This window comes from Mustelus asterias, chromosome 27 (assembly GCF_964213995.1).
Source record: "Mustelus asterias chromosome 27, sMusAst1.hap1.1, whole genome shotgun sequence".
In the NCBI taxonomy this organism is placed as follows: domain Eukaryota; kingdom Metazoa; phylum Chordata; class Chondrichthyes; order Carcharhiniformes; family Triakidae; genus Mustelus; species Mustelus asterias.
The window spans coordinates 42,432,567-42,576,745 of record NC_135827.1 but is presented as its reverse complement, the minus strand read 5'-3'; the positions used below and the strand labels follow the sequence as shown (position 1 = coordinate 42,576,745).

Genomic DNA, 144,179 nt, shown 5'->3' with positions numbered 1-144,179 from the left:
CGTGTCTCCCTATCGAATCTGTCTATCTCTATCAAATCTCCTCTCAGTCTCCTCCAAGGAGAATAATCCCAACTTCTCCAATCCATCTGCGTAACTGAAATTCCTCATCCCAGGGACCATTTGTGATTTTTTTCCTGCACTCTCTCCAATGCCTTCACGTCCTTTTAGTGTGACGCCCAGAGCCAGAAATGGTGCTCCAGCTGAGACTGAGCTAGTGTCTGATACAAGTTCAACATAACCTCCTTGCTCTTGTACTCTATGTCCGTAGTTATAAAGTCCAGGATACAAAGTGCTTTATTAACTGCTCTGCCTACCTGTTCTGTCACTTTCAATGACTTATGCCCATGTACACCCAGCTCCCTCTGCTGCTGCACCCCTCTTTAGAGTAACATCCTTTATTTTATATTGTGTCTCCATGTTCCTCCCATCAAAATAAACCACTTCATACTTTTCCACATTGAACTTCATTGAAGGAGGCCATTCGGCCCTTCCAGCCTGTTGCAATTCAGTAAGATCACGGCTGATCTGGTTGCGGGTTTGACTCCAATCTGCACCCTGCCCCCAGTAACCCCTAACCCCTCACTCCCTTGTCCATCAACAAGACATTGATGTCCTTCTGAAGTTCTGTCCTATCCTCCTCCCATATCACCTACAGATTTGGAGATTGTGTCCTGTGCTCCAATGCCCAGATCATTAGTATATATCAGGAAGGGCAAGTGTTCCAACACTGACTCCGAGGGAAGACTATCACAAATATTCCTTCTGGCTGAAAAAATTCCATGACCTCTACTCTCTGTTTCCTTTAGTTGGTTAATTTCATATCCATGTTCGTTTATTCCATGAGCTCCAGTTTTGTTCAGAAGTCTGTTGTGTGGCACTGTATCAAACACCTTTCGGAAATCCATGTATTACATCAGGAGCATTGCCCTCATCAACCCTCTGTGTTACCGCTTCAAGAACTCCAAGCTAGCTAAACACTATTTTCCTTAAGAAATCAATTCTTGCTTTCCTTTATGAACCCACATTTGTCCATATGTCCCAAATCATTGTTTCTAGAAGTTTCCCCACCATTGGGGTTGGATTGACTGGCCTGTACCAGGGTTACACAGAGGATGAACATTTCTAATTCTCTGGCACCATCCCGAGTCAAGGGAAGTTTAGAAAATTACAGCCAGGACCTCTGCAATTTTGACCCTCTCAGCATTCTGGGATGCAACTCATTGGACCCTGATGCCTTCTCAACTTCAGTCAGGTCACTAATTACTGCTTCTTGATCAGAGATTGAAAACTGGCCCGGGAGTTTGTGACAATAAAGTCAGTTTAAAACTGGCATGAGAAACAAAGCTCGAAAATCTCTGGAGAGTCATTAATTGAAGTGCAGGTTAATATTGCAGTGCTGTATTGCTCCACCAGAGGGCAGCAGGAGACTGTCTCTAGCGTCCAGACTTGGGGGGAGCTACAGAGAAAATCTCCAAAATTAATCCTTAAAAAGAGGTTTAAGGATGCATTGCCAAATGCACCCTGGAAATTTACTCTCATTGCAGTTTTTCCCTACGCTTTCTCCCATTGCTGCCCTGTCTCTTCAAGATCTGACAAATAATAGAATACGAGAGAAATATTTACATTTCTAAAGCTCCTGTAACACTCCCAGAAATCTCAAAAGTGTTTAATTATTTTGAGCTGTTGTAAAGTAGAAATCCCAACAGACAATGAGGCAGAGAATGATTCCATCAGGAGGAATGGGATAAATGAACGGTTAACCAGATTTTGTAATATTGACCAATAGGCAGGTGGGATTTTCCCAGCTCCTAAATAGTTTCAGAGAATCTTTCACACCCAGATAACAGGCACAAAGACCCCTGCTTAACATCTCACCAGAAAGACAGTACTTCAGATAGTGCAGCACTCCCTCAGCACTGACCCTCTGACAGTGCAGCACTCCCTCAGTACTGACCCTCTGACAGTGCAGCACTCCCTCAGTACTGACCCTCTGACACTGCAGCACTCCCTCAGTACTGACCCTCTGACAGTGCGGCACTCCCTCAGTACTGACCCTCTGACACTGCAGCACTCCCTCAGTACTGACCCTCTGACAGTGCGGCACTCCCTCAGTACTGACCCTCTGACACTGCAGCACTCCCTCAGTACTGACCCTCTGACAGTGCGGCACTCCCTCAGTACTGACCCTCTGACACTGCAGCACTCCCTCAGTACTGACCCTCTGACAGTGCGGCACTCCCTCAGTACTGACCCTCTGACAGTGCGGCACTCCCTCAGTACTGACCCTCTGACAGTGCGGCACTCCCTCAGCACTGACCCTCTGACAGTGCAGCACTCCCTCACTACTGACCCTCTGACAGTGCAGCACTCCCTCAGTACTGACCCTCTGACAGTGCAGCACTCCCTCAGTACTGACCCTCTGACAGTGCGGCACTCCCTCAGTACTGACCCTCTGACAGTGCGGCACTCCCTCAGTACTGACCCTCTAACAGTGCGGCACTCCCTCAGCACTGACCCTCTGACAGTGCGGCACTCCCTCACTACTGACCCTCTGACAGTGCAGCACTCCCTCACTACTGACCCTCTGACAGTGCAGCACTCCCTCAGCACTGACCCTCTGACAGTGCGGCACTCCCTCAGTACTGACCCTCTGACAGTGCAGCACTCCCTCAGCACTGACCCTCTGACAGTGCGGCACTCCCTCAGTACTGACCCTCTGACAGTGCGGCACTCCCTCAGTACTGACCCTCTGACAGTGTAGCACTCCCTCACTACTGACCCTCTGATAGTGCGGCACTCCCTCAGTACTGACCCTCTGACAGTGCAGCACTCCCTCAGTACTGACCCTCTGAGAGTGAGGCACTCCCTCAGTACTGACCCTCTGACAGTGCAGCACTCCCTCAGTACTGACCCTCTGACAGTGCGGCACTCCCTCAGTACTGACTCTCTGACAATGCAGCACTCCCTCAGCACTGACCCTCTGACAGTGCGACACTCCCTCAGCACTGACCCTCTGACAGTGTGGCACTCCCTCAGTACTGACCCTCTGACAGTGCGGCACTCCCTCAGCACTGACCCTCTGACAGTGCAGCACTCCCTCAGCACTGACCCTCTGACAGTGCGGCACTCCCTCAGTACTGACCCTCTGACAGTGTAGCACTCCCTCAGCACTGACCCTCTGACAGGGCAGCACTCCCTCAGTACTGACCCTCTGACAGTGCGGCACTCCCTCAGTACTGACCCTCTGACAGTGCGGCACTCCCTCAGCACTGACCCTCTGACAGTGCGGCACTACCTCAGCACTGACCCTCTGACAGTGCGGCACTCCCTCAGCACTGACCCTCTGACAGTGCGGCACTCCCTCAGCACTGACCCTCTGACAGTGCGGCACTCCCTCAGCACTGACCCTCTGACAGTGCGGCACTCCCTCAGCACTGACCCTCTGACAGTGCGGCACTCCCTCAGTACTGACCCTCTGACAGTGCAGCACTCCCTCAGTACTGACCCTCTGACAGTGCGGCACTCCCTCAGCACTGACCCTCTGACAGTGCGGCACTCCCTCAGTACTGACCCTCTGACAGTGCAGCACTCCCTCAGTACTGACCCTCTGACAGTGCGGCACTCCCTCAGCACTGACCCTCTGATAGTGTTGCACTGGGCATGTCAACCTAGATTAGAAATTCCGGTATTTGGAGCGAATCGCGGCGTTATCCCTGGGAAAGCCCGGTCAATCCTGTCTCTGTGTTTGATTGGACAGAGAATTGGAACTGACTGATTTCTATCGCCCTCGCGAGAGGTCCGGGCGCTAATATCCTGGCGCCCCTGAATGGGAAACTGGAAGCAAATATGCAAACTCCAAGTCTCCACTCAGTGAGTTCAGAGATAATCAAATAGCACAGAGTAATGTCCAGGAAATGAGTTACAAATCTGGACTATTTGATTAGGAGAACTGAAATGGTTAGCAGAGGCGTGTTTGTGAAAGGATGGAGTTTTGGTTTGGTTTGACTTTGTACTCTGTGAGTTACAGAGACATGCAGCAAGTCTGAACAAGTTCATTGGAAGAGAGGGAGGGGCCCAAAAGAACAATTCAACTCAAACCTGTTCCTGCATCAAGTGAAAATGATTGTCCCAATGGGCTTTCGCCACTGCACTGGGGTGTCATGTAGACCCAACCTACCCCCACTCTACCCAGCCAGCACTGCAGTGCCATGATCCTCAATCCATTTGACCATGTTATAAACACACCTTCCTCAACTCTGGGCACATGCCGTGCCAGGTGTTTATGCTGATCTCAATTCACAGAACTGTCACAGAACCGTCACACAACAAAACGAGACCACTGTACCCATTGTAACGGGACCGGCTCTCCTGAGGGCCATTCTGCCTTCTCCCTGTAGCCCTGATTACTGAATCTTTTCCGATAACAGGTTCATTCACTTCTGAATGGTTTAATTGAAGCTGCCTCCACCAAAAGAGAAAATGCTGGAAGATCTCAGCAGGTCTGGCAGCAACTGTGAGGAGAGAAAAGAGCTGACGTTTCGAGTCCAGATGACCCTTTGTCAAAACTCACCACACTTTGGCAGTGCATTCCAGCACTTTATACTCGCTTTGTGAAACTTATTTTTCTCGTGTCGAGTTTGCTTCTTTTGCCTATTACTTTAAATCTGTGCCCTCTCAGTCTTGGCCTGTTCATGTGTGGGAACAACTTCTTCTTATCTACTGTGTCCAGGCTCCTCGTGATCTTGAATGTCCTCCTCTCCTCTCGAAGGAAAACAGTCCCATCTTCTTCAATCTATCTTTGTAATTGAAGTTCCTCATCCCAGGAACCATTCTGGTGAATCTTTGCTACATTCTCTCCAGTGCCTTCACATCCTTCCTTAAGTGTGGAGCCCATAAATGGACGCAGTATTCCAGCCAAGCTAGTGTCTTTACAAGTTCAATATAACCTCCTTGATCTTGTACTCTGTGTCCCTATTAATAAGGCTTAGGATATTGTAGATATTGTATTAACCAAGCTCTCAACCAGTCCTGTAATTTTCATGGTTTAAGTACAGATACACCCAGATTCCTCTGCTCCTGCATCCCCCTCAGAATTTACTTTTATTTATAAGAACAAAGAACTAGGAGCAGGAGTAGGCCCTCTGGCCCCTCGAGCCTGCTCCGCCATTCAATAAGATCATGGCTGATCTTTTTGTGGACTTAGCTCCACTTACCCGCCCGCTCACCATAACCCTTAATTCCTTTACTGTTCAAAAATTTATCTATCCTTGCCTTACAAACATTCAATGAGGTAGCCTCAACTGCTGCACTGGGCAGGGAATTCCACAGATTCACAACCCTTTGTGTGAAGAAGTTCCTCCTCAACTCAGTCCTAAATCTGCTTCCCCTTATTTTGAGGCTATGCCCTCTAGTTCTAGTTTCACCCGCCAGTGGAAACAACTTCCCTGCTTCTATCTTATCTATTCTCTTCATAATCTTATATGTTTCTATAAGATCTCCCCTCATTCTTCTGAATTCCAATGAGTATAGCCCTAGTCTACCAAGTCTCTCCTCATAAGCCAAACCTCTCAACTCCAGAATCAACCTAGTGAATCTCCTCTGCTCTCCCTCCAGTGCCAGTATATCCTTTCTCAAGTAAGGAGACCAAAACTGTACACAGTCCTCCAGGTGTGGCCTCACCAGCACCTTATACAGCTGCAACATAATCTCGCTGTTTTTAAACTCCATCCCTCCAGCAATGAAGAACAAAATTCCATTTGCCTTCTTAATTACCACCTGCAAACCAACTCCTTGAGATTCCTGCACAAGGACACCCTTGCATGCTGCAATTTTTTACCATTTAAATAATAGTCCATTTTGCTGTTATTCCTACCAAAATGGATGACCTCACATTTACCAACATTGTACTCCATCTGCCAGACCCTCGCCCACTCACTTGGATTATCTATATCCCTTTGCAGACTTTCAGCGTCCTCTGCACACTTTGCTCTTCCACCCATCTTAGTGTCATCTGCGAATTTTGACACACTACACTTGGTCCCCAACTCCAAATCATCTATGTAAATCGTAAACAATTGCAGTCCCAACACTGATCCCTGAGGCACACCACTAGTCACTGATCGCCAACCAGAAAAACACCCATTTATCCCCACTCTTTGCTTTCTGTTCATTAACCAATCCTCTATCCATGCTAATACATTACCTGTAACACCATGCACCTTTATCTTATGTAGCAGTCTTTGGTGCGGCACCTTGTCAAATGCCTTCTGGAAATCCAGATACACCACATCCACAGGTTCCCCATTGTCCACTGCACATGCAATGTTCTCAAAGAATTCCACCAAATTGGTCAAACATGACCTGCCCTTCATGAACCCATGCTGCGTCTTACCAATGGGACAATTTATATCCAGATGTCTCGCTATTCCTTCCTTGATGATAGATTCAAGCATTTTCCCTACTACAGAAGTTAAGCTAACCGGCCTATAGTTACCTGCCTTTTATCTACCTCCTTTTTTAAACAGTGGCGTCACATTTGCTGTTTTCCAATCTGCGGGAACCACCCCAGAGTCCAGCGAATTTTGGTAAATTACCACTAGTGCATTTGCTATTTCTCCCGCCATCTCTTTTAGTTCCCTGGGATGCATTCCATCAGGACCAGGAGACTTGTCTACCTTTAGCCCCATTAACTTGCCCAACACTACCTCTTCCGTGATTATGATAGTTTCTAGGTCCTCACCTGCCATAGCCTTCCTATCATCAATTTTTGGCATGTTATTTGTGTCTTCCACTGTGAAGACCGACACAAAATACCTGTTCAATGCCTCAGCCATTTTCTCATTTCCAGTTATTACATCCCCCTTCTCGTCCTCTAAAGGACCAATGTTTACTTTAGCCACTCTTTTTCGTTTTATATATTTGTAGAAACTTTTGCTATCTGTTTTTATATTCTGAGCTAGTTTGCTCTCATAATCCATCTTACCTTTCTTTATAGCTTTTTTCGTGGCTTTCTGCTGACCTTTAAAGATTTCCCAATCCTCGAGGTTCCCACTAATCTTTGCCACTTTGTATGCATTTTCTTTCAATTTGATACCCTCCTTCATTTCCTTAGATATGCATGGCTGATTATCTCTTTTTCTACAGTACTTCCTTATCACTGGTATATACCTTTGCTGAGCACTGTGAAAGATCGCTTTGAAAGTCCTCCACTGTTCCTCAATTGTCCCACCATAAAGTTTTTGCTCCCAGTCTACCTTAGCCAACTCCTCCCTCATCCCTTTATAGTCTCCTTTGTTTAAGCACAAGACACTGGTATTGGATTTTACCTTCTCACGCTCCATCTGTATTTTAAATTCAATCATACTGTGATCGCTTCTTCCAAGAGGATCCCTAACTGCAAGATCATTAATTATTCCCGTCTCATTACACAGCACCAGATCTAGGATAGCTTGCAGCCTTGTCAGTTCCATTACACACTGTTTAAGGAAGCTATCGCGGATACATTCTATGAACTCCTCCTCAAGGCTGCCTTGACCGACCTGGTTTGACCAATTGACATGTAGATTAAAATCCCCCATGATAATTGCTGTACTATTTTTACATGCATCAGTTATTTCTTTGTTTATTTCTCGCCCCACCATGATGTCATTATTTGGTGGCCTATAGACTACACCTATATATGATCTTGTTTCCATGTTCTTCCAATCAAAATGAATCACTTCATATTTCTCTGCATTGAGCTTTGCTTTCCACATGTGTGTCCATTCTACCAACTTGTCTACATTCTTTTGAAGTTTTACAGTCCCTTCCTCACAGTTTACAATGCTTCCGAGCTTTGTATCATCCGCAGATTTTGAAACTGTCCCCTGCACACCATTAATGATCATTAATATATATCAGGAAAAGCAAGGCTCCCAATAGCGACCCCTGGGGAAGTCCACTGCAAACCCTCCGCCAGCCCGAAAAACATCCATTACTCCATGTTTCCTGTCACTCTGCTAAAGTTTATTTCTGAGTGTCACAAGTAGGCTTACATTAACACTGCAATGAAAATCCCCTAGTCGCCACACTCCGGCGCCTGTTCAGGTACATTGAGGGAGAATTTAACACGGTCAATGCACCTAATCAGCACGTCTTTCAGACCATGAGAGGAAACCAGAGCACCCGGAGGAAACCCACGCAGACACGGGGAGAACATGCAGTGACTCAAGCCAGGAATCGAACCCGGGTCCCTGGCGCTGTGAGGCAGCAGTGCTAACCACTGTGCCACTGTGCCGTCCATGGTGCATGGATGCTAATTCTGCATCCAGTAGTAAAAACTATGGGTCCCTTTTATTCCAAACTATAACTTTGCTCACAATATGACATGTGGCAGTGTATCAAGTGGCTTTTGGAAGGCCATGTGCAGTCAGTCTACTGTATATAAGGATGTCCAGCATGGCGAGGGTTAATGTGGGACTGGGGAACTGTGTCACCCACAGTGTGATATGAAGGATCAAATGACAAGGGATCTGGGATAAATCCCACAGAAAAAGGAGGGAAAAAACTGACTTTGAATTTGAGGCTGGGAGGCGGAACCTCCAGTTCCCAGCAGGCCTCAGGGTTTCTGGACTTGCACAGAGTGAGACCAGCCACACGTACACAGTTTGTCCAATTTCCCGTCTCTGGGCCAGGGGCTGATCCTGCCCACATGGGCAGCTCATTTCTGTTACATCTTCAGATCAGAAACCAGTCTCACTGGGACATTGGTGAAGAATCCATAGAATCTGTTTTGATCACACCTGTCACTTACTTTGGAGTGAGGTGTATCTGACCACAGTTCACCTGTTTGTGTTTTATTTATTCATTTATGGGATGGGGGTGTCACTGGCTGGCCAGTATTTATTGCCCATTCCTTGTTGCCCCTTGAGAAGGTGATGGTGAGCTGCCTTCTTGAACCACTGCTGTCTATGTGGTGTAGGTACACCCACAGTACTGATAGGAAGGCAGTTCCAGGATTTTGACTCAGTGACAGTGAAGGAACAGTGATATATTTCCAAGTCAGGATGGTGAGTGACTTGGAGGGGAACTTCCAGGTGGGGGTGTTCCCATGTATCTGCTGCTCTTGTCCTTTTAGGTGGTAGTGATTGTGGGTTTGGAAGGTGCTGCCTCAGGAACCTTGGTGAGTCGCTGCAGTGCATCTTGTCAATGGTACACGTGGCTGTCACTGTATGTCGGTGGTGGAGGGAGTGAATCTGTTAATTTACAAGCACCATGTCCTTACCCTGAATAGTAGAGTGTAAGATAGATATTGTAAATTGTGTTGTCTTTACAGCTTTGTTTGTATCTGTGAAGCTACAGTTGGGGCGAAGGAATGATTGATTTAACTCATTTATTGCTGTCGATATTGAAATCTTTTGAACCTTTTTCTCTTGTGTAATATTTTTGTTTAATAAATGTTTTATTCTTTTGTTGAAAGACTCTTGTGAATCTGTTCAGTAACTGCGCCCACAGTTTCTATAGAGAAAAATGAGGATCTATCAGGCCAGGTTTCACTCTGGGATTTGATTTGTCTGGTAGCAACATCAGCTGGGATCATGACAGTCAGTCTAAGATTACGTAGAGACCTGTGTAGAAGTAAGCATGGAGTTAACTCCCAGTCCAGGCTATACTTTGTACATATGTATATAGTTATGTGTTAGCAGTAAATATTATTCAACTTTATAAGCCTTTGACCCCCTTTGTGAAAGTTACTGAAAAAACTCTTACAATATACACCACATCAACAGCATTACCCTCATCAATCCTCTCAGTCACAAAGAACTATGAATAAAGAAAATTACAGCACAGGAACAGGCCCTTCGGCCCTCCAAGCCTGCACCGACCATGCTGCCCAACTGAACTAAAACCCCCTACCCTTCCGGGGACCATATCCCTCTATTCCCATCCTATTCATGTACTTGTCAAGATGCCTCTTAAAACTCAGTACCGTATCCGCTTCCACTCCCTCCCCCGGCAGCGAGTTCCAGGCACCCACCACCCTCTGTGTAAAAAATCTGCCTCGTACATCTCCTTTAAACCTTGCCCCTCGCACCTTAAACCTATGCCCCCTAGTAATTGACTCTTCCACCCTGGGAAAAAGCTTCTGACTATCCACTCTGTCCATGCCTCTCATAATCTTGTAGACTTCTCTCAGGTCACCCCTCAACCTCCATCGTTCCAGTGAGAACAAACCAAGTTTCTCCAACCTCTCCTCATAGCTAATGCCCTCCATACCAGGCAACATCCTGGTAAATCTTTTATGTATTCTCTCCAAAGCCTCCACATTCTTCTGGTAGCCTCTTCAAAAATCAGCATCAGGTTGGTTAAACATGATTTTTCTTTTACAAACTCATTCTGATTTTTCTTAAATAATCCACATTTGTACATGTGACAATTAATTTGACTGAAAGGTTATAGCCAGTGCCTCTCCCATCCCTCAGTGGCTTTGGATGCATCTCATCCAGTGCTGGTGCCTTATCAACTTTAATTCCAGATAACCTATCCAATACTTCCTCATCAATTTTAAACCCTTCTGAATGACCTCCTCTTTCACCCGTGGCCTGGGCAGCATCTTCTTCCTTGGTAAAGACAGATGTAAAATATTCATTTAACATCTCCGCTATGCCCTGCCTCCAGGCATCAATTCCTTTCCCATCCCTAATCGCCCGACTCCTCCTTTTACCTCCCCGTATTATCTATATGCCTGTAGAAGACTTTGAGATTCCCCTTTCTGTGAGCTGCCAGTCTCTTATCACACTCCCTCTTTGCTTCTCTTTTTCACCTCCCCTCTGAGTTTTCTATGTTTTCAGCATGGTGATCCATTGTACTTTCTGTCATAAACACACTTTTTCTTCTTTACCTCAATTGTTATCTTTTTGCCACCCAGGGAGCTCTGGGTTTGTTTGCCCTGCCTTTCTCTTTGAGGGAATTTTCCTCGACTGTGCCCGTGCTCTCTCTCCTTTGAAGGAAGCCCGGTGATCAGCTACCGTTTTTCCTGACAATCTTGGACACCAATTTATTCGGCCCAGATCCATTCTTACCCCATTGAAGCGGCCTTTCCCCCAGTTAATTATTCTTACTGTGGATCATTCCTCGTCCTTTTCCAGACTCAGCCTAAACTTTACGATACAACAGTCACTGTCCCCGGAATGATTGCCGCCGGATCCACTTGGTCCACCTCATTCCCAGCAGTGTCCCGCAGCACCCCCTTCTCATGGGACTGAGAATGTACAGCTGTAGAGAATTCCCCTAAACGCACTCTGGAAACTCTTTCTCCTCTCCATCCTTCACACTCCGACTATCTAAGTTTATACTCAGATAACTAAAGCCCCCGACCACTCTAGAATTTTAAAAGAAAACATCCCAGCTGGAATGGTGCAGTGACACAGTGGTTAGCACTGCTGCCTCACAGCGCCAAGGACCCAGGTTCGATTCCCAGTTTGGGTCACTGTCTGTCTGGAGTCTCCCCGTGTCTGCGTGGGTTTCCTCCGGGTGCTCCAGTTTCATCCCACAATCTGAAAGACATGCTGGTTAGGTGCATTGACCCGAACAGGCACCAGAGTGTGGCCACTAGGGGATTTTCACAGTAACTTCATTGCTGTGTGAATGTAAGCCTTACTTGAGACTAATAAATAAACCTTCCTTTAAAACAAACGGGAATGAAATAAGATTGGAGACAGGGTCACTGAGAGTGTGAGTGAGTTTTATTTCCTCATACTGTGATTGGAACAGTAAAGGATTACTGATCACTCAGATGAACAGATTGTCCCCATGCACATCTTCATTGGGACAAAGGATATCTTTGCAACCCCAGATTCACCAAATGAATCGACTGGTTTTAGCCATTTTGAATTAATTATATAGAAACATAGAAACTAGGAACAGGAATAGGCCATTCAGCCCTTCGAACCTGCTCCACCATTCAATATGACCATGGCTGATCCTCTATCTCAATGCTACATTCCCGCTTTCTCCCCATCCCCCTCGATGCCATTAAAGTCTAAAATCTTATCTATCTCTTTCTTGAATACTTTCAGTGACTTGGCCTCACAGTGCCGGGGCGGCAGGGTGGAGAATTCCACAGGTTCACCACCCTCTGAGTGAAGAAATCTTTGTTCATCTCAGTCTGGAATGGTCTATCCCATATCCTGAGACTGTGTCCCCTGATTCTGATCGTAGGACAGTCCCACCAACCCCGCTATCAGCCTAGTGACCCCCAGCTGCACTCCCTCTATGGCTGGTATATCCTTAGATAGGGAGACCAAAACTGCACATGGTACTCCAGGTGTGGTCTCACCAAGGCCCTGTGTAACTGCAGTCAGATATCCCTGCTTCTGAACTCGAGTCCTCTTACAATGAAGGCCAATATAGCATTGGCCTTTCTAATTGCTTGCTGCACCTGCCTCTCCACTTTCATTGACTGGTGTACAAGGGCAGCCAGACCCCTTTGTACATCCACACTTCCCAATGAATCACCAATTAAATAATACTCTCTGTTTCTCACACCAAAGTGGATAACTTCACATTTAGCCATGTTGTAGTCAATCTGCCACGTGTTTGCTCACTCACTCAACTTGTCTAACTCACCTTGAAGCCCCCTTGCATCTTTCTCAAAACTCACAATTCCATCCAGTTTTGCAAACTTGGAAATGTTGCGTTTGGTTCCCTCATCCAGGTAATTTATATATATTTTAAACAGCTGGAGTCCCAGCACTGATCTCTGCAATACCCCACTAGTCACTGCCTGCCACTCAGAAAAAGACCCACACTCTGTCTCCTGTCTATCAACCAATTCTCCATCCAATGCCAATCCAGTACATTACCCCCATCCCATGTGCTTTAAGTTGCTCACTAACCTCCTATAAAGGATTTTTCAAGAGCTTTCTGAAAGACCAAATTCACCACATCCACTGGTTCACCCTTATCTACTTACTCTATTAGTTACACCCTCAAAAAACTCCAGTAAATTTGTTAAGCATGATTTCCTTTCATAAACCATGCTGGCTTTGTCCAATCCCGTTAATGCTTTCCAAATGTTCTGTTACTACATATTTTATAATGAACTCTAGTATCTTTCCCACTATTGATGTCAGATTAACTGCTCTGTAACTCTCCCTTTTCTCTCTCCCTCCCTTTGTAAATAGCGGGGTTACATTTGCCACCCTCTAATCTGCAGGAATCACTCCAGAGTCTATAGAATTTTGGAAGATGACCACCAAAGCATCCAATATTTCCAGGGCCTCTTCCTTTCATACTCTGGGAGGTAGATTATCAGATCCTGGGGATTCGTCAGTCTTTAACCCCATTAATTTCCCCAGCACCATTTTCTTACTAAAACTGATTTCCTTCACTTCCTCCCTCTCACTAGACCCTGGGTTCCCTAACATTTCTGGGCGGTTATTTACCTTCTTTTTCGAAGACAGAACCAAAGCACGTGTTCAATTCTTCTGCCATTTCTTTGTTCCCCATTATAAATTCCCCGGCTTCTGAAATTAATCAAAGAAAAGTTTTAGGAAGTCAGCATGAGTCCGCGATGTCAGATTGTGTGTCCGTCTTCCAGGAACAGCTCACAGGAGCCTGAAAAGTGACTCAAGAACATCTTAGAGTTTCTCAAACAAAGGTGAAGGATTGGGCAGATAGGCAAGTGGTGACCTGAATGGTACAACGAGGGAATGAAACATTAGTGTCATTGCCATTACAGGAGGAACTTCAGTTCAGTACAAGGTAATTAGCAGGTTTGATGAGGTACAGTATTTGATAGACACCCCAGATCACAGGGAGAGGAATGGGCTGTGTCCTATCGATATGTTACAATAGCATCGTAGGGAGGAGGATAAGAACGAGCAGTTATGTCCAGTTGTAAGCAAAGTGGAGAATGGAGGAGGCAGTGAGAGTGAGGCAGAAGGAGACTTAGACAGTTTCCTAATTGAACCTTCTATTATCCAGTTAGTTAACACTGAAATATGAGGACAGTTAAACACCATATTTTCATACCTGGAGGCAGGACAATGAAAGGATCGAGTGAGGTTACTAACATAATGTAAAGGAATCAGTTGGGATAAAGCAGGATGTACAACTTTAGCCATGCAGGATGTGGATTTGGGGGAATCTCCTATAAAACAACATTCTTATCGTTTAAATTCAGAGAAACAAGTGACCACAGAAATTCAATAAATGATAGCGAATCACCTCGTTGAGCCTAGTCAAAGCAGTTGGAGTTCTCCAGTAGTGTTGGTGCCTAAACCTGACGGGCTAATCAGATTCTGCATAGATTATAGAAAGGTTAATGCAGTAACAAAAACAGATTCCGACTCAATCCTTCATTTGAGAAAGTTGTATTGGAGCCAGAGGGTGGGATTTTCTGGTTATGCACATCCCAAAGCTGGAGAATCCTGCCCATGGTCAACAAACCTTTCCAATGTCCGCCCCTCGCCCGCTACAATTCCCCTGGTGGGCGGAACAGGAAAATTGGCTCCATAGAGTTTTACAGCATGGAAAAAGGTCGTTCGGCCCATCGTGTCTGTGCGGGCCATCAAGCACCGATCTATTCTAATCCCATTGTCAGCACTTGGTCCGTGCCATGGCTGTTCAAGCGCTCATCTAAATGCTTTTTAAATGTTGTGAGGGTTCCCGCCTCTACCACCCTTTCAGGCGGCGAGTTCCAGATTCCCACCACCCTCGGAGTGAGAAGGTTTTTCCTCAGATCCCCTTTAAATATCCTGCACCTTAATTTTAATCTCTGCCCCCTGGTTATTGACCCCTCTGCTAAGGGGAAATGTTCCTTCCTATCCACCCTATCTGTGCCCCTCATAATTTTATACACTTCAGTCAGGTCCCCCCTCAGCCTTTTCTGCTCCAAGGGAAACAACCCCAGCCTATCCAGTCTCTCTTGATAGGTGCAACACTCCAGCCCAGGAAACATCCTGGAGAATCTCCTCTGCACCTTCTGTAGTGCAATCACTGCCTTCCTACAGCGTGGCGACCGGTATTGACAGAGTTGGCAGTGCCACATTCCTCACTAAGATAGATTTATTGAAAGGATATTGGCAAGTACCTTTAAGGTCATGAGCTAAGGAGATATTGGCTTTTGTCCCACCCAGTGGGCATTACCAGTGCTGAGTGTTGCCCCTTGGGCTGAAAGGGCGAATGAATCAAGTTGTAATTGGCGTTTCTAACTGTGCAGCTCACTTGGATGTTGTACTGATTTACAACAACACCTGGAAAGATGATCTCAAACAATTGGAAACTCTTCAAACATCAAACAATTACAGTTGGCAGGCCTGGTCGTAAACCTTATCCAGAGAGAGACTGCGGCAGTGTGGATAATTTATCAATGGCATATCATCGGGCAAGGGCAGGTTTTGCCAAGAACAGCGAAGATACAGACGAAGAGCATTATTGCAAAAGGCAATGAGGGTGGTGTGGCCCAGAGAGGGTGTCGGGGAGCTCTCGGGAAGCTGAAGGAAATCCTAATTATTGAATTGGAATCAACCGCCCCGAATTTCACTCAAACCCTTCACCATGGCAATCGATGCGAGTGACTTGGGGGTGGGTGTGGCCTTGTTACAAGAAGATGAATCAGGTGTAGAGAAGCCAGTGGGTACTTTTCTAAAAAATTAAGACCATAAGACACAGGAGCAGAATTAGGCACTTGGCCCATCATTCAATCATGGCTGATTTTTTTCTCATCCCCATTCTCCTGCCTTTTCCCCATAACCCCTGATCCCCTTATTAATCAAGAACCTATCTATCTCTGTCTTAAAGACACTCAATGACCTGGACTCCACAGCCTTCTGCGGCAAAGAGTTCCAAAGATTCACCACTCTCTGGCTGAAGAAATTTCCCCTCATCTCTGTTTTAAAGGATTGTCCCTTTAGCCTGAGGTTGTGCCTCTGGTTCTAGTTTTTCCTACGAGTGGAAGCATCCTCTCCACGTCCACTCTATCCAGGCCTCGCAGTATCCTGTAAGTTTCAATAAGATCCCCCCTCATCCTTCTAAACTCCAACGAGTACAGACCCACAGCCCTCAACCCTTCCTCATACCACAAGCTCTTCATTCCAGGTATCATTCTTGTGAACCTCCTCTGCACCCTTTCCAAGGCCAGCACATCCTTCCTTAGATACGGGGCCCAAAACTGCTCACAATACTCCAAATGGAGTCTGACCAGAGTCTTATACAGCCTCAGAAGTACATCCCTGCTCTTGTATTCTCTCCCTCGCGACATGAATGCTAACATTGTATTTGTCTTCCCAACTGCCAACTGAATCTGCATGTTAACCTTAAGACAATCTTGAACAATGACTCCCAAGTCCCTTTGTGCTTCTGATTTCCTAAGCATTTTCCCATTTAGAAAATAGTCTATGCCTCCATTCCTCCTTCCAAAGTGCATAACCTCACACTTTTCCACATTGTATTCCATCTGCCACTTCTTTGCCCACTCTCCGAACCTGTCCAAGTCCTTCTGCAGCCCCTCTGCTTCCTCAATACTACCTGTCCCTCTACATATCTTCGTATTAAATCAACATCAAAAGAGATACTGTGCAATAGAAATGGAAACTCTGGGATTCTTACAGCTGGTTAACATTTTGAGATATATATCTGTCATGGCCATAGAGAAACATTGGCCAAGATTTTAGTGTCCCATCACAGTGTGTCTCCCCTCAACAGACGCAGTGGGCTATTTAAATTGCTGTTTACTTTGGCAGGACTGTAATATCCCACTGGGTAGGAGGGGTCTAAACATCCTGGCCATGAGTATGACCTCCGTGGGAAATATAAAACTCAGAATGCCACACTGTTCTGATGGATCTTGCTAATACAGCTTTATAAATTACAAATTGTTCATATTGCTGGAAAGGATAATATAATTGCTGATGCATTATCATAAATGTAATTTTTATAAAAGTATCTGGAAATCAGGAAAATCAGAGAAAACTGTACAGATTCTATAGGAGGAGTGAATGTCTGAGTGAGCACATGTTTGCATTGTGTTAAGATATACTGTGTACACCCTGTAATAAAACACATTTGTAAATAGTAGTTTCAGTTCTCAAGCGTGGAGACAGGTTGGGAGAAACATACCTCCATGAACTGTATTTTCTTTTAAAATTTGGAAGGACGTTGAATTAATTGGACACTTTGATTTTTAATAAATCATAAGTTCATCTTTGGACTGGGAGCAGCAGGTATTTTCCATGAAATCATTTGTCCAACATCGTACCTGAGGGAGAGAGTTGTGCACATATTTTAATTGCTGGTTTAAAGACAAAGGCTATTGATTTACTGGCAATTGCCTGACGAAAATGAAATTTTGAACTTGTTTTTTTGGACTCAGTTGGGACTGAATTGATAAAGTGAAAAGCTGCATAGCTCTCATTCTCCTTGTCTTGTCTTGCCTGTAACATAGTGGTTATCAGTGTCCAGCTGAGATTCCTCACCTCAGTGGACCTTTCCTGTCTCCGGAAACTCGAGAGGCTAAGACGAGAAGGATTGAATCGGTCATATTCTCCTCCCTGCTGAAGCTCCATTGGTGGCAACTTCCAGACTTACATGGGACTTTACATGAGGAAACGCCAGATCATCAGCATCAAAACCCTGTGAACATTATCTTTGTTTCTTTCTTTAACTGCCTGTCCATGCGGAGATCCGATCTGTTTGTTGTGTGTGTCTGTGTGTTTAGGGAGAGTGATTATTGTACTTTCCGATTTGTTAATAAGCTTCACCTTTCTACTTGACAAGTCTGGTTTTATATAAAATAACAGTTTTGTTATTTATTGAAGAAACCAGGGCGTAGAGAGGTAATTCAGAGATTAACAGATAAAGCACAAATTTGGCTGGAATGCTAGCTGGAAAAATCATTGAAACATACATAGTGATCGGTGGAATAGTGGGATCAGAGACAGAGAGTGCACTCCTCCCATGTCAGTCATCGCAGTGTCCACCCTTTGACTTGTAGAAGCCAATGTGAACGGAAATACAGAGCATGTGTTTAAGAAGCAGTTTAACATAATTCTCAGGACTTCAGAATCAATTAGTTACTTGATCAGCCATGATCTCTACATCCTAGCTATAACACTACATTCTGCACTCTCTCCTTGCCTTCTCTATGAACGGTATGCTTTGTCTGTATAGTGCGCAAGAAACAATACTTTTCACTGTATGTTAATACATGTGACAATAATAAATCAAATCAAACATAATGAATGGCGGAGCAGGCTCGATGGGCTGAATGGCCTACTCCTGCGCCATTTGCCACGTTTCAGGAGCTTACTGAGTGAGAAATGTGCAGTCAGTGTGCAGATAAGGTGCCACCTAAATGAACAAGGTGAACGACTGCTTACACCTAAAGAGAAAATGCTGGAAAATCTCAGCAGGTCAAAGCTTTGACAAAGGGTCGTCTGGACTCGAAATGTCAGCTCTTTTCTCCCCTTACAGATGCTGCCAGACCTGCTGAGATTTTCCAGCATTTTCTCTTTTTGTTTCAGATTCCAGCACCCGCAGTAATTAGCATTTATCGAGTGAACAACTGCTTTTGATTGTGTTGGTTGAGGAAAGAATGATTTTTGAATGTGTGTGCTTGCAAACCAATGATAAATATTCATTCCAATAATGTATACCCCTAACATTCCATATTCCAACTGTACAGCTCAACCTCTGGCAGGGAATGTGTTAAATTGATTCCCATCAGTTTACTATAGATTAAATTACAGGGTTTTCATGGATTCCTGTGCAGACAAGTCTAGGCATGAGCAGAAGGGAACGGTTCCATTACTAAGGAGTTTCTCTGGTAACTGATGGTCACACACAAACCACAGCTGAATAACTTGGGCTTCAACGGAATGTTTATTTCAAATGCAGGCTGCAAGAGTTTTATTAAATTTCCTTTTGTCCTCACTCTGTTGTGTATTTCTGTTACAGAACCAGAACCTGATTGCACAGCAGCCATTAGGCTAGGGTTGTGTTTCTTAGGGCAGTAGATGAAATGCTGACATTTTAATGGAATTTCTTAAATAGAATAAGCATTCTGCATTGGTGCCAAACGTACTGAACATCCTCTGTATTCACCAGTGCCAAACACAGTCCAAAATCTCACAATCCACTTCATTAATAATCCCTCTGCCCTGAGAGAAAAACAGGAGACTCACAAATATCCTGAATGACATTAAACCTCAAAGAATGCGGAGAAATCCTTCAATTCAGATCGCACCTTTCACAACAACAGCACCTCTGAAAGCAATTTAAAGCCACTACTTTCCAAAGTGTAATCAGTGTTGTAATTTAGGTAAATAAGGCGGTCAATTCATGCACAGCAAGATCCCATAAACTGAGATGTGATCATCCATTTTAGTGATATTGCTTGAGGGATAAATATTGGTCAGGACACTGGAAAGAACTATCCACGGTGCAGCGCTCCCTCAATACTGACCCTCTGATAGTGCGGCACTCCCTCAATACTGATCCTCTGACAGTGCGGCACTCCCTCAGTACTGATCCTCTGACAGTGCCGCACTCCCTCAGTACTGACCCTCTGACAGTGCAGCACTCCCTCAGCACTGACCCTCTGACAGTGCGGCACTCCCTCAGTACTGACCCTCTGACAGTGCGGCACTCCCTCAGTACTGACCCTCTGACAGTGCGGCACTCCCTCAGCACTGACCCTCTGACAGTGCGGCGCTCCCTCAATACTGACCCTCTGACAGTGCGGCGCTCCCTCAATACTGACCCTCTGACCGTGCGGCACTCCCTCAGTACTGACCTTCTGGCAGTACGGCACTCCCTCAGCACTGACCCTCTGACAGTGCGGTGCTCCCTCAATACTGACCCTCTGACAGTGCGGCACTCCCTCAGTACTGACACTCTGACAGTGCGGCACCCCCTCAGTACTGACCTTCTGACAGGTGCAGCACCCCCTCAGTACTGACCGTCTGACCGTGCGGCACTCCCTCAGTACTGACCCTCTGACAGTGCAGCACTCCCTCAGTACTGACCTCTGACAGTGCGGCACTCCCTCAGTACTGACTCTCTGACAGTGCAGCACTCCCTCAGTACTGACTCTCTGATGATGCGGCACTCCCTCAGTACTGACTCTCTGACAGTGCGGCACTCCCTCAGCACTGACCCTCTGACAGTGCGGCACTCCCTCTGTACTGACCCTCTGACAGTGCGGCACTCCCTCAGTACTGACTCTCTGACAGTGCGGCACTCCCTCAGTACCGACCCTCTGACAGTGCAGCACTCCCTCAGTACTAACCCTCTGACAGTGCGGCACTCCCTCAGTACTGACTCTCTGATGATGCGGCACTCCCTCAGCACTGACCCTCTGACAGTGCGGCACTCCCTCAGCACTGACCCTCTGACAGTGCGGCACTCCCTCAGTACTGACTCTCTGACAGTGCGGCACTCCCTCAGTACTCTGCTGGTTGTCAGTCTGGATTTAAAGCTTATTTCTCTGAATTGGAATTTGAATTGGGAAGTTAGTGACTCTGAGGCTGGAGGGCTCTGCATGGACACAGCCCACAATGGAGATTGGGATTGTGTTCAATACACAGCAACAACCTGTTAATGTAGAAGGGAAATCCGAAACTGCATGTGTCTGTAGGCAGATTGCACCTTGAGTCTGCTCTCTGGATCTGTCACTATCACAGGGTGTCAATGGAGAACATGAAGAGAGGACTGAGGGGATCGACAGTAACAATGATAGTGATTGATGGGGATACGAGCAGGAAAAGGGACAAAGCTTCAGAATTGTAATGGAGGCCGCACCTGGAGTATTGTGCACAGTTTTGGTCCCCGTATGTGAGGAAAGGTGTAGTGGCATTGGAGGCAGTTCAGAGGAGGTTCACTGGATTGATTCCAGAGATGAGGGGTTTGTCGTATGAAGAGAGATTGAACAGTTTAGGCCGATACCCTCTGGAATTTAGAAGAATGAGGGGAGATCAAATTGAGGTATATAAGATGATAAAAAGGATGGACAAAGTAGACGGGGAGCGGATGCTTCCTCTTGTGGGGCATTCTCTGATGAGAGGTCATAGTCTTAGGATAAGGGGCAGCAAATTTAAAACAGAGTTGAGGAGAAATTACTTCTCCCAAAGCGTTGTGAATCTGTGGAATTCGCTGCCCCAAAGTGCGGTGGATGCTGGGACAGTGAGTAAATTTGAGGAGTTAGACAGATTTTTAATTGGTAATGGGTTGAAAGGTTATGGGGAGAAGGCAGGAAAATGGGGATGAGGAGCATATCAGCCATGATCGAATGACAGAGCAGACTCAATGGGCCGAATGGCCTAATTCTGCTCCTATATCTTATGAACTTATGAACATTTCAAATTGGCATTGTGGAGACCTTCACTTCACCAAAGATCATCCTATGGGAAGAAACTTTCAGAGGATGATGAGAAAGCCAGTGAGATGTTGCAATTGTGCAATGACTCAAGGCACTGAATTAAGACGAGTTTAATAATCTGAAATACAGAATTATTTTGTGACTTTACAATTATAAAAACTGGGACATCCTTCCAGTAACTGAATCAGCATTCCTGTTCACCAGATCGGATGGTGGGACTGTCTTATAAAGAGAGAGATTGGGCAAACTGGGCCTGTTTTCTCCAGAGTTTTGAAGAATGGGAGGTGACCTCATTGAAACCTACAGAATATTTAAAGGAATAGACGGGGCAAGTGTGGGGAAGGTGTTTACTCAGGTTGGAGAGTCTAGAACCAGGGGGCACAATTTCAAAATAAGGGAAGCCACTTAGAACCGAAATAGTGAGAAATTTCTTTACACAGCAGGTTGTGAATCTTTGGAATTCTCTACCACAGAGAGCTGTGGAAGCTCAGTCATTGAGTATGTTTAAAGCAGAAATTAACAGATTTCTAAATGTCAATGACATCATGGGATATGGGGATGGTGTGGGGAAAAGCCATTGAAGTGGATGATCAGCTATGATCTTATTGAATGACGGAACAGATTCAATGGGCTGAATGGCCGACTGCTGTTCCTTTGTTCTTTCCCCATCTCCTCTCTGTCTCAGACTGAAGCAGAATCGTCACAACCACAGAATCCTTTTCCACCCACACCTGAACTCTCCACTCTGGAATCCCACCCCTCTCGACTTCGGAATCCCACCCTCTCCACTCCAGAATCCCACCCTCTCCACTCTGGAATCCCACCCCTCTCGACTCCGGAATCCCACCCTCTCCACTCTGGAATCCCACCCCTCTCGACTCCGGAATCCCACCCTCTCCACTCTGGAATCCCACCCCTCTCGACTCCGGAATCCCACCCTCTCCACTCTGGAATCCCACCCTCTCGACTCTGGAGTCACACCCTCTCCACTCCAGAATCCCACCCTCTCCACTCTGGAATCCCACCCCTCTCGACTTCGGAATCCCACCCACTCCACTCCAGAATCCCACCCTCTCCACTCTGGAATCCCACCCCTCTCGACTCTGGAATCCCACCCTCTCCACTCTGGAATCCCACCCTCTTGACTCCGGAGTCACACCCTCTCCACTCTGGAATCCCACCCCTCTCCACTCTGGAATCCCACCCTCTCCACTCTGGAATCCCACCCTCTCCACTCCAGAATCCCACCCTCTCCACTCTGGAATCCCACCCTCTCCACTTCAGAATCCCACCCTCTCCACTCCAGAATCCCACCCTCTCCACTCTGGAATCCCACCCTCTCCACTCTGGAATCCCACCCTCTCCACTCCAGAATCCCACCCTCTCCACTCTGGAATCCCACCCTCTCGACTCCGGAGTCACACCCTCTCCACTCCAGAATCCCACCCTCTCCACTCTGGAATCCCACCCTCTCCACTCTGGAATCCCACCCCTCTCCACTCTGGAATCCCACTCCAGAATCCCAGCCTCTCCATTCTAATTCAGACCCTCCTGTGTTTTTTTTAAGCTAATCAGGAACACTGCTCCATCCTGGCCCACATCCAGTTCCCCTCAGTTCCCTTTTCCTGGGATGTTTGGTGACATGAATTCCCGGCCTGGTGTTTAAATTGCTCTGGGACCTTGCCCTCTCCTCCCGCACACTATGAAGCCCACAGCCCCATGCAGACTCTGCTGACTCCGGGTTAGGTTTCCCTTCCTCCAGCCGCTATTTGAATCTCCCGCCCTCCTTTCCCTCCAGTGGAAAGGCGGCCAAGCGGGCGCTAAAGCCAAAGCGGTCAGTTAGATTGAGACGCCGAGGTTGCGACTTTATAAAGCGGCTCCGATCACAGGGAGGGAAAGCCGGAGCCGGACAGAGGGACAAGGGGGGAGTTACAGGTGAGCTTTCTGGCTGCTAGAAGTTTATAAAATCTGGAGGCTTTGGGAACGAAAATTGTCATTTCCGAGAGAGAGAACCCCGGGGACAGAAACATTTCAATAAGAAATGTCTGGTTAAAGCGAAGCCCGAAGTTTAACGGGATCTATTATTGTTACACACCGGAGATACAACACTGGAGATATCTCTGTTAAACCCTGGAGATATAGAAACACAGAAGATAGGAGCAGGAGGAGGCCATTCGGCCCTTCGAGTCTGCTCTGCCATTCATCACCATCATGGCTGATTGTCCAATTCAATCGCCTGATCCTGCTTTCTCCCCATAACCTTTGATCCCATTCGCCCCAAATATATGTTAAACCCCGGCGATGGGTTCATTAATCTGAAACTTTGGGTGGGATTTTACAGCCTGGTTTGCCTCAAAACCAGAAAATCCCACCCAAGGCCCACAGACCTTTTCATGCCCTCCCCCCCTCCCCCCCCCACTACCATTCCCATGGCGGGCGCGACAGTAAAATTCACCCTATTAACTGTTTTTCTCTCTCAACAGATGTGCCGGACCTGTGAGTATTCCCGCATTCTCTGCTTTTATTTCAGATTTCCAGCATCCGCAGTATTTTATTTTTTTAATGGAGAAAATAAAGTTTCAGCTCCTTCCAGTCAGCATCCACTGTATTTCATCCATTCAGTGAGTGTAATGTCTCTAATCCAAGCCATGATGTGGAGTTGCCGGCGTTGGACTGGGGTAGGCACAGTAAGTAGTCTCACAACACCAGGTTAAAGTCCAATGTAACCTGCTGTTGTGAGACTACTGTGTCTAATCCAAGCAGTTGCTTCTGGTTCTGCTGTGTTGTGTGTTGATAGGCCTCTGCTGAGTCTGTGGATTGGACACTCTTCTATGATGTGGTGCAGAGTTTGCTCCCTCCCACAGGGGGCTGGCACTAATGCCCCAGGTGTGGGAGTTGGCCGAGCAGGGGCTGTGGCTGGTTCTGAACCCATTGTGGGTGGATCACTCTGTCCTTGGAAGGTGGAAACCAGGCAGCTGTTGGATTGGTGTTGAGACCAGCTACTCGTCTTGTCCAATGATACCCATTCATTTGTCCAGGTGGAATTTGTGTTGCAGTCCCGTGTGGGAGGGTTTTCCAGATTGACCTTCCCGATGGGAGTCGTACCTTGGGTGGGCTGAATAGATCCGCGTTGGGGGGGGGGGGGGGGGGGAGCATTGTGAAGCTTTGCCCTGTCAGACTAGCTTTATCGTGAATAGTTTCAGCAGGGACCAATATTTCACAGACAACCACCTATCTCATCAACCTATCCATCTGTCTGTCTGGCTTAAGGACGGGGGAGGCCATTCGGCCCCAACATGTTCCAGCATTCATTGAGACCATGGCTGTTGTGTTCCTTATATACCCGCCTGGGGCTCCATGTCCCTTTAGATCTTTAGACACAAAATCTGACCGATTTCAGGTTTTAAATGATTACCTGAACTAACAGGATGGTTTTGTATGGGAGAGAGTTCTACGTTTCCATTAGTCTTTGCGTGGAGATGTGTTTTCTCTTTGACAATATCTCTGCCCCCTGTCACCCACTCCCTTCCGGACACTGCCTGGAGGGGTGGGATTTCTTTTTATCTCTGACATTGAGAATGTATTAAATCTGACTCTGATTGGATGAATATTATAGATGGTTGTGTAAACATAATTTAAAAATCTAATGCTGGAACAATTTGAGAGGTATTGATAGAGTGGATTCTCAGAGCCTTTTACTCAGGGCTGAAATGGTTGCCAGAGATGTCACAGGTTTAGGGTGCTGGGGAGTAGGTACAGAGGAGATGTTAGGGGTAAGTTTTTCACTCAGAGAGTGGTGGGTGCGTGGAATCGGCTGCCGGTAGTGGTGGTGGAGGTGGATTCGATAGGGTCTTTTAAGAGACTTTTGGATAAGTTCATGGAAGTTAGTAAGATAGACGGTTATAGGTAAGCCTAGTAGGTAGGGACATGTTCGGCGCAACTTGTGGGCCGAAGGGCCTGTTTGTGCTGTAGCTTTTCTATGTTCTAATTTGATTCTTTGGTCTAAAAATGGAATTTTATTTTGTTTTAATGTAGGTCACATTGTAATTCAGCCTTTAGGCTGAGAATTTTGTTTTTTTTGTGAATAAAATACCATTATTCTTACTAAGAATTAAAGTACCGAATCTCACAGACAATCCCCCATAAACTCGAGCCCAGTCTCCGGTACGAGGAGAATGATATCAGTGATTGCAGTTAGTGAGGAGTTTGTATGGGGATGAGAGTGTATTCCACATCTTAACACGAGGTGTGAGGATCAGAACCCTGTTTGCTTTGGATCAGCCCCATGCTATGTGTAGCCGGCATAGTACCAGCGCCGTTCCCATAGTGACTGGTGCCCAGGGCGGGTCACACACCTTGACCAGGTATAAAACCAGCTTGAGTGACATTGCCAGGTAGCGGCGCAGCCACGTGAAGCGACTGGCGTCACTGTCCCCCTGACTACACACGGTACACACTCTGAGTGCCAACTGTCTGCCGGGATCCACCGAGTTCACTACAGCAACACTTGGAGCAAACTCCCAAACTCTACCTTCCGTCCCAGGTACCGTCCGTCCAACTATTAAATAATCACTCCGAGTTCCAGCAGGTTAGTCAGATTCCAGGCTGGGGAGCGAAAATTGGATTCCTTCAACTGAGTCCAATTTGGGGGTAATTTTAAAACGCATTTCGTTTCAAGATGTGGTTTTAACTTATACATCAACATTAAACAGGAAAACTCTGCATCGGTTCGAAAAATTCGTTTAATCTGTGACTGCAGAAGATTGCAGTTTAATATTTTCAGTAAATTGGGGGTTAATATTTTTGGCAGATTCTGCGCAGCTAAAAATTAAACCGGATTAAAAATGTCATATTTATTGAAAATGTCGCTAATTCGTTTAATCTTTTAGATAATTTCTCTCCAGAGATTTCGATCACAAACAATTCCGTAATTAATAATAACTCGTTTTACTAAATGAGAGCGAATTCATTTGAATTGTTTTAGTGAATGTATCAGTGCTTATAGACACGTTCTGTAAAGCGGCTGTAGTTTTACAATGAAAGAATTTTGAATGTTGTTTGAAATTTGGTTGTTAATAAAGGGAGATGTGGGAAAAGCAGCTTCTAAAGGACTGGAACATTTTGGATTGCTTTGGGATCCGAGCTAATCTTTCTCTTTTTCTCACCCAGGTTGGTATTTTTTGGCAATTCCCTGCTAGCCCCTGTGGAGGGAGCGGCCCCGTTTGCAGGCAGTGTAGTTAGCTGATTGCGGGCACTCACGGTCAATCGCTACTTACACTACCAACAAAATAGGCCTGAGGTCATCACCATACAACACCTCCTCCTGGGCAGTGTTTGTACCGACCACAGTCCCCTTCGGCCCGGAGTGTCTGTCCCTCTCCAACAGTCAGCAGGAACCGGCTGGGTGACAGTCCTGGAAATAACCGCTTACACTCGTTCCCAAATCCGTCTGTAACATTTTATCAATTTTCTGACAAAGATCCCAATTATTTTCTTTAACTCTGCCTCCAGAAGTCGAGTTTGAAATGAGTAAGATTCCGAGATTAACGAAGTGATGGTCTGTACAACTTTAATAAAATCGGTCACAATTTAACGCGAAGTTATTGAAGAGCTCTGTCTCTCTGACTAATAGTTACTGATTTCACCAACTTTACAATTTCATAAACTGTTATTTTCTCTGAAATGATATTATAAATTGAATGTATTCTACATTTCAAATACCTTATCCCAAATCATTTGTTGTATCGTCTTTGGGAAAAAGTCACTCATATTTAACTAAAGTTATTCAGATGAATTTGTAACAGTGTTAAAGATATCATTTAGTTTGTTCCTGTGAGATGCTTGATCCCAGGAGCGAGTTTATGTTCAATACATTTGTGGGTTTTAGTGACACAGTTTAAGATTTATTTCCGCCCAGTTTATATTCTCAGTTTCTCAGCTGGAATCCAATAAAGCCTTTTGTATTTGGTAAACGCCTGGTTGCCAGGCAGTGTAGTTAGCTGATTGGTAACCGCTAACTAAGCAATCACTAACCACACAGCCAGGCAAAAAGGTCGGGATCACATCCTGAACTGGGAACAAGCTATCGGCAAATCAACAACCACAGAAGATGAGAGGGAACGTGAACACAGAAAGATTTTAGGAACTGTTTCCAGGCCAGAGACTGAAATTGAGTTAACACCGCCAACAGTGTTTGCATTTTTCAATGTCCTTTCACTCTAAATTAGAACAAGTTATTGTTCCTTCCCCTTTGGAAAGGAGACATTTAATTTCCTGACATTTCAAAACGCATTTTCGTTCCTGTTCATTTTGTGTATTTTACAGTAAATAAAAATCTCTGCTCGAATTTGATGTAATGTTTCTGTGCCGAGAGTACCGTTAAACTCAACTTTGACATTATTCTGTCCTTAGAAAGGTTAACCACGTTAAATGGACCTGGTTAGATAGGGCGGATTAAATAGAGAGGGTTAGATGGGGTGGGCTGTAGGTAGAGCGGGTTAGATGGGGTGGGCTGTAGGTGGAGAGGGTTAGATGGGGTGGGATGTAGATGGAGAGGGTTAGATGGGGTGGGGTTTAGATGGAGAGGGTTAGATGGGGTGGGGTTTAGATGGAGAGGGTTAGATGGGGTGGGGTTTAGATGGAGCGGATTGTATAGAGCGGGTTAGATGGGGTTGGATGGGGTGTAGATGGGGCATCCCGCAGTTGAGTCGGTACAGGCTCCTTTGCCGGGTAGACTGGAAGGATGAGACACAACCCAGAACCCACACGTTTCCAGGTTCTGGCCGCTTTGCCACACCCCTGAAATCCCGAATTTCCTCCCCCATTGCCCCTTGGTGTCCGGGGGAGGGAGAGCTCCAGTTGGCCGCTGGTTTTGATTCGCCAGCAAACTGCCAAACGAGTCACTGCCACAGGCTTGAATCATTGCGAAAGCAATCTGAAGGCAATGATTTAACCTTGGACTTGTCCACCAGAAATGCGATAGAAACCTTAACAATGGGGTTGATTTGGTGACGAATAGGCGTTTTGGGAATATGCAGAAATAAGGAAAGAGTTACATTTTAATAGCATCTTTCAGCCCGGGACTTCCCGGACCTGTTATTAGTATTTTTTGGGGGCGTTGTAACGTCGGAAACGCGCCTGCCAATTTGGGCACAGCAAGATTCCATACAGAGTACGATGATAATGGATAGATGACCTGTTTCAGGGATTGAGTAAAAATATTGACTAATACTCCAGGGCGATCCCATGCCCCGTTTCATACAGTGGTAGGAGGTCTAAAATGTTCTTCTGAGAAAGCAGATGGGTTTAGATTTATATTACCACAGGTAATATAGAAATCTCTGATGTCTAACTGTTAATCAATCCACTGGGACTGGATTCATGCATTGAAATGTGAAGTGTGTAGATAGTCGAGAGTTTTACAGTTTTCATAAACCCAGTGTTAAACTCAAACAGCCTCTGGTTCACAGAAACTTCATTGCATCATCCATTTAAACACTGAACAGGTAATAACAGCCAACCACTCACTTCCTGACTGTCCAACCCTCCCCCTCCCCCCGCCCCCCCCCCCCCCACCCACTCTTCTACAAGGTATAGAGCAGCAGATACCTTGGAATACCACTATCTGCAAGTTCCTCTCCAAGTCACCCACCATCCTGACTTGGAAATATATCGGTCGTTCCTTCACTGTCGCTGGGTCACAATCCTGGAACTCCCTCCCTAACAGCACTGTGGGGGTACCTACACTACAGGGACTGCAGCGATTCAATAAGACAGCTCACCTTCTCAAGGGTAACTCAGGATGGGCAATAAATCGTACAATCACGATTTGATTTATTATTGTCACATGTATTAGTATACAGTGAAAAGTATTGTGAAGGAAGCCATTTGTCCCATTGAGCGTGTACCAACAACAATCCCACCCAGCCCCTATGCCCATAACGCCACACATTTACCCTGCTAATCCCCCCTGAATTTAGCATGGCCAATGCATCTAACCTCCTGTCTTTTGGATTGTGGGAGGAAACCAGAGCACCCGGAGGAAACCCACGTGGACACGGGGAGAATGTGCAGACTCCACACAGACAGTGACCCAAGCCAGGAATCGAACCCGGTCCCTGGCGGTGTGAGGCAGCAGTACTAACCACTGTGCCACCGGTCTAGCCAGCAATGCCCACATCTTGTGAATAAATAAAAGTTAAACAGTGGTATGGTGTTAAATGCAAAGGAAGACTCTGTTGTCTTGCAGGAACTCCTACACTGTCTTATTGAATCACTGCATTTGATCGCTGTGTCAGTGAGATCTCTCTGGCAGTCTGCCTATTGGGGTGAGGGTGAGTGGATTGGGAGCAGCTTCACTCCAGGGACACACACCCAGGGAGGTTCTGAAAGGACATTGTATTCACTGCAGTGAAGCATCAATATCAGCGCACTGAGTGGCAGCGGGAATATCTGAGTCTGCATTCACTGACCCAGCTCCAGCTGTCAGACTGACAGCGGATTGCTGCCGCGACAGGGAGCCTTTAGCTGGGCTGTGGGGAGGCTGGGCCTGGAGCTGGGCTGTGGGGAGGGTGGGCCTGGGGCTGGGCTGTGGGGAGGCTGGGCCTGGGGCTGGGCTGTGGGGAGGCTGAGCCTGGAGCTGGGCTGTGGGGAGGCTGGGCCTGGAGCTGGGCTGTGGGAGGCTGGGCATGGAGCTGTGGGGAGCCCGGGCCTGGGCTGTGGGGAGGCTGGGCCTGGAGGTGGGCTGTGGGGAGGCCGGGCGTGGGCTGTGGGGAGGCCGGAGCTGGGCTGTGGGGAGGCCGGTGATGGGTTGTGGGGAGGCCGGGCCTGGAGCTGGGTTGTGGGGAGGCCGGGCCTGGGCTTTGGGGAGCCCGGGGCCGGGGCTGGGCTGTGGGAAGGCCGGGGCTGGGCTGTGGGGAGCCCGGGCCTGGGGCTGGGCTGTGGGGAGGCCGGGCCTGGGCTGTGGGGAGGCCGGGCCTGGGCTGTGGGGAGGCCAGAGCTGGGCTGTGGGGAGGCCGGGCCTGGGCTGTGGAGAGGCCAGAGCTGGGATGTGGGGAGCCCGGGGCCGGGGCTGGGCTGTGGGAGCCCGGGCCTGGAGCTGGGCTGTAGGGAGCCCGGGGCCGGGTCTGGGTTGTGGGGAGCCCAGGGCCGGGGCTGGGCTGTGTGGAGGCCGGGCCTGGGGCTGGGTTGTGGGGAGCTCGGGGCCGGGTCTGGGTTGTGGGGAGCCCGGGGCCGGGTCTGGGTTGTGGGGAGCCTGGGGTTGGGGCTGGGCTGTGGGGAGCCCGGGGTTGGGGCTGGGCTGTGGGGAGCCCGGGGTTGGGGCTGGGATGTGGGGAGCCTGGGGCCGGGGCTGGGCTGTGGGGAGCCCGGGGTTGGGGCTGGGCTGTGGGGAGCCTGGGGCCGGGGCTGGGCTGTGGGGACCCTGGGGCCGGGGCTGGGCTGTGGGGAGCCTGGGGTTGGGGCTGGGCTGTGGGGAGCCCGGCGTTGGGGCTGGGCTGTGGGGAGCCCGGGGTTGGGGCTGGGCTGTGGGGAGCCTGGGGTTGGGGCTGGGCTGTGGGGAGCCCGGGGTTGGGGCTGGGCTGTGGGGAGCCTGGGGTTGGGGCTGGGCTGTGGGGAGCCCGGGGTTGGGGCTGGGCTGTGGGGAGCCCTGGGTTGGGGCTGGGCTGTGGGGAGTCCGGGGTTGGGGCTGGGCTGTGGGGAGCCTGGGGTTGGGGCTGGGCTGTGGGGAGCCTGGGGTTGGGGCTGGGCTGTGGGGAGCCCGGCGTTGGGGCTGGGCTGTGGGGAGCCCGGGGTTGGGGCTGGGCTGTGGGGAGCCCGGGGCCGGGTCTGGGTTGTGGGGAGCCCGGGGTTGGGGCTGGGCAGTGGGGAGCCCGGGGTTGGGGCTGGGCTGTGGGGAGCCCGGGGTTGGGGCTGGGCTGTGGGGAGCCCGGGGCCGGGGCTGGGCAGTGGGGAGCCCGGGGTTGGGGCTGGGCTGTGGGGAGCCCGGGGTTGGGGCTGGGCAGTGGGGAGCCCGGGGTTGGGGCTGGGCTGTGGGGAGCCCGGGGCCGGGGCTGGGCTGTGGGGAGCCCGGGGTTGGGGCTGGGCTGTGGGGAGCCCGGGGTTGGGGCTGGGCTGTGGGGAGCCCGGGGTTGGGGCTGGGCTGTGGGGAGCCTGGGGTTGGGGCTGGGCTGTGGGGAGCCCGGGGCCGGGTCTGGGTTGTGGGGAGCCCGGGGTTGGGGCTGGGCTGTGGGGAGCCCGGGGTTGGGGCTGGGCTGTGGGGAGCCCGGGGTTGGGGCTGGGCTGTGGGGAGCCCGGGGTTGGGGCTGGGCTGTGGGGAGCCCGGGGTTGGGGCTGGGCTGTGGGGAGCCCGGGGCCGGGGCTGGGCAGTGGGGAGCCCGGGGTTGGGGCTGGGCTGTGGGGAGCCCGGGGCCGGGGCTGGGCAGTGGGGAGCCCGGGGTTGGGGCTGGGCAGTGGGGAGCCCGGGGTTGGGGCTGGGCCCCCGGTCTCCCCTTCCTCAGCTGCTCCACTTTGGGGACAATCCCCGCTCCTCCCACCCCCATTCCGGGGAATCAGCACAGTCACTGGGATCTTCCCGTGTCGCGGCGCATCCTTCAGACCGAGCGGGAGGATGCGGTTGCCATGGGGACGGGGCCGCGGCGCGGTTGCCATGGGGACGGGGCCGCGGCGCGATTGCCATGGACACGGGGCCGCGGCGCGGTTGCCATGGACACGGGGCCTCGGGCTCTCCTCCGGTCCGCCGCCATGGCTCAAGAGCCGCCGGAGGCCGAAGCCGATCCCCGATCCGCCTACACGGTGTTCACCGGCTCGGCGGCCGATGATGTGGCCTACGCCAAAGTGTTCTGGAGCTCGCTGTCCCTGCAGCCGCCGCTCGAGTCCCGCCTGGTGTCCGGGGACATCAAACAGCGGCTGCGGGTGGCCCATGCCCCGGGGCCCGGGCGCTGCCGCGGTGAGACCCCGGGGGGCGGCGTCTCTGGGTCAGGGGGGCCTCGGGGGTGGGGGGGTCTCTGGGTCAGGGTGGGGGGTCTCTGGGGTGGGTGGTCTCTGGGGTGGGGGTGGGTGGGGGGGTCTCTGGGTCGGGATGAGTGAGGGGGGTCTCTGGGTCAGAGGGTCTCTGGGTCAGGGGGTCTCTGGGGTGGGGGGTGGGGGTCTCTGGACTGGGGATATCTCTGGGGTGGGGATGGCGTGGTCTCTGGATTGGGATGGGTGAGGGGGGTCTCTGGGTCAGGGGGTCTCTGGGTCAGGGGGTCTCTGGGGTGGGGGGTGGGGGTCTCGGGTGGGGGTGGGGGGGGGGGTCTCTGGGGTGGGGGTCTCTGGGTTGGGATGGGTGAGGGAGGGGGATCTGTGGGACTCTCAGTTGGGAATGGGATCTGTCTCTAACCCGCTGTTTTATATTCTCTATTTTCCAGTTGAATGTTGTCACTGTCAGCCGAGCCAGGAAGATGTGAGTAAGTATCTGCTCCATTCCTGACCACACCCCCCAGCAAAAATATAAAACCTCTTCTAGTGTCTCCGTGGCCCCGCAAATATTTAATAAAATAATTTTACCACAGTTAGACAGAATCGTGCAGCTTTAGTGCTAGTGTGGAGGAGTTTCACCCACACTTACCCCTCAAACTTCTTGGAATCAGCAGACACCTTGTGCCTCACATTGGCTTTGAACCAATACTGACTGAGTCAGCAATATAAAGAGAGAATTTACAGTGGTTAAAGACAACCAGAGAAAAGATAGGACCGCGGGTTCCCTGTTAAAATTACACAAATTAAGGAATAACACCTCCTGGAGAGCTACTGGTAGATGTACAGCATAACCCATTCCGATTTATAGAAATACAGCAATTAGTTAGCGTCCACGAAATGAAGAGTGGCAGAGGGTTGGCAAACAGGACACCAATTTCAAGTAAATGACAAAATAATCAGTGAAAATAAGTTGTGATTCCATAGAATCATAGATCCCCTACACTGTAGAAGGAGGCGATTCAGCCCATCGAGTCTGCACTTTCCATCAGAGTATCTTACCTAGGACCACCTCACCCCACCCCCCATCCCTGTAACCCCACTCATTTACCCCGCTAATTATGAGACAATTTAGCAAGGCCAATCCACCTAATTGCATATCTTTGGACTGTGGGAGGAAACTGGAGCACCCGGCTGAAACCCACGCAGACACGGGGAGAATGTGCAAACTCCACACAGACAGTGATCCAAGGCCAGAATTGAACCCGGGTCCATGGCGCTGTGAGGCAGCAGTGCTAACGTTTTAAATGGTAAGATTTAAAGAGTTCAGAATTTTGTGCTGAGAAACATTTTTAAAGCTTCAGACAGAGCGGGTCAAATTGAGAGAGGAAATGTTTGTAATTATTCATGAAGTCAAACCATCCCCCAGAGTCTTGTAATCTCACTAACCTCACACAGTATTTTATTTGGCACAAGCATATATTTAGAGTTATTAGTAATTTTAAAACATTATCTGGCTAATTTTACAAAAAGGATGAACACCTTGTCTTCATGTAGCACCTTTAACATAAAACATTCCACACAGTCAAACGAGGAGATTTTAGGGTGGGTGACTACATGCTTGGTTAATGTGGTAGGTTTTAAGGGCCACCTGAGGGGAGGAGAGGTAAACAGGGAAAACAGTTTCAGGAGGGAGTTCCAAAATGGAGGGTCAAGTGCTAAAGGCATACCCTCCAACGTTGGGACAACAGAAATTAGGCAAGCATAGAAACGGGACAAAGCGTGCAAGAGGCAGAGTTGGAGAAAGGCAAAGCGCTGGATTAATGGCATTGTCTGATGGAGGGCTTATGACAAAAAGGAATCCGAAATGATTCTGCTTTCTGCATCTCAGTCAGTGTGTTCACAGAAACCATGACCAATCTTGCAGTCCTAAAGGATTCAGCATTGTGATTGCTGGTCCTACCCATTGGAGAGTAAATCTTGACTTGTTTAACTCTCGTTAGCTGTAATAGGAAGGAAATTTCTCCTCTGTGGCAGAGTGCAGCCTTTTCACTTGGGGAAAGTTGCAGTGACAGTAACTGACATTTTGCCTGTGCCTGGAACTCAAGAAATCCTAAGTAGAAATTCTTGCATTTTCCATCAGCACAAACTGCCCAACGCCCTCCACTCCACCTCACCCACACCCCACCAAAACAAAACAAATAACTAACATGTCTACCAGTTTACCAGGGGGCGACACGGTGGCATAGTGATTAGCATTGCTACCTCACAGTGCCAGGGACCCGAGTTCAATTCCCAGCTTGGTCACTGTCTGTGTGGAGTTTGCATGTTCTCCCCGTGTCTGCGTGGGTTTCCTCCGGGTGCTCCAGTTTCCTCCCACAGTCCAAAGATGTGCAGGTTAGGTGAATTGGCCAAGATAAATTCTCCCTCAGTGTACCCGAATAGGCGCCGAGGGGATGATCACAGTAACTTCATTGCAGTGTGAATGTGAGCCAACTTGTGACTAATAAATAAACTTTACTTTAGTATACAGGCCTCTCCTTTTTTGGTCTAACCTCATAATTCTATCTCCAAAAACTAAAACCAAATAAATGGCCTCACTCAATTGATGCAAACATAACCCCACTAAGAGACAGTGGCATGGTGATAATCACAGACTAGTAACGCAGAGGCCCTGGCTAGTGCTCTAAGATAGGGGTTTAAACTCCACCATGGCAACTGGTAGAATTTAAATTCAATAAATACATTTGGAATATATAGCTCCTCTCAGTAAGAGTGACCATGTCAAGTGAAGCAGTTCACAGTACAAAGTTAGTCATTGATTTCCTTCTAGTTCTGCCAGGAAGTCAGATTTTATCATTGCTTCTTTGAATTGGTGACAAGATAAGCAACAACCATCCTCAGAATTTCTTCAACATCCCTAAAATACACCCAGCCTCTGCTGCAAAAACCCTCATCTGTGCTTTTGTTACCAATAAACCCAACTGCTCCAGTATTCTCCTGGCTACTTCCCATCTTCCTCCCTCCATCCAACTGACCTCACCCAAAGACTGTATCCTAATTTATAAAATCCTGTTTACTCATTGCTGCTGCACTCATTGTCCAACATTGGTTCCCAGTCCAGTGTTACCTCAATGTTCATCCTCATTTTCAAATTCCTTCTTGGATTGCCCCTGCCAATCCCTGTAACCGCCTCAAAGAGCTTTGTGTTCCTCTTGGTGTCTTGGTTATTCCTGCATTTCCTTTGTCCCACCGTTGGCGGCTGCACCCACTGCTGTCCATTGCCTAAGATCTGGAATTCCCTCCCTAAACCTAAGACTCTCCTCAAAATCTACTTTTACCAAGTATTTGATCATTTAATAGCTCCTCCTTTGGACTCTGTGATCTTTTTGTCTGATTGCGCTCCTGTGGTGCTCCTTGGGACATTTGGATGTGTGGTATAAGTGTAAGTTGTTACTGCACAAATCCCTATCAATGTGATTCAGGAACTCAGTGTGTGGCAGATTGTAAATACAAACTCCTGTGTCAACATTAGTATGTGTTAGTGTTCCAACACACTGGTCAAACTCATTGCATTGTCAGTTTGGATCAGTTGGTGGCACTGCTGCCTCTGAATGTGGTGGTTGTGGATTCAATCCTCAATGTAGAATATTAGATTCTGTAGTTTGATGGTTCAGCACAGCTGCAAGAAAGACTTGTATCTATATAGCACCTGATTTTGGAAATTCCCAAAGCCCTTTGCAATGAAGTACTTTTGAAATGATGTGGAGATGCCAGCGTTGGACTGGGGTAAACACAGTAAGGAGTCTAACAACACCAGGTTAAAGTCCAAAAGATTTATTTGGTAGGTAGTGGCGTTTGCTACCAAATAAACCTGTTGGACTTTAACCTGGTGTTGTTAGACTCCTTACTGTACTTTCGAAATGCGTCACTGTTGGAATTTCGGAAACATGGCAGCCAGTTTCACTCAGCAAGATGCCACACACAGCAATGTGATCATGACCAGTTAATCTGTTTTTAGTGATGTTGATTGGCCGGGACAGTGGGGTTATGCCCCTGCTCTTCTTCAAAATTGTGCCATGGAATCTTTTACATCATCAGAGTAGACAGAGGGACCTTGGTTTAATATCTCATCTGAAAGGTAGCATCGATTGGTGCAGCATTTCCTCAGGACTGCACTGGAATGTTAGACCAGAAGTTATGCTCAAGCCCTGAAGTGAGAATTGAACCCATAACCTTCTGACTCAGAGCAAGAGTGCAACCTACAGAGATACAGCTGGCATATTGTATTGTTGATGGAGCTGTTCTTGTAAGTTGTTAAACCAGAGCCCTGTCTACCTGTTCTGATGTTTCAGTTGGCAATATTTGATGACATGAAGCAAGTTTTCTGGTATCTCAGCTCTGAGGTCCAGAGCAACATTCTTTCCTCAGTTAACACCACCATGGGCAATTAGGGATGGCCAATAAATGCCTGTGACACTCACATCAGTGAAATAATAAATATATAAAAGCATTAGCTAACCTCTATATGGTGGATCTTGTTGCGTGCAAAATAAAAGCCAACTCTTTGTGGTGCCGGTGCAGACTTGATGGGCTGAAAGGCCTCTTCTGCGCTGTGTGGTTCTATGATTCTTTATAACTGCAACTATTGCATTTCAAAGTAGTCAGTTATATTTTGGGTGGCACAGTGGTTAGCACTGCTGCCTCACAGCGCCACAGACCCAGGTTCAATTGCACATTCTCCCCGTGTCTGCGTGGGTTTCCTCCGGGTGCTCCGGTTTCCTCCCACACGCCAAAGGTGTGTGGGTTAGGTTGATTGGCCATGCTAAATTGATCCTAGTGTCAGGGGGATTAGCAGGGTAGATATGTGGGCTTACGTTAGTAGGGCCTGGGTGGTATTGTGGTTGGTGCAGACTCGATGGGCCGAACGGGCTCTTTCTGCACTGTAGGGATTCTATGATTCTATATAAAGTGCTTTGAAATGTAATGGAGATCTTTAAACCTTTTTTTTTCTCAATTCAGAAACTAAACAACTCCTAATTGAAGCTCATATGCAGCTAAAAGCAGATGAAAAGGCGAGGTTATTGGAGAAGGTGAGTGTGTGGGATGTAATGGAATGCTGACATTTTGTGATGAACATTCTGACTGTATCCCTCACAGATGTTATGGTGATAATTGGTAAATTGCCGCATTGACGCAGTGTCACAGGAAGCTAGGCAAATGGATTGGGCCCACAATTCTTTATGTTGTGTGATTGCAATGCTCTTCTAGCTGGCCTCTGATTATCCATCGCCCAAAGACCTGAGCTCATCCAGAACTCTGCTGCGTTTATTCCAGCTTGCACCAAGTGCCGTTCACGCAGCACCCCATGTTTGTTGATTAAAATTAAGATGAGATTGAGAATCTGGTGACCTGGTGCGGTGACAATAATCTCTCCCTCAACATCAACAAAACAAAGGAGATTATCATCAACTTCAGGAAGCGTAGTGGAGAACATGCCCCTGTCTACATCAGCGGGGATGAAGTAGAAATGGTCGAGAGCTTCAAGTTTTTAGGTGTCCAGATCACCAACAACCTGTCCTGGTCCCTCCACGCTGATACTACAGTTTCGAAAGCCCACCAACGCCTCTACTTTCTCAGAAGACTAAGGAAATTTGGCGTGTCAGCTACAACTCTCACCAACTTTTACAGATGCACTATAGAAAGCATTCTTTCTGGTTGTATCACAGCTTGGTCTGGGCTCCTGCTCTGCCCAAGACCGCAAGAAACTACAATCGTGAACATAGTTGTGAATGTAGCTCAATCCATCACGCACACCAGCCTCCCATCCATTGACTCTATCTACACTTCCCGCTGCCTCGGCAAAGCAGCCAGCATAATCAAGGACCCCACGCACCCCGGACATTCTCTCTTCCACCTTCCGTCAGGAAAAAGATACAAAAGTCTGAGATCACGTACCAACCGACTCAAGAACAGCTTCTTCCCTGCTGCTGTCAGACTTTTGAATGGACCTACCTCGCATTAAGTTGATCTTTCTCTACACCCTAGCTATGACTGTAACACTACATCCTGCACTCTCTCCTTTCCTTCTCTATGAATGGCTTGCTTTGTCTGTATAGCGCGCAAGAAACAATACTTTTCACTGGATGTTAATACATGTGATAATAATAAATCAAATCAAAAATTGGCTCCCGTTTGACAACAACTTTAATTTCTCATTCTCATCTTCAAATCCCTCGTGGCCTAACTACTCTGTATTTCTGTTAAGTTCTCCAGCCCGACTCTGCTTCAAGATATTGGAGATCTTTAACCTTGCTTTTAATTATACATCTCCAGATCTCCTTTATTGATTTTGTCAATTTTTATCTGATTATGCTCAAGTGAAGCCCACCAGGATATTTTATTACATGAAAATACTGGATAAAAGCAAGTTGGAGTGGGTCCTATCCTTGCGTGCACAGGCAGGTGGCAGTACAAAGCAGAGGCCAATCTTCTTTTCATGTTGGTGCAATAAGAAATGCTCCTTTCACTTTGGATTCAGGCATATGGAGAATTTTACTGTATATTTGGACTGTAAGCTGTTCTGAAAATAAATTTAATGGGTGGTGTTTGAAATCTGAAAATGTTCCTCAGCATTGACATGGTTCATGTTGATCAGAAAATCCACTTGGGTGAGAGGGAAGAAGCAAAGATGGAAGAGAATTCCAGAACATATATCCATTATCGAGCTTCCCTGTTTCATGTGGCTGTTTTACCAGTAGAGGTGACGTTTGTGTTAACTACTAGGTCTAGACAGTAATTCCCACACAGACATTAAACCCAAGTGGCCTTGTCTTGTAAGTAAGTGAAGGCTCATCAGTCACCCCTTGTATTGACACTGGACTGAAACGCTGACCAGTCAAGTCGTAAATTATGGAGCTGTTTCTCTGAAACCACCTCCTTTTCCAATTCATCACTGTGAAAATAAAATGGAGTAATGGAGGTTTTATACTGATTTATGTGCTCAATTTTCCATTGATATTGTCCACGTCTGTCCATTAGTTATTATCTCTTAACCTAACCATTTAACTCTTAAGTTCCCCAGTATGTTCCAAACATATGAACTTACGAACAAGGAGCAGGAGCAGGCCATTCAGCCCCTCAAGCCTCCTCCATCATTTAATAAAATCATGGCTGATCTGATCTACATCCCGCCCACCTCCAATAACCAATCACACCCTTGTTTACCAATAATCTATCTATCTTTGCCTTAAAAATATTCAGAGTCTGCTTCTACCACCTTTTCAGGAAGAAAGTTCCAGAGACTCTCGATCTTCTGAGAGAAAAGAATTCTCCTCATCGCCATTTTAAATGGGCAGCCCCTCAATTTTAAACAGTGACCCCTAGTTCTGGCTTCTCCCTCAAGAGGAAACAGCATCCCCCCCACCCACCCTGTCAATACCCCTCAGGATCTTGTATGTTTCAATCAAGTTGCCTCTTACTGTTCTAAACTCCAGTGGATACAAGCCTAGCCTGTCTAACCTTTCCTCATAAGGCAACCCGCTCATTCCATTTATTAGTCTGGTAAACTTTCTCTGAACTGTTTCCAATGTATTTACATCTTTGCTTAAACAGGTAACCAATACACAATACTCCAGTTGTGATCTCACTAGTGCTCTCTATAACTGAAGCATAATCTTCCTACTTTTGTAATCGATTCCCCTTGCAATAAACAATAGCATTCTATTAACTTTCCTAACTACTTGCTGTATCTGCACATTAGCCTTTTGTGATTCATGCACCAAGACATCCAGGTCCCTCTGCATCTCATAGCTCTGCAATCTCACCATTTAGATAACATACTTCTTTTTTATTCTTCCTGCCAACTCCATTTGCCAGATCTTTGCCCACCCACTTAACCTATCTATATCTCTTTGTAGCCTCCTTATTTCTTCTTCACATCTTACTTTTCTACCTATCTAAGTTCCCCTCCAGCTCTGAGATGGCCTGAACCTTGGCACTAGGAAGACAACACAACCATCTGGACACTGGCTCTTTGCCGAACAATGTCAATCCCTACTACCACTACATTATTTTGTGCTTCCCCTACTTGAATGGCGTCCTGTACCATGGTGCCATGGTCAGTCACCCTGCAGCCCCAGTCTCATCCAAACAAGCTGAGAGAACCTCAAACCTGTTGGACAATTGCAGAGGCTGACACTCCAGCACTCATGCCCTCTGGGTCCCTCCCTGTCCCTGACCACTGACCAAATCAGAAGACCCTATCGTAAGGATGGTAACTGCCTCCTGGAATAAAGTGTCCACATACCTTTCCCCCTCCCTGATGTTCCACAGTGTCTGCAGCTCAGGCCTCCAGCTCAATAACTTAGAGCCAAAGTTCCTGCAGCCACAACACTTACTGCAAATACGTTTGTCGTGGATTACACCACTATCCTGAAGCTCCGACAACCTGCAATCGCCGCATAAGACCAGCCATCTCCAACATAAGAACAAAGAAAAGCACAGCACAAGAACAGGCCCTTCGGCCCTCCAAGCCCGTGCCGCTGCCTGGTCCAAACTAGACCATTCTTTTGTATCCCTCCATTCCCACTCCGTTCATATGGCTATCTAGATAAGTCTTAAACGTTCAAGGTGTGTCCGCCTCCACCACCTTGCCTGGCAGCGCATTCCAGGCCCCCACCACCCTCTGTGTAAAATATGTCCTTCTGATATCTGTGTTAAACTTCCCCCCCCTTCACCTTGAACCTATGACCCCTTGTGAACGTCACCACCGACCTGGGGAAAAGCTTCCCACCGTTCACCCTATCTATGCCTTTCATAATTTTATACACCTCTATTAAGTCTCCCCTCATCCTCCGTCTTTCCAGGGAGAACAACATATACCTTCCCTATTCATGTACCAATCCAGATGCCTCTTAAATGTTGCTAATGTGCCTGCTTCCACCACTTCCTCTGACAGCACATTCATGGAATCATAGAAATCATAGAAACCCTACAGTGCAGAAGGAGGCCATTCAGCCCATCGAGTCTGCACCGACCACAATCCCACCCAGGCCCTACCCCCACATATTTACCCGCTAATCTACGCATCTCAGGACTCTAAGGGGCAATTTTTAACCTGGCCATTCAACCTAACCCGCACATCTTTGGACTGTGGGAGGAAACCGGAGCACCCTGAGGAAACCCACGCAGACACGAGGAGAATGTGCAAACTCCACACAGACAGTGACCCGAGCCGGGAATCGAACCCGGGACCCTGGAGCTGTGAAGCAGCAGTGCTAACCACTGTGCTACCGTGCCGCCCTTTTCAGGCACCCGCCACTCTTTGTGTGAAAAACTCCCCCTGCACATCTCCCTTAAACTTTCCCCTCTCACCTTGAACCTGTGTCCCCTTGTAATTGACACTTCCACCCTGGGAAAAAGCCTCTGACTATCTACCCCTGTCTATGCCTTTCCTAATTTTGTAGACCTCTATCAGGTCTCCCCTCAGCTTCAGTCTTTCCAGTGAAAACAATCCTAGTTTATTCAACCTCTCCTCATAGTCAACACCCTCGAGACCAGGCAACATCCTGGTGAACCTTCGTTGCACTCTCTCCAAAGCTTCCATGTCCTTCTGGTAGTGTGGCGACCAGAACTGCACACAATACTCTAAATGCAGCCTAACCAAGGCTTTATACAGCTGCTACATGATTTGCCAACTCTTGTACTCAGTGTGCCAGCTGATGAAGGCAGGCATACCATACGCCTTCTTAATCACCTTGGCCACTTGTTATGCCACTTTTCGGGAACTGTGGACTTGCACACCCAGATCCCTCTGTATGTTAATGTTCCTAAGGGTTCTGCCATTTACAGTATAATTCACACCTAAATTTGATCCTCCAAAGTGCATCGCCTCTCATTTGTCCGATTAAACTCCATCTGCCATTTCTGTGCCCAAGTCTCCAATCTATCTATATCCTGTTGTATCCTCTGGCAATCCCTGGCACTATCAGCAACTCCACCAATCTTCTAATTTACTAATCAGAGCATCCACGTTTTCCTACAGATCATTTATATATACCACAAACAACAGAGGTCTCAGCACTGATCCCAGCAGAACACTATTAGCTACAGATCTCCGTTCTGAAAAACACCCTTCCACCGCTACTCTCTGTCTTCTATAACCAAGCCAGTTCTGTATCCATCTAGCCAGCCCACCCCGAATCCCATGTGATTTTAGTTTTTGTATCAGTTTGCCATGTGGGACCTTATCAAACACCTTACTAAAGTCCATATAAACTACATCCACAGCCCTTCCCTCATCAATTATCTTTGTCACCTCTTCAAAAAACTTAGTCACGTTGGTGAGACAGGTCCAAGAGAGAAAATGCTGGAAAATCTCAGCAGGTCTGGCAGCATCTGTAAGGAGAAAAGAGCTGATGTTTCGAGTCCAGATGACCCTTTACCAAAGCTCATGATCTTCCACTAAGACATGACCGTCCCTGTATAAAACCATGCTGCCAGTCACTAACAAGTCAATTTTCTTCCAAATGTGCATATATCTTGTCCCTCAGTGTCTTCTCCAAAGGCTCACAGGCCTATAATTTCCTGGATTATCCCTGCTTACTTTCTTAAACAAGGCTATTCTCCAGTCCTCTGGAACCTCGTCTGTGAAGATATCTGTTAAGGCCCCAGCTATTTCTTCCCTTGCCTCCCACAGTAACCTGGGATGGATCCCATCTGGCCCCGGGGACTTGTCGACAATAATGCAATTTAGGATACTCAACACTTCCTCTTTCAATATATTAACATTCACTAGAGCATTCACACATCTATCCCTGATCTCAACATTTGTTATGTCCTTCTCCCTGGTGAATACCGATATAGAATACTCATTAAGGATCTCACCTACATCCTATGGCTCCATGCATAACTTCCCTCCATTGTCCTTGAGTGAGCATAAAAAGCCTTGGGATGTGTTAGCTAATTAATTCGTTAATAATGCATAAAGTCTACACCTCCCAGAATGTTTGGCACTGCCAGTAAACTTTACAATACTGATCAAACTTATTTCTATTAATACCTGCTCCTTCTGCTGGAAAAAGCTGGAAATCAAATACTGAAAAGAGTAAGAAAAAGAAAATTCCTCCCAGTCCTCCTCCAAATTCCCCAGGCAGCACAGGTTACTTCTGACAGTAAAAGTAATCTAAAACACCTCTTTTCCCACGCACCAAACTCCCTTTTGAACCAAATTCCCAAATATGGTCACTCGTTCTCTGTTTCGCTGAGGCCGATGTCTCCCCTCAATGACCGCACGCCGCTTACTCCAAAGAGTGACATGAAAAATATCCTCTGGTCCGCCCAGCCTGACCCACACAATCTGATAACCGGTGTATCACAATATACACACAGTCTGTCCCACAGTGTACACGCTGTCCGCCCCACGAACTCTCCCATCTCTTCGGAGAGGTAAAAACAATTCTGAATTTTTAATAAACCGGCCAATTGGAAGAAGACGAATCGGGGAAATTCCTTAGCGGCCCCCGTACCCCACACCCCCATGATCAAAGCTGGTTCAGGAGATCTCCCTGATCAAAGCTGGTTCAGGAGATCTCCCTGGCCCTGGATTCTCTGCACTACAATACTGAACTTTAATAAATATTGATGTCTGCCCTAATCAATTCCAGTTCCAACTCTTGCCTGAAAATGTTGACAAACCCGCGCCCGTCACACATCTGGCCCCCCTATCCTCTGGGGAAGGAACCATCACTGACATTGAACTAAGAACTGGCCTTAGTCATCTACAGTTGTGATCCCTGACCTATTTAATTGAAATAAACTGTCAACTGAATCAAATTCTATTCCCTTTATCACCTGGTAAAGCTGTCAGAGTACAATGCATTGATTCTAATCTTCAGATTGCTGTACCTGTGCTGTTACACATGCATGCTCTGCAACAGGAAACAGGTGCTGGTGGTGGCTGTTGCTGATATTAAGCTTTGTTCAGCAGCTCAGCAAAGCAATTAACATCCTGGATTGCAGCAATGCAGAAATAAAGTTAGCTGGCCAGCATGTGTGTGAGTTTGGATCCATAGGAATAACCTGGTGTTCCCTTCCCATCACACTGGGGAAGATCTTGATGAGATTTTCCATTTGATCTCGGAGCTTTTTAAAATTAATTAAAATGTATTGGATTTCACTGCTGATCATTAAATGGAAAACTGGGGAGAATTGATTTAGCATTTAATTACAGTCGCAAAGAATGAGCTGTCCCTTTGTTTACTTTGTTTGAATACATTAAAGATCTAATTCTTGACCTTTGAACTCTTCATCAATTCCAAGTCGGACAGCATATTTGTTCAATTGTGTTCAAGTGATGATTTGGGCGCTTGTTATAAAGATGCCATCACATTCAAACTGTGATTATTGTATAAATAAAATTATATCTAGGTTCTGCAGTTCTTAAAATTTGACAACACTTTAGTAACTTCACTCTAAAACATCTAATTATTTTGGAAGAGTAAAACCCCAGTGAGCTAGTCTTTTTCGTGGATAAAACCGGTTTTCAAATGTTAGTTGTACCCTGTGTCAGCATTTTCACTTCTGAGTCAGAGGCTGAGAGACCAAGCACTGGTCCAGCATTTAAGCTCATAACCGAAGATGGTCGTTGGTGCAAAGGGAGTGCAGCATTGTCAGTGGCACTGACTTTCGGAGGAGATGTTAAACTGCAGTTTGCTCTATCTGTTTGCTTGGGCGGATATGAAAGATTGATCAATACTTGTCCCTTAATCTACACCAGCAAAACATATCACACCCTCTGTTTATTTTATTGTTATTTATGGGATCTTCTGTTCACATAATAACAGTGACTGCATCGCAAAGTATTTCACTGGCTGCAAAGTGCTTTAAAATATCCTGAGTTTGTGAAAGTTGCTATATTAATGAGTTCTTTCCTGTTTAATTGTTTTTTCTCCAGGAATTTATCTCGTCGTCTCTTGAATATATATTAATATTTTCTGCTTCAGGTTTCTTCCTTGATAACTTATTTCACAATTCTATTCCCATTTATGTGAGAAACTGGTTGCCTCACTTTCTTGCATCTTTCTGTGACTGTTTCCACGTTACACACTGAGTTCATGGATAGTGGAGCTGTTTCATTACAATGTGGAGGAAGGAGTTTGATCCTCTGTCTGAACAATGATGGTAATTGTGACCCTCTCAGTCTTCATATTTGAGGCTTTGCATTGGCTGGAAAAGGTTTAAACCCAGTGAGAACCCTTTGTTTTAATAGTTACGCCCGTTCTCTTAATGGATAATGGTGCGAATAGTGACAAGTAATCTGGAGTTATTATTCCTGATCTTTGAATAATTTTATTATAATTTAGCTGCTTATTTCAGTGTCCTAATGTTTGAGCTGAAAATGAAAGTTGTTAAACCAGTAGGGCAGAGGCCTCTGTCAGTCTCCAGATGGTGAATGAGTTAAATCTCAGTGCTCCCTCATGTTCTCTTGGTAGATCCCAGATCCACCCTTGTTGACGTCACAAAACAAAATAATGTAAATGGCAGCATCTGTAACTTCTCTTGTGGGATTTATCTGATTGATACGTCATTTATTTTGAACAATTCCTCATGAAAATGGGAGCATGATTGAAATTTCAGGGACATTTCAGCACATTGTCACTACAAGAAAGCCATGGAAAACTGAAAGAAAGACTTGATTTCTCTATTGTCTTTCGCTATCTCCGGATGTCTGAGTGCTTTGCAACCAGTGAAGTGTTTTTGAAGCTTGGTTACTGTTTTGATGGATTGCCAGAAATGCTAAAGAATCAAGGGACTAGTGAGAAGGAGGAATTGAAGGTGGCAAATGGAGTTTAATGCGGAAAAGTGTGAGGTGATTCACTTTGGAAGGAGTAAGAGGAATACAGAGTACTGGGCTAATGGTAAGATACTTGGTAGTGTGGATAAACAGAGGGATCTGGGTGTCCATGTGCATAGATCCCTGAAAGTTGGCACCCAGGTTGATAGGGTTGTTAAGAAGGCGTACGGTGTGTTAGCTTTTATTGGTAGAGGGATTGAGTTTCGGAGCCAGGAGGTCATGCTGCAACTGTACAAAACTCTGGTGCGGCCACATTTGGAGTATTGCGTACAGTTCTGGTCGCCGTATTATAGGAAAGATGTGGAAGTGTTAGAAAGGGTGCAGAGGAGATTTACCAGGATGTTGCCTGGTATGGTGGGAAAATCGTATGAGGAAAGGGGCTTGAGGTTGTTTTCGTTAGAGAGAAGAAGGTTAAGAGGTGACTTAATAGAGGCATACAAGATGATCAGAGGATTAGATAGGATGGATAGTGAGAGCCTTTTTCCTCAGATGGTGATGGCTAGCACGAGGGGACATAGCTTTAAATTGAGGGGTGAGAGATATAGGACAGATGTTAGAGGTAGATTCTTTACTCAGAGAGTAGTAAGAGCCTGCAGCAGTAGTGGACTCATCAACATTAAGAGCATTCAAATGGTTATTGGATAAACATATGGATGATATTGGAACAGTGTAGATTAGAGGGGCTTTAGATTGGTTTCACTGGTCGGTGCAACATCGAGGGCTGAAGGGCCTGTACTGTGCTGTAATGTTCTATGTTCTATGTTAGTATTACCTGAAAAATAGTGTTGGAGAAATGAATGGGACTGAAAGCCGGTAAATCCCCAGGGCTGAGAATCTACATCCCAGGGGGAAGTGACCATGGAAATAGTAGATTCTACCTCCCAAAGTTCTGAGGATTCTGGAACAGTCCCAGCAGATTGGAGGGTGGAAAATGTAACCCCACTATTTAAAAAGGGAAGGAGAGAGAAATCCGGGAATTAGAGACCAGTCAGCCTAACATCAGTAGTAGGGAAAAGCTCGAGTCTATTGTTGAGGATACTTAGAAAAGATTAAACGGTATTAAAGAGTCAACATAAGAACATAAGAACATAAGAAATAGGAGCAGGAGTAGGCCATCTAGCCCCTCGAGCCTGCCCCGCCATTCAATAAGATCATGGCTGATCTGACGTGGATCAGTACCACTTACCCGCCTGATCCCCATAACCCTTAATTCCCTTACCGATCAGGAATCCATCCATCCGCGCTTTAAACATATTCAGCGAGGTCGCCTCCACCACCTCAGTGGGCAGAGAATTCCAGAGATTCACCACCCTCTGGGAGAAGAAGTTCCTCCTCAACTCTGTCTTAAACCGACCCCCCTTTATTTTGAGGCTGTGTCCTCTAGTTTTAACTTCCTTACTAAGTGGAAAGAATCTCTCCGCCTCCACCCTATCCAGCCCCCGCATTATCTTATAAGTCTCCATAAGATCCCCCCTCATCCTTCTAAACTCCAACGAGGTACAAACCCAATCTCCTCAGCCTCTCCTCATAATCCAAACCCCTCATCTCCGGTATCAACCTGGTGAACCTTCTCTGCACTCCCTCCAATGCCAATATATCCTTCCTCATATAAGGGGACCAATACTGCACACAGTATTCCAGCTGCGGCCTCACCAATGCCCTGTACAGGTGCATCAAGACATCCCTGCTTTTATATTCTATCCCCCTCGCAATATAGGCCAACATCCCATTTGCCTTCTTGATCACCTGTTGTACCTGCAGACTGGGCTTTTGCGTCTCATGCACAAGGACCCCCAGGTCCCTTTGCACGGTAGCATGTTTTAATTTGTTTCCATTGAGATAGTAATCCCATTTGTTATTATTTCCTCCAAAGTGTATAACCTCGCATTTATCAACGTTATACTCCATTTGCCATATCCTCGCCCACTCACTCAGCCTGTCCAAATCTCTCTGCAGATCTTCTCCGTCCTCCACACGATTCACTTTTCCACTTATCTTTGTGTCGTCTGCAAACTTCGTTACCCTACACTCCGTCCCCTCCTCCAGATCATCTATATAAATGGTAAATAGTTGCGGCCCGAGTACCGATCCCTGCGGCACGCCACTAGTTACCTTCCTCCAACCGGAAAAACACCCATTTATTCCGACTCTTTGCTTCCTGTCGGATAGCCAGTCCCCAATCCACTTTAACACACTACCCCCAACTCCGTGTGCCCTAATCTTCTTCAGCAGCCTTTTATGGGGCACCTTATCAAACGCCTTTTGGAAATCCAAAAACACCGCATCCACCGGTTCTCCTCCATCAACTGCCCTAGTCACATCTTCATAAAAATCCAACATGTTCGTCAAGCATGACTTTCCCCTCATGAATCCATGCTGCGTCTGATTGATCGAACCATTTCTATCCAGATGCCCTGCTATCTCCTCTTTAATAATGGATTCCAGCATTTTCCCTACTACAGACGTTAAGCTGACCGGCCTATAGTTACCCGCCTTTTGTCTCCTTCCTTTTTTAAACAGCGGCGTAACATTAGCCGTTTTCCAATCAACCGGCACTACCCCAGAATGCAACGAGTTTTGATAAATAATCACTAACGCATCCACTATTACCTCTGACATTTCTTTCAATACCCTGGGATGCATTCCATCCGGACCCGGGGACTTGTCCACCTTCAGTCCCATTAGTCTACCCAGCACTGCCTCTCTGGTAACATTAATTGTATTAAGTATTTCTCCTGCTGCCAACCCTCTATCGTTAATATTTGGCAAACTATTTGTGTCCTCCACCGTGAAGACCGACACAAAAAACTTATTTAAAGACTCAGCCATATCCTCATTTCCCACTATTAACTCCCCCCTCTCGTCCTCCAAGGGTCCAACATTCACTCTAGCCACTCTATTCCTTTTTATATATTTATAAAAACTTTTACTATCATTTTTTATATTAATTGCTAGCCTAGCTTCATAGTCTATCCTTCCTTTCTTTATCGCTTTCTTAGTCTCTCTTTGTTGTTTCTTAAATTTTTCCCAATCACTTGTTTCTCCACTATTTTTGGCCACTCTGTACGCAGCTGTTTTTATTTTAATACTCTCCTTTATTTCCTTCGTTATCCACGGCTGGTTCTCCCTTTTCTTACAATCCTTGTTTTTTGCTGGAATATATTTTTGCTGAGAACTGAAAAGGATCTCCTTAAAAATCCTCCACTGTTCCTCAGCTATCCTACCTGCCAGCCTGCTCTCCCAGTCTACCTTAGCCAATTCATCCCTCATCCTATCATATTTCCCTCTGTTCAAACAGAGGACACTGGTTTGAGACCAAACTTTCTCCTCTTCCATCTGAATCAGAAATTCGACCATATTGTGGTCACTAGACCCAAGAGGGTCCTTCACAATAAGATCCTTAATTCTACCTACCTCGTTACACAATACCAGATCCAAAATAGCTCGTTCCCTCGTCGGTTCCGTAACATGCTGTTCAAGGAAACTATCCCGACAGCATTCTAAGAACTCTTCCTCCATTCCACCCTTACCGACTTGAGTCTGCCAGTCAATGTGCATGTTGAAGTCCCCCATGATTATTGCCGTTCCGTTTTTACACGCATCCCTTATCTGCTTGTTTATAGCCCTCATGGATTTATGAAAGTGAAATAATGCATGACAAACCTACTGGAGTTTTTTTGAGGGCTGTAACTAGTAGAATAGATAAGGGTGAACCAGTGGATGTGGTGTATTTTGATTTTCAGAAAGCTCTTGATAAAGTCCCACTTAAGAGATTAGTGTGCAAAATTAAAGTGCATTGGACTGGAGGTAATATAATGGCACAGTTTGAGAATTGGTTAGCAGGCAGGAAACAGAGAGTAGGATTTTTTTGAAGTGGCAAGCAGTGACAAATGGAGTCCCACGGGTCAGTGCATGGGACCCAGTTATTCACAATATACATCAATGATTTGGATGAGAGAAACAAAAGTAATATTTGCAAGCAGGTGGCTCAGTGGCACAGCGGTTAGAGCTGCTGCCTCACAGTGCCAGGGACCTGGGTTCAATTCCCAGCTTGGGTCATTGTCTGTGTAGAGTTTGCATGTTCTCCCTGTGTCTGTGTGGGTTTCCTCCGGGTGCTCCAATTTCCTCCCACAGTCTAAAAGCCGTGCTGGTTAGGTGGATTGGCCATGCTAAATTCTCCCTCAGTGTACCCGAACAGGCGCCAGAGTGTGGCGACGTGGGGATTTTCACAGTAACTTCATTGCAGTGTTAATGTAAGCCTACTTGTGACACTAATAAATAAACTTATATAAGAAAAACAAGTTTGCTTATGACACAAAACTTGGTGGGAATGTGAGTGGTGAGGAGGATGTGAAGAGAAAGTGGGCAAATACATAGCAGACGCAATACAATGTGGATAAATGTGAAGTTATGGAGAAACCGAATGGCAGAGTATTATTTCAATGGTGATAGGTTGGAAAATGTTGATGTACATGGGGACCTGGGTGACCTAGTACACAGTCGCTGAAAGCAAGCATGCAGGTACAGCAAGCAGTTAGGAAGGCACATGGTATGTTGGCCTTCATTACATGAAGACTTGAGTACAGGAGCGTAGATGTATTACTGTAGCTGTACAGGGCCTTGGTGAGACCACACCTGGAGTACTGTGTGTAGTTCTGGGCTCCTTACCTAAAAAAGTATATACTTGCCATAGCGGGATTGCAGCAGAAGTTCACCAGACTGATTCCTGGTATGGCAGGATTGACTTATGAGGAGACATTGGGTCAACTGGGCCTGTATTCACTGGAATTTAGAAGAATGAGTGGAGATCTAATTGAAACTTGTAAAATTCTGACAAGGCTAGACAGACTGGATGCAGGGTTGTTGCTTCCTCTGGCTGGGGAGGGGGGCGGTCTAGAACAAGGGGTCACAGTCTCAGGATACGGGATAGGCCATTTAACACTGAGATAAGGAGAAGCTTCGTTACTCAGAGGTGATGAATCTGTGGAATTCTCTATCACAGGAGGCTGTGGAGGCCAAGTCACTGAATACATTCAAGAAGGAAATAGATAGATTTCTAGCCTCTAAAGGTATCAAGGCATATGAGAAGAACATAGAGGATCAGCCATGATCATATTGAATGGGCAGAGCAAGCTTGAGGGGCCGAATGGCCTACTCCTGCCCCTATTTTCTATGTTTGTCCTGTAACTTCAATGGATGAGTGTTTAAAAAGTACAAGACCAGTTAACACTCTAAGGTTGATATCTTGTGTGACATCGGGCCATGTCTCTATTTGCATAACCAATCGCAAATACTGCCGATGAAGTCAGTGTTGGAGGGATGGATGGTCGTTGTAAGCACTGGAATCACTGGTCCTGAAGGCACTTGATTCGCATCTTCAAATATCAAATTCGTTTGATGATGGATTTCTCCATTTGGTCTGGCCAAGATTTTTCCCCTCATGTATTGATTGGGATCCAGCTTGCAATCACTGAGGTTGGCTTTCAGATTGTCTTCATATCTAAGTTTGGGACATCCTGTGGTGCAGGTTCCCATGCTCGGCTGGCGTGGAATGCTGCCTTTATGCCGGAATCCTGCATGAGAACCACAGGACTGGCCCAGGGAAGCTGAATATGCTCTCGATGTCAGGCTAGCAGCATTTTCCATGAACCTCAGTGTCGGGGATTTGCCCTGCCATCTGATGTTGCAAAGATCGTGACGGTGAAATGCTTCTAGTTGCTAAATGTGATTCTGGGAGGTTGTTCAAGTCTCACACCCATAAATTAGTGATGTTCCAAACACTGCCTGGTGGACTTTGATCTTTGTTCTGAGACAAACTCTATGCTCTTTCCAAAGTCTGTCAGTGAGCCTGACAAACACTGAGCTTGTTTTTGTCAGGCAATGTGGAGAGGATAGCAAATTTATAGCAAAATAGCAAAACCTCTGTACTGAACAGAAGGCTCTGTTGCTGATAATTGCTGAGGAATCTTGGAGTGACCAGAGGCGGGTTTGTGTTCGAAAATGCACTCAGCATCTTGATGCAGAAATATAAATTCAGGACAGATGGCAACCTCTTCAACTAGCAAAGACTCAACATTTGTACAAAGTTTCCTGAATAGCTGTTGTGTGAACTCTTGTTCCTGGATGATTGCACTCTCTCAGAGCACACACTCTGGAGGACAGTCAGCTGCTTTTGAATCATTTTGCCCTAGCCCCAGAACACTTTGGCTTGACAATAAGTCTGAAGAAGACCGAGATCTTCTATCAACCCCACCCACCCCGGCCACATACTCCAAGCAGGAGTAATGTAATGTCGGAAATATGGTGCTACTTTATACAGCAATGTGATATTAAATAGGCAATCATTTTTAGTTGTTGATTCAGGAATATAATCAATCTACATAAGAACATACATACCTACAAATCAGGAGCAGGAGTAGGCCATTGGGCCTTCGCGCCTGCTCCATTTGATAAGATCATGGCTAATTTGATTGTAGCCTCAATTCCACCTTTCTGTCAACCACTCTTTGACTTCTTTGTCAATCACGAACCTAATTCAGCCTTAACATTATTTAATGATGCTGCGTGTGTTCTTACAGGAAGAGAATTCCAGACGACCAACCCTCAGAAAAAAATCATTTCTCTGGTTTCAATGTTAAAATGAATTTGCCAGAACTCCAGGGAGAGCATTCTTGCTTTTTGATGAAAACTGCCACAAATCTTTTCTGTCCCCTTAGAGGGCAGAGGAGAGGCTTTGGTTTATTGTTTAATCCAAAGGGCAGCACCTCTGATAGCGCAGCACTACCTCAGTACTACTGCCGGGATGATGTCCTTGAATTGCTGGAATGATACTTAAACTCACAGCCTCCTGATGTAGATGATTTGGAGTTGGGGACCAAGTGTAGTGTGTCAAAATTCACAGATGACACTAAGATGAGTGGCAGAGCAAAGTGTGCAGAACAAAGAACAAAGAACAATACAGCACAGGAACAGGCCCTTCGGCCCTCCAAGCCCGCGCCGCTCCCCGGTCCAGGATTGAATCCTGAATCCAGGATCCCCACCCAATTTTCCAGCCTATCTACATACCAATATCCTATCCACCGAGCTGTCCCTCACAGCTACGATGCTTTGTTCATTACAACCTATTAACTTACCCCCACCCCCCCATTCCAGACCATGTGATCTCCAGGGAGAGGCGAAAACCCAGAGTGAAAAACCCCAGGGCCAATATGGGGAAAAAAAAATCTGGGAAATTCCTCTCCGACCCCCTGAGGCGATCGAAACGAGTCCAGGAGATCACAATGGCCCCGATCGGAAAATGCTTCCCAACCCTAGTCATTTCCACTTCCACGAACACCATATGAATCCCCTGCCCCCGAGACAGGTTCCCAACTATCCGCAGTCTCACTCTGTACTGGCACCAGCAAGATGATCGTAGAATGAAGCCTTGAAACGAGAAACCAGGAACAATTAGCCCGCGCCGCTCCCTGGTCCAAACTAGATCACTCTTTTGTATCCCTCCATTCCCACTCCGTTCATATAGCTGTCTAGATAAGTCTTAAACGTTCCCAGTGTGTCCGCCTCCACCACCTTGCCCGGCAACACATTCCAGGCCCCCACGACCCTCTGTGTGAAATATGTCCTTCTGATATCTGTGTTAAACCTCCCCCCCTTCACCTTGAACCTATGACCCCTCGTGAACGTCACCACCGACCCGGGGAAAAGCTTCCCACCGTTCACCCTATCTATGCCTTTCATAATTTTATACACCTCTATTAAGTCTCCCCTCATCCTCCGTCTTTCCAAGGAGAACAACCCCAGTTTCCCCAATCTCTCCTCATAACCAAGCCCCTCCATACCAGGCAACATCCTGGTAAACCTCCTCTGTACTCTCTCCAAAGCCTCCACGTCCTTCTGGTAGTGTGGCGACCAGAACTGGACGCAGTATTCCAAATGCGGCCGAACCAACGTTCTATACATCTGCAACATCAGACCCCAACTTTTATACTCTATGCCCCGTCCTATAAAGGCAAGCATGCCATATGCCTTCTTCACCACCTTCTCCACCTGTGACGTCACCTTCAAAGATCTGTGGACTTGCACACCCAGGTCCCTCTGCGTCTCTACACCCTTTATGGTTCTTCCATTTATCGTGTAGCTCCTCCCTACATTATTCCCACCAAAATGCATCACTTCGCATTTATCAGGATTGAACTCCATCTGCCATTTCCTTGCCCAAATTTCCAGCCTATCTATATCCTTCTGTAGCCTCTGACAATGTTCCTCACTATCTGCAAGTCCTGCCAGTTTTGTGTCGTCCGCAAACTTACTGATCACCCCAGTTACTCCTTCTTCCAGATCATTTATATAAATCACAAACAGCAGAGGTCCCAATACAGAGCCCTGCGGTACACCACTAGTCACAGGCCTCCAGCCGGAAAAAGACCCTTCCACTACCACCCTCTGTCTTCTGTGACCAAGCCAGTTCTCCACCCATCTAGCCACCTCCCCCTTTATCCCATGGGATCCAACCTTTTTCACTAGCCTACCATGAGGGACTTTGTCAAACGCTTTACTAAAGTCCATATAGACAACATCCACGGCCCTTCCTTCGTCAACCATTTTGGTCACTTCTTCAAAAAACACCACCAGGTTCGTGAGGCATGACCTCCCTCTCACAAAACCATGTTGACTATCGTTAATGAGTTTATTCCTTTCTAAATGCGCATACATCCTATCTTTAAGAATCTTCTCCAACAACTTCCCCACCACGGACGTCAAGCTCACCGGCCTATAATTACCCGGGTTATCCTTCCTACCCTTCTTAAATAACGGGACCACATTGGCTATCCTCCAATCCTCTGGGACCTCACCTGTGTCCAGTGACGAGACAAAGATTTGCGTCAGAGGCCCAACTATTTCACCTCTCGTCTCCCTGAGCAGCCTTGGATAGATTCCATCAGGCCCTGGGGATTTGTCAGTCTTTATATTCTCTAACAAACCTAACACTTCCTCCTTTGTAATGGAGATTTTCTCCAACGGTTCAACACTCCCCTCCGAGACACTCCCAGTCAACACATCCCTCTCCTTAGTGAATACCGACGCAAAGTATTCATTTAGGATCTCCCCTACCTCTTTGGGCTCCAAGCATAAGTCCCCACTTTTGTCCCTGAGAGGTCCGATTTTTTCCCTTACAACCCTTTTGTTCCTAACGTATGAATAAAATGCCTTGGGATTCTCCTTAATCCTGTCTGCCAAGAACATTTCGTGACCCCTTTTTGCTCTTCTAATTCCCCGTTTGAGTATTTTCCTACTTTCATTATACTCTTCCAGAGCTCCCTCCGTTTTTAGCTGCTTGGACCTAACATACGCCTCTCTTTTCCTTTTGACCAGTCCCTCAATTTCCCTGGTTATCCACGGTTCTCTAATCCTACCCTTCCTATCCTTCTTTTTTACAGGCACATGCTTGTCCTGTAGCCCTAACAACCATTCCTTAAAAGACTGCCACATACCAGATGTGGATTTACCCTCAAACAGCCTCTCCCAATCAAGAGCTGCCAATTTCTGCCTGATCCCAATAAAGTTAGCCTTCCCCCAATCCAACACCTTACCCTTGGGACACCACTCATCCTTTTCCATCACTATCCTAAAGCTAACAGAATTGTGGTCACTATTTGCCACATGTTCCCCGACCAAAACTTTGAAGACCTGACCGGGTTCATTCCCCAGCACCAGGTCCAGTATAGCCCCCTCTCTAGTTGGGCTGTCCACATATTGTTCCAACGAACCCTCCTGTACACATTTTACAAATGCCTCACCATCCAGAGTCCCTGCCCTCAGCGATTTCCAGTCTATACCAGGGAAATTGAAGTCTCCCACTACAACAACCCTATATTTCCTGCACCTATCCAGTATCTCCTGACATATCCATTCTTCCACTTCCCTTGGGCTGTTGGGGGGCCTGTAGTACACCCCCAACATAGTGACTGCGCCTTTCCTGTTTCTAAGCTCCACCCAGAGTGACTCGCTACACGACTCCTCCGAATTGTCCTCCCTCTGCACCGCTGTAATATGCTCTCCAACCAATACCGCTACTCCCCCACCTCTTTTGGCCCCTCCTCTGTCTCGCCTAAAACACTTGTACCCTGGAATATTCAGCTGCCAGTCCTGTCCCTCTTTCAACCAAGTCTCCGTCACCGCAACCACATCCAAATTCCTCGTGCGCATTAAGGCCCCAAGTTCGTCTGTTTTACCTGCTACGCTCCTTGCATTGAAGTATAAGCACTCCAGACCCCCAGGCTCAGTGAGGTCGTCCTCCCCCAGAGTGCTCTTCTTCTTTGCCAGCCTTGTCCCAGCCCCAAGCTCGTCCCCAGCCACCACACTTATAGACCTAATAGTTTGATCCTCACCCCCCTGCCACACTAGTTTAAACCCCCCCGAACTGCATTAGCAAAGCTCCCAGCCAGGATATTTGTGCCCTTCCAACTTAGTTGTGACCCCTCCCTCTTGTACAGGTGCCATCCTCTCCTGAAAACCTCCCAGAACTCGCTGAAAGTCTGCAAAGGGACATAGATAATCTAAGTGAGTGGGCGAAGGTCTGGCAGATGGAGTACAATGTTGGTAAATGTGAGGTCATCCATTTTGGGAGGAATAACAGCAAAATGGACGATTATTTAAATGGTAAAAAATTGCAGCATGCTGCTGTGCAGAGGGACCTGGGTGTCCTTGTGCATGAATCACAAAAAGTTGGTTTGCAGATGCAGCAGGTAATTAAGAAGGCAAATGAAACTTTGTCCTTCATTGCTAGAGGGATGGAGTTTAAAAACAGGGAGGTTATGTTGCAGCTGTATAAGGTGCTGGTGAGGCCACACCTGGAGTACTGTGTACAGTTTTGGTCTTCTTACTTGAGAAAGGATATACTGGCACTGGAGGGGGTGCAGAGCAGATTCACTAGGTTGATTCCGGAGTTGAGAGGGTTGGCTTATGAGGAGGGACTGAGTAGACTGGGGCTATACTCATTGGAATTCAGAAGATTGAAGGGGGATCTTATAGAAACATATAAAATTATGAAGGGAATAGATAAGATAGAAGCAGGGAAGTTGTTTCCACTGGCGGGTGAAACTAGAACTAGGAGGCATGGCCTCAAAATAAGGGGGAGCAGATTTAGGACTGAGTTGAGGAGGAACTTCTTCACATAAAGGGTTGTGAATCTGTGGAATTCCCTGCCCAGTGAAGCAGTTGAGGCTACCTTGTTGAATGTTTTTCAGGCAAAGATAGATTTTTGAACATTAAAGGAATTAAGGGTTATGGTGAGTGGGTGGGTAAGTGGAGCTGAGTCCACAAAAAGATCAGCCATGATCTTATTGAATGGCGGAGCAGGCCCGAGGGGCCAAATGGCCGACTCCTGCTCCTAGTTCTTATGTTCTTATTATGTTCTGACTCTTAGGTGGGTTTCATCATCAGGCCAAGACTGACACTGACCTTGTATTAAAATAGAATAAACATTGGTCTGAATTCAGTCTGAAATATGTATGAAGATCTCCTCTGCTAAAGAGTCAGGGGATTCCATTTGAAAACTTACATTAAATAAAGATATTGTTTTAAGAGTCAGTATTTTCTGGAATATTTTAAGAGCAGCTCTCCTGGTGATTCTTCGTCTCTCCCATATTACACACAGAATATAAAAGAGTCAATATTCTAAGCTGCAAATGATCCAAGGACAAGAGGAAACTAACAGTCTGCAGGAAATGGTTGACAGGAACTGATTCCTCCGTCATCGCTGCCTGTTTCAAGCCTCTGTAGCACGGTCTCCTCGACACAGAGCCTTGTCCTCTTCCTCTGAGAACTGGCCCATGGGTTTCAAGCTGTTTCCTGCTGAAGCAGGGAAGTGATTGGGAAATGCGATGCTCATGGCTGGAATCAAGTAGATAAGAGAACTTGTGTTGACCTCCACATGTGGCTGGGATGCAAGCAGCTGGTGCACCCTTTATGACTCGAAGAAGATTAACATGCTTTGAGCCATGCCAGCTGGCAGAGTGTGGGTCTTTGTATTTTGCTCCAAATCAATTAACTTCAGTTAGAAAATCTGATGCTATTTGTTTTCCTGGTTCACACCTGGAATCCCCCCTCCTTTCCAGTTTCCACCAGCTTGTTTAGCTGCACAGTTCCAGAATTGCTGTTAGCCCCATCATGGCTGCTTTTCATATCTCATATTTCATATCTAAAGGTGAGTGCCAGATTATTTGACTGAGTGGGAATCGCACCCCAACAGACCTTCCTCTCCGAAATCTATTTGTTTAGTTTCCAGCAGAGATTTCTGGATAACCATCAGGATAAGAATACTAGATGCTTTTGCAGTTTAAGGCCAGTGGCATTGCCATTGTTGATATCAACTCACTCAGAAAAGACTGCAGCTCGAACCTGCAACCTATTGGTTTTGCTATGAATGTGCCAGCAGGTTAAAAACCACCGGCATTTCAAAATGTATTTCACAGGATGTGAATCCCAATAACGATGTTAGAAGTGTAGATAGACCAGAATACATCGTTCTGCTAATAGAAACCACTTTGGGTAGACCACCATCCAGGGAAGGTGTGAATATGTTAATCTTTTAAAACTACAAAAGCTGAGGGGACAGACTGCCAATACACAGAGAGAACCATCAAAGGGGAACGGTAGTATAATTGGCAACCTTTTCATGCAAGCAGGAAAGCAGTGTTCATCTACCAGCCTGAGGGGCAGATTCCACCTGGTAGCCAGCATGCCGGTTCTAATTAGCAGACCAGAAGCAAGAGTGCAGAAACCTTTGTGGAGGCAGTTACAGCCATATCTTCACTGAACCAAGAGATGTTCCCCAGAATAACTACTCAATCATATACAGGGTGGTAATTGTAAGCTGACCTTTACTTATAGACCTATTGGATGTTGTTTGGGAAGAGGGAAGCTCTGAAAGAGTTCAAATCTTTAAATGTATTTGGAATCAAAAATTTCTACATAAACTGTGTGGCTGTGTTTGGTAGTTCTTGCGTAACTGTATCAGATTGTTCTAGTCCTGTTTGTGTATGTGTCTTTATTGTAATAAATAGTCTTTATTAAATGTTACACTACAACTCGGCTGGTTACTGTTCTCACTGGATCTCGTACATGGCTCCACACAACTTTCCTCTAAACAAAGCTATACACCACTACAAACCGGTGTCCCTCGCAGGTAACATCAGCTGGGTTTGTGACAGTTTACATATGATACATTTATATGAAGTTACCATGTTTATTTCATACAGAGAATCTGATTTCTTTTTATTCTTTCATGAATATTGCTGGCAAGGCCAACATTTATTGCCCTCGAGAAAGTGGTGGTGAGCTGCCTTCTTGAACCGTTGCAGTCCATGTGGTGTAGGTACACCTGCAGTGCTGTTAGAGAGGGGGATCCAGGTTCTTGACTCAGCGACAGTGAGGAATGGTGATATAGTTCGAAGTCAGGATGGTGTGTGGCTTTGAGGTGAATTGCAGGTGGTGGTATTGTCTGCTACCCTTATCCTTCTAGGTGGTAGAGGTCGTGTGTTTGATTGAAGGACGATTAGCAAGTTACTGCAGTGCATCTTGTAGATGGTAGGGTAGACTAGTGACATATTAGTGTGTGTTTTAGTGAGATAGAGGCTGCATGTTCCCCATCTTAAATAAAAACAGAAAATACTGGATAAACTCAGCCGGTCTATCAGCGTCTATGAAGAGAGAAACAGAGCTAATGTTTTGAGTCCATTTGAACCTTCATAGTTCCCGGTCTTGCCTGGATTGTGGAAGAGACACAGTAAGAAGTCTCACGACACCAGGTTAAAGTCCAACAGGTTTATTTGGTAGCACAAGCCATTAGCTTTCGGAGCGCTGCTCCTTCATCAGGTGAGTGGGAGTTCTGTTCACAAACAGGGCATATAAAGACACAAACTCAATCTACAAAATAATGGTTGGAATGCGAGTCTTTACAGGTAATCAATGTGGGTAAAGACTTGATTACCTGTAAAGACTCGCATTCCAACCATTATTTTCACTTCTCAGTCACTCCGACACCACCTCCTTTCCCTATAGCACCTTTCCACGCTAATGCGGGAGATGCTCTGTCCTTTCACTTCTCACCATCCAAGGCCCCAAACATTCCTTCCAAATGAAACAGCCACTTAAAACCATAGAAAAGCTACAGCATAGAAGGAGGCCATTCAGCCCATCTTGTCCATGCCAGCCCAAGGACATCCAGCAGCCCTTTCTAATCCCACCTTCTTGTACCTAGCCCATAGCTTTGTAGCTTACACTACCTAAGGTGCAGATCCAGGCATGTTTTAAACAAGTTCAGGATCTCTCCACCACCAAATCAGGCAGCAAATTTCAGACACCCACCAACCTCTGTGTAAAAAAGTTCTTCCTCATGTTCCCTCTACACCTTATGGCACTTACCTTGAATCTATGTCCCCTGGTTGGTGAATTCTCTACCAAGGGAAACAGTTTTATTCTGTCCACTCTATCTCTTTGCCTCATAATTTTCAAGTCACTCCTTGGTCTTCTTTGTTCCAAGAAAAATAATCCCAACCTATCCAATCCCTCCTCAAAGCTACACTTTTCTAGCCCTGGAAACACTCCACATTCTCTCCAGGGCAATTATTTCCAACCTGTAATATGGTGACCAGAGCTGCACACAATACTCCAGTTGCGGCTTCACCAGTGTTTTATACAATTCCATCATTATATCCTTACTTTTATATTCTATATCTCTGCCAGTGAAGGAGAATATTCCATCTGCCTTCTTTACAACCTTGTCTACTTGAGCTGTTGCCATTAGGGATCTGTCTACTTGTACACCAAGATCTCTTACTTCATCTACCCCTCTTAGTATATTCCCATTTATTGTGTACTCCCTATAATGATTGACTTCCCTAAAGGCATGACCTCACACTTCTCTGTGTTAAATTCCATCTGTCACTTTACCGCCCATTCCACCAACCCATCTATATTGTTTTATTGATTGTAGCTATCCTCTACACTATCCATTACCCAGCCAATCTTTGTGTCATCTGCACATTTCCCAATCATGTTCCCCATATTCATGTCTAAATGTTAATATATAACACAAACAGCAAGGGTCTCAACACTGAGCCCTGTGGAACACCACTTGAAACAAGTTGTCATTCGCAAGGGCATCCATCGATCATTACCCTTTGTTTCCTGTTACTAAGCCAACTTTGGATCCACATTACCCTGTATCCAATGGGCTTTTACTTTTTTGACCAAGCTGGGACCTTATCAAATGCCTTGTTGAAATCCATGTACACAACATCCACTGCACTATCTTCATCAACCTTCTTGTCACTTCCTCTAAGAATTCAGTCAGATTTGTGTGGCAAGAGCTTCCTTTAATAAATCCCTGCTGGCCATCCCTGATTTGTCCATGTCTTTCTACGTGACAGTGAATCCTCTCAGGATTGATTCCACTAATTTGCCCACCACTGATGTAAAACTAACTGGCCGAGAATTGTTTGGTATTTCCTTCGATTCCTTTTTAAACAATGAACCTAAGTTTGTATTTCTCCAGTCCTCCGGTACCTCCTCTATCTAGTGAGGATTGGAAAATCATCCTCAGATCATCTGCTATCTCCTCCGTGACCTCCTTCAGCAGCCTTGGAAACAATCCATCTGACCCTGGCGACTTATCAACTTTCAAAGATTCCAACCCTTTGAGTCCATCCTCTCTCTTTATTATTCTCCTGTCCAATATCTCACAGTGTTCCTGCTGGAATACTAAATGTGCATCATCCCTTTCCTTTGTAAACACAGAGACAAAATATTCATTTAAAGCCCTTCCCACATCCTCTGCATCGACACACAAGTTTCCTCCTTCATCTCTGATAGGTCACACCTTTTCCTTAACTAACCTTTTACCATTAATATATTGGGAAAACATCTTTGGTTTTCTTTAACTGATCTTTAGCTGATCTTTTTTCAAGCCCTCACTTTGATTTCCTCATTTCCTTTTTTACTTTGTCCCTGCACTTCTTATATTTGCCTAGGTTATCTGCACTGCTTAGTTCTTTGTGCCTTTTGTACACTTTCTTTTTCTGTTTAATCTTCCCCTGTATTTCTCTTTACTTGGACATCTTTCGATTGAGTACCCTGTATTCACAGTTTACAATGTGGTCTCTACAATTGGCAGACCAAACGAAGATTGTGTCCGCTTTGCAGGGCACCTCTGTTCCGTTCGTAAGACTTACCCTGAGCTCCTGGTTGCTGGTCATTTTAATTCTCCACCTTGTTCCCACTCTGGCCTTTCTGTCCTTGGCCTGCTATGAAGTTCCAATGAAGCATAATGCAAGCTGGCATTTCATCTTTCATCTCAGCACTCTACCTGCCCTCCCATCTTTCACTGCTTTGAAAACCCTTCTATTTCTACCTTTCTTCAGTTCTGATGAAAGATCATCAACCCGAAACATTAATTCTATTTTCTCTCCACAGATGCTGCCTGGTCTGCTGAGTTTTTCCAGCACTTTTAGTTTTTATTTTGATGCTCAATGTTAGTCTTGCATATTCCTCGAACCAGAAGATATAGGTCCAGATTCTCTGACCTCCCAGCTGCGTGTTTCACGCCGGCGGGAGGTGGCGTGTTGTTTGCTCGCGGCGGGATTCTCTGGTCCTGCCACTGTCAATGGGAATTCCCACTGATGTCACCCCACGCCAGCGGGAAACCTGCAGGCGGGTGTGCGCTGCCGGCAGGACCGGAGACTCCGGCTGTAAAATCTGGAACATCATAGCGGAGAAATTAGTTTTCGTTTATTATATTTAAGTGGCGTTGGTTTAATTTCTTGATTTTGATTTTCTTTTGTGTACAACAATTCTAGCCATTATCTTTTTGCTGTCAGGCAGTGGATTGTCTCTATTTTACCTTAGTTTTCAGGAACATTTAGAGGAGTAAACACTGCAACACGGCACAAGCAGCTTATTACTGGATAGGAGTGAATTGGCAGTTTAAATTCATTGTGTATTGTACCTGAACTCTGGGCTCTCTAATGCAGTTCCTTTACAGATCACATTTTCAGACCCAGGATAACAGATGTGTTGTTGAACCAAGATGGACTGCATGAACATCAGAACTAGGAGCAGGAGTAGGCAATTCAGCCCCTCAAGCCTGCTCCGCCATCTGATCTGATCATGGCTCCACTTTCCTACCCATTCACTTAGCCTTCAAACCCGTTACTAAGACAAGGGATAAGCAAAATGAACATTATATGAGAAACCTTTTAATTGCAACTCTGTCTGGTGCAGTAAAGAAATAACTGTTAATCCAATGTTTTTATTACTCAAGATGTCAGATAATCAGTAAATTAATCAATATTTGAGTGTATGTTCCCTTTAAAAGAAAATTCTGGTACTCAAATATTCTGTAAATAAATTTACATTCGGGTGAAGTAAATGCTTTTTAATAGTGTATTCTCAGAGTGCATCGTCCGCACAAAGCTACTGCAGCTGGGAATGCTGCCAAGTGCAAGCAATCTGGCTGGATGGTTTAGAAAGCTGCTGAGAGCTGCAGCCTGCCCACACCAGAAACACTTCCGTCAGCATTCCTGTGCCTCTGATTAATATGGCAATCCACTGCATTTTGTCCATTAGCATCCATTACATCTTCCTTAGCAATCTGATTAGGAGTCGGGGCATCATTTTTGGTGAAATAATCATTTCATTTCTCAACTGCTATGACAACATGGGCAATCAATTTACAGCTCCCACTCTGCCTGAACTCTTGGTACAATCGACGTGGAAGAAATTGTTGTATTAAGATGAATTACGGTGAAATATTCAAATATAACACCCAGATCGATTTGATTAATTCCATCAACTTTGAGAGAATTGTTATAAATATGAGAGGTTTTATTTTATGCTTTCAGTAACTCTATTCAGTGTATTTCTTTGAGCCTCTGACTCCAGAGGATCTCAGTCACTTGCACAATGCTGTCTCACTTTGGAGTCTTGTGCCTGGGGCACAATGTGAAATACAAATCCAGTTCACAGAAATTAGAGAAAGCAATCCGATGCCAGCTCGGGGGATTCTGTTTGACCTGTTTGGAGAGAAGAAATGGACATTGTGTGCCTTCATCTGCTGACTCTTGTTTGCTAACGTTATAATCAAATTCCTGGAGATGCAAGCAAGTAATTCTAAGAATTCTAAATCCTCATCTCAATCTATTTTAAATATCGTTAACGGGCCTGGGACTGAAGTCTCCGCGCCCACTACCCTCTTCCCCCACCGCCAGGAGTATTTCACTCCAGCGGAGTTTAGTGTAGCTCGCTGCTGGAGTGAAGGGGGGGGGTTCAATCGGGACACCCCAGAGGGTTGGGTGCTGGGAGGGCACTCCCGGGCATTGCCACCTCCAGGCACTTCCCAAGGGGCAAAGTGCCAATGCCCAGAGGGCATCTTGGCACTGCCCACTGAGCATTAGGCAGTGCCAAGAGGATGGGGCCTAATGGGGGGTGGGGCCTGATGGGGTAGGGCCTCTGGGACAATTGGTTGGGGTTCCCTCTGCCACTCTGCATTTGGACTGAGTGACAGAGGGAGGGAGGCCAATGATCAGAGCTGGCCATCGGGGCGGTGGGGGGTGGGGTCAGCCTGCTGGGGGGGGGGTTGGGGCTGCCGGGGGGTGTCAGGCCTGCAGGGGGGAGGGGTCAAGGCTGGCCTGGGCATGTCCTGAGGGGGGCCAGTGATTGGGCTGTGGAGGGGTTGCACAGCCGGCAATGCCGGGTTGTGGGGCTGGCCAGCGATCGGGAGGCTGGCAGTGCGGGGCTACCGTGCATGAGCCAATCCCAGCGCTGACAGATCAGTGCAATACGCAGTGGCTCACTCACTCACTCGCTATGTTGCTGGCCTCTCCAGCGGGAATAGGCCTCACTCAGTGATTTTGAGCATGATTCATGCTGCGGCTCTCTGCAGTGCACAGAGTGTGGGAGATTCATTTTGAAACTCCCGCTGAATAAACCAGTGGGATTTACTCCAGTTTTTTCACAAATTTGACACCGTTTTTTGGGGGGGGGAATCGCCCCCAACTATTCAACCATTGAAGTCAGCGTTACTGGAATTACAAATATAAAGATTTCACCATCTCCTCCTCATGGACAAGTCAAAGACTAATTTGTACAGTTTTTAATAAACTTATTTCTGGATTCCTCATTGCTAATCTGTGTATGTATATACATGCATTTTATTATTTACTCATGTTTTAGTAGCTAATAAACACACTCTTTCTTTAACTCAAGAAAGTTTGGTTAAATTTCAAAACGTAAATACAAAAAGGTATCGCAAAGGGATCCTTTTTAAGTTAATCTTGTTGTGACCAACCAAGGGGGTTGGATAAGGAAAGGGAGCCAGTTCAGCCCTTCTCATCCGGGGACATAACAATTTGGGGGCATCGCATTTGGAATTTAACAAATTAGGGCTCATGCTGAATAGTTCCCACGGAGGGTAACAAATTGAGGGATCTCATCTGGGATAACAGATTTGGGGACCTCACCTGGGGACCAGTTATAGTGGAGGATGTAACTCGTAGGGTAGATAAAGGGGAACTAGTAGATATAATATAACTGGATTTCCAAAAGGCATTTGATAAGATGCCACGTAAAAGGTTAATTGGCAAGATAAGAGCTCACGGAACCGTAGGTAGTATTTCAGCAAGGGTAGGGGATTGGTTAATGGATAGGGAGCAGAGAGTGGGCATAAGCAGGGTTTTTCCAAGTTGGCAGGCAGTTGACTGCAAGGGTCTGTGTTGGGGCCTCAGCTATTTACAATCTATATTAATTTGCTGATGATACCAAGCTAGGCGGGAAAGTAAGCTGTGGGGAGTAGATAGAGGCTGCAAAGATATATAGACAGGTTAAGTGAGTGGGCAACAAGATGGCAGATAGGGTATATGTAGGTAAGTTTGAAGTTATTCACTTTGGTCATAAGAATAGAAAGCATTTTCTTTTAAGTTGTGAAACTTGTAAGTGTTGATGTTCAGAGAGACCTGGGCATGCTAAAGGTTGCTGTTCAGAGAGAATCTTTCGTTTATATAAATGATGAATAATAGGGGGCCAACACAGATCCCTGTGGTACGCCACTGGACACTGGCTTCCAGTCACTAAAGCAGCCTTCTGTCATCACCCTCTGTCTCCTACAACTGAGCCAATTTTTGAATCCACCTTATCAAATTACCCTGTATCCCATGCATTTGACTTCTTTATATGGAACCTTGTCAAAGGCTTTGCTGAAATCCATATAAACTACATCGTCTGCACTACCCTCATCTACACACCTGTCACCTCCTCAAAATATTCAATCAAATTTGTTAGGCATGACCGCCCTCTGACGAAGCCATGCTGACTATCCCTGATCAAGCCTTGCCTCTCTGAGTGGAGATAGATTTTCTCCTTCAGAATTTTCTCCAATAGTTTCCACTGACACAAATGGGGAATCAATTTAGAAACATTTATTCCACATTCACTGGGGAGTTGATTTATTGATGCAGAATTCCATCAGCTAACCCTGTGCCTCACTAGTTTTTGGGCTACTAAGTAGCTCAGTAATTCACTGCTGAACCATTAAGTTTCTTTGGCCAATGGCCCACTAGCACAATAAGATGTCTACTCTTGCTTGTGGAATGAGTGAGTGCGTTCAGACAGCGTATGTGAGGCTGCAGGGTGTGCTGTGAGGCTGCAGAGTGTGCTGTGAGGCTGCAGAGTGTGCTGTGAGGCTGCAGAGTGTGCTGTGAGGCTGCAGAGTGTGCTGTGCTGTATCTGGTATCACTGTAGGCTGAACTGTGAGTCTCTGTGACCTGGCAATGGCCCCTCCAACAAGGTTATTAATCTGTTACTCAGCTTACTGGTGATTGAGAAGAGAACATAAAGCTCTTCTTAGAAATTGCAACAGTCTTTGTAAATGCTCTGCAACATTGACAAATGCCTGAACTATGAGGTTTGCAGATAGCTGCAGTTTTAGGGATTTATGATGTCAGGATGCAGTTCCCAGAGGGGCCAGTGCCTAGAACATGCTCAGCGATTATTAGCAGTAAGAGAGTCAAGGGTTAGTCTCACTCAGAGACTCTTTAACTAATTAACCTTTGCAACCTTTCTGAGCCTGAGATCAGTGATTGAATGGCAGAATTAACCCTTTTGTGGCCAGGTGAGAGCTCCTCATGAGTACAATGCAGATCACCATACTTCCTGGCCTCTTGAGGATATGCAAAGACAAAATCTGCTTTCATAAGTGTGATTGTTGAGAAGTGATAAAACATTTGGCTATTGAACCAGTAGAAAAGGGATGAAACTAATATCCTCTTCCTCTTTGGCAGTCCCTCAGAGTCGAGGATGACTCCTGGGAGGTGGGTTGTGTGATGACTGAATAGTCCAACCCTGGAGCCGCAGACTCTGCCACAGGTTTGGCAGATGGTGTTTGATGAGATGGTTGGGTGGATGCTCTGGATTCTGTGCTCTCTTTCCGCTGTTTACGCTGAGTCTCCGTGTGCTCCGCCGGTGACACTCGAGAGGATTGGTGCCTCTTCTCCAGTTTGTGTGTGCTAAGGCAAGCGATTCCCACATGTCGATGGGGATGTTGCATTGATTTAGGGAGCTTTCAGAGTGTTCTTGTAGCGTTCCCTCTGCCCTCCTAGCGATCACTTGGCATTGCAGAGGCTCGGAGTAGAGCACTTGTTTCGGGAGTCCTGTGTCAGGCATACGGACAATGTGGCCCGCCCATCGTAGCTGGCGAACATGACCAGTGCATTGATACTGGGGTATTGGCCTGGGAGAGAACTCATTTCCTGCCAAAACTGAAATAGAAAATGCTGAAAATATAATGGATTTAAGGTTAAATTAAGGATCCATCTGAAATATTCTGCTGAATGTAAAGGGTCTCATGTACTATTTAGAGGAGGGCAGAGGAGTTCCTCCAGTGTTCCATCTTTAAGCAGCATCATCAAGTATGATGGAGTGCTCTGCACGCGCCTGGATGAGTGCAGTTCTACCAGGAAGAATCCAGGACAAAGCAACCAGCTTGATTGGTACCCTACCCTCCATCTTCAGCATTCGCTCCCTCCACCATTGTACATAATGTTGCAGTGTGTACCTTTACAAGATGCACTGCAGTAACTCCCCAAGGCTCATTCGACATCAACTTCCAAATCCCTTGCCTCTACCACCATGAGGACAGCAGATGCATGGGGACACTGCCACCTGCAATTTCCCCTCCAAGCCGCACATCATCTTGACTTGGAACTATATTGTTCAGCCTTCACTGTCACTGGGTTAAAATCCTGGAACTCCCTTCCTAACAGCACTGTGGGTGTACCGACAGCACATGGACCACAGCAATTCAAGAAGGCAGCTCACCACCATCTTCTCGAGGGCAAATGGGGATGGACAATAAATGCTGGCCACCCAGCAATGCCCATACCTCACGAGCAAATGTGAAAAAATTCACCTGCGGATCTTGCCTCGCTCAGACCAGCTGGCACATGTGTCCAAATAACAACAAGGACTGCATTTCAAAAGTAGTTCATAGCCTGGAAAACCCTTTGGGGGTTCACATTCTTGAGGATGTAAAAGTAAGTCATGTTGTTCTATCTCAAAGATGCACTTTGACATTCCAAGTGGCCTTTTCTCATTTCATTTTGTATAAGATTTGAGCCTGAACCCAAAAGAAACATAAGTGAATATTATCTGCTGGACTGTGTAATCCTGCAGTTTCCGAATAAAATGTGTGATTCCCCTCAGAGGTCTGACTGCACTGTCTGATGTGGCAGTGACCTATTCAGAAGGCTCTATATTTGGTCCCTAGTCTGTGCTGAGTTTGCTAATCTTTGCAGGAGTAACTGTTCACATTAATTAATTAGCTCTGACTCGAGAGGAGGGAGGGGGAAAAACTAATGGAGTTCTTGTTCCTGATTGGTTTTCAGTTACTCCTGCTGCAAAGTGCACACTTGTGGATATCAGGGAAAGGGTAGAATCTTGTTTAGCTGCGATGATCCCTCTCCAACAATCTGGTAGCCACACCATGAACTGTAAAGGTTCAGACCTGGAGAGTAGCCACTTGGATAAGTTGACAAAGGATTGTGTGAAATTTTGGTGCTGAACCCTGGCAGGAGTACATACATTCAAACGTTGAGTTGGGAACATAATGCAACATTTAGTGTTTCCAATCAATAGAATGAAAGATTACTAAAGTAAAAACTTTGAGTGCAGTGACTGGGAGAAGGGCAATAGTCTGTGGCCTCTTCACATAGGAATATTTTACAGTTCTGAAATGGAATTCTGCAGTCATTACATCAAATAATCATTCATCCATGTTATATTATGTTGCAGGGTTAGGCAATTGGCCCAAAATAAGGAATTTATAAATGACTCAAAGATTTCAATTTAAGGCAGTGTTACTTTGTGTGTTAGCTGCTCTCGGTACAGGAATAACAATCTGTACAGAATTCAGAATTGGTTAGAATTAGGTGAATGTAGGCTGTATCTAGGAGAAAAGTGGGAATGGTGCACCGTTCAATCCGTAAAATTAAATTATAGCCTTTCATTCATTTTCAAATGAATGTTGTTTTCAATAGTACTTTTCGTTGTATTAATAAAGGGCAAAGGATCGCAAATTGGCTGAAAAGATCTGTTTGGAGCACTTTGACAAGCTATTGCAGTTTCATCACTGCAAACTTCATCGTCACAGGATTTGCAGAAGGAGATTGTACTACGTTTAGGATGGGAAATTCTAGGACACTGGAACCAGTGCCAACTGATCATAGAAAACCCTCACGTTCTACATATAGCTGAAACAAAGGGAGATAGTTCGACAATGCTTCTGTGGGTAAACCCCTACAGACCAGAAAGCCCAAAGGACTGATGCCCAGTCTGTGGCCACAGTGGTGGGGCTGATACACTTGCCATCCATGGTTCTTGGCTAGCTGATGACAGGATTAGGTGGTTCATTCCATGATTATGTTGCTTAATGTCACCTTTGTCCAGATTTACACATGAAGAATGGATATGGAGAAGCACTGTGCTCCCACCCCATAGAAAGTCAACACACTCGAGAAAGGCAGGGAGGGGAAATAGAAGAAACAAGCTAAAGGATGTTTTGATGGTTTGGCTGGTCGAGGTCATATCTGGGACCCAGTAATTACTTAGAAACTGAGAAACTTAAATAAAAAATTTAACATTTCAAATCGATTTTGTGTTTTCACTCCTGTCTTACATCAGGAGATTGTAGGTTCAAGCCTTACATTGGCAATACTAAGGAAGCACTGGTTTGTTAAAAGGTGCTAGCCATTGGATGAGCCCCTAAACAAAGGTGTTGGCTGGCTGGTCCATTAGTTTAAGTGGATGTTATGCATCCTATGCTATTGCTCTGAGAAGAACATAGGACATTCCTGGTGCCTAATCAAACCTTCCATTCCCAATTGGTTCTTCATCCCATTGCATGTCTTGGGATGTTGCAGTTCACAGAATGGGCAGCGGTATCTGCCTTCACAACAAAGCTCAGTCAGATTGAAAAGTTACTGATTGTGAGGAGCTTTTGCAATGTGTTACAGTGCTATACAAATAGAAGGATTTATTAATTACAAAAGAATTCCCAAAATAAAAGGTGCTTTTATTTATTGAGTAAGGAAGATGCAGAGATTGTTTAAACTGTGATTCCCTGGAATCGGGGATAAAGAATCGAACAAATAAAAACAATGGCTACAATTTGGGTGGCACGGTGACACAGTGGTTAGCACTGTGGCCTTGGGTCACTGTCTGTGTGGCGTTTGCACGTTATCCCCGTGTCTGCGTGGGTTTCCTCCGGATGCTCCGGTTTCGTCCCACAGTCCAAAGATGTGCAGGTTAGGTTGATTGGCCATGATAAATTGCCCCTAGTGTCAGGGGGATTAGCAGGGTAAATGTGCGGAGTTACAAGGATAGGGCGGGGGCTGGGCCTGGGTAAGATGCTCTATCAGAGAGTCAGTGCAGACTCGATGGGCCAAATGACCTCTTTCTTCATTGTAGGGATTCTATGAAATCATTCCCTCTTTTTGCAGGCAAAGAAGCGAGAAGAGATCTTGGAGTTAATCCATAAACAGAGGGAGGAAAGAATACGGGTAAGATGAATGATTAATTCTACAGATGATTCAGGGACTGTTGGGGATACATGGAGCAGTCAATATACAGAACCAGAAACCAGCCTGCAGATTGTACTGGACAAAGCTTCAGATGTAGACACACAATATATTGACCAAGTATCCCACTTTCACCAAGATTGTCATTATCCAATTGACCATTTTCAATAACAGTTAGTGACCAGGTTCCAGCACATCCACGCCGTATGAACCAGTAAATATCACACCAGTTAGGGAACTATCCATTCTATCTGTGACAGGCTCACCCTGTCATTTTGATTTTCCTTCAGTTCCCCATTAACCAAAACTGGTTCCTGAAGTCCACCAAAAGGTATCAGTATTGTGATAAATTAATCCTACATGCTGCAATTCATTTTCATGAGGTTCAGAATTTTCTGTGGAATTGGCTTGAGTCAGAAGCAGCTAAGATTATTGTATTGATACCCAGGATTACATAGCATACTACAATCCATCCCCCGGCATCAACTGTTGCTGGAAGAAGCATTCAAAACTCTTCTCTGTACTTCCTTTGCTCTTCATAGAGAACAAGGAAATGGTAATTAGGAAATGGAGAAATCTATGGCACCAGTGAAAGGGATATTCAGCAATAGCACCATGTTGCAGTAGTGAAATCAGGAACTTGCTGTGTGAGATGTCACTGCTTCAGGCTCATGCAAGTGGCCCAAAACAAGCTTCTGCTTGAGATTGTGGCTCTTGACAAAAGTTGTACGTGAAACGCGACATGATAGAAAATGCGTTTCTCAGGTTGATCAGGCACTCTGCAGATGGTGGCACGGAGTGCTTGGTTCCCATTGCCTGAGTGAGCTCCTGTTTCATATTCATGAGGACAGGCAGTTTTTCTTACATCATTTCCTTAAATCAGGTGGGTTAACAAATAATGTTCAGTTGGTCCTGTGTGACTGAGCCAAACAGTCCAGCAGGTCCCAGCTCTCGTCCAATTCAAGGTCTAGTCTGATTTAACTGGTTTAACCTGTTTTGGCACAAATTGCCTCAGGGTCAAACAGGGAAATAAATGATCAGGGCACTTTCCCCGATGTTATTTAATGATAAGTACACAGAGCCAATTGATTGTAATGCCCTTACAGTCAAATAGCTTGCCAACTCGAAGGGGAAGGAATGGCATAGTGGAATTGAGACTGGACTTGGAATCCAGAGAGCCAGGGTAATGCTCAGGGGACCATGGCAGATGATGAAGTTTGAATTCAGTAAAAATGTGGAATTTAAAGTCTAATAATGACCATGAATCCATTATTGATTGTTGTAAAAACCCATCTGGTTCACTAATTTCTGCCATCCTTACCTAGTCTGGCCTGCATGGTTGACTCTTGCAAGCTCTCTGAAATGGTCTAACAAGCCATTCAGTTCATGGACAACTGATGCTGCCCCCCCTCCCAGCAATGCCCACATCCCATGATTGAATACAAAAAGAACAAAGGATGGCCATTCGAGGCCTGCTCCTCTAGCTGTTTCCAGTAGCACAAGAGGCAATTGGAGCAGAAAAACTGGTTAAAAAAATCCAAATCCCTCTTTTCTGAATCTGAGAAGGGAAATAAAACTAAAAGAAACAGCCCTAAGAGCCGACTCTGCAACTCCATCAGGATTTAGCTGAACACTAGAGGTTTAGTAGAGTACTTCAGAATTAGAGTTTTAAAATATCCTGAGTGTAACTGAAAAATCAATAAACAATCAATTTCCTGAAGATGCTTTTAATTCGTGTTCTCCTGAAAATTATTTTCTTTTAGCCTTTTCTCCATGAGTTCTCCGGCCACTGCTGTGTGCTGTTTAAGGAAAGGAAAACTGACCATGAGCAATGTCCTGATTACTTCTCCTGGTGCACTCCATTAGCACCCTTCAATCTACATACAATGGTGGACGTGCTGTGGGGATGGGGGTAGCTTCAGATGGTACACTTCTTCTGATGACTGAAGGGACCAGCCCGTGAGAGCCAGGTTCTGCCACTAGTGCCACATATGAAGTGGCTATTGGCTGTTGTTAAGGGGTGCTGTTTGGGATATTGGCGCCTGACATCATGTTGCTGGAGCTGTTGATCATCACAATGACACACACTGGTCCACAGGTGAATTTGCCATTTCTTTCTGTTTTTGGTTATTGTCCTCCCAGTATAAAACTTGATGTTTCAGGCCTTTATGCCACGCTTGCAAAAAACCTTGAAGCTTTGGGTGCCCTACTGGTCTTGTGAATCCAGCTACCTCCCGATATGGAATAGCTTTGAGTATGCATCCATCTTCCATCCTGAGAATGTGTCTGAGCCAGTGAAGCCGCCGCTGCCTAATGGATACCAACATATTTGGTGAATTTGCTTTGAGAAGACTGGCACAGTAGTGATTGTGTTCTTCCGTGAGAAGCCAGGAATGCGCTGCGAACAACAAAGATTAAAATTGTTGAGGTTCCTTTCCAGATAGCGGTAAACCATCCATGTTGCACAGTCACACAACTAGGTGCTGAGGACACAGGCTCGTAAACCAGCAAACTTATCCCAATAGATTCATTGCTTAGACAAAGTCCCACTAATTCCTCAGACAAAGTCCCATTAATCCCTCTAACCATGAATATATTGAAATATATGCCATTCAACCCCTACAGCTGTATATTCGGGTAAACCACCCACAGTTCGTTTGGTTGTGAACATATTGACATGCCACGTGGTCCTGTGTTTTGGCGCACGTGTTAAACAGCTTCATAAGTTGTGACTATAATGGTATACACCATTTTTAGATCCCCTTCTAACCTCAACTATTGGTGCACACTATTGGTGCACACTAATCTAAGTGAGTGGGCGAGGGTCTGGCAGATGGAGTACAATGTTGGTAAATGTGAGGTCATCCATTTTGGTAGGAATAACAGCAAAATGGACTATTATTTAAATGGTAAAAAATTGCAGCATGCTGCTGTGCAGAGGGACCTGGGTGTCCTTGTGCAGGAATCTCAAGGAGTTGGTTTGCAGGTGCAGCAGGTAATTAAGAAGGCAAATGGAATTTTGTCCTTCATTGCTGGAGGGATGGAGTTTAAAAACAGCGAGATTATGTTGCAGCTGTATAAGGTGCTGGTGAGGCCACACCTGGACTACTGTGTACAGTTTTGGTCTCCTTACTTGAGAAAGGATATACTGGCACTGGAGGGGGTGCAGAGGAGATTCACTAGGTTGATTCCGGAGTTGAGAGGGTTGGCTTATGAGGAGAGACTGAGTAGACTGGGGCTATACTCACTGGAATTCAGAAGAATGAGGGGAGATCTTATAGAAACATATCAGATTATGAAGGGAATAGATAAGATAGAAGCAGGGAAGTTGTTTCCACTGGTGGTGAAACTAGAACTAGAGGGCATGGCCTCAAAATAAGGGGAAGCAGATTTAAGACTGAATTGAGGAGGAACTTCTTCACACAAAGGGTTGTGAATCTGTGAAATTCCCTGCCCAGTGAAGCAGTTGAGGCTACCTCATTGAATGTTTTTAAGGCAAGGATAGATAAATTTTTGAACAGTAAAGGAATTAAGGTTATGGTGAGCGGGCGGGCAAGTGGAGCTGAGTCCACGAAAAGATCAGCCACGATCTAATTGAATGGCGGAGCAGGCTCGAGGGGCCAGATGGCCTACTCCTGCTCCTAGTTCTTATGTTCTTATGTTGTCTCTTATAACTGTATAAATATTTAATGCATTCCAGTTTGTTTTAGATTGAGCCCTGATGAAGGGTCAGCTAGACTCGAAACGTTGGCTCTATTCTCTCCCCACAGGTGCTGTCAGACCTGCTGAGATTTTCCAGCATTTTCTGTTTTAGTTTTAGATTGAGGTATGCTCTATACAGTCCTTAGCTGTGAAAATATTGGGGTATTTCGGCCTTGCAGATGTAAATATATTGGGCAAATGATGCAGTCAGTCCTTGCAGCTGTGTGAAAAGATTAGGATGATGCTCAGTACTCTGTACCTCTGGAAATGGAGTGGGTTGTTGGACCATCTGTTTTTGTAATAGAGAGTTCATTTGTGAGTGCATTACTGGAAAATTTTTATTTGTAAGTGGAACACAAGAAGCCTGTTTTTAAAGCAAGGTTCCATTTCCCCTCTTACTGCAGTACGTCCCGGCAAATAGAACACTCGTTACTGACCTCTCTGTCATATTCAGACTCAATTTTTCCAACAACCCCTGTTCTGGCCTCTTCCACTTTACCTAGCACAAACTCCAACACTTCTTTGCTCACAGTCACGTCACCTCTCGTCCCATGCTTGCTAACTTTCATTAGCTTCCTGGACCCCATGCATCTATTTGAAGGTTCTCATCCTCGTTTTCAAATCCCTCCATCATCTAACTCTTCCACGCTGTTGGAATTCTCTCCAGCTACATGCCTCAGCCCTGACCCGTTACTCTTCCAGCATTTCCCCCTCCCTTCATTCTATCACTAATCACACCATGTGCAATTGTCTTTAACTGAGCTCTTGGAGATCTTTCCCTGCTGCCTTTGGGCTCTTTCTTTGCTTTCTAAAGCCTGTGCAGGATTGTGTTGTTATGATACCTTCAGTGTAAATTCAATTCTCGTCATGAATAAGTGTTTTTATCGATAGTGAAACAAGTCTCAGAATTCAGACTGTGATTCCATTCTTTGTTCCAGCCCCACTTATCAGCCTTGCACCACCAGCTGTTTGGTTGTGGATATAGCCACTGTTTTCTAAGTCAGCATGTGTACACTGAGAATGCGTACATGTGGAACTCTTGTAGCACAGAGACTCATTGTTCCCGTATCCTGTGAACACAGGGATACATTCTCACACGCTTTGAGCATAGGGACACGGCATTCCCCTGCTCTGTAGTACAGGGACACATCCCCACACAATTCCCATTCTCATATATCTAGTTAAAAAGAATTACTTCAAAAATATTAAGTGATAAACGGAACATCATTGCACCATAATATTTGTCTTTGATACTAATAACTAGGTTAACATTAATGATTTGCTTTACATAATAGCTTCAAACTTGAGTTAAAAGCTGTATGCATTTGACTGGAGACAGGATGAGGGAGAAATTCATTCTGATGTTATGCTTCCTCCATCAACTCCCTGGGGTCAGATAACACTGTGAGCTGCAGGCTGCACAGTATTCCTCAATTATATCTATCTCAGCTTTCACTGTAAACCACCACCTCCATCTCTGTCTCCACATCTGTGAAGAAATCAGATTATTGGCATCTCTGCATAAGGCTGAACATTAGGGACCTGAATCACTTTGAACTTTCTCTTTCACAGAAAGAACAATTGGCTCGACCATACAAACCAAAGACAATGACACAAGCTGTACCGTAAGTCTCTGCTGCTGCTACAGTACAAACACTCTCTTAAAATGTCCATCATTTATCAATAATATGATTTGCATCAACTCTTGAAATATATCAACATTCTATCCCATTTTATTTTAGAGATAAAGAGACAGCATGGTGTAATGGATCAAAATAGTTTCCTTTACCTATGGATTTCATTCCAAACTCTTTTCCTTTCGTTGATCATATCTATTTATTAACAAAGCCATTGTGATTTCAGTTACCTCCTTCTATTGTATCCCTCACTCCCTGCTCAGTTGTACCTTGTAAAGCTCCTTGGGACATTTTGCTGCAAGGTGTTATTACTGTGTAACAGTGTAGGTTTGATGGGCTGAATGGTCTCATTCTTTACTGTAAATTACATGATCCTGTGAGTAATTTGTTGATGATTTTGGTAATTACTGGTTGGGAGAAACAGGAAAGAATGAGGGAAAATGGAGGCTGCAAGGTGCGTATCCATTTGCCACCTCTCAGCCCAGCTCTGCAGCTTATCTATGTCCCTCTGTAACCTGCAACATCCTTCCGCACTGTCTACAACTCCACCGACTTTAGTGTCATCCGCAAATTTACCAACCCACCCTTCTACGCCCTCATCCAGGTCATTTATAAAAATGACAAACAGCAGTGGCCCCAAAACAGATCCCTGCGGTACACCACTCGTAACAACTCCAGGATGAACATTTCCCATCAACCACCACCCTCTGTTTTCTTACAGCTAGCCAATTTCTGATCCAAACCGCTAAATCACCCTCAATCCCATGTATCCGTATTTTCTGCAAAAGCTTACCATGGGGAACCTTACCAAACGCTTTACTGAAATCCATATACACCACGTCAACTGCTTTACCCTCATCCACCTCTTTGGTCACCTTCTCAAAGAACTCAATAAGGTTTGTGAGGCACGACCTACCCTTCACAAAACCGTGCTGACTATCCCTAATCAAATTATTCCTTTCTGGATGATTATAAATCCGATCTCTTATAGCCCTTTCCAAAACTTTGCCCACAACAGAAGTAAGGCTCACCGGTCTATAATTACCAGGAACAGTTTGAGAAACGTTAAGAAAAAGGACATATTCACATTGGAGGAATAAAGGAAACTCGAACTGATCTGTCAGCTTGCAACATCATAACTTTCAAAATTAACCGGGAACGCGAGTGAAGCCTTTTCGAACAACTGATAATCTAGAATCATAGAATAATATGCCCATTTCCATCCAGCAAAGTCAGAATCTGGTGTGACTCTCTCTCTCTGGCCAATGGTGTTATTAGCAGGCAACAGGCCGGGTGCATTAGCATAGGACAGGTGTGATGTAAAAGCATTGGGAAAGGGATAAAGTATAACACAGTTTATATAGTGAGCCAACATATAAACTGGAAATAGTGAGTTAAAGCAGAGGTCACAGCATGGTAGGGTGTTTCTCTCTGTGTCAGTATCAGTGTGTATCTTTCCTGGTGTATATGTCTCTCCCTCTTTTTCTCCATCTGTATTTTTCTCTGTGTACTCCCTCTCTGTCTTTCTTTCTGTGTGTACCTCACTTTTTGTATTTCTGTGTACTCTCTCTCACCGTACTCTCTCTTTCTCTTGTGTGTGAATCAGTCTCTCATCTCGTATTCTGTATATATAACTCTCCTGTCTCTGTCAATGTATGTATGTGCGTGCAGTGTGTGTCCCCCTCGCTTATCTCTCCCTTCCTCATCTGCGTTCCAGATGGTGTTGTTCATTTTAACTCTGTGCTGCTCTATTCCGACATTGAAGAATTTGGGCAGTCGGGAAAGCATGGCCAGACTAGAAACCAAGCCTGCAATTAAATCAGGCGTTGCAGAAAATATTTTCCATTAGAAGGTCCTCTGTCTCTGTGGGTGGAACTTTACGAGATTGATTCTAAGTGTCCAGCTAGCATGAAAATGGGAGAGTTCCTGATCCATTTTTTGAGCGAGTTTTCACACCCAATCTTATGCACTTAGTCATTGAAAAAATGGTGTAGACTGTTTCTAGCTGCTGTTTTTAGCTGCTGTTTCGAGCTGAATTGGGCTTAATTTGCCATGATGTGGAGATGCTGGCGTTGGACTGGGGTAAACACAGTAAGAAGTTTAACAACACCAGGTTAAAGTCTAACAGGTTTGACTCACCTGAAGAAGGGGCTTGGAGCTCCGAAAGCTTGTGTGGCTTTTGTTACCAAATAAACCTGTTGGACTTTAACCTGGTGTTGTCAAACTTCTTACTTAATTTGTCAGCCAGCCTGCCGAGGGAGCTACTGTGCATGTGCAGACCTCTGATTCTGTGCACGCTCAATAACTGCAGGGGCCTGATAGAGAAAGTGAGAGCCTGTCAGGCCCCTGTTACTGCAGACAGCCCCCACCCCCCCACTCTACCCAACCCCCCAACTTCACCCGACTCCCCAACTTCACCCAACCCCCCAACTCCACCCAACCCCCCAACTCCACCCGACTCCCTAACCCCCGACCGCCCCCACCCCACCCGACTGCCCCACCCCACCCGACCGCCCCACCCCACCCGACCGCCTCGCCCCAGCCGACCACCCCACCCCACCCGACCACCCCACCCTACTCGACTGCCCCACCCCACCCGACCGCCCCACCCCACCCAACCCCCACTCCACCTGACCCCGCCCACCCAACCCCCTAACCCACCCATCCCCTCACCCCACTGAACCCCCCATCCCACCTGACCCCCTCCCACCCCATTCAACCCCTCCACCTTATCCAACCCCCCCACCCCACCCATCCCACCAAATCCCACCCACCCCACTAGACCCGCTCACCCAACCAGCCCCCCGACCCCCACCGCCCCACCAGACCCCCTGATCCCCCCCACCCCACTAGGCCCCCCACCTCACCCGATTCCACCCATCCCACCTGACCCCCCCTACCCCACTAGACCCTCCCCCCCACCCCACCCCTGTAACTCTCAGACCCCCAAAACGTGAACAAGGACTCAGCACTTTCAGGAAAAAACAGGAGGAGTTTTTGCTGTCAGCTTGACTGGGGTCTTGTTTCTGAAAAATCATTTCTTAAGCAGGTCAAAGTGGAGAAGCTGAGTTGCTGCAAAAGGCCACTGGGATCAGCATTTTGCAGCTAACTAGATTTGGATAGATTTGGAGGAAATCTGTTTGTAAGTGAGGATTCTCTGGCAGCTCAATGAATAAAGCACTTCAACATCCTTTACATCTTGAGAGTTCAGTTATGACAGCTCGTCCTTCACGGATTCTACATTGGCTCTGGGTCAGTAACCACACTGAATGATAGTGTGATAAACACTAAGCTGACATGAGGTTCCCTGGATGTGACTTGATTGTCATGAGTCGTGAATGAGGTGGACCAAGTGGATCAGGCGGCAGATCATTCCGGGGACAGTGACTGTTGTATCGTAAAGTTTAGGCTGAGTGTGAAAAAGGATGAGGAATGATCCAGAGTAAGAATAATTAACTGGGGGAAAGGCCGCTTCAATGGGGTAAGAATGGATCTGGGCCGAATAAATTGGTGTCCAAGATTGTCAGGAAAAACGGTAGCTGATCACCGGGCTTCCTTCAAAGGAGAGAGAGCGCGGGCACAGTCGAGGAAAATTCCCTCAAAGAGAAAGGCAGGGCAAACAAACCCAGAGCTCCCTGGGTGGCAAAAAGATAACAATTGAGGTAAAGAAGAAAAAGTGTGTTTATGACAGAAAGTACAATGGATCACCATGCTGAAAACATAGAAAACTCAGAGGGGAGGTGAAAAAGAGAAGCAAAGAGGGAGTGTGATAAGAGACTGGCAGCTCACAGAAAGGGGAATCTCAAAGTCTTCTACAGGCATATAGATAATACGGGGAGGTAAAAGGAGGAGTCGGGCGATTAGGGATGGGAAAGGAATTGATGCCTGGAGGCAGGGCATAGCGGAGATGTTAAATGAATATTTTACTGAGAGGGGATATATCTGAGGGTTCGCCCACTGAGTCAATATGGGTAGAACTGAGAAATAAGAAGGGGGAAATCACTTTGATAGGGTGTACTATAGCCCCCCAAATAGTCGGTGGGAACTTGAGGAGCAAATATGTAAGGAGATTACAGATAGCTCCAAGAAAAATAGGGTGGTAATAGTCGGAGATTTTAACTTTCCCAACATTGACTGGGACAGCCATAGTATTAGAGGGTTGGATAGAGAGAAATTTGTTGAGTGTATTCAGAAGGAATTTCTCATTCAGTATGTGGATGGCCCGACTAGAGAGGGGGCAAAACTTGACCTCCTCTTGGGAAATAAGGAAGGGCAGGTGACAGAAGTGTTAGTGAGAGATCACTTTGGGACCAGTGACCATAATTCTATTATTTTTAAGATAGCTATGGAGAATGATAGGTCTGGCCCAAAAGTTGAAATTCTAAATTGGGGCAAGGCCAATTTTGATGGTATCAGGCAGGAACTTTCAGCAGTTAATTGGGGGAGTCTGTGGGAAGGCAAAGGGACGTCTGGTAAGTGAGAGGCTTTCAGAAGTGTGTTAACCAGGGTTCACGGTAAACACATTCCTCTTAGAGTGAAGGGCAAGGCTGGCAGAAGTAGGGAACCCTGGATGACTCGGGATATTGAGGCCCTGGTTAAGAAGAAGAAGGAGGCACATGACATGCAGAGGCAGCTGGGATCAAGTGAATCCCTTGAAGAGTATAGGGGGTGTAGGAGTAGAGTTAAGAGAGAAATCAGGAGGGCAAAAAAGGGACACGAGATTGTTTTGGTAGATAAGGCAAAGGAGAATCCACAGAGCTTTACAAATACATAAAGAGCAAAAGAGTAACAAGGGAGAGAGTAGAGCCTCTTAAGGATCAACAAGGTCATCAATGTGCGGATCCACAAGAGATGGGTGAGATCCTAAATGAATATTTCTCATCAGTATTTACTTTTGAGATAAGCATGGATGTTAGGGAACTTGAGGAAATAAATAGTGATGTCTTGAGAAGTGTACATATTACAGAGAAGGAGGTGCTGGAAGTCTTAAAGCGCATCAAGGTAGATAAATCCCCAGGACCTGATGAAGTGTATCCCAGGATATTGTGGGAGGCTAGGGAGGAAATTGCGGGTCCCCTAGCCGAGATATTTGAATCATCGATAGACACGGGTGAGGTGCCTGAAGATTGGAGAGTGACAAATATTGTGCCTTTGTTTAAAAAGGACTGCAGGGAAAAGCCTGGGAACTACTGGCCAGTGAGCCTCACATCTGTGGTGGGTAAATTGTTGGAAGGTATTTTGAGAGACAGGATCTACAGGCATTTAGAGACGCAAGGACTGATTAGGGACAGTCAGCATGGCTTTGTGAGTGAAAAATCATGTCTCACAAATTTGATTGAGTTTTTTGAAGGGGTAACCAAGAAGGTAGATGAGGGCAGTGCAGTTGATGTTGTCTACATGGACTTTAGCAAGGCCTTTGACAAGGTACCGTATGGTAGGTTGTTGCATAAGGTTAAATCTCACGGGATTCAGGGTGAGATATCTAAATGGATACAAAATTGGCTTCTTGACAGAAGCCAGAGGGTGGTTGTAGAGAGTTGTTTTTCAAATTGGAGGCCTGTGACCAGCGGTGTGCCTCAGGGATCAGTGCTGGGTCCACTGTTATTTGTCATTTCTATTAATGATTTGGATGAGAATATAGGGGGCGTAGTTAGTAAGTTTGCAGATGACACTAAGATTGGTGGCATAGTGGACAGTGAAGAAAGTTATCTCCAATTGCAATGGGATCTTGATCAATTGGGCCAGTGGGAGTTTAATTTAGACAAATGCAAGGTGATGCATTTTGGTAGATTGAACCAGGGCAGGTCTTACTCAGTTAATGGTAGGGCGTTGAGGAGAGTTAAAGAACAAAGAGATCTAGGGGTACATGTTCATAGCTCCTTGAAAGTGGAGTCACAGGTGGACAGAGTGGTGAAGAAGGCATTCGGCATGCTTGGTTTCATCGGTCAGAACATTGAATACAGGAGTTGGGACATCTTGTTGAAGTTGTACAAGACATTGGTAAGGCCACACTTGGAATACTGTGTGCAATCCTGGTCACCCTATTATAGAAAGGATATTATTAAACTAGAAAGAGTGCAGAAAAGATTTACTAGGATGCTACCGGGACTTGATGGATTGAGTTATAAGGAGAGGCTGGGTAGACTGGCACCTTTTTCTCTGGAGCGTAGGAGGCTGAGGGGTGATCTTATAGAGGTTTATAAAATAATGAGGGGCACAGATCAGCTAAATAGTCAATATCTTTTCCCAAAGGTAGGGGAGTCTAAAACTAGAGGGATTTATCCAAGGATTCTCTGGGAGGCAAGAGAAGTGATTGCAGAGCCTCTGGCTCTGATCTTCAGGTCGTCGTTGGCCTCTGGTATAGTACCAGAAGATTGGAGGTTAGCGAATGTTGTCCCATTGTTTAAGAAGGGGAACAGAGACTTCCCCGGGAATTATAGACCGGTGAGTCTCACTTCTGTTGTCGGCAAGATGTTGGAAAAAATTATAAGGGATAGGATTTATAGTTATTTGGAGAGTAATGAATTGATAGGTGAGAGTCAGCATGGTTTTGTGGCAGGTAGGTCGTGCCTTACTAACCTTATTGAGTTTTTTGAGAAAGTGACCAAGGAGGTGGATGGGGGCAAGGCAGTGGACGTGGTATATATGGATTTTAGTAAGGCGTTTGATAAGGTTCACCATGGTAGGCTTCTGCAGAAAATGCAGATGTATGGGATTGGGGGTGATCTAGGAAATTGGATCAGGAATTGGCTAGCGGATAGGAAACAGAGGGTGGTGGTTGATAGTAAATATTCATCATGGAGTGCGGTTACAAGTGGTGTACCTCAGGGATCTGTTTTGGGGCCACTGCTGTTTGTAATATTTATTAATGATCTGGATGAGGGTATAGTTGGGTGGATTAGCAAATTTGCTGATGACACCAAAGTCGGTGGTGTGGTAGACAGTGAGGAAGGGTGTCGTAGTTTGCAGGAAGACTTAGACAGGTTGCAAAGTTGGGCCGAGAGGTGGCGGATGGAGTTTAATGCGGAGAAGTGTGAGGTAATTCACTTTGGTAGGAATAACAGATGTGTTGAGTATAGGGCTAACGGGAGGACTTTGAATAGTGTGGAGGAGCAGAGGGATCTAGGTGTATGTGTGCATAGATCCCTGAAAGTTGGGAATCAAGTAGATAAGGTTGTTAAGAAGGCATATGGTGTCTTGGCGTTTATTGGTAGGGGGATTGAATTTAGGAGTCGTAGCGTTATGTTGCAACTGTACACAACTCTGGTGCGGCCGCACTTGGAGTACTGTGTGCAGTTCTGGTCCCCACATTACAGGAAGGATGTGGAGGCTTTGGAGAGGGTGCAGAGGAGGTTTACCAGGATGTTGCCTGGTATGGAGGGGAGATCCTATGAGGAGAGGCTGAGGGATTTGGGATTGTTTTCGCTGGAAAGGCGGCGGCTAAGAGGGGATCTTATTGAAACATATAAGATGATTAGAGGTTTAGATAGGGTGGATAGTGATAGCCTTTTTCCTCTGATGGAGAAATCCAGCACGAGGGGGCATGGCTTTAAATTGAGGGGGGGTAGTTATAGAACCGATGTCAGGGGTAGGTTCTTTACCCAGAGGGTGGTGAGGGATTGGAATGCCCTGCCAGCATCAGTAGTAAATGCGCCTAGTTTGGGGGCGTTTAAGAGATCCGTAGATAGGTTCATGGACGAAAAGAAATTGGTTTAGGTTGGAGGGTCACAGTTTTTTTTTACTGGTCGGTGCAACATCGTGGGCCGAAGGGCCTGTTCTGCGCTGTAATGTTCTATGTTCTATGTTCTATGTTCTATAGGTTTAAGGTGAGAGGGGAGAGATACAGAAGTGTCCAGTGGGGCAATTGTTTCACACAGAGGGTGGTGAGTGTCTGGAACAAGCTGCCAGAGGTAGTAGTAGAGGCGGGTACAATTTTGTCTTTTAAAAAGCATTTAGATAGTTATATGGGTAAGATGGGTATAGAGGGATATGGGCCAAATGCGGGCAATTGGGATTAGCTTATGGGTTTTTTAAAAAAAGGGTGGCATGGACAAGTTGGGCCAAAGGGCCTGTTTCCATGCTGTAAACCTCTATGACTCTATGATTCTTTATATCTGTCTTTACCAAGGAAGAAGATGCTGCCCAGGCCACGGTGAAAGAGGAAGTCATTCAGACACTAGAAGGGTTTAAAATTGATGAGGAGGTATTGGATAAGCTGTCTGTGAGTGAGGAGCATCTGAGGATATTGAGAGAAGTGAGAGTGGAAATTGCGGAAACATTGGCCATAATTTTTCAGCCTTCCATAGACTTTGGGTGGGGCAAAAGGACTGGAGAAAAGGACAGACATTACACCCTTATTTGAAAAAGGGTGTAAAGATAAACTCAGTGACTCGAGGCCAGTCGGCTTAAAGGCGGATACCCAGCAAGAGCTTGGTGTCCTCGTGCATCAGTCGCTGAAAGTAAGCGTGCAGGTACAGCAGGCAGTAAAGAAGGCAAATGGTATGTTGGCTTTCATAGAGAAAGGATTTGGGTATCGGGATAGGGATGTTTTGCTGCAATTGTATAGGGCTTTGGTGAGGCCACACCTGGAATATTGTGTTTTGGTGTCCTTATCTGAGGAAGGATGTCCTTGCTATCGAGGGAGAACAGCGAAGGTTTACCAGGCTGATTCCTGGGATGGCAGGTCTGTCATATGAGGAGAGACTAAGTCGGTTAGGATTATATTCACTGGAGTTTAGAGTGAGAGGGGATCTCGTAAAAACGTATAACATTCTAGCAGGGTTAGACAAAGTAGATCAGAAAGAATGTTCCCAATGGTGGGGGAGTCCAGAACTAGGGGGTCATAGTTTGAGGATAAGGGGTAAAACTTTTAGGACTGAGGTGAGGAGAAATTTCTTCACCCAGAGAGTGGTGAATGTGTGGAATTCATTACCACGGAATGTAGTTGAGGCTAAAACAATGTGTGATTTCAAGAAGAAATTAGATAAACCTCTTGGGGCTAAAGGGATCAAGGGATATGGAGAGAAAGAGGGGATCAGGATGTTAAATTTGTTGATCAGTCGTGATCAAAAGGAATGGTGGAGCAGGCTTGAAGGGCCGAATGGCCTCCTCCTGCTTCTATGTTTCTATGACAAGGGCAGCACGGTGGCACAGTGGTTAGCACTGCTGCCTCACAACGCCAGGGATCCAGGTCCGATTCCCAGGTCACTGTCTGTGTGGAATTTGCACGTTCTCCCCGTGTCTGCGTGGGTTTCCTCCGGGTGCTCCAATTTCCTCCCACACTCCAAAGATATGCGGGTTAGGTTGATTGGCCGTGGTAAATTGCCCCTTAGTGTCAGGAGGACTAGGAGGGCGGATATGTGCGGTTGCAAGAATAGGGCCTGGGTGGGATTGTGGTCGGTGCAGACTCGATGGGCCAAATGGTCTCTTTCTGCACTGTAGATTCCATGATAAGTGCAGGTTAATTAAGGAAAGCCAGCCTGGACTTTAAAGGAAAAATCATTTTAAAATAACTTGCTGAACTTTTTGGAAGAGCTAACAGAGAGATTTGATGAGAGTAGTGCTGTTGATGTGATGTACAGAGACTTCCAAAAGGCACTTACTGCAGAGCCCCACAGCAGACTTGTGAGAAAAGCTATATCTCTTGCAATATAAGGAATAAAAGGAACAGTCGCAACATGGCTACAAGAAGCAGAGAATAATGGTTAATGGATGTTTCTCAGGCTGGAGGAAGTTTTGTAGTGGAATTTCTTTGGGATTAGTGTCGGGACCCTTGCTTTTCCTGTTGCATATTAATGACAGGTTAAAGTCCAACAGGTTTATTTGGTAGCAAAAGAAGGTTAGATCACATGGTGTGGCTTTTGCTACCAAATAAACCTGTTGGACTTTAACCCGGTGTTGTTAAACTTCTTACTGTGTTTACCCCAGTCCAACGCCGGCATCTCCACAGCATATTAATGACACAGACCTTGGTACACGGGACACAATTTCGAAGTTTGTAGATGATATCAAGTTGGAAGGAGGAGAGTATAGAATTTCAAAAGGACATAGACAAGTTGGGGGCATGGGCAGACAGGCGGCAGGTGAGGTTCAGTGCAGAGAAATATGAAGTTATTCATTTTGGTAGGAAAACCATGGAGAAAAATTCTAAAGGGGATGCAGGAGCAGAGGGAGCTGGGTGTTTATGCGCATCGATCATTAAAGGTGGAAGGACAGTTTGAGAGCACAGTTAATGAAATATTCTAGGCTTTATTAATAGGGTCATAGAGTACAAGAGCAAGGAAGTTATGTTGAACTTGTATAAGACACTAGCTTGGCCTCAGCCAAATAATATTCCAGCTCTGGACACCACACCAACAGGATGTGAAGGCATTGGAGAGAGTGCAGAAAAAAGACGCAAATGTTTCCTAGGATGAGCAACTTCAGTTACGGAGATAGACTGGAGAGGTTGGGAGTGTTTTCCTTGGAGAAGACCAAGAGGAGATTTGATAGAGATGTTCAAAATCATGAGGGAGCTGGACAGAGTAGTTAGGGAGAAACTGTTTCTGCTCATGTAAAGATCAAGAACAAGAGGGCACAGATTTCAAATAATTGACAAAAGAAGCAAAAAAAACATGAAAAGATTTCTTCCCACAGTGAGTGGTTGGGATCTGGAATGCACTGACTGAGAGTGTACTGGAGGCAGGTTTAATCGAAGCATTCAAAATAGAATTTGACTGTTATCTGGAAAGGAAGAATGTGCAGTGCTACGGGGAAAAGATTGTGACTGAGGGAATTGCTCATTCAGAGAGTTGATGCAGACACAATGGGCTGAATGGTCTTCTATGGCTTCAAAGAAAAACCTGGGAACTATAGACCGGTAAGCCTAACATCTGTGGTGGGTAAGTCACTAGAGAGGATTCTGAGGGATAAGATATACAGGCATTTGGAAACATAGGGTTTGATTAGGAGTAGTCAGCATGGCTTTGTGCATGGGAGATCATGCCTTCAAAACTTGTCAGAGTTCTTTGATGAAGTGACCAGGAAGGTTGACGAGGGCAGGGTGGTAGATGTAGTCTATATGGACTTCAGTAAGGCCTTTGATAAAGTTCCACATGGTAGGCTGCTCTGGAAGGTTAGATCACATGGAATCCAGGGAGAGCTGGCAAACTGGATATACAATTGGCTTGATGGCAGAAAGCAGAGGGTAATGGTGGAAGGATGCTTGCTGGACTGGAGGCCTGTGACTATTGGTTGCCTCAGGGGTCAGTGCTGGGCCCATTGCTGTTTGTTAGCTATATCAACGATTTGGATGAGAATGTACGAGGCATGATCAGTAAGTTTGCAGGTACTCTAAAATAGGTGGTATTGTAGACAGTAAGGAACCTTGAAGTTCAGGTGTTCGGTTCTCTAAAGGCGGAGTCACAGGTGGATAGGGCAGTGAAGAGGGCTTTTGACATGCTGGCCTTCATCAGTCAGGGCATTGAGTATAGAGTTGGGAAGTTATGTTGCAGTTGTTCAGGACGTTGGCGAGGCCGCACCTGGAGTATTGTGTTCAGTTTTGGTTGCCTTGCTATAAGAAAGATGTTATTAAACTGGAGAGAGTGCAGAAGAGATTTACAAGGATGCTGCCAGGACTCAAGGGACTGAGTTATAGGGAGTGATTGGACAGGCCATGACTTTTCTCTTTGGAGCGTAGGGACTGAGGGGTGTTCTTATCGAGGTGTATAAGATTATGGGAGGCATGGATAGGGTGAATGCACTCAGTCTTTTTCCAGGGTTGGGGAATCGAGAACGAGAGGGCACAGGTTTCAGTTAAGAGCGGAAAAAATTAATGGGAACCTGAGGAGAAACTTTTTTACACTGAGGGTGGTGCGTGTGTGGAATGAGCTGCCGGAGGGAGTGGTTGAGGCAGGGACATTGACAACATTTAAAAGGCACTTGGACAGATACATGGATAGGAAAGGTTTAGAGGGATATGGACCAAATGCAGGCAAATGGGGTTAGTATAGATGGGCATTTCGGTCGGCATGGACCAGTTTGGGCCAACGGGCCTGTCTCTGTGCCGTAGATTATATGATTCCATGGGTGGCATGGTGGCACAGTGGCTAGTACTGCTGCCTCACAGCGCCAGGGACCTGGGTTCGATACCTGGCTTGGGTCACTGTCTGGAGTTTGCACGTTCTCCCCATGTCTGCATGGGTTTCCTCCAGGTGCTCCGGTTTCTTCCCACAGTTTGAAAGATGTGCTGGTTGGCTGTATTGACTCGAACAGGCACCGGAGTGTGGCGACTAGGGGAATTTCACAGTAACTTCATTGTAATGTTAATGTAAGTCTTACTTGTGACTAATAAATAAACTTTTAACGTGAAGCCCATTGGCACTCTGTGGGGCCTGCAGCCTCCAATCAGTAATATTTACGTGGTGATTGAACTCACGTGGCAGAATGATTTTAGATCAGCAGCCTTGGTTTGGTGTTTAGTTCTCCTTTGCCAAGGGAAAGCTGTCAGATCTGTGATTATATATCAGTCTGATGTCTCTGTGCCCATGGACATTAGGAGGCAATTCGCTGCATAACCTGTCCAATCCGATTCCTTCTAGAAAACCAGCTCACCCAGAGGTCAGCAGCGAGGCTGAGGAGACCTATCGGGTCTTGAAGCAGTTGGACTGAATGTTTAACAAATTCTCCAACAACAAAGAAACGTCTAGGAGAGGATGAACTCAATAAATACTGAATTTTCCTTCAGCTTTACTGATTTAATTGCTTATTTGTCTGTCTTGTAAAGTTCTAATTCCACATTTCTGCTGTACATCAACCAACTGGCACAAGGCAGGTGTCTGGGCAGCTGCTGTGATTTACTGAAGTTTATTATTTCAAGAGGCAAGGCGCCATTTTCTTTCTCAGACAAGCAGTGATTCCACCTGTATAAACCGAGGTGGTAAATGTTGCAGACAATTTGACCTTGGGAGGAATCACAATCAAGGCCAATCCTGCTGCCATCAGTTTCCACACACACTCACATGCTCACTTTCTGGAAGGAATCAGTGGGAAAGAGCAGGACCCCTTGTCAATGGGTCAGTGTTTTTTTAACCAGAGGCGAGATTTAAAAAACTTTGAAAAAAGTCACATTCGCAATACCTCCCTTCAGGCGCGACCTCACTTACAGCTTGATGTTTCGTGTGGACAGGATACAGTCACGTACCAAACTTACTGATCCACGGTGCAGCAACTGCTTTGAGAATGTGTAAAGTCGTACATTTCGTAAAGAATTAGCTTTACCTGCGGGTCACTTTGAAGGAAGGATGGTCAGATTGAGGCAATGGTAACTGACCCAAACCAGAAGATCCTGATTTAACCCTTGTGCTGACCTTGTTACTCTCAGCAGGGCTGTAGCAGGATATTACAATACGCTCACATACATTGGGTCTGGCTTTGTATTTCTCATTACTGCCCCCGTGGGTTTCCTCCGGGTGCTCCGGTTTCTTCCCACGGTCCAAAGATGTGCGGGTTAGGTTGATTGGCCATGCTAAAATTGCCTTTAGTGTCCTGAGATGCGTAGGTTAGAGGGATTAGTGGGTAAATATGTAGGGATATGGGGGTAGGGCCTGGGTGGGATTGTGGTCGGTGCAGACTCGATGGGCCGAATGGCCTCTTTCTGTGCTGTAGGGTTTCTATGATTTCTATGAACTCTGGCTGAACGCTGCTTGTGGATGTATGAGCTGAGGGATAGAATTGGAGTTCTCTGCAGTGGTTCCATGATTTAGTCGCGTTCCGATCACTGAGGTAACACAAGGAACAGCGATCAACTAGACGATGTTGAAGGATGACCTATTTCACTGTCAAATAATTTAAGAGGGGAATCTAATGATGAAACATTATTTTTAATGTTCCCCTCAGCTATTCCACAGTGACATTTGTTTAAAGAGTTATGGTATATTGGGCTGCCTTCGTTGCCTATTCCCCTTCATGCTGGAGTCTGATTATCCTTCAGTTCCTGAGGGAAAACAATATGGAGTTTTTACATTATCCCGAAGTTAATTTTTTGGCAGTGAAGCCGGTGTAGCTTTGCGAGGCTATTTATTTATAACTAAACCAAGGATTCAGAGGCTTGATAACTACATATTTTCTGGGAGTCTATGAAGTGGCTCAGTTCAACGACCCGTTTGGAAAACAGCATCAATAAGCCCTAGGAAACTATTGGCAAAAACAATTTCAAAGTAAAATTCCCCCCTGAGCACACACCAATAGCAGAGCAAGGAACCAATGTTACCAAATCACACACACTGTCTCTGGGACCATAGCTCACTGTCAGGTGTCTGTGTCAGTATGACTCAGTGGTAGCTCTCCAGGATATCTACATCAAAGCCAAACATTCTTCCCTCATCTCACACCAGCACTAAAACTGATTATTGGTGACTCATTCCGTTGCCGTCAGTGTGACAATGCCAATGTTCCCCTATACAGCAACAGTTAATGTGTTTCAAAGCAATGTGTTGCACCGTGCACTTTGGAGGTTTATAGAGTCACACAGTATCGAAGAGGCCTTTTGGTCCATTGCGTTTCTGAAAGATGTCAAAGAGGCTTACATTAAAGGCAAATTCATTTTCTCAATATAAAACCAGCTAAAATGTCTTTTAAAATCCTACCCGTGAACTCACTTCCATGTATTTCACTGATTGTGACGTTACCTGAGTTAGTTCCAAAGCATAGGTGGTGTTGGGTGAAAATTAGCCACACAGAAGCAGGTTGTAAATAGTCACCATTTCTCAATATGTGCCAAAACTGAGAGAAACATCTCGACTGGGAAAGCTGCCTGTCATGAAATAAACTGATGCGCAGTTAGAAAACAAACTCCACTCTTCATTTTTAACATTTATTCTCAGGGTGTGGACTAGAACAGAGTTTATTGCCAATCCCTAGCTTCTCTAAAAGGGTGGTGAGTGTTCTCCAACTATTGCAGACTGCGTTGGAACTGAATGGCTCACTGGTTTAGAGTCAATCCTGTTCCTGCAGAACTGGAGTTAAATATCATCAGGCAGGTTAACAAAAACATGCTTTCTTCCCTAAAGGGCATAAATTGCTGTGTTTTGGCTATGATTTTATGACGAGTCAACAGGCTTTTATCCCAGATTTCTTTATCGGAATTATCCTCAAATTCTGAAACTCACATGGTGGAAACATGGCAGCCAGTTTCACTCAGCAAGATGCCACACACAGCAATGTGATCATGACCAGTTAATCTGTTTTTAGTGATGTTGATTGGCCGGGTCAGTGGGGCAACGTCCCTGCTCTTCTTCGAAATTGTGCCATGGAATCTTTTACATCATCAGAGTAGACAGAGGGACCTTGGTTTAATGTCTCATCTGAAAGGTAGCATCGATTGGTGCAGCATTTCCTCAGGACTGCACTGGAATGTTAGACCAGAAGTTATGCTCAAGCCCTGAAGTGAGAATTGAACCCATAACCTTCTGACTCAGAGCAAGAGTGCAACCTACAGAGATACAGCTGGCATATTGTATTGTTGATGGAGCTGTTCTTGTAAGATGTTAAACCAGAGCCCTACCAGACCAACTTTGCCTCTTAAGACAATTCCCTTATCTAGTGAATCTTCTCTGAACTGCTGCCAGTGCAAGTATATATGTAAGGAGGGCATCTATCATAAATAATCATGGCTCTGGACTACAACATACGTGTTTCAAGAGCAACTTGGTCTCCTTGGGATGCTGGTTAGCTCTGTTGGCTGGGTGTAAGTATGAACCAGATCAGTGCCAACAGCACAGGGTTGATCCCAGTTCCAGCTGGAGTGGATCTTGGAGCTGCTTCATGTGGTAGAGATCACGGCGCTGTGGCTCAGACTGCCCTTGGACAGAGAACTGAAAAGATGTAAGGTGACTAAAACAGCAGCACTCTAGGTGCAGTTTCACCAACATCCTGTGCATTTGCAGCAGGTCTACCTTTCTTACATACTCCCTCCCCCTTGCAAAAGAGGGGCTCGAGACATTCAGCGAAGCCCCGGAAACTGAAGTCAAATTTGAGAGAAAATCCACAGCCAGGTTTTCCAGATCTTCAGCAGAGCTTAAAAGATGGACCGGGAAATGGTCTTTGAATCATCTGACTGAAGCTCTTCAAACTAACAGTTAACTTGAACTTCAGGTGAGAAGTAACCGCTGTTAAATCCAGAGAATTTAATCCGCAGAAGGGAGGGTTTCCCAGGGAGATAGAGCAACAGATGGAGGAGCTCCCCGGGGAGGCTGTGTGCAGATGTGACTGAACCACTTTCCGTATCTTGGGAGCCTCATAACAACAAAAGACTGATACAAGCAACAAAATTCATCATCACCTCCAATGTGTTAACTCAGTCTATGGCCAACCAAGGGAACGAGTACTTGAGGATCAGGATCTCACTGACTAAGGTAATGGTTCACTGGGCAGCAGTCATCCCTGTGCTGTTATTTGCTTTGGAGACTTGGCCAAACTACAGCAGCCACCTCAAAGCACCGGAGAAGCGCCACCTGCACAGTGCCTTTTCAGGTTTTTTCAAGGAGTCACATATGCTGTAAATAAAGGGGAACTGGTGGATGCACTGTGTTTAGATTTCCAGAAGGCATTTGATAAGATGCCACATCCAAGGTTATTGCAAAAAAAAACAGCTCACGGTGTGGGGGATAACACATTGGCATGGATTTAAGATTGGCGAGCAAATAGGAAACAGAGTTGGCATAAATGGGTCTTTTCCTAGTTGGCAGGGTGTGACGAGTGGTGTGCCACAGGGATCAGTGCTGGGACCTCAACTGTTTACAATTTATATCAATGATTTAGATGAAGGGACTGACAGTATGGTTGCTAAATTTGCTGACAACACAAAGATAGGCAGGAAAGTAAAAGGACACAAGGAGGCTACAAAAGGAAATGGATAGATTGAGTGAGTGGGCAAAAATATGACAAGTGGCATATAATGTGGACAAATGTGAAATTGTCCATTTTGGCAGGAAGCATAAAAAGAGGCTTAATTTGCTAAATGTTGAGACTTTGCAAAGCTTTGAGGTGCAGAGGGATCTGGGTGCCTTAGTGCATGAATTACAAAAGGTTAGTACAGTGTTACGAACTACGCTGATGTTAAATACAAGGATATCCCAAACCCAGAAAGATAATTTGGAACACTGGTTCATAGTGCGGTGTATGTGGTTTTTTTGGTACTTGGGTCAAAATACTGGAACCCCCTCCCTAACAGCACTGTGGGTGTACTTACACCTCAGGGACTGCAGTGGTTCAAGAAGACAGCTCACCACCATCTTCTGAAGGGCAACTAGGGATGGGCAATAAATGCTGACCTAGCCAGCGACGCCCATGTCCCATAAAATGAATTTTTAAAATATGTGAGGAACGATGTACAACCCAGTGAGGAAATAGTCCAGTTGTTGTGCAAACAATTCATAAAGTACATTTATTAAGTTAAAAACAAAAATACACATGACAAGAAGGACTATAGTGTTTTACAGCACCTAATGATACTGGTGGCTGGGCACGCATCATTTTACATGGAATTATCCCTTGGTCCCCAAAACTACTTATATTCACCTGAACTCTGAGACACTCTTTCCCCCCCAAAAAATCCAATATTAAGTAACTCTAATGAGCTAAATCCAGGAAATAATTACCACACACAGGTTCAGGTGGCCGTGTCTGTGAAAAAGTCTTCTGGTTCAGTGAAGGCAGAAAATGGCTGCAACTTGCTGCAGTTCTGATGTTAGCTGTCTCTCTCTCTCTCTCTCTCTTTGTGTTCTACAGTTATACCATTTCTTTCACTTTGATTTTTTCCTCCTGTGGATTTGGCTTTTGACAAATACATGTCAATTTTCTTATCTCTCCATTATGAAGTTACCCCTTCTCCAGCCCCATTGTTTTCTCATGTGTAAAACACTTACTTTCCACTGGTAGGCTAATTCTCATCTCCTCATTTCTCCAAATATCTGCCTCCAATCAACTCCCTGCTTTTACTTTTTTTAATCTTAATTTTCCTCAATTCTTAATAACAGCTACAGCAAGTAATGAGGAAAGCTAATAGAATGTCATCATTTATTGTGAGGGGAATTGAATACAAGTGTAGGTAGATTATGCTTCAGTTGTACAGGGTACTGGTGAGACCACATCTGGAGTATTGTGTACAGCACTGGTCTCCTTATCTAAGGAATGATGTAAATGCAATAACAGGTCTTATCAGAAAAAGTTGGATAGGCTGGACTTGTATCCAGTGGAATTAAGAAGAATAAGAGGGGACTTGATCAAAACGTTTAAGATCCTGAGGAATGTTGACAGGGTGGATGTGGAGGGAATGTTTCTTCTTGTCAGAGAATCTAGAATTAGGGGTCACGGTTTAAAAATAAGCGGTCACTCACTCAATTTTAAAGTAGAGAAATGTTGTTGCAGTTGTATAAGGTGTTGATGAGACCACATAAGAACAAAGAACAAAGAAAATTACAGCACAGGAACAGGCCCTTCGGCCCTCCAAGCCTGCACCAACCATGTTGCCCGACTTAACTAAAAACCCCTACCCTTCCGGGAACCATATCCCTCTATTCCCATCCTATTCATGTATTTGTCCAGACGCCCCTTAAACCTCACTATCGTATCTCCTTCCACTACCTGCCCCGGCAACGAGTTCCAGGCACCCACCACCCTCTATGTAAAAAAAATTGCCTCATACATCTCCTTTAAACCTTGCCCCTCGCACCTTAAACCTATACCCCCCAGTAATTGACTCTTCCACCCTGGGAAAAAGCTTCTGATTATCCACTCTGTCCATGCCCCAAAGGGGCATCGAGTATTGTGTCCAGTTTTGGTCTCCTTATTTGAGGAAGGATGCGGTGGCATTGGAGGCAGTTCGGAAGAGGTTCACCAGATTGATTCGGAGATGAAGGGGTTGACGTATGAGGAGAGATTAAACAGTTTGAGTTTATACTCGCTGGGGTTTAGAAGGATGAGAGGGGATCTGATCGAGGGATATAAAATTTTAAAAGGGATTGATAAAGTAAATGTAGACCAAATGTTTCCTCTTATGGGGCAATCTAGAACACAAGGTCACGGGTATAGGTTGAGAGGCGGTAGATTTAAAACTGAGATGAGGAGGAACTACTTCTCGCAGAGGGTGGTGAATTTGTGGAACTCGCTGCCCCATAGCGCGGGGGAGTCTGAATCGTTGAATGGTTTCAAGAAGGAGTTGGATATATTTCTAATAAAAAAGGGAAAGAGGGACATAGGGAATAGGTGGGGAGGTGGATTTGAGACCAGGGAGAGATCAGCCATGATCTGATTGACTGGCGGAGCAGGCTCGAAGGGCTGAATTTGCCTAATTCTGCTCCTAATTCCTATGTTCCTGTGTTATTATGTAAGACAGAGATGAGGAGAATGTCTTTTATCTCAGAGGGCTGTGAGTCTCTGGAACTCTTCTTCAAAAAGTAGTAGAAGCAAAATCTTTGGATTTTTTAAGACAGAACTAGATAGATTCTTGATCAGCGAGGGGGTGAAAGGTTATAGGAGGTAGGCAGGAATATGGAGCTGAGGCCACAATCAGATCAACCATAATCTTATTGAAAGGTGGAGTAGGCTTGAGGGACCAAGTGGCCTCCTCCTGCTCCTAATTCTTATGGTTGTATGAAGGTTTGTAGATTCTCCAAATCTGGGGACCAGAGAGAAAGTCCAACAGCAACATCCTCTCCCAAACCACATTCCCAGCATTGAGACACAAATCATTCAAAAGCAGCTCTGCTGGGCAGAACATATTGTTTGTACGCCTGACACCAAACTCCAAAAGCAATTACTCAACTTGGAGCTCAGTCATGGCAGGTGACTCCCAGGAGGGGAGTGGAAACCCTTCAAGCAGCTCTGAAGAGATCCTTGATGATTCATGGGAGTTCCTGGATTGTGACCATCCAAAATGGAGGAGGTTAATTCGGGAAGACATTAAAAACATTGGGAGAGTTTATTGGTATTGTGCAGAGCTGAATTTGAGGTGTCAGAGAGAGTGCACAAACCTCCTAAGAACCCATCTATCCAACCCATCAAGCAACAACTGTCCCACATGTGGCAGAGTCTGTAGATGGAGTTTGCCTTGATCAGCCAACTCAGAACCCATCAAAAGCGAGTGGAAAGAAAGTTATCCTCAATCCTGAGGGACTGCCCAAGAGGAGTTCTCCTTTCCCTTAGTTTTCCAATCCAATTTTTTCACTCCTTTTAAATTAATTTTACTTACTTTGACCATTACCAAAGTGTTGAATCATATTCCCGACTTTTCAAGTCAGTTTTTCCGTGGATTATGTGTCAGTGCCTTGATTATTTAAAATATGTTGTTATATTCTACTGTCCTCATTAACTATTTCATGTCATGCTATTTGTCAAGTAACTGTAAATATCTGGGAGCCATTCTTCAGAGCAACTTCATCAGGTATTTCCTATTGTTCCTTCATATCCAGCATGTGGAGATGCTGGTGTTGGACTAGGATGGGCGCAGTAAGAAGTCTTACAACGCTCGGTGAGATACTCCGAATTAAGTATGACACTCATTCCATCTACTCCGAAAGCTCCTGATACTAAATAAACCTGTTGGACTTTAACCTGGTGTTGTGAGACTTCTTACTGAAACTTCATATCAAGATGGTTTGCACTGTTAACGCTGGTTAAACATTATGGGTTGTCCTTTATATAATCTGAAATGATTATTAGTTGTCTCTGTATGGTGTTCTCCTGAGGAATAAGGGATGATGCAAAGTTAGCTACAGATACTTTCAAAGCGAGTTCACAATGCTCAAGGTTATGACTGAGAATGATTATCAGGCCAAGCTAGAAGCGCAAGGCTGGGACACCTTTCCGAGCCAGATCATTTGGAAAACAGGAAGAAAGCAATTGTTAAACAAGAAAATAGTTGTGAGCAATGTAGGGAGCAAACGTTCAAACACAAATCACAGTAGCCATCAGATGCAGTCCTGTGGGAGCACTTACACACTGCATGTTGAATTGCATCCATCTGCTGTGGCGCCGGAGGAGTCGGACAGCAAACCCGCAGCAGAATTCAGAGAGGATCAGTAACATCAGAGATATTAGTGAGGTTTTATTCCTGTTCTCTGGGGACAACACTACAAACTGAAGCCTGGACAAGTAGATTAAACTCCAGTTGCATCATCATGAGAATTAAGTATGACACTCATTCCATCAATAAAGTGCAACATTTCAATTAGATTTATATATAGCAGTCCCTGTGGGAACATTAAAAATCCATTTTTATGAAACAAACACATACGCAAGTAAATAAAACACAAATGTGAATTACCCACTGGGCTCATTTGCAGTATTTGAAAGTAAGGTCAGTATTTATTGCCCATCCCTAATTGTCCTTGAGAAGGTGGCGGTGAGCTGCCTTCTTGATCCACCATGGTCCATGTGGTGTAGAAACACTCACAATGCTGTTAGGGAGGGCGTTCCAGGATTTTCACCCAGTGACCGTGAAGGAACAATGATATATTTCCAAGTCAGGATGGTGAGTGGCTTGGAGGGGAACTTCCAAGTGGTGATGTTCCTAGGTATCTGCTGATCTTGTCCTCCCAGGTAATAGAGGTCATGGGTTTGGAAGGTGCTGTCGAAGGAGCCTTAGTGAGTTACTGTAGTGCATCTTGTAGATGGTACACATGGCGGCCACATTGCATCAGTGATGGAGGGAATGAATGTTGAAGGTGGTGGATGGGGTGCCAATCAAACAGGCTTTGGTGGACAGGCTGAAAACCAAGAGAGAGTCACACAATTAACCAGGAGATTGGGTCACGCACAGAATAGCTAACATTGTCACCAGCAAGATGGTTAATAGTCGGAAGGGTTAATTGCAGGATAATGAATAACCAACTGATTGTCTCACACACAATAGTTAACACCAGATAGAGACTGGATCGGTGGGATATAGAACATCATCTAGTTCCAGATGTCAAACATATGTGACTTTCTCTCCTTTCTCCTGGTTGCTGTCCATCCATCACTCAGGGATTGTTTTGTTTATTCCATCACATCCCCATCAAGCATTCTCTGTTTTTCAGTTATTTAACAAATATTTTATCCCGAGTTGGAAACATTCTTTTATGTGACATTCAACAAGTCAACAACTAAGAATAAGTAAAAGATATATACCAGTGGTTCCCAAACTTTTTTCACTGGGCTGTACATTCGGAATAAAAATTTGCTCGTGCCACACCGAATTTTTTATTGGTAAGAAATACATTCAAAAACAAAAAACAAACAACTCCTAGCAGTGCTTGATTCATAACATGGAACACAACTACTTTATAATATGATCATGGGACATCCAGAAAGTATAAAACAATGCTTGTTTAAACCATGTTTAAATGTTTCTTTGATTGTCCTTGAATCTTCCCGCCACACTTGCCATCCTCTCTTGCCGCACCAGTGTGGCGCGCCGCACCTTTTGGGAACCACTGAAATATACAGATTCTTCATGGGAGACAGCAAAGCTCCTGGAGTGGATAGTAAATAATCCGCATGAATTGAAGTTGTGATTAAAGGCGATGGTAATAAATGGAAAATATTCTGTCTCGGAAACAATAACTGTTGAGATCTGCTCTGGGACTGCAGCTGTCCTCAATGACTGAGTGCTACACAGCAAGTTGACAATACTCATTATTAACTTTGCTGCTGACATGAAGCAAGTGGGCAGACAGCAGATAAAAAGATTCATTATCTTCAGAGATACTTGGACTAATTGCAAGGATTGACTGTGATACATCAGGTGGATCTTAATGCAGATAAATATGAGTTAATACGGAAAGGAGAGCAGTAAAGAACGTTTAACAAGAAATAGTCCTACCTTAAGGAAAGAAAGAAGTATTTAAATAGCACTTTCTGCATCCTCAGGAGATGTTTGTAAAGAGCTTCTCTGAAATGTAATTCTAATTGTTCTTTGCAAACGTGGTCAATTTATGCAGAGCCAGGTCCCAAATATAACTGTGAGATTAATGACTAGTTTGCGTATGTGTTGTAGGTTGAGGGATAAATGTTGGTCAAAATCCTGAGGAAAATTGTCTGCTTTTTCCCTTTGTTTACTGGGAAGCAGTTCCCAATCTGAAAGATAGCACCTCTGACAGTGCCGCACTCCCTCTGTACTGCATGGAACCTGTGAGACTGCTGAGTTGGACACATGATTATTTGGGTGTGTGAGGGTCCTCTTATAGAGTCATAGGGGTTTACAGCATGGAAACAGGCCCTCTAGCCTAACTTGTCCATGTCGCCCAGTCTTTACCACTAAGCCAATCCCAGTTGCCCGCGTTTGGCCCATATCCCTCTTTACCCATCTTACCAATGTAATTGTCGAAACGCTTTTTAAAAGACAAAGTTGTACTTGCCTCTGCGACTACCTCTGGCAGCTTGTTCCAGACACTCGCCACCCTGTGTGTGAAAACATTGCCTCCCTGAACCCTTTTGTATCTCTCCACTTTCACCTTAAACCTATGCCCTCCAGTTTTAGACTCCCCTACCTTTGAGAAAAGATATTGGCTATCTAGCTGATCTGTGCCCCTCATTATTTTATAGACCTCCATAAGATCACCCCTCAGCCTCCTACGCTCTAGAGAAAAAAGTCCCAGTCTATCCAGCCTCTCCTTATAACTCAAACTATCAAGTCCCAGTAGCATCTTAGTAAACCTTTTCTGCACTCTTTCTAGTTTAATAATAGCCTTTCTATAATAGGGTGATCAGAACTGTACACAGTATTCCAAATGTGATCTTACTAATGTCTTGTACAACTTCAACAACATGCCCCAACTCCTGTAGTCAATGTTCTGACCAATGAAACCAAGCATGCCGAATGCATTCTTCACTACCCTGTCAACCTGTGACTCCACTTTCAAGGAGCTATGAACCTGTATCCCTAGATTTCTTTGTTCTATAACTCTCCCCAACGCCCTACCATTAACTGAGTAAGTCCTGCTCTGATTTGATCTACCAAAATGCATCACCTCACATTTGTCTAAATTAAACTCCATCTGCCATTCACCGGCCCACTTGCCCAATTGATCAAGATCCCATTGCAATCCTAGATAATCTTCTTCACTGTCCACTGTGCCACCAATCTTGGTGTCATCTGCAAACTTACTAACCACGCCCCCTATATTCTCATCCAAATCATTAATATAAATGACAAATAACAGTGGGCCCAACACCAATCCCTGAGGCACACCGCTGGTCACAGGCCTCCAGTTCGAAAAACAACCCTCTACAACCACCCTCTGTCTTCTGTCATCAAGCCAATTTTGTATCCAATTGGCTACCTCACCCTGGATCTCATGGGATTTAACCTTATGCAACAACCTACCATGCGGTACCTTGTCAAAGGCCTTGCTAAAGTCCATGTAGACAACATCAACTGCACTGCCCTCATCTACCTTCTCGGTTACCCCTTCAAAAAACTCAATCAAACTTGTGAGACATGATTTTCCACTCGAAAGGTCAATAGACCCCCTGGTTTCTGTGAGGGTTATAGCATTTCTCCTGAGACATGAAGTTGAATACATCCTCGCAGTAATCTGACTGAATCCATTGCAGCAGTAAATCTACTGATCTGTTATTTATTTTTTCAGTTCTCTCACTGTCAGATCTGAAACATAATGGAAAGCAGCAGCTGCCTTGTTAGATGGAGCACAGGCCATTGCCTCAATCACGATTGGAACTGTCTTCCTGCAGGAAGGAGTATGTTTTATTTTAGCTATTGGCTGGAAGGGATTTATTGTCGAACTGCATCATGAGTGACACATAGATTTAAAAAAACAACAAAATGAAGATGAAAGATATAGTCCAGTATGATTGTGAAATTAACCTTTTCTGCAACTGCACTGGGAGCTATTCAGCTCCTTGTTACTGGAAATTCTCCTCGATAAATTCTATGATTTTGTAAGAACAGGGGGTGAGAATAATTGGATCACGCCTTCAAAAAGCTAACACAGGCACAATGGGCCAAATGGTCTCCTCTGTGCTGTCAGATTATTTGATTCTATAAAGTCCAGGGGAATTATTTCCTTGACTTTCTAATGGGAATTATTTTAAGATGCTCTCCCAATGGTGAATGGCCTGGCTTGCTGTGAAGTAAAACTCAGCACATTCCTTAGACCGTAAGACCATAAGATATAGGAGCAGAATTAGGCCATTCGGTCCATCGTGTCTGCTCCGCAATTCAATCATGGCTGATCTGATTCTCATCCCCATTCTCCTGCCTTCTCCCCGTAACCCCTAATCCCCTTATTAATCGAGAATCTATCTATCTCTCTCTTAAAGGCACTCAATGACCTGGCTCCACAGCCTTCTGTGGCAAAGAGTTCCACAGATTCACCACTCTCTGGCTGAAGAAATTCCTCCTCATCTCAGTTTTAAAGGAGTGTCCCTTCACTCTGAGGTTGTGCCCTTGAGTTCTAGTCTGTTCCATTATTGGAAAAATCCTCTCCACGTCCACACTATCCAGGCCTCTCAGTTTTCTGTAAGTATCAATTAGATCCCCCCCTCATCCTTCTAAATTCCTTCGAGTATAGGCCCAGACTCCTCAACTTCTCATATGACAAACCCTTCATTCCTGGGGTCATTCTTGTGAACCTCCTCTGGGCACCCTCCAAGGCCAGTACATCCTTCCTTCGGTACGGGGCCCAAAACTGCTCACAATATTTCAAATGGAGCCTGACCAGAGCCTTACGCAGCCTCAGAAATGCATCCCTGCTCTTGTATTCTAGCCCTATAGAAATGACGCTAGCATTGAATTTGCCTTCCTAACTGCCAACTGAACCTGCATGTTAACTTTGAGAGTCCTGAACCAGGACTCCAAAGTCTCTTTGTGCCTCAAATTTCCGAAGCCTTTCCCCACTTAGAAAATAGTCTACACCTCTATTCTTCCTACCAAAGTGTGTAACCTCACTTTCCCACATTGTATTCCATCTGCCACTTCTTTGCCCACTCTCCTAGTCTGTCCAAGTCCTTCTGCAGCCCCCCCGCTTCCTCAACACTACCTGTCCCTCTACATATCTTTGTATTATCCGGAAATTTAGCAACCATGCCCTGGAAGTTCCACCTTCCAGATCATTAATGTATATAGTGAAAAGTCCAACACTGACCCCTGTGGAACACCCCTGGTCACCAGTTGCCATCCTGAAAAGGACCCTCTTATCCCCACTCTCTGCCTTCTGCCTGTCAGCCAATCTTCTATCCATGCCAGTACCTTGCCTCTAACACCATTGGCTCTTAACTTATTTAGCAGCATCTGTAACGCACCTTGTCAAAGGCTTTCTGGAAATCCAAATAAATCATGTCTACTAGCTCTCCTTTGTCTAACTTCTTCATTACCTTCTCAAAGAATTCTAACAGATTTGTCAAACATGACCTCCCTTTGACGAAGCCATGCTGATTTAACCCTATTTTACCATGCATTTCCAAGTACTCCACAATTTCATCCTTAATAATGGACTCCAAGATAGAACATAGAACATAGAACATTACAGTGCAGTACAGGCCCTTCGGCCCTCGATGTTGCGCCGACCAGTGGTACCAATCTAAAGCCCCTCTAATCTACACTATTCCAATATCATCCATATGTTTATCCAATAACCACTTGAACGCTCTCAATGTTGACGAGTCCACCACTGCTGCAGGCAGGGCATTCCACGCCCTTACTACTCTCTGAGTAAAGATCTTACCCATGACCGAGGTCAGGCTAACTGGTCTAACTGGCACCACTGTGCCACCGTGCAGCCCTGGCAACTTGCAAGACCAAGTGAGATGACAAAGTCAAGGGGGTGGCAGTGAATATGGGTTGGGAATTTACAAAGAGGGAGAGATTTAGAGAGGAGATACAGGAGGGCAGTACAGCAAAGTTTCACTAACTTGGTCCCTGGGATGAGGCAATTGTTCTATTATGAGAGAATGAATAAATTGGATTTATATTCTCTGAAGTTTAACGAATGAAGAGCAATCTCATTGAAGCAAGATTGGGAAGGGGTTTGATAGTCTGGATGCTGAGAGACTGTTTCCATTGGTCAGAGAATCTAGAACACAGGGCACAGTCACAGGATAAGGGGCCGATCATTTAGGACTGAGATGAGAGAAAATTTCTCATCTCAAAGTATTTGTGAACCTTTGGAATTCTCTCCCCAAAGGCTTCTGACTGCTGCACAGTTGAAGATATTGAAGGCTGTGCGATAGACAAATTTCTGCTTCCTGAAGAAATTAAGGAATATAGAGAGTGAGCAGGACAATATGGTTGAAACCCAAGATCAGCACTGATCATATTGAATGGCAAAACAGGCTCGATGGGCCGAATGGTCTACTCCTGCTCCTTTTTCTTGTGTAAGAGGACAGTGCACTCAGAGGAGAGAGAAGTAAGGTGAATAGAGATGAAGGTTGAAGATGAGAAAGTGTTTGATGCAACAATGTGGCAGCAGATTCCACTCCATTCCACACTCCGGATCATTCTACACTCCGGATCATTCTACACTCTGGATCATTTCACATTCCGGATCATTTCACATTCTGGATCATTTCACATTCCGGATCATTCCACATTCCGGATCATTTCACATTCCGGATCATTCCACACTCCGGATCATTTCACATTCCGGATCATTTCACATTCTGAATCATTTCACATTCCGGATCATTCCACATTCCGGATCATTTCACATTCCGGATCATTTCACATTCTGGATCATTTCACATTCCGGATCATTTCACATTCCGGATCATTCCACATCCTGGATCATTTCACATTCCGGATCATTCCACATTCCGGATCATTTCACATTCCGGATCATTTCACATTCCGGATCATTCCACATCCTGGATCATTTCACATTCCAGATCATTTCACATTCCGGATCATTCCACATTCCAGATCATTTCACATTCCGGATCATTCCACATTCCGGATCGATCATTCCACATTCCGGATCATTCCACATTCCGGATCATTCCACATTCTGGATGATTCCACATCCTGGATCATTCCCTATTCAGGATCAGTCCACATTCCGGATCATTTCACATTTTGGATCATTCCACATTCCGGATCGATCATTCCACATTCTGGATGATTCCACATTCCAGATCATTCCACATTTTGGATCATTCCACATTCCGGATCATTCCACATTCCGGATCGATCATTCCACATTCTGGATGATTCCACATTCCAGATCATTCCACATTTTGGATCATTCCACATTCCGGATCATTCCACATTCCGGATCGATGATTCCACATTCCGGATCATTCCACATTCCGGATCATTTCACATTCTGAATCATTCCACATTCCGGATCATTCCACATTCTGAATCATTTCACATTCCGGATGATTCCACATTGCGGATCATTGCACACTCCGGGATCATTCCACATTCTGGATCATTCCACATTCTGGATCATTCCACATTCTGGATCATTTCACACTCCGGGATCATTTCACACTCCGGGATCATTCCACGTTCCGGATCATTCCACGTTCCGGATCATTCCACATTCTGGAACTTTCCACATTCCGGATCTTTCCCTATTCCAGGTCTCATTTTGCTGCAAAACATTCTTCTTATAGCCCCTCGATTCTGCCCATTATGGTAAATCTGTGCCCTCTGATGACCTCCCATCCTGCCAGCGGAGACAATAGCTCCCTGTCTACTCAACTAAACCCTTTGTAAATCCTTAGACCAATCACTCCCATTCTCAATTACTGGCTGAATGTTACATTAAGTTTATTCGCTCAGTAATGTGTGGGTAATTTTGCTCTGTTAACATTTAATAAGTTCCCACCAAAATTGCATTGTTATTTAATGCACTTGGTAATTATTTGTGTAAAAGTATAACATTAATTTAGCAAAGTATTGTCATACACTCAACATTCCCCTGCATCAACACCTGTCCAGTGAGTTTGCAGCAATATCATTATTATTCGTTGGGGGATTTTTCTGTTTTAGAATCCCCATTTCTGAATCTTTGCTTCTCTCTTCTGTTCGGGTATTTACACATTTGACCCTCTAGAATTTCACAGGTTTAATATCTCGACTGCATTTATTTTTCTTGTTTCTTTCAAATTGTTTTTTTGTTAATTGGTTTATTGATCAGATTCCCTGTGTTCTTTCTCTGGTTGTTAAAAAGTGCTGATGGTGCTGATGTTCAGGAACATCTGGCTTCCTGCAGTCCCACTGCAGCAGAGAGAGAGAGACAGAGAGAGGGAGGGGGGAATAGAGAGGGGGGGCGGGAATAGTCAGAGAGAGAGAGGAATAGAGAGAGAGGGAAGAATAGTCAGAGAGGGATAGAGCAAGAGAGAGACAGAGAGTGAGAAATAGAGAGGCAGCGACAGGAAACGGGCAGGAGATAGAGAAAGGGACAAAAGAGAGAGAGAAACGAGTGAGGGAAGAGTGAGAGACAGGGAGTGTGAGAGACAGAGGGTGAGAGAAAGAGAGAGAGAGACACAGAGGGTGAGAGACAGAGGGTGAGAGACAGAGAGTGAGAGACAGAGCGTGAGAGAGACAGAGGGTGAGAGACAGAGAGTGAGAGAGACAGAGGGTGAGAGACAGAGGGTGAGAGACAGACAGTGAGAGAGACAGAGGGTGAGAGACAGAGGGTGAGAGACAGAGTGTGAGAGACAGAGAGTGAGAGGCAGAATGTGTGTATGAGAGAGAGACAGAGAGAGAGGGAATCTCCAGCCTCTCGGTTTTGCAGTTTCCTGCTCAGATTGAACTTGCCTTTCCTGCGGAATGCAGAGCCCGGGAGCCGGGGCTTGCGGCGGCCGCTGAGATGTTCCCTCTCCCCGGGCTTTGGGGGGATATGGAGTCCAGGACATTTCTGATGCTGATGGTAACTTGTCTGCCCTGTGGGAAGTCCCAACTCCTGAGCGGTGAGTTCAGAGAATCAGAGCTTGCTTCTGTTACAGTCAATCCGGAATCTCTGGCAGCTCCAGTTTATCAAAGACTGTCAGAAAAGTTCCCAAATTGTTATTTTCAGTTCGATTCAGTTTTAAAATCTGTGAACATACAGAGAGAAACTGATTAAACAGAAACTCCCTTTCACATCGCTGCCCATCTTTGTTCCCCTAAGATTTACGATTGGGGAAGAGAGGGCAACAGGATGGGGGGTGACAGGGAGGGGGGGGGTGATCAGGAGCGGGGGGGGGGATAGGGAGCGGGGGGGGTGATAGGGAGGGGGTGGGGTGAGAGGGAGCGGGGGGGTGATAGGGGAGCGGGGGGTGATAGGGAGGGGGGTGATAGGGAGGGGGGTGATAGGGAGCGGGGGGGGGGTGATAGGGGGGGTGGGGTGAGAGGGAGCGGGGGGGTGATAGGGAGCGGGGGGGGGGGTGATAGGGAGCGGGGGGGGGTGATAGGGAGCGGGGGGTGATAGGGAGGGGGTGGGGTGAGAGGGAGCGGGGGGGTGATAGGGAGCGGGGGGTGATAGGGAGGGGGGGTGATAGGGAGGGGGGTGATAGGGAGGGGGGTGATAGGGAGCGGGGGGGGTGATGGGGGGGTGATATGGAGGGGGGGTGATAGGGAGCGGGGGGGGGTGATAGGGAGCGGGGGGGTGATAGGGAGGGGGCGGAGAGGGAGCGGGGGGGGGGTGATAGGGAGGGGGCGGAGAGGGAGGGGGGGGGTGATAGGGAGGGGGGGTGATAGGGAGGTGGGTGATAGGGAGCGGGGGGGTGATAGGGAGCGGGGGGGTGATAGGGAGCGGGGGGGTGATATGGAGGGGGGTGATAGGGAGCGGGGGGGTGATAGGGAGGGGGCGGAGAGGGAGCGGGGGGGGGGTGATAGGGAGCGGGGGGTGATATGGAGGGGGGGTGAGGGAGCGGGGGGGGGTGATACGGAGCGGGGGGGGGTGATGGGGGGGGGTGATAGGGAGCAGCGGGAATTGGGGAGGGGGTGATTGGGATTGAACCCGAACCCAATTTCCATCCGCCCGAACTTCCATCCAGCTGGTGTTAGTGAAGGAAAAGGTAGCGACAACCTCCCCCCTCCCCCTCCCCCCTCCCCTTACCCCCCTCTTCCCCCATCCCCCCTCCCCCTTCCCCCTCCCCCTTCCCCCTCTCCCTTCCCCCTCTCCCCCTCCGCCCTCTCCCCTCCCCCATCTCCCCTCCCCCTCTGCACCCTCCCCCCTCTCCCCCTCCCCTCCTCCCCCTCTCTCCCCCTCCCCCTCTCTGTTGGAGGGGGTGTTGGGGAGTGGGGGGGTTGTTGGTGGGGGAGTGCGGGGGGTTGGAGGAGTGGGGGAGGGGGTTGGGGGGGTGTTGGGATGTTGGGTGGGTGGGGTGTTGGAGGGGAGTGGAGGGTGTTGGAGGGGTTGTTGGGGGGTGGGGGTGTGTTGGGGGGTGGGGGGCGTGTTGGGGAGTGGGGGGGGGGGTGTGTGTTGGGGGGTGGGGGGTGTGTTGGGGGGGTGGGGGGGCGTGTTGGAGAATGGGGGGCGGGGGTGTGTTGAGGAAACCTATTAATCTGATGGAACTGGCGTTTTGTGTCTCCGAGGTTTAAAAACGGTAAATGAGGAAATTGCAGACGCTTCATTCCTAATCTCCCAAAACTCCTGATTCAGGATTTGTTTTAGATTAAATTACAAATCAACTTATCCATTGTTTCAGAAAGATGAGAGAGCAGGAAATGATCAGAGTGACAACCTGATGTGTGTTGTGGACGATGTTTGGAATCTGTCATTCGGAACAGACTAACTTTAAGAGATTTGAGCTGATCAATGAGAACCAACAAGGATTTGTAAAGGGTCCGTTTTGTGTAACTTCGTTCAGTGAATTTATTGAAGAAATAATTTAAACTGCAGACAGGAGAATGTCTAATGCTGCAGTTTTTATGGAATTACAGAATGCATTTGATAAAGTTCCAACTGAAAGCTCATAGAATTGAAGGCAAAATAGAAGTTAAACTTTATCCATTAACTAAATTCACTTTCTCGAAGCTCGGTTTATCGGATGTCCCAAACACATCAGTTTTGACCTGAATTGAGAGTCTCTTTGTGAATTCTAAAGGAGGGGTACAGATTGGATCATCACCGTCCAATCATTTCCAAAGCTTCAGTCCTCACAGGAGGTGTTAGTGTCACTTAGCCCCGGTTAGAGCCACTGATTTCTGTCTGACATTGGACTGACGCTTGGTAGTGGAGTTGGATTGCTGCCCTGATTTTGTAGCAAATTTAACTTTAGGGATTGAATTCACATGAAATTATTATTTTTTTAAAATTCCTGTTTAGCAAACTGACTCTGCAGTTAATGTTCCGAGTGTGCGGAATCTGGAAATAGAAGAAACATAGAAACATAGAAAAACTACAGCACAATACAGGCCCTTCAGCCCACAAAGTTGTGCCGAACATGTCCCTACCTTAGCGATTACTAGGCTTACCTATAACCCTCTATCTTACTAAGTTCCATGTACTTATCTAAAAGTCTCTTAAAAGACCCTATCGAATCCGCCTCCACCACCGTTGCTGGCAGCCCATTCCACGCACCCACCACCCTCTGAGTGAAAAACTTACCCCTGACATCTCCTCTGTACCTACTCCCCAGCACCTTAAACCTGTGTCCTCTTGTGGCAACTATTTCAGCCCTGGGAAAAAGCCTCTGACTATCCACTCGATCAATACCTCTCAACATCTTATACACCTCTATCAGGTCACCCCTTATCCTTCGTCTCTCCAAGGAGGGACTTCAATTTGATTCCCACCCCCCAACCATTCTAGTTTAAACTCTCCCCAGTAGCCTTAGCAAACCTCCCCACCAGGATATTTGTCCCCCTGGGATTCAAGTGCAACCCGTCCTTATTGTACAGGTCACACCTGCCCCAAAAGAGGTCCCAATGATGCAGAAACCTGAATCCCTGCCCCCTGCTCCAATCCCTCAGCCACGCATTTATCCCCCACCTCATTCCATTCCTACTCTCACTGTCGCGTGGCACAGGCAGCAATCCCGAGATTACTACCTTTGCGGTCCTTCTTCTCAACTCCCTTCCCAACTCCCTATATTCTCCTTTCAGGACCTCTTCCCTTTTCCTACCTATGTCATTGGTACCAATATGTACCACGACTTCTGGTCTTCTCCCTCCCACTTCAGGATATCTTGGACGCGATCAGAAACATCCCGGATCCTGGCACCAGGGAGGCAAACTACCTTCCGAGTTTCTTGACCGCGTCCACAGAATTGCCTGTCCGACCCCCTCACTATAGAGTCCCCTATCACTACTGCTTTCCCCCTCCTTTCCCGACCCTTCAGGGCTGGACTCTGTGCCGGAGGCACGGCCACTGTTGCTTCCTCCAAGTATAACTGAATGAGGCGACTGTTCTGATAGGTTCTGACATCTCCATCTCTCTCTGTTAATATGAATGAATCAATTGAGTAACTGACCACAAATCTCAGCAGGAAGAAGTTAGCAGCCAATCCGTTTCATCCCTGGACGCATTTACTCAATCCCATACTGACTTTGGCACAATCCAACTCTGGCACATTTTAAATTATAATTTTCTTCGGTTAAGTTTTCAAGAATTAGTGAATTAGACAGCAGTGATAATGACCTCAGGAAAACAGCAGTTTCCTTCTAATATAAATACTTCACTAATTGAATTTTCATTAATTTCCCTAATTTCCTTCCTGTTTTCTCCAATCTCTATCTCATGTGTGATACCCAGGTCATGAGGGTCAGATGGCTACTTGGCCATGGTAGGCATCACAATCAGGCACAATCTCATCCCCACCCGGCATCCACATGCTTGGGACCACAGGATGGTGATCAGAGAGGAATTGGAATCTCATCCACACATCATCCCAGGAAATTCAGGAAAGGGAGAAACGATGAGGAAAAAAAAGGGAACATTTAGATATCTAAGTGCACGAAAGATCAGTAAATGAAGAATTAATACGTCAAAGAAACATTTACAAATTCAGTTCCTGAGCTCAATATTGCTCGTGTTTGGCCTGAAAATGAATTAAATAAAAACACATTTTTAAATTGAGGATTGTGCCAGAAACCTAAACCTAATGACGTTTGTTGAGGGGGTGAATGAGGAAATGCACTGGATGCAGTATATAGGGACTTGCAAAGGTTTATGGCAAAATATCATAAAGCAGATCATTGGAGAAGATTAACAGAGATGGAATTGAGGGAGGGAAGAAAATCAGATCAAAATGGATTAGAAAGAATGAAACAGAGAGTTAGAGTTAAGGGCAATTTCTCAGAGTGGTTGGAAGTGACTAGTGGTGTCCCACAGAGTTGTGATCTGCTTCTGTTCACTGTGGGCCAGGAGGAATGTTGACATTTACAGATGACACTAAAATAATCATTCTAAAAACAGTGAGTACTGCCAGGGAGTATTGATAAGGTGGTGGATTGGCCAAATGGGTAAATGGTTAAATATGAGGAGGTAGTTTTGATCAAAATAAAACAGGCTGAGAATGTAGAAGAGCAGATTGATCCGGAGTTCAGATTTATCAACCGCTCAGGTGTATATTGCTATTTTAAAAATTGCAATCTCAGTTTTACAGTAAGGTACAGAAAATAGAGAGCAATGGAGCATGTGCAAGTCCACAGATCTTTGAAGGTGACATCACAGGTGGAGAAGGTGGTGAAGAAGGCATATGGCATGCTTGCCTTTATAGGACGGGACATAGAGTATAAAAGTTGGGGTCTGATGTTGCAGATGTATAGAACGTTGGTTCGGCCGCATTTGGAATACTGCGTCCAGTTCTGGTCGCCACACTACCAGAAGGACGTGGAGGCTTTGGAGAGAGTACAGAGGAGGTTTACCAGGATGTTGCCTGGTATGGAGGGGCTTGGTTATGAGGAGAGATTGGGGAAACTGGGGTTGTTCTCCTTGGAAAGACGGAGGATGAGGGGAGACTTAATAGAGGTGTATAAAATTATGAAAGGCATAGATAGGGTGAACGGTGGGAAGCGTTTCCCCGGGTCGGTGGTGACGTTCACGAGGGGTCATAGGTTCAAGGTGAAGGGGGGGAGGTTTAACACAGATATCAGAGGGACATATTTCACACAGAGGGTCGTGGGGGCCTGGAATGTGTTGCCGGGCAAGGTGGTGGAGGCGGACACACTGGGAACGTTTAAGACTTATCTAGACAGCTATATGAACGGAGTGGGAATGGAGGGATACAAAAGAGTGGTCTAGTTTGGACCAGGGAGCGGCGTGGGCTAATTGTTCCTTGTTTCTCGTTTCAAGGCTTCATTCTATGATCATCTTGCTGGTGCCAGTACAGAGCGAGACTGCGGATAGTTGGGAACCTGTCTCGGGGGCAGGGAATTCATATGGTGTTCGTGGAAGTGGAAATGACTAGGGTTGGGAAGCATTTTCCGATCAGGGCCATTGTGATCTCCTGGACTCGTTTCGATCGCCTCAGGGGGTCGGAGAGGAATTTCCCAGATTTTCTTTTCCCCATATTGGCCCTGGGGTTTTTCACTCTGGGTTTTCGCCTCTCCCTGGGGATCACATGGTCTGGAATGGGGGGGTGGGGGTGAGTTAATAGGTTGTAATGAACAAAGCATCATAGCTGTGAGGGACAGCTCGGTGGATAGGATATTGGTATGTAGATAGGCTGGAAAATTTGGCGGGGATCCTGGATTCAGGATTCAATCCTGGACCGGGGAGCGGCGCGGGCTTGGAGGGCCGAAGGGCCTGTTCCTGTGCTGTATTGTTCTTTGTTCTTTGTTCTTTGTATTGTTACTGTACTAGTAATCCAGAGAGCCAGGCTAATGCTCTGGGGACCTGGGTTCAATTCACCATGGCAGCTGGTGGAATTTCAGTTTGGTCGATAACTGGGATATAAAGCAGGTTGCTGTAATGGTGACCGTGAAACTATCATCGATTTTTGTGAAAAAAACATCTGGTTCACTAATTTACTTTCACAGAATCACAGAATTGTTCCAGTGCAGAATGAGGCCAGTCAGCTCATTGACCGGAATCCTACCGTCCCACCCGCCACGGGAATCGGCGCAGGGCGGACCATGGAAAGGTCTGTTGACCTCGAATGGGATTTTATGGTTTTGGGATGAACGAGGCTGGAAAATACTGCCCAATGTGTCCAACAGGCATTTGTTCAGGTGCCGCATCAAAACTCATGGTGCAGGGGGTAACATATTGGCATGGATAGAAGATTGGCTAGCTAACAGGAAACCGAGTCAGCATCAAAGGGTCATTTTCTGGATGGCAGGATATACCATAGAACCTTTTACAATTTATATAAATGACTTGGATGAAGGGATGGTTGCTAAATTTGCAGGCAACGCAAAGATAGGTAGGAAAGTAATCTGTGAAGTGGACATAAGGAGGTTACAAAGGGATATAGATAGGTTCAGTGAGTGGGCAAAAGTCTGGCAAATGCAGGATAATGTAGGAAAATGTGAAATTTTGGCAGGAAGAATAAAAATAAACTTATTGTCTAAATAGTGAGATTGCAGAGCTGAGGCGCAGAGGGACCAGGGTGTCCTAGCGCATGAATCACAAAAGGCTTTAAGATCCTGTGGAGTCTTGACAGAGTGGATGTGGAAAGGATGTTTCCTTTTGTGGAAGAATTTAGAACTAGAGGGGTCACTGTTTAAAAATAAGGGGTCACTCATTTAAAATGGAGATAGAAAAGAACCATAGAAAATTACAGCTCAGAAACAGGCCTTTTGGCCCTTCTTGTCTGTGCCGAACCATTTTATGCCTAGTCCCACTGACCTGCACTTGGACCATATCCCTCCACACCCCTCTCATCCATGAACCCGTCCAAGTTTTTCTTAAATGTTAAAAGTGACCCCGCATTTACCACTTTATCCGGCAGCTCATTCCACACTCCCACCACTCTCTGCGTGAAGAAGCCCCCCCTAATATTCCCTTTAAACTTTTCTCCTTTCACCCTTAACCCATGCCCTCTGGTTTTTTTCTCCCCTAGCCTCAGCGGAAAAAGCCTGCTTGCATTCACTCTATCTACACCCATCAAAATCTTATACACCTCTATCAAATCTCCCCTCAATCTTCTACGCTCCAGGGAATAAAGTCCCAACCTATTCAATCTCTCTCTGTAACTCAGCTTCTCAAGTCCCGGCAACATCCTTGTGAACCTTCTCTGCACTCTTTCAACCTTATTTACATCCTTCCTGTAACTAGGTGACCAAAACTGTACACAATACTCCAAATTCGGCCTCACCAATGCCTTATATAACCTTACCATAACACTCCAACTTTTATACTCGATACTCCGATTTATAAAGGCCAATGTATCAAAGGCACTCTTTACGACCCTATCCACCTGTGACGTCACTTTTAGGGAATTCTGTACCTGTATTCCCAGATCCCTCTGTTCAACTGCACTCTTCAGAGTCCTACCATTTACCCTGTACGTTCTACTTTGGTTTGTCCTTCCAATGTGCAATATCTCACACTTGTCTGCGTTAAATTCCATTTGCCATTTTTCAGCCCATTTTTCTAGTTGGTCCAAATCCCTCTGCAAGCTTTGAAAACCTTCCTCACTGTCCACTACACCTCCAATCTTTGTATCATCAACAAACTTGCTGATCCAATTTACCACATTATCATCCAGATCATTGATATAGATGACAAACAACAATGGACCCAACACCGATCCCTGCGGCACACCACTAGTCACAGGCCTCCACTCAGAGAAGCAATCCTCCACAACCACTCTCTGGCTTCTTCCATTGAAAGATTCATTGAGCCAGTGTCTAATCCAATTTACTACCTCCCCATGTATACCTAGCGACTGAACCTTCCTAACTAACCTCCCATGAGGGACCTTGTCAAAGGCCTTGCTGAAATCCAGGTAGACAACATCCACCACCTTCCCTTCATCCACTTTCCTGGTAACCTCCTCGAAAAACTCTAATAGATTGGTCAAACATGACCTAAAACGCACAAAGCCATGTTGACTCTCCCTAATAAGTCCCTGTCTATCCAAACATTTGTAGATCCTATCCCTTATCACACCTTCCAATAACTTGCCCACCACCGACATCAAACTTACTGGCCTATAATTTCCCGGATTTCTTTTGGAACCTTTTTTAAACAACGGAACAACATGAGCCACCCTCCAATCATCCGGCACCTCCCCCGTGAATACTGACATTTTAAATGAGATGAGGAGAATTTGTCTTTTCTCTGAGGGTTGTGAGTCGCTGGAACTCTCTTCCTCAAAAGTCAGTGGAAGCAGACTCTTTGAATATTTTTAAGGCAGAGTGAGATAGATTCTTGATGAGCGAGAGGGGTGAAAGGTTATTGGAAGGTAACAGGAATGTGGGGCTGGGGTTACAATCAGATCAGCCATAATCGTATAGAATGGCAGAGCAGATGGGAGGTGCCGAGTGGCCTACTCCGGCTTCTGCTCCTAATCTGTGTGCTTGTTTGTGTCTGCACCGGCTGTCCAAGTGAGCTGGTTTAGTGCCAGTCCCCAAACCCCTGCACATTGTTTCTATTCAAATAGACTTGACTGCCTCGTTTGAACCTGCTTCCACCACAGTCGCAGCCAGTGCATCCAGACCCACACCTGCTGTGTGAAAATGGTTTTTTCTCACATCTTTTGGAAATCATTTTAAATCTGTGCCCTCTCATTCTTGATCCTTTTGTGAGCAGGAAGGAAATCTGCCATCCTTACCCGGTCTGGCCGACATGTGACCCCAGACCCACAGCAATGTGGTTAACTCTCAACTGCCCTCTGAAATGGCTGAGTGAGATACTCAGTTCAAGGGCAAATAAGTGTGGGTAATAAATGCGGGCCCAGCCTGCAGTGCCGACCACCCAGATGAGGAGGAATTGTGTAAAATAATGATGGGCAGTTTTGAGATCCACACTTGAGGATGGAGGGTGAGGTTTTAAAGAGGGACTGCACAGATTAACCAGATTGCTGTGTGGTGTGAGGACATACACAAATAGGAACGGCTTCTTGTTAACGAAACTGACGAGGTTATGGAGTGAATTTTTAGAGGGATTTAAAATTCTGAAAAGCTGGGACAGGTTAGAAACCGAGAGGGTCGGGAACACAGGGTCATACAGAGAGGCTGGGGAATTCACAGATCAAGCAGGAACCATATTAACAGTAGGTCAGACAGAAGGGAGATAAAGGATTTCTGGAAACGAGGAAGATCCATGGGTTCAGATGGTGGAACTGCTCCCAGTGTGGAGACAAACATTGACAATTTGGACCAATCACCTGTATCTGAATCACAAAACATCCAATTCTCTCTGTAGCCTGTGGAGAACTAAAGCTTTAATGGGATAAACTGAATGTCGTGTTATATCTTGACGCTGCTTTCAGGCTTCAACACAGGTCCCAGAAAGATGGATTCTTAGCCTTTCGAAATGTAGCGAAAGATTTTGCTGCAATTCAGATGGTGGCTGCAATACCGGCATTTCTGCCAGGTGGCGCTGCAGACCATTATTCCAGGAAATGACCTTTGGTGCCACTTCCAGGGGATGAATGATACTGCACCCATTCCAAATATTCCATTACAGAGAGACCTTCATTCTCTACCTAAACCTGTGCTGTACCTGTCCTGGGAGTGTTTGATGGGGACAGTGTAGAGGCTCCGGAGGAGATGTCGTAGCTTCTCCGCTCCGAGAAGTACTGGACGACGAAGGGTACTCTGTCCACTGTGTCCCGTGTTTGTCTTCTGAGGAGGTCGGTGCGGTTTTTCGCTGTGGCGCGTCGGAACTGTCGATCGATGAGTCGAGCGCCATATCCTGTTCTTATGAGGGCATCTTTCAGCATCTGGAGGTGTCTGTTGCACTCCTCCTCATCTGAGCAGATCCTGTGTATTTGGAGGGCTTGTCCGTAGGGGATGGCTTCTTTAACGTGTTTAGGGTGGAAGCTGGAGAAGTGGAGCATCGTGAGGTTATCCGTGGGCTTGCGGTACAGTGAGGTGCTGAGGTGACCGTCCTTAATGGAGATGCGTGTGTCCAAGAATGCAACCGATTCCGGAGATTAGTCCGTGGTGAGTCTGATGGTGGGATGGAACTTGTTGATATCATCATATAGTTGTTTCAGTGATTGTTCATCGTGAGTCCGAAGGAAGAAAATGTCATCGATGTATCTAGTGTATAGCATCGGTTGAAGGTCCTGTGCGGTGAAGAAGTCTTGTTCGAACCTGTGCATGAAGATGTTGGCATATTGAGGTGCGAATTTGGTCCCCATGGCTGTTCCGTGTGTTTGGATGAAGAACTGGTTGTTGAAGGTGAAGACATTGTGGTCCAGGATGAAGCGGATGAGTTGTAGAATTGCATCTGGAAACTGGCAGTTGTCGGCGTTGAGCACTGAGGCAGTTGCAGCAATGCCATCATCGTGGGGGATGCTGGTGTAGAGTGCCGAGACATCCATTGTGACGAGGAGCGCTCCTGGTTGAACTGCCCCATGTGTGCTGAGTTTCTGTAGGAAGTCCGTAGTGTCACAACAAAAGCTGGGGGTTCTTTGTACAATGGGTCTCAGGATGCCCTCAACATAGCCGGAGAGGTTCTCGCACAGGGTTCCATTGCCCGATACGATGGGACGGCCGGGTGTGTTCGCCTTGTGTATCTTCAGGAGGCAGTAGAGATCTCCAACGCGGGGAGTACGTGGGATGAGAGCACAGAGGGTGCTCTGAACGTCCGGATCAAAGGTCTTGATCAGAATGCTGAGTTGACAGGTGTGTTCTTTGGTCGGATCTGTGGGTAACTGTCTGTAGTGTTCCTCGTTGTTCAGTTGTCGGTACACTTCTTTCAGTAATCCGTTCTGTTCAGTATGACGATGGCCCCTCCTTTGTCTGCTGGTTTGATGACAATGTTGCGGTTGATCTTGAGAGTGTGGATGGCGTTGCGTTGTGCTTGGGTGATGTTCGGTGCTGTCTTGTGAGTGCGGCTGATGAATTTGGTGTTGATGCACCTCCTGATGGCTTGGGCATACATGTCAAGTCGAGGGCAGCGGCCTTCCGGAGGAGTCCAATTCGACTCTTTCCTCTTCGGATGCACTGCGGATGCAGTGTTTGATGGGGACAGTGTAGAGGGAGCTTTACTCTGTATCTAACCCCGTGCTGTACCTGTCCTGGGAGTGTTTGATGGGGACAGTGTAGAGGGAGCTTTACTCTGTATCTAACCCCGTGCTGTACCTGTTCTGGGAGTGTTTGATGGGAGCCATGATGTGGAGATGACGGCGTTGGACTGGAGTAAGCACAGTAAGAAGTCTCACAACATCAGGGGAGTGGTCCAACAGGTTTATTTGGTAGCAAAAGCCACTAGCTTTTGGAGCGCTGCTCCTTCGTCAGGTGAGTGGGAGCTCAGCTCCCTCTCCACTGTCCCCATCAAACACTCCCAGGACAGGTACAGCACGGGGTTAGATACAGAGTAAAGCTCCCTCTACACTGTCCCCAACCAGCACTTCCAGGATACGTACAGCACAAGGTTAGATACAGAGTAAAGCTCCCTCTACACTGTCCCCATCAAACACTCCCAAGAAGGTATATACTCTTGCAACTCAGCCAATGTTGTCTACCTGATACGCTGCAGGAAAGGATGTCCCGAGGCATGGTACATTGGGGAGACCATGCAGACGCTACAACAACGGATGAATGAACACCGCTCGACAATCACCAGGCAGGAGTGTTCTCTTCCTGTTGGGGAACACTTCAGCGGTCACGGGCATTCAGCCTCTGATCTTCGGGTAAGTGTTCTCCAAGGCGTCCTTCACGACACACGACAACACAGAGTCGCTGAGCAGAGACTGATAGCCAAGTTCCACACACATGAGGACAGCCTCAACCGGGATCTTGGGTTCATGTCACACTATCTGTAACCCCCACGACTTGCCTGGGCTTGCAAAATCTCACTAACTGTCCTGGCTGAAGACAATACACATCTCTTTAACCTGTGCTTAACACTCTCTCCACTCACACTGTCTGTACCTTTAAGACTTGATTACCTGTGAAGACTCGCATTTCAACCATGATCTTGTAAATTGAGTTTGTGTCTTTATATGCCCTGTTTGCGAACACATCTCCCACTCACCTGATGAAGGAGCAGCGCTCCGAAAGGTTGTGGCTTGTGCTACCAAATAAACCTGTTGGACTTTAACCTGGTGTTGTGAGACTTCTTACTCTGTTTGATGGGGACAGTGTAGAGGGAGCTTTACTCTGTATCTAACCCCGTGCTGTACCTGTCCCGGGAGTGTTTGATGGGGGACAGTGTAGAGGGAGCTTTACCCTGTATCTAACCCTGTGCTGTACCTGTCCTGGGAGTGTTTGATGGGGACAATGTAGAGGAAGCTTTACTCTGTATCTAACCCCGTGCTGTACCTGTCCTGGGAGTGTTTGATGGGGGACAGTGTCGAGGGAGCTTTACTCTGTATCTAACCCCATGCTGTACCTGTCCTGGGAGTGTTTGATGGGGGACAGTGTCGAGGGAGCTTTACTCTGTATCTAACCCCGTGCTGTACCTGTCCTGGGAGTGTTTGATGGGGGACAGTGTAGAGGGAGCTTCACTCTGTATCTAACCCTATCCTGGGTGTGTGTGAGGCAGTCCTTGGCCCAGTCTCCCATCCTCCACTCTCTGTAAATCTGAGGTGATCCAACGCTCTGCGGACCTGTCTGAGTTTGCGCCAAATTCATTTTTATCTGTAGCTTTAAAATTCTCAGCTTTGTTTATGATGACGCTATAACCTTGCCCCACCCACTCTCTGTTCCTTCCTCCAGTTCCACAACCCTCTGGGATCAGTGTGTTCCTGAAATTCTGACAGGAAAATAAAAGCAAAATACTGGAGGTGCCTGAAATCTGAAATAAAAATGGAAAATGCTGGAAAAGCTCAGCATGTTTGGCAGCGACTGTGGAGAGGGGAACAGAATTACCAATCTGAGTCTAATGTGATTCTTTATTGGTATGGTGGCACAGTGGTTAGCACTGCTGCCTCACAGCACCAGGGATCCAGGTTCAATTCCCGCCTTGGGTCACTGTCTGTGTGGAGTTTGCATGTTCTCCCCGTGTCTGCGTGGGTTTCCTCCGGGTGCTCCGGTTTCTTCCCACATTCTGAAAGACGTGCTGGTTAGGGTGCATTGACCCGATCAGGCACCGGAGTGTGGCAACTAGGGGATTTTCACAGTAAATTCATTGCAGTGTTAATGTAAGCCGGCTCGTGACTAATAAATAAACTTTAAATATGAAATATTTTCCAGGCTTTCTGCCTCAGGTTCTAGCCTGCTTTGCACCATTGTTTGTCATGTTTTCATCCAATCACAGGTCAGAATGTGTGTCGCCGGGGTGTCGAGCGGCCATGTTACAAGGTCGCCTATTTCCACGAGGTGTCGCTAAGGGTCGGGTTCGAGGAAGCACGGACTGAGTGTCAGAGTGATGGAGGGAACCTCTTGAGCATCGAGTCAGCGAATGAGCAAGAGTTTATCGAGAGGTTGATCCAAGGGTTATCTGCGGGTGACGGTGATTTCTGGATTGGACTCTGGCGGAGAGAGGATGGGAACGAGAGCTCAGCAGACTGTTCCAGCCTCTATCACTGGCTCGACGGCAGTCAGTCCAAGTTTAGGTATGTAGCCAAGGCCTGATCATGGGAGGCTCTGCCACAAAGGAGAGATGGTGTTGTGGTGATAACACCAGGGGCCCAGACTAATGTCTGTGAACATCGATTCAAATCCCACTGTGGCAACTACTGAAATTCAAAACATCTGGAATATCATCAAACTATCCTCAACTGTCGGAAAAACCCATCTGGTTCACCAATGTCCTTTAGGGAAGGAAATCTGCCGTCCTTACCTGGTCTGACCTACATGTGACTCCAGAGCCACAGCAATGTGGTTGATATTTAACTGCCCTCTGAATTCCCAAGATATGAGAATCATTCAATCTCAGATGATTCACAGTCGCCCGTTCCTTCACGATGATTGTTCTCTGAGTGTGGAATGTGTCACTGTGGTTACTACCCTCAGAATCAGCTCATCCATATGTTTGTAATGATGAATAGGCGGCTGGTATCAATACGGGCGTTGCTTATGATGGCTAAAGGTGTACTAGGGCCTAATTCAATTCCCTGTGGCACCTCAGCATGTAGTATTCCCCAACTGGAAGTATTCACATTACTGGGTTGCCAGATTACCATCTTACCCAGTTGCCAAGTTGCTGGGTTACCAGGTTGTCAGGTTACCAGATTACCTGTTGCTGAGTTATCCTGTCGGTCGGTTACCAGTCGCTAGGTTACCAGGTTTCTGGGTTATCCAGTTTCTTGGTTATCCTGTTACTGAGTTATCAGTTTGCCCAGTTACCGGGTTGCTGGGTTACCGGGTTGCCAGGTTACTCAATTGCTGGGTTGACACGGTTTGTTGTTTCTTGTCCCTTTCAGAAACTGGTATGTGGATGAACCATCGTGCGGCCGTGAGGTGTGTGTTGTGATGTATCACCAGCCTTCGGCCTCCTCGGGAATGGGTGGTCCCTACCTTTACCAATGGAACGACGATCGATGTAACATGAAGAACAACTTCATCTGCAAATATGCTCCAGGTAAACCCTGCACACTGATTGGTTCAGGCTGTGACCAATCACTGACCTTCGTTCAACCCATCCTTGAGTAAGTGGCAGGAAAATCTGAGCTGGTTTAGCCCGGCCCCGCCCAGTCTGGAAGGTGGGGGGAGAGGGGGTTTGGAAACAAGAGTGGGTTAGTGTGAAGGGAGGGATAGCAAAGGGAGAGAGTGAGGGTCTGGGCTAGGGGTGCGGGGGGAGGGGGGGATAGTGGGTAAGGAACTGGGGAATGGGGGGTAGTGAGGGAAGGGTTGGGATTTAAGAATGCTGGGAAAAGGGGTGGTCTTTCGAGATGAGGAAAGGGAGGAGATGGTGGGTGGGATAGGAGGGTGAATGAGGATGTGGGAGAGTGGGGAGGAGCTGGCCAATGGTGTCCATTTATTCACACAGATATTGATTCCTAACTTTGACTGAATCTCTCTGTTTTGCTCACAGTTCACAGCTCCTCGACCCCAAGTTCAACACCAACTCCCACTGATGGAAACAGCTCGAATGTGGGTAAGACACTCACTCTCTGCACCAGGGTGGGGGGTTGTGGGGAGAGCGAGGGGTGCAAAGGGGGGGGGGGGAGGTGGGAGCTGAATTGTGGCACTCTGGTGGCGGCTAACCGCACCAACAGGACGCTGCACAATTTGAAGATATTTGGGTCGATTGTATTTTCGATGTTCATTGAAAGAAGGGAGAGGCTTTTCTTTAACACACGAGGGGGATTTTAACCCAGCCCAGCTCAAACTGGAGCTCAAATTTCAACTTTTTGTCTCCTTCACCAAACTGTGGCGAGGTGTCACAGAAAACTAACTGACAAATGGAAATAACTCCATGACTCTGAGGGTTAAGACTGTGAGACTCGCCACCATAGAGTGTGGTTCTGCTAAAACATGTCGATGTATTTAAGGGGAAGTTAGATAAGTATTTTGGTGCAAATGGAATAGACAGATATGCAGAAAGGCAAACATGATGCAGGAACATAAGGCAACATGTGCAGAGTATCAACAGGAACACAGAGCTGATTCTGTGCTGACAATATTTTCTAAGTGTCCTCGGTCCAACAATCTTCAGCTGCTTCATCAATGATCTTCCTTCCATCGTAAGGTCAGAAGTGGGGATGTTTGCCGATGATTGCACAATGTTCAGCACCATTCGCGACTCCTCAGATACTGAAGCAGTCCATGTCCAAACGCAACAAGATCTGGACAATATCCAGGCTTGGGCTGACAAGTGGCAGTAACATTAGCGTCACACAAGTGCGAGGCAATGACCATCTCCAACAGGAGAGACACTAACCATCTCCCCTTGATATTCAATGGCATTACAATTGCTGAAATCCCCCACGCTCAACAGCGTGGGGGTTACCATTAACCAGAAACTGAACTGGACCCAGCCGTATAAATACAGCGGCTACAGGATAAGTCAGAGTCTGGGAATCCTGTGGTGAGTAAAATCCCCAGAGTGTGTCTACCATCTACAAGGCACGATCAAGAGTGTCTTGGAATGCTCTCCGCTTTCCTGGATAAAGTCACAGAGTGGGGCAGTGGCGTAGTGGCATTGTCGCTGAACCAGGAAACCCAAGCTCATGTTTTGGGGACCCGGGTTCGAATCCCACATGACAGCTGGTGGAATTTGAATTCAATTTTTAAAATCTGGAATTAAGAATCTACTGATGACCATGAAACCATTGACGATTGTTGTGAAAAACCCATTTGATTCACTAATGTCCTTTAGTGAGAGAAATCTGCCATCTTTACTCGGTCTGGCCGAAGTGTGACTCCGGATCCACAGCAACATGGTTGACTCTCAGCTGCCCTCTGAAATAGCCAAGGAAGCCGCTCAGTTCAAGGGCAATTACGGATGGGCAATAAATACTGGCCCAGCCAAAGGCATCCCATGAAAGAATTAAAAAAATGTTTTACAGAATAGAAAGAGGCTGCAATGTCCATCAAGCACCTATCTATCCTCCTCCCATTTTCCTTCACTTGCTCTGTAGCTGTGTACGCTATGGCGTTTCAAGTGCTCATCTAAATGCTTCTTCAATGTTGTGAGGGTTCCCGCCTCTACCACCCTTCCAGGCGGCAAGTTCCAGATTCCCACCACCCTCTGAAAGCAGCCTGCTTGATTGGCACCCCATCCATTATGTTCAACACTCACTCCCTCTACCACCGACGCACAGTGGCAGCCGTGTGCACCATCTACAAGATGCACTGTAGGAACTCAACAAGACTCCTTCGACAACACCTCCCAAATCTGCTACCACTACCATCTAGAAGGACAAGAACAGCAGAAACCTGAGAACACCACCATCTAGAGATTCCCCTCCAAGTCACTCACCACCCTGACTTACATAAGAACATAAGAAATAGGAGCAGGAGTAGGCCATCTATCCCCTCGAGCCTGCCCCGCCATTCAATAAGATCATGGCTGATCTGATAGTGGTTTAGTTCCACTTACCCGCCCGCTCCCCATAACCCTTAGTTCCCTTATTGATCAGAAATCTATCTATCTGTGACTTCAACATATTTAACGAAGTAGCCTCCACTGCTTCATTGGGCAGAGAATTCCAAAGATTCACTACCCTCTGAGAGAAGAAGTTCCTCCTCAACTCTGTTCTAAACTGACTCCCCCTTATTTTGAGGCTGTGTCCTCTAGTTCTTGTTTCCTTTCTAAGTGGAAAGAATCTCTCTGCCTCTACCCTGTCGAGCCCCTTCATTATCTTATATGTCTCCATAAGATCTCCCCTCAGCCTTTGAAACTCCAACGAGTACAGGCCCAATCTACTCAATCTCTCCTCATAAGCCACACCCCCTCATCTCCGGTATCAACCTGGTGAACCTGGTGAACTTGGAAATATACCACTGTTCCTTCACTGTCGCTGGGTCAAGATCCTGGAACTCACTCCTTAACAGCACTGTGGGTGTACCTACATCATGGACTGCAGCGGTTCAAGAAGGCAGTTCACCCCCACCTTCTCGAGGGCGATTAGAGATAGGCAATAAACACTGCCAACTCTCACACCCTAAGGACAAAACTGAAGGTTTTTCTGAGGAAGGATCTAGTTGTTGTTGCCAATCCTCAATATTTAAGATGCAAGTTTGTAGTTTCTGTCTCTCTGTTATGTGAAGTAGATGTTGACAATAGGCTGTAGACAAATCTCCAAACCGTTCAGTCAAAGCTGGAGTAGAAACAACTTCTTCCCATCCGCTGAATGTGGGAGAATGATTTCTAGCAGAGTTGAGGAAGCGTCAGTGTAACGGACACAGGGAGGGAATGAGTGATGAACCACAGCAAACCTCCTGCACTCCATCCTGGAACCGAGTGCAGACTGCTCAGGGACACATGGCACAACACATTCATCTCAAGTCTCTTTCCATTCTGCATCTTCTAGATGGTTCTGCAGTCACCTCGATCGGAAGTGAGAAGGATTCGACTGAAATCGTTGGCCAATCAGAAGGTAAATCTGGAAATATTGACCAATGACTGTTTATTTCAATGCAGTCTCCATCGATCCAACTTCAATCCGTGTTCACAGAGCCTGGGGAATGGATTGTGCCTCCGGGAGTGACCTGGATTGGGCCATACACCCAGCAATTCATTTTTAAATGCTATTTTTTATGAATGAAGTATTTAATCTATCTTAGTGCTGACACTCACTGGGATACGGGACCCCTCCTCTCCTGAAGGTGCTGACTCTCACTGGGGTACAGGGTCCCCTCCTCTCCTGAAGGTGCTGACTCTCACTGGGGTACAGGGTTCCCCTCCTCTCCTGAAGGTGCTGTTGGCTATGGGATTCTCAGTATTTAGATACTGTTCTTTACTGAGGTTGACACCTTGAGCAGATTGTGACTGGGGAATGAAAGATAAGGTTGCTGCATTCCCAGATGACCATTGGCTGTTCTCCCCTTTGAGGGGGAGAGGTGAGTGGTGGTGATTTAACCTGAGGGTCACCATTCCTCAGGCCAGGGGCATGGTCGAGCAGGTCTCGAATGGTTTTTATTCTTGTCTTAACAGAGAAATATTGAAGCCAGTTTTAGTTACCTTCACTGAAATCCGCCGCAGGTTCCCGGGGTCTCGGCTGTGTGGGGATATTGTGCTGAATGTGTGTTCTCCTTGTAATTGGAATTCTGTTTTGTTCAGACAGTTCCCTCAATATCCTCTACATCGTCATCCCCACAATCCCTCTGCTCATCCTGCTCCTGCTTATCAGCGCAGTCTTCTGTTTCCGCCTGTTTGTCAGAAGGTGAGTTCAGAACAACAGATTCCCCCCCACTGAACAATCCCGATCCCCCACCAGACCGATCCCCCCCCCCTGACCGATCCCCCCCGACCGATCCCCCCCCGACCGATCTCCCCTCCACCGACCGATCCCCCCCCGACCGATCCCCCCCCGACCGATCCCCCCCCTGACCGATCACCCCCGACCGATCCCCCCCCCACCGATCCCCCCCCGACCGATCCCCCCTCCACCGACCGATCCCCCTCCACCGACCGATCCCCCCCCGACAGATCCCCCCCCGACCGATCCCCCCCCTGACCGATCACCCCCGACCGATCCCCCCCCCACCGATCCCCCCCCGACCGATCCCCCCCCGACCGATCCCCCCCGACCGATCCCACCCCTACCGATCCCCCCCCGACCGATCCCCCCCCGACCGATCCCCCCCCCCCGACCGATCCCCCCCCCCCCGACCGATCCCCCCCCCCGACCGATCACCCCCGACCGATCCCGCCCCCGAACGATCCCCCTCAACCGATCCCCCCTGACCGATCCCCCCCCGACCGATCCCCCCCCGACCGATCCCCCCCGCCGACCAATCCCCCCCTTGACCGATCCCCCCCTTGACCGACCCCCCCTTGACCGATCCCCCCCCCGACCGATCCCTCCCCGACCGATCCCTCCCCAACCGATCCCCCCCCGACCGATCCCCCCCCGACCGATCCCCCCCTTGACCGATCCCCCCCTTGACCGATCCCCCCCTTGACCGATCCCCCCCCGACCGATCCCTCCCCGACCGATCCTTCCCCGACCGATTTCCCCCCCCACTGAGCTACCCCACCCCACTGAGCGATCCCCCCCTCTGAGCGATCCCCCCCCGAGAGATCCCCCCCCCACTGACCGATTTCCCCCCCCTCCCCCAATGAGCGACCCCCCGCCATCTGAGCGATCCCCCCCTGGCTGGACCCATCCCTGTGCAGTGACAGATCATTTCCTCTTGTAACAGTGCTGAGACCCCTCCCTCCCCCTCCCTCCCGCCTCTCCCTCCCCCTCCCGCCTCTCCCCCTCCCTCCAGCCTCTCCCCCCCCCCCCGCCTCTCCCCTCCTCCAGCCTCTCCCCCTCCTTCCAGCCTCTCCTCCCCCTCCAGCCTCTCCCTCCCCCCCTCCCGCCTCTCCCCCCTCCCGCCTCTCCCCCCTCCCGCCTCTCCCCCTCCCTCCCGCCTCTCCCCCCTCCCGCCTCTCCCCCCCGCCTCTCCCCCTCCCTCCCGCCTCTCCCCCTCCTTCCAGCCTCTCCCTCTCCCTCCCTCCCGCCTCTCCCCCTCCCTCCAGCCTCTCCCCCTCCCTCCCGCCTCTCCCACCCCCCCCCCCGCCTCTCCCCCTCCCTCCCGCCTCTCCCCCCCCGCCTCTCCCCCTCCCTCCCGCCTCTCCCCCCCCTCCCGCCTCTCCCACCCCCCCCCGCCTCTCCCCCTCCCTCCCGCCTCTCCCCCCTCCCGCCTCTCCCCCTCCCTCCCGCCTCTCCCCCCGCTCCCGCCTCTCCCACCCCCCCCCGCCTCTCCCCCTCCCTCCAGCTTCTCCCTCTCCCTCCCTCCAGCCTCTGTATTTGTGCTGATCTTGTGCAGTTGCCAGGATTCCTGTGAATGAATCTCTCTTTCTTCTGGAGGAAGGAGAGGTGTGAAACGATAGTGAAGGAACACAATTTCTGGATGGAGCCTGTCAGGAGCGACTCACCAAACCTGGAGATTCACAATGTCATCATGAAGCAGAGTGAGGCTGATTTAACCGGAGCGCGACCCCACATAAAGAATACGTCTTTCCGAACACAGCCTCCCAGACAAGAGCTGGATAATGTTTCCAGGGACTATGACAACGTTGGCGGCGACTGTTCCTCGAGTGGCTTTGTAACAAATGACATTTATGAACCTTACAATCCCCAAGTGATGAGCAGCAGAGAGTCGGGCTGGGTGGAGAATGAGATCTATGGTTACTAGGACTGTGCCATGTGGAGATATGGAGCTGTCTGACCAGCCATTGTGTCGAGGGTTCCCCTGCCTCCTGTGGGGGAAAGGGGTTTTACCCCCGCATTGCTGCCTGGACAGAGATTGCATTTCCCTTCTGTTTTTAGTCAATAATTCATGGGAAGATCCAGCCAATAGGAGGATGCGTGAGGACACACACCTGTACATACAGAAACTATGAGTGAAAAACATTCCGACTTGTGAACCAGTCGCAACAGCACCGTCCCCCAGAGGGAATCGGAATGAGAGCTGAGAAGATGTGCTTTGTGTCAGGTCTGAAAGACCCTCTCTCCCAGTCCCTGGGGGGCGTCTGCTCCCAGTCCCTGGGGGGGGGGCGTCTGCTCCCAGTCCCTGGGGGGCGTCTGCTCCCAGTCCCTGGGGGGGCGTCTACTCTCAGTCCCTGGATGGCGTCTGCTCCCAGTCCCTGGGGGGCGTCTGCTCCCAGTCCCTTGGGGGGCGTCTGCTCCCAGTCCCTGGATGGCGTCTGCTCCCAGTCCCTGGGGGGGCGTCTGCTCCCAGTCCCTGGGGGGGCGTCTGCTCCCAGTCCCTGGGGGGGCGTCTGCTCCCAGTCCCTGGGGGGCGTCTGCTCCCAGTCCCTGGATGGCGTCTGCTCCCAGTCCCTGGGGGGCGTCTGCTCCCAGTCCCTGGGGGGGCGTCTGCTCCCAGTCCCTGGGGGGGCGTCTGCTCCCAGTCCCTGGGGGGGCGTCTGCTCCCAGTCCCTGGGGGGCGTCTGCTCCCAGTCCCTGGATGGCGTCTGCTCCCAGTCCCTGGGGGGCGTCTGCTCCCAGTCCCTGGGGGGGCATCTGCTCCCAGTCCCTGGGGGGGCGTCTGCTCTCAGTCCCTGGGGGGGCGTCTGCTCCCAGTCCCTGGGGGGGGGTCTGCTCTCAGTCCCTGGATGGCGTCTGCTCCCAGTCCCTGGGGGGCGTCTGCTCCCAGTCCCTGGGGGGGCGTCTGCTCCCAGTCCCTGGGGGGTGTCTGCTCCCAGTCCCTGGGGGGGTGTCTGCTCTCAGTCCCTGGATGGCGTCTGCTCCCAGTCCCTGGGGGGCGTCTGCTCCCAGTCCCTGGGGGGGCGTCTGCTCCCAGTCCCTGGGGGGCGTCTGCTCTCAGTCCCTGGATGGCGTCTGCTCCCAGTCCCTGGGGGGGCGTCTGCTCTCAGTCCCTGGATGGCGTCTACTCCCAGTCCCTGGGGGGGCGTCTGCTCCCAGTCCCTGGGGGGCATCTGCTCCCAGTCCCTGGGGGGCGTCTGCTCCCAGTCCCTGGGGGGCGTCTGCTCCCAGTCCCTGGGGGGGCGTCTGCTCCCAGTCCCTGGGGGGTGTCTGCTCCCAGTCCCTGGGGGGGGCGTCTGCTCCCAGTCCCTGGGGGGCATTTGCTCCCAGTCCCTGGGGGGCGTCTGCTCCCAGTCCCTGGGGGGGGGCGTCTGCTCCCAGTCCCTGGGGGGCATCTGCTCCCAGTCCCTGGGGGGGCGTCTGCTCCCAGTCCCTGGGGGGTGTCTGCTCCCAGTCCCTGGGGGGGGGCGTCTGCTCCCAGTCCCTGGGGGGCATCTGCTCCCAGTCCCTGGGGGGGCGTCTGCTCCCAGTCCCTGGGGGGCATCTGCTCCCAGTCCCTGGGGGGGCGTCTGCTCCCAGTCCCTGGGGGGCGTCTGCTCCCAGTCCCTGGGGGTCATCTGCTCCCAGTCCCTGGGGGGGGGGCGTCTGCTCCCAGTCCCTGGGGGGGGGGTCTGCTCCCAGTCCCTGGGGGGCGTCTGCTCCCTGTCCCTGGGGGGGGCGTCTGCTCCCAGTCCCTGGGGGGGCGTCTGCTCCCAGTCCCTGGGGGGGGCGTCTGCTCCCAGTCTATTTCACAAACTATTTCATTGCCACAATCACTGAGCCCAGGGATTTGGACACTTTGGGCAGGATGTTTTAGCCTCACTCGGGTGAGATGGTAAGGTTCCCGCCCGAGGTCATCAGTGATTTTCGATCTGGGGCCCCCGCCTGCCCCAGTGGTAGGTTTTTGGCCTTTCAGTCTGGCTGGAAAGGTCTGTTGATGAAATGTTGTCTCATTAAACACTGTCCCAGACATTTCAGAATGTCTTCTCAGAACTCAGCTGAAAGAGGACTTTAGAACCACAGAAATGGCAGGAGGCCATTCAGCCCATCGAGACTGCTGTGCAATGAGAAGGAGCGGATTGCATCTCAACACCATTTCCTTCCACATCCTTTAACCAACAAAAGATATTTATCAGTCTGAGCTGTGAACATCTCAATTCATTCGCAAAGTCCACAGCCTTCGCCAGGAACGAGTTCCAAGTTCAATCCAAGATTTGTGTCAATGTTTTGGACAGACATTGAAACTTTAGCCATGAATGTTAGAAATCCCAAGGTGTAGTTTTGGAGATTTAAGGTTGATGGTTTTAAAATGCTTCCGATCATCTCATTTTTGAGTCTAATTAACATTTTTAAACTGCATAAATTATTTTTTGCACTGGGAATGATTTTCTTTGCGTTCTTCTATAATTGTTTGTAGAGACTGGGTTGTAAGTTTGAGAATTTTACCCATCTTCTTATAAATTTCTCCATCTTCCACACGACAATGAACGGAAGCAGATTGTACCCAGCTAATCTCTCTGTTCATTCAGTGAGTCTGTCACTGACATTGCCAGATCATCAAATAGAAAATCAAATTGACCCCATAACCACTTCTTTACAATCTTATTAATTGGTCTACTCTGCAGTCCACTGGGCTAAAAGATACTCTGTGTGTGTGTGTGTGTGTGTCACAGGGTATATGATGCTCAGTGTGTGTCTCATTGGGCTATATGACGCTCAATGTGTGTCATTGGGCTATATGATGCTCAGTGTGTGTGTCATTGGGCTATGTGATACTCAGTGTGTGTCACTGGGCTATATGACGCTCAGTGTGTGTCACTGGGCTATATGATGCTCAGTGTGTCTGTCACTGGGCTATGTGATACTCAGTGTGTGTGTCATTGGGCTATGTGATACTCAGTGTGTGTCACTGGGCTATATGACGCTCAGTGTGTGTCACTGGGCTATATGATGCTCAGTGTGTCTGTCACTGGGCTATGTGATACTCAGTGTGTGTCACTGGGCTATGTGATACTCAGTGTGTGTGTTATTGGGCTATGTGATACTCAGTGTGTGTGTTATTGGGCTATGTGATACTCAGTGTGTGTGTTATTGGGCTATGTGATACTCAGTGTGTGTGTTATTGGGCTATGTGATACTCAGTGTGTGTGTTATTGGGCTATGTGATACTCAGTGTGTGTGTTATTGGGCTATGTGATACTCAGTGTGTGTGTTATTGGGCTATGTGATACTCAGTGTGTGTGTTATTGGGCTATGTGATACTCAGTGTGTGTCACTGGGCTATGTGATACTCAGTGTGTGTGTTATTGGGCTATGTGATACTCAGTGTGTGTGTTATTGGGCTATGTGATACTCAGTGTGTGTGTCATTGGGCTATGTGATACTCAGTGTGTGTCACTGGGCTATATGACGCTCAGTGTGTGTCACTGGGCTATATGATGCTCAGTGTGTCTGTCACTGGGCTATGTGATACTCAGTGTGTGTCACTGGGCTATGTGATACTCAGTGTGTGTGTTATTGGGCTATGTGATACTCAGTGTGTGTGTTATTGGGCTATGTGATACTCAGTGTGTGTGTTATTGGGCTATGTGATACTCAGTGTGTGTGTTATTGGGCTATGTGATACTCAGTGTGTGTGTTATTGGGCTATGTGATACTCAGTGTGTGTGTTATTGGGCTATGTGATACTCAGTGTGTGTGTTATTGGGCTATGTGATACTCAGTGTGTGTGTTATTGGGCTATGTGATACTCAGTGTGTGTCACTGGGCTATGTGATACTCAGTGTGTGTGTTATTGGGCTATGTGATACTCAGTGTGTGTGTTATTGGGCTATGTGATACTCAGTGTGTGTCACTGGACTATGTAAATCAGGCATAACTGGCCTCAATGTCCTAGTAATCTGGAATCTTCACTGTCTTATTTCTATAGAATCATAGAATCCCTACAGTGCAGAAGGAGGCCATTCAGCCCATCGAGTTTGCACTGACCACAATGCCACCCAGGCTCTATTCTGTAACTCCACATATTGACCCTGCTAATCCCTTGACACTAATGGGCAATTTAGCATGGCCAATCCACCTAACCCGCACATCCTTGGACAGTGGGAGGAAACCGGAGCACCCGGAGGAAACCCACGCAGACACGGGAAGAGTATGCAAACTCCACATGGACAGTGACCCAAAGCGCAAATTGAACCCAGGTCCCTGGCGTGTGAGGCAGCAATGCTAACCACTGTGCCACCCTGCCACCCTATACTCACCAGCCCATGGCACTGGAAATAGTCCAGAGATTACGACCTTTAAGGTCCTGCTTATTAATTTCTCTCTGAGCTCCCAACTTCACCTGCAGGACTCATCTCTTTTCCCCCCAAACCATTGGTATTGATGTGGACCACAACTGTTGGCTATTCATTCTTCTTCCTCAAGAGTGCTCTACAGCTGCTCAAGTGACATTCTTGACCCTTGGCACAAAAGGGGCAACTTACAGTCCTGGATTTATGTCTGTTGCTGCAGAAATGTCTGTCTGTTCCTCCAACTGTTGAATCCCCTATCATTATTGTTTTTTTCTATCTTCCTCCTGCCCCCTGTAAAGTTGAGCCAACTAAGGTGCACTCTGGGTACACTCTCCAGAGAGACCGTCACTCTTACCAGCAGTTAGTACTGAATACCTGAATTAGGAATGGGCAGTAAGTCTGGTTCTGCCGGCAGTGATCACCACCCAGGAACAAATAATGGTTGAAGGATGAGGCCTTCACAAGGGCTCCTGCAATACCTGCCTGGTTTCCCCCCCATTACTCTAATGGTCCCCCTTTCCCTCTCTTCCTGCAGACTCTTAACCTGTGGGGTGGCCACATCACAGATACGCCAACTACAAAGTTCTCAATCTCACAGAAACACTGCAATGACCCCAGCTGCTGTGCAAGCTCCGAAACTCAAAGTCCTGCCGCTGCAGTTGTCCAGAACTTATCCTGGTCAATAAAGTTTCTCCACAGATGCTGCCCTGATCTGTTGAGCTTCTGTCATTTTCCGATTTTCACTTTGACTTCCTATGAGATTTGGAACATCCCCGTGCAGCACCCACTACAGCAGGCCGTGTGAACGGAGCAAGCGGCTATGGATTTCTTTAACCAATCAAACTGAAGCATTGTTGCTCAGCAACGCAAGCCAGAATTCTCCAACCCTTCACACCGGTGGAAATGTCGGTGCCGCCGTTGTAAACAGAGGTTGCCACGCTCACTGGTCACGCTGCAGGGGAACCCGTGGTGAGATGCTGGAAAATTCCAGCCACAGACACTGAATCAGTGGGTTAGAATATTGAGTTCAATATCAGATGAAAGACAGAGGGGAATAGAAATAGGAGCAAGGCCGACAAAGAGAAAAGAAAAATAAGTTTTATTTTAAATCTCCAACAATTATTTCACTCTAAAAGAATGAGCCTGCACATTGTGCGAGTGATCAGAGTGTGTGGCAATGTTAACGGAATTGCTAGTCAAACATCTGACATTGATTGTCCTATGAATACAGACAGCTGGAACACTTTGGGGGGAGAGCTTCTTGTAAGTTAGCAGCACTCAGGAAATGTCTCACAATAAACCATCCTGAACCGAAAATGCCAGTCTGGGCTTGCTTTTCCCACCACAGCCACTTATTGTGAGTAACAGAAGTTAATTTCGAGGGATGGACACATTGAGAGACTCGACATCATTTATATTGATATGTGTGGAGTGAGTGTGGGTGCATGAGAGGGTTTGCTGAGTGCCCGGAAACAAGCTTTCAAGTCTGATAGGTCAGCGATCGAGCCCACAGCACCATCCAGTCCACTTGCTTCAGACTCCAAAGTTGTAAAGGCTCACGCTGAGAAACAAGCAACACTCTGACCGGATCTATTACTGACTCCTGTCCATCAGCCATTGATATTATTGCTCATGTTGAGTTCCTGTAACATCTCCCACTAACCCAGGAGAACCCATTCATGAGATGAGCTCCCAGCTCAAAGACATCGTCAGACTGTGTTTCTCTTTGCTTTAAACTGTGAAAGGTTTTATTTATAGAGCTGTAATGTTTCATTTTGGTTCCATGCCTGTTCAAGGTAACTGCTTTAAAGTTTAAGGTTTCAGCAACAGATTCAGACATGAATTCTCAATTCAGTATCAATTAGATTCGTTTTTAAATTTGATATTTAATTTTATATCTGATACTCTCCAGCAATGGAGAACGTGAGGAGGGGGCAGGGAGAGGGAGGGGAAGGGTGAGGGGACAGGGAGGGGGAGGGTGAGGGGACAGGGAGAGGAGGGTGAGGGGACAGGGAGGGTAGGGGACAGGGAGGGGAAGGGTGAGGGGGCGGGGAGGTTGAGGGAAGGGGAGGGTGAGGGGAGGGGGAGGGTGAGGGGGCAGGGAGGGTGAGGGGGCAGGGAGGGGAGGGTGAGGGGACAGGGAGGCGAGGGTGAGGGGAGAGGAGAGGATGGGGAGAGGAAAAAGGGGAGGGGGAGGAAGGGGAGGGGAGGGTGAGGGGAGCATGGGTGAGGGGAGGGGAGAGAATGGGGAAGGCGAGGGGAGGGGAGAGGATGGGGAGGGGAGAGGATGGGGAGGGCAAGGGAAGGGGAGGGGATGGCGAGGGTGAGGTGGGGAGGGGAGGGTGAGGGGATGGTGAGGGAAGGGTGAGGGGAGGGGAAGGGGAGGGTGAGGGGAGGGGCAGGGGAGGGGCAGGGGAGGGGAGGGGCAGGGAGGGAAAGGTGAGGGGAGAGGATGGGGAGGGTGAGGGGAGGGGAGAGGAGGGGGAGGGGAGGGGAGGGGGAGGGGAGGGGGAGGGAAGGGGGCAGGGAGGGGAAGGTGAGGGGGAGGGGAGCGGATGGGGTGAGGGGAGGGTAGGGTGAGGGGTCAGGGAGGGGGAAGGTGAGTGGAGGGGGAGGGGAGAGGATGGGGAGGGTGAGAGTGAGGGGACAGGGGAGGGGAGGGTGAGGGGACAGGGAGGGGAGGGGAGGGTGAGGGGACAGGGAGGGGAGGGGAGAGGAGGGGGAGGGTGAGGGGACAGGGATGGTGAGGGGAGGGGGAGGGGAGAGGAGGGGGAGGGGAGAGGATGGGGAAGGTGAGGGGAGGGGCAGGGGAGGGGGAAGAAAGGGGAGGGGGGAGGGGAGGGGGCAGGGAGGGGAAGGGGAGGGGAGGGTGAAAGGAGAGGATGGGGAGGGTGAGGGGAGGGGAGGGTGAGGGGGGGGAGAGGATGGGGAGGGTGAGGTGGGGAGAGGAGGGTGAGGGGAGGGGGAGGGGAGGGAAGGGGGCTGGGAGGGGAAGGAGAGGGGGATGGGAGCGGATGGGGTGAGGGGAGGGTAGGGTGAGGGGTCAGGGAGGGGGAGGGTGAGTGGAGGGGGAGGGGAGAGGATGGGGAGGCTGAGGGAACAGGGAGGGGAGAGGAGGGGGAGGGGGAGGGGAGGGTGAGGGGACAGGGAGGGGAGAGGAGGGGGAGGGTGAGGGGACAGGGAGGGGAGAGGAGGGGGAGAGGGAGGGGAGAGGAGGGGGAGGGGAGGGTGAGGGGACAGGGAGGGTGAGGGGAGAGGAGGGTGAGGGGAGGGGAGAGGATGTGGAGGGTGAGGGGACAGGGAGGGTGAGGGGAGAGGAGGGTGAGGGGAGGGGAGAGGATGTGGAGGGTGAGGGTACAGGGAGGGGGAGAGGATGGGGTGGGGTGGGTTGTGCAGCATTTACCCCAGGCAGTATTTTACATTTTACTCACAATCCTCACTGTTGGTTACAAGATGGATTTTTATTATTTTTCCAGGTGTTTGGGTTCCTGGGAATGTCAGTATTTGATGTTGCAAAGATTGGTATTTGTTCCCTCTGAGAAGCTGGCCGTTAGTGTTTCTTTTTGAACCGTTGGAGGTAGTTTGAAGACTTGATGCCATTTCAACAGAATCCCGGCATGTGGAAATACTCTGGGCCTTTGTGCTGGTTCCTGTTTCAACAGGAATCAATCGACCATCCTGTTCTCCTTTTCTCTCTCTCTCTGCTTCCTTTTATTTTCAGATTCAAGGCTGCAGCCGTTTTCTACAAAATTCTTTATGATTTAAAATCATTTCTCCATTCCAATGTCCCAAAATCGGCAGAGGTTTGAGCTGAGGTCAGGGGTCGCAGCTGGGGTTTGGGTCAGGGGTTGCAGCTGGGGGGGGGGGGGGGGGGGCGTCAGGGGTCATGGCTAGGGGGGGTCAGGGACTGCGGCTGGGTGGTCAGGGGTTGTGGCTGGGGCGCGTCAGGGGTCGCGACTGGGTGGTCAGGGATCGTGGCTGGGGTGCCCGGGGTTGTGGCTGGGGAGGGTCAGGGATCGTGGCTGGGGTGCCCGGGGTCGTGGCTGGGGAGGGTCAGGGATCGTGGCTGGGGTGCCCGGGGTCGTGGCTGGGGAGGGTCAGGGGTCGTGGCTGGGGTGCCCGGGGTCGTGGCTGGGGAGGGTCAGGGGTCGTGGCTGGGGTGCCCGGGGTCGTGGCTGGGGAGGGTCAGGGGTCGTGGCTGGGTGGTCAGGGATCACAGCTGGATGGTCAGGGATTGCGGCTGGAGGGAGGCCAGGGTCATGGCTGGGGGGAGTCAGGGATCGTGGCTGGGGGGAGTCCGGGGTCATGGCTGGAGGGGTTCTGGGGTCGCGGCTGGGGGGGGTTCTGGGGTAGCGGCTTGGGGTCCCTGGGGTCACAGCTGGGGAAGGTCCAGGGTCGTGGCTGGAGGTCAGGGGTTGCGGCTGGGGGGTTCAGGGTGGCAGCTGGGGGAGGGGTCCGGGATCGCGGCTCGGTGTCCCTGGGGTCACGGCTGGGGGTCAGGAGTTGTGTGGTAGGGGTCCGGGGTCACGGCTGGGGGGGTCCCTGGGGTCGCGGCTGGGGGGTTCCTGGGGTCGCGGCTGGGGGGGTCCCTGGGGTCGCGGCTGGGGGGTTCCTGGGGTCGCGGCTGGGGGGGTCCCTGGGGTCGCGGCTGGGTGGGTCCCTGGGGTCGCGGCTGGGATGGGTCCCTGGAGTCACGGCTGAGGGGGGTCTGGGGTCGTGGCTAGGGGATCAGGGGTCGCGGCTAGGGGTCAGAAGTCTTAGCTGGGCGGTGGGGGGGGCGCGGTTTGAAAGATTACAGCAGATTGTAATTCGGATTGGTGAAGTCCTGAATCCTCAGCTCTGTCCTTTCCCGACACTGCCAGCCAGCTCAGCAAAACTCGGAACAGGATTTTGAATAGTTTATCAGCCAGGAGACACCATGTTGATTGGTGAGAGTTTGTTTCCCTCACTGTGGGAGAGTCCGGGACCGGAGGACATGATCTCCGAGTAAGGGGGACACCCGGTTAGACAGAAATAGGAGGAATTTCCTCTCACAGAGAGGAGTGAATCTTTCCCGCAGAGGGCTGTAGGGGCTGGGTCACTGAGTGTGTTCGAGGCTGAGATAGACAGATTTTTAATCGGTAAGGGAATCGAGAGCTATGGCGATAAGGTGGGAAAGTGGAGTTGAGGATTATCACAGCAGATCACTCATGACCTCATTGAATGGTGGAAGAGTCTTGATGGGCTGAATGGCCTACTTCTGCTCCGACACCTTACGGATCAGACCAGGTCATTGACTCATCAATTTATTGAATGCAAATTCTCAATCCGCTAAAATCTGCAGGATCCCTGGACAAACCCTACATTACCCTACAAACCACCCCCATCGTCACCCTCTCCCCTCCCCACCCCCCACATTCACCCTCTCCCCCCCAACCATCACCCTCCTGGATGAGGAAGTGGAGGGATGGGTTGGTAAGTTTGCTGACGACACCAAGGTAGGTGGTGTTGTGGATAGTTTGGAGGGATGTCAGAAGTTGCAGCGAGACATAGATAGAATGCAAGACTGGGCGGAGAAGTGGCAGATGGACTTCAACCCGGATAAGTGTGTGGTGATCCATTTTGGCAGATCCAATGGGATGGAGCAGCAGTATAATATGAAGGGTACCATTCTTAGCAGTGTAGAGGATCAGAAGGACCTTGGGGTCCGGGTCCATAGGACTCTTAAATCGGCCTCGCAGGTGGAGGATGCGGTCAAGAAGGCGTACGGCATACTGGCCTTCATTAATCGAGGGATTGAGTTTAGGAGTCGGGAGATAATGCTGCAGCTTTATAGGACCCTGGTTAGACCCCACTTGGAGTACTGCGCGCAGTTCTGGTCACCTCATTACAGGAAAGATGTTGAAGCCATTGAAAGGGTGCAGAGGAGATTTACAAGGATGTTGCCTGGATTGGGGGCATGCCTTATGAGGATAGGTTGAGGGAGCTTGGTCTCTTCTCCCTGGAGAGACGAAGGATGAGAGGTGACCTGATAGAGGTTTACAAGATGTTGAGAGGTCTGGATAGGGTAGACCCTCAGAGGCTATTTCCAAGGGCTGAAATGGTTGCTACGAGAGGACACAGGTTTAAGGTGCTGGGGGGTAGGTACAGAGGAGATGTCAGGGGTAAGTTTTTCACTCAGAGGGTGGTGGGTGAGTGGAATCGGCTGACGTCGGTGGTGGTGGAGGCAAACTCGTTGGGGTCTTTTAAGAGACTTCTGGATGAGTACATGGGATTTAATGGGATTGAGGGCTATAGATAGGCCTAGAGGTGGGGATGTGATCGGCGCAACTTGTGGGCCGAAGGGCCTGTTTGTGCTGTGGCTTTCTATGTTCTATGTTCTATGTTCCTCCCTCAACCATCACCCTTTCCCCCATCACCATCTCTCCTCCCCCACCGTCACCCTCACTCTATCCCCCTTGCACACAGTGAGACGCAGTGTTGTACAGACAGCTACTCAAAGAACCAGATCTCCATCAGATTCCTTCGCAGCTCTGAAAACTGAAAGTTAACTTCCCAAGTAAAGCAGGAAAACTGGGAATAAAAATCAAGACTAAATGAGCAGCTGAACAGAGTGAGCTGCAGGAAGCAGGGAGAATGAAGAGGGAAGGAGGAACGTTCGGTGCTTCCTCATTCTATGAACCAGTTCCATTCCGAGCGTCCCTAACCCTTATCCCACTGTCAGCTCTGTCAGTGTTTGGAAATGAAGGGAGTGGACAGTCTGACTGGGGAAGCAGCCTTTCATCGCCACGGAGCTGTCACTTTCAAACTGACTGCTCTCTCCACTTCCTTTTTGACCTTTGCCTCTTTTCCTGCCCCGTCCTCCCAAAATCCTCTCATCATCTGAGAAAGAACTTGCATTTCTTAACTCTACAGCCAATCGAGTACTTTTGAAGAGTAGCCGGGGTTATAGAGGAAACGCAGCAGTCAACGTAACATTCAGTAACACTACACACGCGCAGAATTGAGTTTATCACCATAACATCGCTTTCTCAGGTGCTGCTTCAGAATAAATATTCACTGAGACACCACTCAGGATTCTGATCTTCTCTAAACAGTCACCCTGGGATTTCTTTCATCCACCTCAGGCTCACCAACAGTTTGGGGACTCATCCAAAAGTAAGCAGTGCCAGTAGTGCGGCACTCCCTCAGCACTGACCCTCTGACAGTGCGACACTCCCTCAGTACTGACCCTCTGACAGTGCAGCACTCCCTCAGTACTGACCCTCTGACAGTGCGACACTCCCTCAGCACTGACCCTCTGACAGTGCGACACTCCCTCAGTACTGACCCTCTGACAGTGCAGCACTCCCTCAGTACTGACCCTCTGACAGTGCGACACTCCCTCAGCACTGACCCTCTGACAGTGCGGCACTCCCTCAGCACTGACCCTCTGACAGTGCGGCACTCCCTCAGCACTGACCATCTGACAGTGCGTCACTCCCTCAGTACTGACCCTCTGACAGTGCAGCACTCCCTCAGTACTGACCCTCTGACAGTGCAGCACTCCGAGACCTGGTTAATACTCAAGCTGTTGACATAAGAATCTGAAATTCTGGAGAAATTGGGCAGTGTGTTAGCTGATGCAGAGTGAGAAACAGAGTTGATGTTTTTAATCCTCTTAGAACATAGAACATAGAACATTACAACGCAGTACAGGCCCTTCGGCCCTCGGTGTTGCGCCGACCAGTGGAACCAATCTAAAGCCCATCTAATCTACACTATTCCAATATCATCCATATGTTTATCCAATAACCACTTGAATGCTCTTAACGTTGACGAGTCCACTACTGCTGCAGGCAGGGCATTCCACGTCCTTACTACTCTCTGAGTAAAGAACCTACCTCTAACATCTGTCCTATATCTCTCACCCCTCAATTTAAAGCTATGTCCCCTCTTGTTCTTGGATCTTCAGAAGGCGGAGAAACACTTATCCATTATTTATTTGTCCCTCAACCCCGGACAATATTCCTCTCTCACTGAGCAGGAAAATAAACTGACATCAGATTTATCTGTTCATCATCACAGTGCTGTTTATTGCTGTGGGCGCTGCCACTGACCTGTTTTCTAAATTACACCAGGAACTATATTTCAAATTTGTCCAGTGGTTGTGAAATGTGTTTCGTAAATGCAAGTCTTTCTTTGTAAAGTCGATAGAAATGTTTGCAATTTAGGTGCAACCCTGCAGCAGAACTCCAGCCTAAAGAGCCACAATCATTGAATAAGAATTGAAAAATAGAGTGAGAGAGAGGAGGGGAATGATGACTCAACCTGGGATATCCACTGCGTATGAATTCTCTCCAACAGACACAGGATCTGGTCTTTATCTCAATGCGTGAGGGCTCTTTCTCTGTACAAACTGTGTTTCCTACTTTCCAATGATAACTGCACTTTAAAAAGTACTTTGGCTGTAAAATACTTTGGAACATCAGGTATTCAAGAAAGGCGCTATATAAATGCAAACCTTTGCACAAAAGATCATCAGCGTGAGGAGAAATAAAAATAATAAAATTCTTCTCTTAAATAAGCGAAATATCCTGGTTCTGCAATTTGTGGGTGACCACAGAGGACACATGATATTGAACCAGTTTGCAACTTCTCTGTGTCAGCAGGAGCTATGCCATGTTGTAACTGTTCTCTCTCTCTCCAAATTGACAACATTGCTTCTTTTCAAAGTGGAGTTCCAGTTGTGTAAGAAATGTGAACTATCTCTTCTTCATTCCTCCTGCAATGTCCCAACATGTTTCTCTCTGTTCAAAGTGTGTAGACAGTGAGACTTGAGTCATGCTTCACTGGACAGTTCCTCAGTGCAGCTTATCTACTAAGTCATTCGTGCCTGTCTCCAAAGATACCAGGGGCAAAGAGATCTGGAAACACCGATACATCGTCATGTAAAGGAGCAGTACCAGTTGATCAGAGAATCACAGGATAGTGCAGAGTGTCAGTACAGAATCACACAGACTGAGGCTATTCAGGCCATTGTGTCCATGCGGGTTCTTCCAAAGACCACACCAATTACTCCCACCCCCTCACTTTTTCCCACATCCCTGCAGTCTTTATCCAATTCCCTTTCAAAAGTTACTAAAGAACTGACCAGCTGATCAGACAGTGCATTCCAGATCTTCGCTATTCACTGGAATGTAAAATCCTGAAGCTCCCTCCCTAACAGCACGGTAGGTGTACTTACAGCACCCATAAGAACATAAGAATTAGGAGCAGGAGTAGGCCATCTGGCCCCTCGAGCCTGTTCTGCCATTCAATAAGATCATGGCTGATCTTTTTGTGGACTCAGCTCCACTTACCCGCCCGCTCACCATAACCCTTAATTCCTTTACTGTTCAAAAATTTATCTATCCTTGCCTTAAAAACATTCAATGAGGTAGCCTCAACTGCTTCACTGGGCAGGGAATTCCACAGATTCACAATCCTTTGTGTGAAGAAGTTCCTCCTCAACTCAGTCCTAAATCTGCTTCCCCTTATTTTGAGGCTATGCCCCCTAGTTCTAGTTTCACCTGCCAGTGGAAACAACTTCCCTGCTTCTATCTTATCTATTCCCTTCATAATCTCATATGTTTCTATAAGATCTCCTCTCATTCTTCTGAATTCCAATGAATATAGCCCCAGTCTACTCAGTCTCTCCTCATAAGCCAACCCTCTCAAGGAGACCAAAACTGTACACAGTACTCCAGGTGTGGCCTCACCAGCACCTTATACAGCTGCAACATAATCTCGCTGTTTTTAAACTCCATCCCTCCAGCAATGAAGGAAAAAATTCCATTTGCCTTCTTAATTACCTGCTGCACCTGCAAACCAACTCCTTGAGATTCCTGCACAAGGACACCCAGGTCCTTCTGCACAGCAGCATGCTGCAATTTTTTACCATTTAAATAATACTCCATTTTGCTGTTATTCCTACCAAAATGGATGACCTCACATTTGCCAACATTGTACTCCATCTGCCAGAACCTCGCCCACTCACTTAGATTATCTATATCCCTTTGCAGACTTTCAACGTCCTCTGCACACTTTGCTCTGCTTCCCATCTTAGTGTTATCTGCGAATTTTGACACACTACACTTGGTCCCCAACTCCAAATCATCTATGTAAATCGTAAACAATTTCGGTCCCAACACTGATCCCTGAGGCACACCACTAGTCACTGATCGCCAACCAGAAAAACACCCATTTACTCCCACTCTTTGCTTCCTGTTAGTTAACCAATCCTCTATCCATGCTAACACATTCCCCGTAACACCGTGCACCTTTATCTTATGTAGCAGTCTTTGGTGCGGCACTTTGTCAAATGTCTTCTGGAAATCCAGATACACCACATCCACAGGTTCCCCATTGTCCACTGAACATGTAATGTTCTCAAAGAATTCCACCAAATTAGTCAAACATGACCTTCCCTTCATGAGGCCATGCTGCGTCTTACCAATGGGACAATTTATATCCAGATGTCTTGCTATTTCTTCTATGATGATAGATTCAAGCATTTTCCCTGCTTCAGAAGTTAAGCTAACCGGCCTATAGTTACCTGCCTTTTGTCTACCTCCTTTTTTAAACAGTGGCGTCACATTTGCTGTTTTCCAATCTGCGGGAACCACCCCAGAGTCCAGCGAATTTTGGTAAATTACCACTAGTGTATTTGCTATTTCTCCCGCCATCTCTTTTAGTACACTGGGATGCATTCCATCAGGAACAGGAGACTTGTCTACCTTTAGCCCCATTAACTTGCCCAACACTACCTCTTTCATGATAGTTTCTAGGTTCTCACCTGCCATAGCCTTCCTGTCATCAATTTTTGGCATGTTATTTGTGTCTTCCCCTGTGAAGACCGACACAAAATACCTGTTCAATGCCTCAGCCATTTTCTCATTTCCAGTTATTAAATCCCCCTTCTCATCCTCTAAAGGACCAATGATTACTTTAGCCACTCTTTTTCGTTTTATATATTTGTGGTAACTTTTGCTATCTGTTTTTATATTCTGAGTTAGTTTACTCTCATAATCCATCTTACCTTTCTTTATAGCTTTTTTCATGGCTTTCTGCTGACCTTTAAAGATTTCCCAATCCTCTAGGTTCCCACTAATCTTTGCCACTTTGTATGCATTTTCTTTCCATTTGATACCCTCCTTCATTTCCTTAGATATCCATGGCTGATTATCTCTTTTTCTACAGTCCTTCCTTATCACTGGTATATACTTTTGCTGAGCACTGTGAAAGATCGCTTTGAAAGTCCTCCACTCTTCCTCAATTGTCCCACCATAAAGTTTTTGCTCCCAGTCTACCTCAGCCAACTCCTCCCTCATCCCTTTATAGTCTCCTTTGTTTAAGCACAAGACACTGGTATTGGATTTTACTTTCTCACGCTCCATCTGTATTTTAAATTCAACCATACTGTGATTGCTTCTTCCAAGAGGATCCCTAACTGCAAGGTCATTAATTATTCCCAGATCTAGGATAGCTTGCTCCCTTGTCGGTTCCATTACACACTGTTTAAGGAAGCTATCGCGGATACATTCTATGAACTCCTCCTCAAGGCTGCCTTGACCGACCTGGTTTGACCAATTGATATGCAGATTAAAATCCCCCATGATAATTGCTGTACCATTTTTACATAAGAACATATGAAATAGGAGCAGGAGTAGGCCATCTGGCCCTTCGAGCCTGCCCCGCCATTCAACAAGATCATGGCTGATCTGAAGCGAATCAGTTCCACTTACCCGCCTGCTCCCCATATCCCCTAATTCCCTTATCGATCAGAAAACTATCTACCCATGATTTAAACATATTCAACGAGGAAGCCTCCACCACTTCAATGGGCAGAGAATTCCAGAGATTCACTACCCTCTGAGAGAAGAAGTTCCCCCTCAACTCTGTTCTGAACCGGCCCCCCCTTATTTTGAGGCTGTGCCCTCTAGTTCTGGTTTCCCTTCTAAGTGGAAAGAATCTCTCCACCTCTACCCTATCCAGCCCCTTCATTATCTTATATGTCTCTATAAGATCACCCCTCATCCTTCTAAACTCCAATGAGTACAGACCCAATCTGTTTAATCTCTCCTCATAAGCTACACCCCTCATCTCCGGTATCAACCTGGTGAACCTTCTCTGCACTCCCTCCAAGGCCAATATATCCTTTCGCAAATAAGGGGACCAAAACTGCACACAGTACTCCAGTTGCGGCCTCACCAGTGCCTTGTACAGTTGCAGCAAGACCTCCCTGCTTTTATATTCTATCCCCCTCGCGATAAAGGCCAACATTCCATTCACCTTCTTGATCACCTGCTGCACCTGCAGACTGAGTTTTTGCGATTCGTGCACAAGGACCCCCAGGTCCCTCTGCACAGTCGCACGATGTAATTTTTCTCCATTTAAATAATATTCCAATTTACTATTATTTCTTCCAAAGTG

The 144,179-nt window shown here is 47.1% G+C and overlaps 2 protein-coding genes across 2 annotated transcripts; both read left to right on the top strand.

Annotated features, from left to right (window-relative positions):
• Positions 1-31,975: 31,975 nt before the first annotated feature.
• hoatz (HOATZ cilia and flagella associated protein) lies at positions 31,976-89,333 on the top strand. Its single transcript, XM_078199159.1, has 6 exons — positions 31,976-32,303; positions 32,764-32,802; positions 37,334-37,404; positions 71,213-71,272; positions 76,565-76,617; positions 89,208-89,333. The coding sequence occupies exons 1-6, from the start codon at positions 31,976-31,978 to the stop codon at positions 89,275-89,277; spliced, it is 621 nt and encodes a 206-aa protein (XP_078055285.1). The 3' UTR covers positions 89,278-89,333.
• A 17,074-nt stretch (positions 89,334-106,407) lies between these two features.
• layna (layilin a) lies at positions 106,408-127,512 on the top strand. Its single transcript, XM_078199138.1, has 7 exons — positions 106,408-106,524; positions 119,865-120,162; positions 120,973-121,130; positions 121,584-121,646; positions 124,528-124,593; positions 125,277-125,379; positions 127,015-127,512. Exons 1-7 carry the CDS (start codon positions 106,425-106,427, stop codon positions 127,340-127,342), a joined length of 1,116 nt encoding a protein of 371 aa, XP_078055264.1. The 5' UTR covers positions 106,408-106,424; the 3' UTR covers positions 127,343-127,512.
• The last annotated feature ends 16,667 nt before the right edge of the window (positions 127,513-144,179 follow it).

What these genes read in the sequence shown, in the direction of transcription:
- hoatz (XM_078199159.1), top strand. Translation starts at nt 31,976, where the DNA reads ATGGGGACGGGGCCGCGGCGCGGTTGCCATGGGGACGGGGCCGCGGCG. An exon ending in AGGCGAGGTTATTGGAGAAG is followed by an intron (nt 37,405 to 71,212) that starts GTGAGTGTGTGG and finishes CTCTTTTTGCAG; the next exon opens with GCAAAGAAGCGAGAAGAGAT. An exon ending in AGAGGGAGGAAAGAATACGG is followed by an intron (nt 71,273 to 76,564) that starts GTAAGATGAATG and finishes TCTCTTTCACAG; the next exon opens with AAAGAACAATTGGCTCGACC.
- layna (XM_078199138.1), top strand. Translation starts at nt 106,425, where the DNA reads ATGTTCCCTCTCCCCGGGCTTTGGGGGGATATGGAGTCCAGGACATTT. An exon ending in TGGAAACAGCTCGAATGTGG is followed by an intron (nt 121,647 to 124,527) that starts GTAAGACACTCA and finishes TGCATCTTCTAG; the next exon opens with ATGGTTCTGCAGTCACCTCG. An exon ending in TTCCGCCTGTTTGTCAGAAG is followed by an intron (nt 125,380 to 127,014) that starts GTGAGTTCAGAA and finishes TTTCTTCTGGAG; the next exon opens with GAAGGAGAGGTGTGAAACGA.